The sequence below is a fragment of the Emydura macquarii genome, unplaced genomic scaffold, assembly GCF_026122565.2.
Source record: "Emydura macquarii macquarii isolate MOO-44397 ecotype Brisbane River unplaced genomic scaffold, CSIRO-AGI_Emac_v2 contig_2473, whole genome shotgun sequence".
NCBI lineage: Eukaryota > Metazoa > Chordata > Testudines > Chelidae > Emydura > Emydura macquarii.
The window spans coordinates 5,887,694-6,031,872 of NW_027132610.1; the positions used below are offsets into that span (position 1 = coordinate 5,887,694).

At 40.5% G+C, this 144,179-nt stretch overlaps 1 protein-coding gene across 3 annotated transcripts; it reads left to right on the top strand.

Annotated features, from left to right (window-relative positions):
• The first annotated feature begins 626 nt into the window (after positions 1-626).
• Positions 627-115,523, top strand: TNFRSF19 (TNF receptor superfamily member 19). Of its 3 annotated transcripts, XM_067562876.1 has the most exons (11): positions 627-736; positions 1,040-1,133; positions 18,094-18,197; positions 19,919-20,029; positions 46,126-46,304; positions 57,713-57,798; positions 102,839-103,003; positions 104,104-104,229; positions 106,035-106,137; positions 107,773-108,173; positions 114,596-115,523. In XM_067562876.1, the coding sequence occupies exons 3-10, from the start codon at positions 18,129-18,131 to the stop codon at positions 108,164-108,166; spliced, it is 1,233 nt and encodes a 410-aa protein (XP_067418977.1). In that variant the 5' UTR covers positions 627-736; positions 1,040-1,133; positions 18,094-18,128; the 3' UTR covers positions 108,167-108,173; positions 114,596-115,523. The 3 variants fall into 3 exon arrangements, with proteins under 3 accessions (XP_067418977.1, XP_067418978.1, XP_067418976.1); XM_067562877.1 differs by lacking the exon at positions 627-736 and having other exon boundaries at positions 1,005-1,133; XM_067562875.1 differs by lacking the exons at positions 627-736; positions 1,040-1,133 and adding an exon at positions 6,842-6,977.
• The last annotated feature ends 28,656 nt before the right edge of the window (positions 115,524-144,179 follow it).

A 144,179-nucleotide genomic window follows, 5' to 3' on the forward strand; every position in this document is an offset into this window, starting at 1 on the left:
CACAGTTGAATCAGGCCCAGAGTGTTTAAATGATTTGCACAAGGTCACACAATAACTAGCAGTGAGGAAGAGAACCCAGGAATTAGTGCCTGGTCTCATCATTAGACTCACTGCTACCAATCCAAAAAGGTAAATTCTAGTTTACAATAGGATGAATAGTCTTCTCAACTTGGAGTTTCAGCAATGAAGCAAGTTGTTAGAAAATTTTAAGATCTCTCTTGCACAAAATTTTTCCATCACAAGTAATGTGTGTAGGCGTTTTTTTGGTGGGGTTTTTTTTTTTTTTTTTGGTAATTGCTTGGCAGCTGTAATAAATCGCCCTGTGTGTTTGACAGCCAGGCCATTGTGGAAAATCGCGTTGTTTTTCAAAGCTAATGCTCATTTGAAAATTATCAGGAATCTTATCACACAAAAAAGCTTCTAGCATTCCTTCTTGGGAGGAAATTTGGAGATAAACTTTAAAAAAAAAAGCCTTGTGCTTCTCACAATGGACTAACCTTGTTAGAAATCATGCAAACTTTTGTTGCTAGTCTCTTTAGCTGTATTCCCCCACAGGCTGTATTATAGCTCTCTAACCAGTCCCACGGCATTGAATGATGTCATGGGATCTGCAGTTCAGTGAGATGAAAGGGATAAAGCGGAACCCGCTGGCACTGAGGAAAGCTTCCAACACACAATCCACAACATAGCTTGGGAACTGAAAAAGCTACAGATCCAGCCACTCAACTCTAAGCATGTAAGAATCATGTACATTCTCCTATCACAAAAAGGGGGAGGGCAGGGGAGAACTAAAGTGATCCATTTTTAAACAAAAGAATTTAAGATTGGAAGGCAGAATTTAAGAGTACAACTACCTGCTGAAAAGAGAGCTGTTTTTCCTCTCCAAAGCACTGCCTTTGATGTATGGCAACTGATCACTGATCAGATTACAGGCATTTGGTCTCCCTGTTCCTCTGCCTTTGATCTGCATGGTTAATTTTATTTTCCTGGATTTGGAGTTTTGTCTGGGCTTGTGCTGACATACTTTTTTTTTTTAAAGGAGGTAAGGTAAAAGCAGTTAATACTGAGGCTCTGGCAGTGTGAAATTAAGTTACAGAAAGGTTGGCTATTGGAAAAACTTCAGCATATAGCAGGTACTGCTTTTAGTATTTCATTACAATCTTTTATTGCAGGATTTTTCAAAAAACTGACAAAGCTAGTTTATATTAGAATGTAAAACTGAAATGTACACAGTTTAAAATATACAGACCTATGTTAGACTGCAGTAAGTAGTTTATGCAGTATTTTTATTTGAAAAATCTATTATGCAAAGTTTTATTAAAGACAAGCAACCCAACAGATACAAAATCAGAGATCTAAACAAAATTAAATCAATTTCAACTAATATTCTTGGTGTAAACCACTTTATACTGCAGAGATTGTAGTCTGTCTTTTGCTTTGTAAATTTATATTTATTTAATACAAAGGTTGTGGGACTTCGAAGTACATTACAGATTTTTTAAATTAATATAAAAACAGATTATGTCTGTTATTATTACTAGGACTCTTGCATACCATGCATACTTTATTCTTCCCCCAGTCCATTTGTTATCCCTGTATATTATGCATTCTCCAAGCAATACTTTTAGTTGTAATAGTTGCAGACTCAGGATAAATTTTGCAATAACAGGTATGTTTTAACTATAATATCTTGATTTGTAAATGTAATGACATTTTTAAATGCAAAGTTGTTCATTTTAGCATTTAAAAATTAGAAGAACTATGTAGATTCTCCCACATACTTGCTGATACAAATAACACCTTAGTCTGACATTAGCTTCCTTTAAGGCATTTTTTGTAAAATATTAACCACATCTACAGTGAAATCCTGGCTCCAGTGAAATCAATGAGACTTTTTCCACTGAATGAAGCCAGGCTTTCACCCCTAGTTTTTTATATTCAGGTCTCCAAATTCATGTTTAAATTTAATCAATTACTGTGTGATTTTAAAAAACAACCACCAATTGTTTTAATATGTTTGAGGAATATCCATTCATGGTATTTAATAATTATATAACATGCACTAGCATATTTAAGGGCTAGAATTTAGGTAAGTTCAGGCCAAATTTGCAAATGCTCAGTTCCCACAGTGGAACTAGATTTTTAAACAGGAGATGAACTCTCACTAATGCATCTAATGAAGGGCCAGATTTTCAAAGGAGTTCAGCATTCAACTGCTGAGGTCTTTTGAGACCCTAAATGTCTATTTGAACACCTTAATTTAAAGTTTATCCACCCTGAGTACAGCATTTTACTACAAAACTGCAGATGACAAATAGAGCCAACATAAATCATGATATATTGAACATTCAGCAAAAAGGATGTCAAAAAAGGGCAGTAAAAGTTTATCAACCTATTAAACATCAAATAGAAATCTTTATACTTAGCTAGCAATTTATATGCAACTACAGTAATATGCAGAACTATTTTTCCCATCCTGGATAAATTTAGGTAAGAAAAGATAAAATTATCAGTACATTTTAAAAATATGCAGTCAGGCTTCATTAATCTGTAGCAGTCTGCAAACTTCATTTCATTCCAAATTAAAAAACAACAAGCTATTCTAGACTACATATATAAAGTACATTTTACTTTTTTCAATTATCCGGAGATTTTAATAAGTCAATCATGGATCAACCAGGCCTGATTTCAACTATAATTGACTTCCCACATAACCAATTAAATTCACATTCCTTTTAGAGAGTCCATTACATTATAAGGAAGGCAATTAGCATTATATGATTAATATGTTGTCAGGAAAAAGTATTATTAAAGACACAGCTAGGGTAAAAATGCAGTATATGTTGTTATTTAGAAAAAAACAATTATTGTCTTAATTATTTTGAGTATGCTTAAAGATGTGTTTCCTGTTTTATTCTACTGACTAGACATCTTTTTTTTTTAATCACTCTTTTCCCCACTTCTTGTTATTTTATTGACTTGTATTACCTATTACTTTTGGAAGAAAGTTTCAAAACTTGCATCTATTTGCTGTCAAGTACTAAGAAAGATGTACAAGAACTACTGTATTTCATTGGTTTTAGTTCACGTCATAAATCAAAAGTTATTTTAGTGTATTATGAACTAAATATAAGTAAAATCACCATAACGGCCTGATCCTGCAAACACTTATGTGAGTAATTTTCTCACATGAGCAATCCTACAGAAGTCAACAGGACTGCTAATGTGAGTAAAACTTACTCAACATAAGTACCTTTGCAGTATTCGAGCCCTAACATTGCATTTTGGACATCAGATTTTTCACTTATGCCAAAAGATGCCAGGGTTTTTAAGTAATCTTGCCCAATTGTTAAACACAGATACATTTCAAGCTAATTAAACTGGAAAATAAATGCATGCATACAGCAAAATGAGCACTAAAAAGTGATAGCGCAGTGGGAGATATCAAAGTACAAGGAAAAAAAACCCAGCAATTTAGTTACTTTAAAAAGCAACACTATAATAGTTTAGCCTTTCATGCATCTGGCTTTTAAAGATTTAATAATAAATAACAATGCTTGGTATTTTTAGGGCTTTAACATTTACAAAGCACTGTATAAACACTGATTAATCCTCAGATTTAATCTGTACAAAGAGTTCACAGTGCTTTTTTTAAGCAAATCTGGCTAGAGGAGGACTCATGTAAATACTAATTAAACAGTCTTGAGCAATTCTGGATTAGCACTATTGATCCATTTCCACCGATTGTTTTAGATGTCATGAACATTTTGATATTTGTAATAGTTAAGAATATCAAAAGACACTGCAGGGCTATACTGACATCAGTTTCCAGAAGCTGTCATAACAAATGTAGATCTATCTGGTAGTTCAGTTGAATTGTCATAATTTCCTATTGCTGCACAATTTTACAGATATGTCATGCAACTTTGTCTTATCAAAAGGGCCAACGCAAATTACTTCCCAATTGTTTCCCCTGTGCCTTCTCTACAACAGAATCTGCTTCTACCGTTTTTGTTACCACATTAGCTACTGTGCATTGAGCCTGTTTATTACCTTTCATGAAAGAACTAGCATTTTTTAAAATATTGATCAAACATCACATCATTTAAAATGTTTCCAATTTTCCACATTCCACAATGTGCATGGAATTGACTCATCCATTTTATGTTCATAGGAAAAATCAATGATATTTAAAAAGTGGATGATGGGATCTGAGTATTCAATATTATGGTCTGTGTGTTGCCCTCAATGCAAATGCTGTAACTTTCTCAATGGGAGCACCGTATAATGACAGACTTAATACATTTTTATATGGTAATTCTCAGGGTTTATCAACTTTTTCAGATCTCTGGGATGCTTTTTTAGCATATTTTCCAAGTATATTACTTTGAAATAAATATCTGAATCTCCGGTTGTGAGGAATCACGGATGTCAACACAAAACAGATAACATACTTTTAACAGCTGTCTGTAAATAGCAGGAGGATGTAGAATTCTCAGTACACTGCAACAGCTGTCACTCACAACAGATGCACCATGGTTGTACTATAGTATGTCACTCTTTATAAAAATTCCGGCCTCCTACAGTGTTCCCTCTGTTAAGGGTGCTTAAAAAAAAGTAATCCTTATTAGGCACTTTTTTAATTAATTATAAAATTGTTCAAGTACATTTTAAAAATGAATAAACTACTTATTCTTGTTGGAACCATTTACCTCCTATGACCCAACTGAATACATTACATTCTCTTTTTCTTTATCATACAGTCAAGTACATGATTAGTGAAAGAACTCTATTTTACACCATTATAAGCTCTAAAGTTTGAGTTCTATGGATGAAAACTGCTAAATAAGCACTAAGGTGGGTGAGGTAGTATCTTTTATTGGACTAACTTTTGTTGGTGAGAGAGACAAGCTTTCAAGCCACATAGAGCTCTTCTTCAGGTCTGGGAAAGGAACTTGAAAGCTTGACTCTCTCTCCAACAGAAGTTGGTCCAATAAAAGATATTACCTCATTCACCTTGTCTCGCTAATATACAAGGACCAATACAGCTACAACCACATTGCATACATAAATAAGAGCTAGGCATTAATTATACCTGTTTTGGAGGACTTGAAAAAAATCCTTATTACTGAAATATAGTGATTAGCTATCTAAAATTCCTATTACTCATTGAATTTTTTGACTCAATCTCAAAATCCATTTCCAGTGAATTTGTATTCACCCTCTGCTCTGTTAAATTTTAGTGATTTCATCAACTGATTCATTAGAAACAAAGAGCCTTGAAATCAAGTACTAACAGAGAAAGTATTTGAGCCTGATTCTCATCTCAGACTATTTCATCATAGGTGAAATGCCACTGACTACAACAAAGTTATTGATTTACACCAGGGTACATGAAAGGAGAATCAGGCCCTTTCAGTTTACCTGTAAATGGAATATTGTATGCAAGGGGCTGCATTACATTTAGCAATGTATTTTTATGTTGTTCTTCCACTACTGTGGTAACTAACTGAATTCTGAAAAGTTCCAGCGGGGTAGTATGTTAGTCTGTATACAGCAAGAACAACCAGAGTCCCGTAGCCCCTTAAAGATGAACAAATCTCTGCAGGCATAACCTTTCATGGGCTGCAACACAGTTTGTCAGATGCATGAAGAGGACTTCATGCATCTGATGAAATGGGTTGCAGCCCACAAAAGCTCATGCCTGCAGAGATTTGTTCATCTTTAAGGGGCTACAGGTCTCTCGTTGTTTTTATTGAATTCTGTAGTATTTTAAATTTCAGGACATGGAAAAAATAAAATAAAAACATGGGAAGGAGGAAAAGGAGGTTGCACTGTGTGGAGAAAGAGCTACGAGGTGGAAACATCTTTCCCCACTCCACTGCTCTCCTGAAGCAATGAGCATTTTTAGTGAGAAAGGACACAGTGCTTAGAAGTTGGAGGATGTATACTAAGTTAAATCAGTGAACCCCAATTCAGCTGCTGCTCCCAAAGTCTAATCACTTGATGCTAAATCAACAGGCTGCATGTGGTGCAGCACATACGAACCCTGGCTTTTGACGAGTTGAGTGAAAATACACCAATAAGTCATCTAGCCTCATTACAGCATATCCCGAAGAGAACTCAACGGAGTGCTCCCCTAGCAAAATGAGGACACTGGTCGAGTTCAATCACGAGCAGGCGGACTCCATCCTAGGATCATTTTGCTACCCGAGTCCCTAGTGGTTTGATTAGCCGCGCCTCTCTCCAGGCACCAGAGTCTCTGCCCTGGAGACAGTTTCTTCGCGCCTCACGCGGCAGTGCCACCTTTCCCCTGCCGACGGCTCCCCACAGCCAGCCAGGCCTCCCTTCACCCCAAAGGCCGTGCCGGCTGGGATGCTAATCAGCTATCCGGGCGTTTCGGGAGACCTGGGGAAGGCGAAGCGGACCGGGACACTTGACAGGCAGAAAACGGCCAGGCCCGACTGGTCTCAAAGCCCGTCACCCCCAGCACCGCCCACCGCCGTGCCCGGCAGGGGTGCCTCGCTCGCAGCCTGAGGCGCCTCCAATCCCAAAACGAGGCGCCGCGCCAAGGGCCCGGAGCTCGCGCGCTACCGACGCGTCCCCCTTTCCCTGCCGCTGGGAAGCGTTCTTGGCCGAAACGCACGTGCGGAAGCGGACCCACAGGAAACCCACCGGAGCCTGCCCAACCGCCACCGCTCCGGCCTGCCCTGACCCTCGCAGCTTTTAAGTTCTCCCTCCTACCTCGGCAGCGCCGGTCCCCGCTCCGGAGCGCATGCTCCTGAGACCTCACGTGCTGCCGGGGTGGCTGATTGGCTGACCCGGGTCACCTGACGGTACTCGAGCCCAGCCTGCGGGAAGGGAGGGGAAGCGGCGGGCTGTTGCCTAGGCTACGGGAGAGCGGAGAGAGCGCTGGGCAGAGGCGGCGGCGGCTGAGGGGAGCGAGCTGACTCGGTGCGGGACCCTCGCGGCGGCAGGTGTGTGAAAGCGACCTGTGCGGCTAGACGCCCTCCCCCCTCCGGGGAGCGGAGCGGAGCGGAGTGCGGACAGGAGGAGGCTGGGGCGGGTAGCAGCAGGGACGGGGCAGCGGCGGGGCTTGGGGCTGGGTCGGTTTGAAACTTGGAGCAGGGACGGCGGGGGGCCTGGGGCTGGGTGGGAGTAGGTTGGAGCTGGGGGCAAAGGGCTGCGAGCCGAGTGTCTTGAGTGACTCTCCAGTTCCCCAGCTCCGGGCGGCTGCCCTATGTTGTGCAGTGGCCTTGCCTGGAGTTAGGTGCTCCTGGGAGCAGTGAGTCCCGAGAGCCCCTGGCGTGTCCCGATGCCTTCACTCTCCCGGCTCCCCTCATCATGCTGTTGCCGTGATCCTGCCTGCGTTGCTGCACCAACAGCAGCACTTGCATTTCAAGGGGAGACAGCGCTAGAAGTGATGGAAACAGCCTTCCTCCTGAAACGTGCTGTTTTTGTGTGTTTCACTTCATTTGATCCGTCCCATAATGTATCCAGCTCTAACCCCTCCTAGCTTACATCCAGAAGCGCTTCACAATTTATGTGTAAGGTGCCAAGCAAAATACAAAGGCTCATGATAGATAATGTGTAGTAGCTATGAGCTCAGCCCTGCATGCAGATCTCAATAGCTAAGAGCTGCTTCTCGAAAGCAGACAAAGGGATTTTGACCAGCATTGGAGAGAGATGTACTGAAAGCAAATTGTTTCTGAAAGATGTCTTATTTTTCATGAGAATGTTTCATTTTAAAAAGTTTAGTACATCAGTATTTACTTGAAATAATTTGGGGGTAAGGAATAATAGGACAGAAACTGGCATATTCTTTCTTGGCTGGGTGGGAGGTGGAAGATGAAAATACAAAATAGTGTTCTTTTGAAAACTTTTTGGTTATTTAAAGAAGACAGAATAACCCTTAGCTAATCTGTCCTTCCTTATTCACTTTCTCCATACCATTCATGATTTTATAGAATAGTCCCTGTCTTTTTAATCTCTCCTCATATGGAAGCTGTTCTACACCCTTAACATTTCTACATTTACTGTACATTTACTGTACAGTAAATCTTTCACATGAATGGTTTTATTGCATTAACAAAAGGTCCAGTTGCATTAAATATGAACAAAACAACAGATTTATTCAGGTCTGTGAACAAGCTGGGTAATTACTAGGTAATCTTAGTCAAGTACAGTTTCACTTTTATCACATTTTAAGACAACTTCATATATATATAAACAGGAAGCTTTTCATTATATAAGCAAGATTTATAGAAGTGGGAATATGTTTATTTTGTATGATTGTTTATCACATTTTATTTCAGAGAATTGTACTCTATTAGTAAATGATTTACTCTCTACCACTTTAAAATGTTAGTAGTTTGGATTGTTGACTAAGGAGATAATTATTTAATTTTACTGATCTTTTTCCCCACTTACCTTACATCAGTTTTTTAAGTATAACTGATTCCTTTTATTCTGTATTTGCCAGTTCCAGTCCTAATATAGGAGAAGGCTGACCATACCAATCCAGTCCTATGCCATTTAAAATGTTCCATCCTATCCCAAACCTTTCAAAAATGGTCTGGTTCAATGTAACACAGTAGGACCTTTTGAAAGTCCAGTAGTACATAAAAGCAGCTCTTGTAATTTTTTTAGATAGGTACAATAATCATAAAGTTAAATATTGAGTGTTTTAACATAGCAGAATACTTCTGAAGTAATCTTGATGAAAGAGCCAGCAATGTACAGTAATATAAATGGAACATAAGAGCATCATATAGACCTTTCCATATTTTATTGTACTTGAATATTTGTACTGAAATGCATTCATAAGTACCCACAATTGAAGTTCTAATATAAGATTTTACTCAGCAAAGTAATTTCTTGTAGAAATTGAAGAGTGAGATACGTTAAACATGCAGCAATATTACATGCTGCTACAGGCCTGATCCTGAAACATGTGAGTAATAATTACTCACATAAGCAGTTCAATAGACTTCAGTGGAATTGGGATTGCTTGTAAGAGGAAGAGTCTGGCCCCAAAAGTTCTCTCTTTTGATGTAGTTATAGACAAAGCTTCATCATTTTGTGCTTTTTTGACTCAAAGATTTCCTTAAAAGAATAACTGATGTTAGTCTTGGAATTGTTTAGTTTTAGAACATAGATGATGTGCTAGTATAATAGTTTTATCAGCATGTATTTGGGTTGGCCACATCATTCACAAGTAGCAAAGCCAAGAGTGAATGATACAGTTCAGCTCCAACTCATGATGATAAAACCTTTATGCCACACTTAACTATGATGTATTCTATAAATACGACATTATGGATAGATCCTGTTTTAGGAATATTTTAGAAAGTTTAAAAATTATGGCACCTTTTTAGAGGTGCCTTTGTTAAATATGAATCCAGCATACAGTGCTCAGGGGGAGAAAAATGCTTCACAATTCATGTGAAAAAACCTCTAAATATTGCCAAAAATAGCATTTTCTAGATATAATAATATCATAATTTTAAGGTCCAATATCCGAGGCCTTCACAGAGGCAGAAGTGAATGCATGGCTGCCAAGTTCTGTGTAGCTCCATGTGTGACATTTTATGCAAAACATGTAATTAACTAACATTTTGTTGATTTAGTTGTAGTGACTGATATCTGATAGATACCAGATTTCTCACACGTTTCCCTGGAGCAGAGGGGGCAGGTGTGGCCAGGCAGGACCTTATTCTTTGCATCCTTCATAATAAGTGAGGGGAAGACTTGTGAGAAGCAAAAAGTAACCAGGGGAATCTGAGGGAAGTGAGGTTGCTGAGTGGTAGGAAACAAAGGAGAGGGGGGAGGATGAGGCAGTGGCACAAGCTCCATTAGTCCCTTCCCTCCTGTTAGTCCTTATCCCTATCTTTTGTCCGTTAGCTCTTGTCCCCACAATAGGTTCTTTTTATCCCCTTGCTTCTGCCCCCACTTTCCCTTTGCTTACCTTTCCTGATTCTGCAAGGCACTGATTCTGCTAATTCTATCTCCTTCCAGCTCTGTGGTTGAGAATTGGCATGAAGAGTAGAGAGCAATCAGAAAGGGAGGCAGAGAGGCTGCCTGCTGAGCAGATGTCATAGTGGTCTGAGGTGATGGGCAGGATAAACTGCACCCCAAACTTGTTGCCCAGAGCCCAGCAGAATGCATGAGGAATAGCTTGCATGTATGAGTGTTAAGTGGGTATGTTTGACATTTGGCAAATCTGTGAATGATGAGAAGTTGGGACTCTTCTGTTGCTATGGTATAAAATCCCCTTTACCGGACTCCCCAGGCCACGTTATCAGCTTAAAAGTCATGATACTTTTATGCATGGAAAGCCTGTTACGGGGCCAGAACTTAATCTTGCCAATCCTGAGTTGCAGTCTGGCGTTTTGTTGGTGAAATTCTACATTTAGGAGCAGAGGGAAGAAATATTTCAGTGAAATGTTAAGAGCAGAATGTTAGAATAAATTTTGGGACAAGGAATTATTGGACAGAGACAGGTGGGACAGTGTAATGTGCATGATAAATTTATCACATGGTTCTTTAATTTTATTATATATCACACTCACCACGTATGAGAAGGCATGTGTATATAATATGGGTTATATATGGTCATAAAACTGTGTTAATTAATATTTATGGGAGTTCTTTTACAAATTGAATGCAACGTATGGCCCTTGATTTCCTAATATAGTTTGGGTTAATATATCACCATGCATTTGCACATGGAATTATTCTTTGAAATTAGTAACCTAAGCCATCATTTTCAAATGTCCTTATTTTCATAAATAAAAAAACTTAATGTGGTTGATATCTAAGTAGTAGTGGTGTCTAAGGGAGATGTGGAAAATCTCCAAATCTGTTGAACTAATATTTCGGGGCACTCACTTAAGACTTGGAGAAACATTCTTTAGTGACTTGTGACTTTCAACACACATACAATAATTGGCTGGTGTACAGATGACATCAATGTAATGCCAAGTTGATACCAAGAGAAAACAAATTTGCCCAATGGCAACCTGTTATTAAGTATTGCAGTGTCTGCTTTTTAAGCAGCTCTTTCAAATTTGAGACAGAAACAGGAAACGTGCAGCTGGCACAGTTATGTCTCTTTCAAGACTTGGTTCCAGGTGAGTCAGTTATTAGTGTACCTCAACCCCTTGGATTATTTTTATTTACATTTCAGCATGAGCAGTGAAATTTTATTACTCTCTACTCTTGTACAGAACTCTTATGTTGTACTCTGATTGTTCTGCTTCTTACATGTAAGAACTGATTTCTGTCCTGGGATTTTGTTTTAGAGGAATTGGGACATTAACTTAAATAATTGCATGATATAAAACCACAGTCTTACATGTCTGCTGAAAAGATTTGAATAGCTTTTGCACCTATTAAGCCTGCCTGAGTGTTGTGAACATCTGGATATTAAACTTCACAAGTTTCTTTTGCAAGTTCTTATATTTATTTATAACTTAAACCCAGATATCCTTTTGATGATTTGTCATTTTTAAAGCTGAGAAAAACTCGAAGATTGTTCAGTTCATAAATGATGCAACCAATCAGTCAACTATGGTACAGCAAAACATGTAGATGACTTGTGAATGTCTATGATAGTTAGATGCCCATTCAAAAACACTTGGTTTTTGGAACTTGATGTTGAATTGTAACATTTTGGAACTCCTGATATTTGAAGGTGTTGGGTTTGGCAACAGATTTATAAAGGTAGTGGAGGTTTTTTTCAATAGAAAATATTTCACTGGTGCAATAAGAAAAACATTTCCACACTTAAGCTAACAAAAATGTGTCATTTTAGTACAGTGTGCACTTCTATATGCTTATTTAGGTTCTAAAAACCTGCAAGCAATATGCTGTAATACGATAATATTTAAAGGAACACAGTGACTGTGAAAGTTAAGATACAGGAAGGTATCAGAAATGAAAGGTTACTGTCAGTCTTTACAATACAATTTTCTGTACTGATGATTAGTCTCTGCCATCTGTTTTTAAGGATTGACATTTGTTTTTAATCCACTTGTGATTATAGTATTACATTATAATAGTCAAAATGTATTTATATCATTGGCTTTATTTCAACACTAGTTTTAATAAATTACATGTTAGCCAACTGATTTTAACACTATTAAAGTTTCAGGTTATTGCATATTGGAAAAAATGTATAATATGAATAGAGCTTCATTTCACAAAGTTAATATAGTTTTATTGCAGTAAAACTGTTACCTATAGCAAGTGCTGCATCTGGTGAATAATAAATCAAGCTGTTCTTAAGTTATGGAAAACTAAAGAAGAATTTAAGTGACTTGCTCTGAAAAACTATCCAGACTGTTTAGATTATGCCACAGCTTCATATTTGGGGTCATTAGGTTTAGTACACTTCAGCAAGATCATTTATATAGAAGTGTGAAAATAGTTATCAAAACAACAATTTTACACTTTAAAACTTGTTTTGACATTTCGCAGACCTATTTTCACAATGAAACAACTCTTAGACCAAAGTAAATATTTTCTCAAAACAATTGCTAATTTTAACTTTTTAAAGAAAAAAATGTGAAATGAAAAAATCTTATTTTTGAACTTTGTGATAATGTTGCGATTATGGAGATTACTATTTAGTGTGTTATAGATTCCTAATTATGTTCATATTATATTTTGTTTACCTCTTGTCAAACAAAATGCATTACTGAGGAATAGACAAAATGGTATAAATGCACATAATTTACTAATCAAATAATAATTGAACAGACAAATCAAAGCAATTTAAAAAGCTATCAATTTGTTTACTTCAAATTATTATTAATTGCTTTACTTAATGCTTTCTTGCCTTTTTAGCATTAAAGAAAATATATAATGTATTTAATTTTCTTCTATGAGAATGTGAATTTTTGATGCCAGAAAATGGACTAGAGTTAAATTCTGCCCCTAATGAAGCCAATATAAATTTTGCCATTGACTTCAGTGGGCTCAGGAGTTCACTCATATTATTGATTTCAAAGAATACAATGGTGATCTTAAAGTATACATACTATTGTTTCCTTAATTTTTTGTTTAATTTACCTGTATAATAAAAAAACCCACATTCATAGGGTTTCAAGCTAGATGGGACCATTAAATCATCTAGTCTGACCTATGTATCACAGGTCACTTAAATTTCATCCAGTTACTCTGTATTGAGCCAAATAACATGTTTGGCTAAAGCATTTCTTCCAGAAAGGCATCCAGTCTTGATTTGAAACTTAATAATTTGTGTCTAATACGAAGTTGTCGGACTTCACTTGCTAGCCATTGATTCTTCTTTAATTTAGAGGAGACATAAGAACCCTTTAGTATACAGGTATTTCCCCCTGTAAAGGTACTTACACACTGTAACCAAATCACCTCTCTGTAAGGAATTTTGTGGCTCTTTTCTATACCCCCCTTCATTTTTCAATATCCTTTTTAAAATGTGGACACAAGAACTGTATGCAGTATTCCAGTATTGGTCTCACCAGTGCCATATACAGAGGTAATATTACCTGCTTCACTCCTCCTATTTGTTACTTCTCTGGTTATACATCCAAGGATCACATTTGTCCTTTTTGCCACAGCATTCACTGGGAGCTCATGTTGAGTTGCTTATCCTCTGACATATTGTGCCATATTTACAAAGCTGGACCTCAAAAGTTAGATGTTTTCCCCCTCATTGTTTATATAGAAAAGCAGCATGTAACTCAAAGTTTTTGATAGAGACTCATGGATTCAGCATATTTATTTTTATTACAATTTTTAAGAGATCCTAACAGGCTTAGGCCTTAACGTATTTTGTATTAAAATCAGATTTCTTTTTAAACAGGTTTACTTTTAAAAAAGAAAAAAACTTAAGATAATTTAACTAATAAAATTTAAAAATCTGATTTTTACTTTTTTAATTATTTTTTTATCCACCCTGCTCTATTCTTATTGTAAATTGCTATTTTTTCAAATTAGAATGTTGTGAAGTACTAACTTAAATGTCTAAGTATATTATATCTGTGCAGTTACCTTTATCCTCCATACCTGTGATCTCATCAAAGATTTAAATAGGTTTGTTTGGCCATATTTTCCATAACACCAAGCTGACTGACATTAATAATATTCCTCTCCTTTAATGCTTTATACATTGATTCTCGTATCAGCTTTTCCATTATTTTGCCTGGAATTTATATCAGGCTAATCAGCCTACAGTTACCTGGGTCATCCCCCTTACACATTTTGAACTTTGGCACAACATTAGCACTCTTCCAGTCTTTTGAACTTTCCCTGGTATTCCAAGATTTATTAAAAATTAACATTGGCAGACCAGAGATTTCTTTAGCTAACTCTTTTAGAACTCTTGGGTTAAAGTTATCCAAACCTGCTGATTTTTAAAATGTTTATCCCGCAGAGAAGTAAACATCCTCCTCCATTACTAATGGGCTGTAATCCTCATATCCTCTGTCATCCTAATATGATGTACTTACATCATTCTTCTTCTTTCAAAATACAGAACAGAAATATTTATTGAACACTTGTGCCATTTCTGCATCATTATTAACAGTTTTACCGTCTCCAACTAGTAATTAACCTATACCATTGCTAGGATTTCTTTTTTTCCTATTATATTAAAAAAAACAACAACAACAAAAAAAACCCCTCTTTCTTATTAGCCCTATCAGCCATGCTTTTTCTCTGGTTGCTTTAGCTTCCCATATTAATTTTCTACAGTTCATAACTTCTAATTTATATTGATTACTATCTATTTCCCTCTTTTTGCATTTGTGATATATTAGTCTTCTAATTGATGCCTTTGTTATAATTCAGAGCAAGTGCACTTGTATTTCCCCTCCTTACTCCCTAAAAAGCACTTACTCTAGGCTCCCGGCTCCTCAGCTGTCACCTCTCTTGGGCAGAGACCCAAGTCTCTATCTCCTTATGGGAATGTTTTCAGGATGCACAATTCCTTGTCTATATCATGATATTTCCAACAAACCAGACTATGTAAACAGGCCAGCATCTTTACTTTGTGTTCTCTCTGAAGGGTATGTACAGCTGTAATTCCATTAGCAAGTTACCACACAGCTCTTTATAAGCAAGCACACTTATTCCTAAAATGTTTTTAATATGTTTTCTCTGTAATCTTTCAGTCAAAGAACCTACCAGCATGCTAATAAGCTTATGAGAGATGCCCACCAACTCCAACAAGGACTCTTGTAGGAGTCAGGCCTTCAATACCTCCCCTCCTAATGGCTTTTCTGTGGTTGATAACAGCTTTAGTTCAGAAACAGCACATCCATAAATAGATTAGTCTTTCCTTTATAAAACTTGGGCCTTGAGACTCCAGGAACAAGTAATCATCAGATAATGGTCCTCTCCTCAGGGCATACTTTCAAAAGACTGGGTTTTTGCATATCTAGAGGTGGGGAATTTGCATTTACCTGCCCTTCGAGATTCCCCAGGCAAACCACTGGACACCATTTGTCCCAAAAGTCAGTTCTTGTCTGGCACATTATTCAGTGTAGTCCTTTGAAGTTCATAACACTTCTGAGGGCTCACATCATTACATCTATCCACCTAGTGAGGTTGCATACAATCCCAGCCCACACTAATACATAACCTTTGCATTTAATACAATGGACTCCAAAGATACTTAAACTTACAGCAATTTCATTGCAATATCCTTATTGAATTATCTGTTACAGCCTTCACGTCTCTTCTGAACCAGGAGAGACTTTTAGCCAACGTTGTCTTGATTGTGGAATCATGGCTTTTTGTCCATTTAATAAACTCTTCCTATAGAACTCCCAATTTCCATTCACATATTTCTGTGTACATTTTTCCTCCCAATCAATTTTGCTGATAATTTTAATTGATTTTGGGAAATTAGTCCTTTTGAAGCACCAGGTATTTATACTGAGACAGTCCTCTCTATTCGCCTATATTGAGTGTTAACAGAGAATGATCCCTAGGCAACCACCAACTTCTAGTCCAATGATTAATTAATCTTTGTCAATCATAATGAAGTCCACAAGAGTTACCTCAAGTTGAGTGTAATTTCTTTTGTGTTAGAAAATTAAAATCTATAATGTTCAGAAACTTTACTAATGTTTTACTACTGGCTGCATGAGACTTTCAGCTTATGTCTCCCATATTGAAGTGCATCATAACACAGTTTTAGTTTCCACATATTACAGACAGGTGCTTAACGAGTAACTCATAGTCTCTAGTTTAGTTTAATTGTCTATAACAGACCCTCACCAGTATTCCCTCTTGGGCTTTGTTAGTTAGCACATTGATCCATAAACATTCAACATCCTGTGGTTCTGAGTTATCAATAACTCTAGAACAAGTAATGGTGTCTTTAAAGTAGAGTCCCTCCCCCATCTCTTTTACCCACTCTATCCTTCCTGAACAGTGATTTTAACATTCTAATCATGAAAAATCATCCTACCAGGTTTCAGTAATACCAATTATAGCAAATTTCTTCAACAAGAATTTCCAATTTCTCTTGAGTGTTACCCAGACTCCTAACATTGGTATACAAATTACTTGTACATACATATTTTTCAGATACTTTATACAATTGTGTGATTAAATTGTTTCCCCAAAACCAAAAGCTGTTTTAACTGACAGTACTAGTATTGTAACACATACTTTGCAACTATTCCTGATTTTCAAACTCTTTCATCTGTATTTTGTCCTCTCTCCTCTCATTTGTCAGTTATTTCTACTCCTAAATGCAAAATCTCACTGAACTTCTCTTTACAATAATTTTGCTTTTAAACATAATTTAGTTTCTTTGTTTAAAGCTTTGTATCAATTTCCATTTCAAATAGCTGAAAGGAATAGTGTTACAGTGCACTAGAGTAAGAAAGGCAAATTGGTATTAATTCTTGCTCATTTGTATTTACAGAATAACAAATTATACATAGTACATTTATACTCTGAATCTTTGTATGCTGCAATATAGATTTTTGCACTGCAAACTCAATTTATATTTCTATTTGGCTACCAAACTCAGAAACAAAAAAATTGTTCCCAGTTGTCTTTTCACCAAAAACTTTTGTGGATGTGCAAATCATAAGCCTGTTTTAATATCAGCTGCTAAAAGCTTAAATGCAATACCTAGAGCCACCTATGTCCCTATCCTACTCTACCCCTTCCTTTCAGATTTCTGTTCCTCCTGAAAACGTATTCAACAAGACTTATGACTTGTCTTTCCTCGCTCTTCTTGTAATCCATTTTCTGAAACAGTGGTGTACTGAAATATAGCTGATGTGACCAAATTGATCACGGATTATGAATTTTTGCAATAACAGTTACTTAGAATGTGATGCAAAGTCCAGAGAAGGAATCCCATTGACTTTAGTGAGCTTTGCATCTTCCAGGTATGCAGCAGACTTCAAGTCAACTTCATGCACTGGAACACAGTTATGTCAGTGCATCTTGATGTTCTCCAGCCGCAGTTGAACAGCAATATCATATTATTCTGTACCTGTTGAAAGTGAATGGAAAAATTTGCATAGAAATTGAAATGATACATCACCTTTTGTCTATATAGCCACTCATTTAAAACAAGCAAACAAACCACAGTTTATAAATTAGGAATTATTTATTTTATTATTCATATTTTAGGAATTATTTATCTGAAACATTTGAGCAATGTTGACAAATATCTATTTCAGCACACTAAAATATAAAAAATGCTGAGTTTTACGTAAATGGTACAGTAGAATCTCAGAGTTATGAATTGACCAGTCAACTATACTTCTTATTTGGAACTGGAAGTACACAATCAGGCAGCAGCAGAGACAAAAAAAAGAGAAAAAGATACAGTACAGTACTGTGTTAAAAATAAACTACTAAAAAAAATAACGGAAAAGCAGCATTTTTCTTCTGCATAGTAAAGTTTCAAAGCTGTATTAAGTCAGTGTTCAGTTGTAAACTTTTGAAAGAGCCGTAACATTTTGTTCAGCGTTACGAACAACCTCCATTCCTGTAACTGAGATTCTACTGTACATTCAGAGTAAATTCATTGTTCAATTTGGCAATTAAAATTTCCTTTTTTTTCTTTTGATTTAGTTCTTCATAAGGGAAAGAGGTTTAACTCTTAAGAAATGGACAGTGAAGGATTACAAAGACAAGATAAAATAGTGAAGGTGTTATTACTCCTGTTAGTGTGTTTGGTAAGTAAATAATGAGCATTTCCTTTTCTTCGTCATGAATGTTGGAAAATAATTGCATAAACTTATGAAGTGGAGTAAGTTACATATTTTAATACAACGACTACTATATAGAATGCAGTATTTTGAGCATATCAGTTTAAGGCAAAGTCAATGACAATTAGTTATACAGTCTTCCAGTTTAAAAATTACTCAATTCAAATTACCTGTGCCACTTCTTTCCATCCTGCTCTTCTGCTCCCCTGCTCTCCAAAAAATCCACCATCTATGTCTAAACATGCCCATATGAAGGAGGGTTTGATTGGATAGAATAAAACATGTGTGAATTTAGTTCTTGTGCAACATGCCAGTCTAATGACTGGAAGAAGGTAGAGGCAAGATCCCCAGGGTTACCCATGAGTACATCATGGATCACCCCTCAAAGCGAGGTGCTGGATTTAAAGCATCTGAAGTACTTTATTTATCCAGAAAGCAGCGACAGCAACAGTAACTTCCACTGCCATGTCCATGTGCCTCAGCTCTGACCCAGAGAGACAATCTGTAGGAATAAAGGTAGTTCAGTCTCCATAACAGATTCATGCTTTGGCCTTTCGTCTGAAACCACGAAACAGGGTGATAATTTAGTGGCAATTGTGTGACTTTTGTAATGTAGATGCCCTTCCACTTGGAACTAGACTGACTACCAAAATGTGCTTTTGATGAAAGTGATTAGCAGAGCCTTAGTCATGTAATCAAAAAAGTGTGTGTGTGTGTGCTTGAGACAGCATGTTAAATTTACTGAGTTTGATGCTGTAGTAGGATTTGCTCATGGAGACCCTTGCACCTCTGCAAGGTCTCACTGATTTTACTGAGACTTTGTATTGGTGTTTTTGCTTGTGTTGCAGATTGCATAATCAGAACCTTATTTTCTAGTTGGTCAGAAGCTGTACTTAGAAATCATGGAAGGTAGACATTAATTGTGTGTGAATATTAGTACAAATCAAGAGAAATACATTTTTCTTTTTTTTTTTTTTTTTTTTTTTTTTTTAAGTGTTCATCCTAAACTCTGGGTCCCATTGAAAATCTCTTTAAAATATATATACTTAAATATATAGATTCTAGTCTTCTTCCCAGATTACAAAACAAAAATATATAGATGGTTTAAATAACAGAAACCCACTCTTGCTATTTAGAACAAATTAGAGGTATGAAAATATACGCCAAAATTTTCAAAAATGTGTGCCTAAAGTTAGGACCTAAATCTGTAGTTAGACACCTAAATAAGTCACCTGACTTATTTTCAAATATACTGGTCACCCACAAGTCCCATTGAAATCAGTGGGAGCTGTGGGGTGCTCAGCACTTTTGAAAATCAGGCCACTAATTTAGGTATCTAAATATGAATTTAGGAGCCCAGCATTACACACCTGTATTTGAAAATTTTGGCCGTATTCTAGAAAGAGATTTCCAGGGGGATGGCGTGAACTGAACAATCCTGTTTACAGAAAAGACCTTTTCTCAAAGTGAATTTAAAATAAGAAATTATTATTTTAATATAATTTATAGGTACTTTTAAGTAATAAGATTTGTGTTGGGTTAAAGTAGATGAGTATATATTCTATTTGAATTCATTTTAAAAGATTGGATTGAAATCAGTTATTTGGCCTAGATGTAAATGTCCAGATTAACTGTAAAGTGTTATTGCTATTTTTTTTTAACTATCTGATTTTTTTCTTCTTTTTAAGTTGAGTAAAGTAATTTGTGAAACGGGGGATTGTAGAGAACAGGAGTTCAGGGACCATGCTGGAAACTGTATCCTCTGCAAACAGTGTGGACCTGGAATGGAGCTGTCAAAGGTATGTATGGGATATACTGTCATATGGCACTTCTTTTGTTTTTTATTTTTTTTCCACAACTGTGTTTACATATATGGTTAAAATAATGGATATCAGTTTAAGCATGAAAGAACTTTTATAGGTTCAGCTTGTTGTAAACACATCTTTTTTTTTAAAAAAAAGTATGTAACTTTTAGTTCCTATATGTAACTCAAACTTATCTTGTTCAGAAAATAGTGATGTCATGCAATACCCATACTGTAGTGATTAATGCAATTGAATCAGGATCCATCAAAACTAAGCTGATTTTTTAAAAGAAATTAGAATTTTTCCCCCTCCCGGCACTACAGTGTAAGAGTGTTTGGGTGCCTTAACCATGCATTTCTTACCTCAATACGTTTCGATTTCTTTTAAGTGTAACCTTGGGTCTGAATTTCCAGAATTTATAATGCTTGATTTAGGGGTAGTTACAAAATCACCATAATTTTTTTTTTTTTTTGAACCTGTAAATTACTGATATATACTCAATCTAACTCCATTTTTAACATCCTTTTTATCTGGGAATGTCCTTCATTTTTAAATATTATTAAAAATTTAGTACAAACACTGGGCTTCTTATGTAGAGAGGATGTTACCATGTGATATTTCGAATGGATTTGAAGATACATTATATAGTATCTATCATAAAGCACTTTTTAAAAATTTTACTTTTAAGTCTGGATTCACCAGTACCTGAAAGCAACATAAAGCAGCCACGTTGCACTAGCCAGTTAAACCATATTTATAGATGTTTTACATGATAACACAAAACAACTAGTTCATACTGGTGTATCTGGACCTTAATTTGCAATTGACTTATTGATTTAAAGCAATGTTAGTGAGACGTGCAGTCCCTGAATCCCAGTGTCACTATGCTTTGAGTTCCCTCAGCAGTGCTCCTTCAGTTCCCCAAACAGTGCTGCTTCAGTGCAGAGTACAGCCAAGACAGAAATGCCACAGTGAGTGTTTTAGGCACTGATACCAAGTTAGTATGAACACTTGGAGTCTCTAAAGACAGTAACAGTTGGGTCAAATAATCTACCAATGAGAATTCTTACATGTGCCCAATCTCTGTACAACCACCGAGTCATTACAGTCAATAGAATTGTTGCATGCAAATTAGCTGTGAAGAAAAGGTGGTGATTGGTTAAGTTACCTGTCACAATGTCTCCACATAAGTGTTATCTGAGCTGTTGACTGAGTCTGACTGTAGCCTTGTAATGGGGTCTATGAACCGCATACTGAGCATACACAGAAAGGGGAGGAGAGCCTCTTCTGTTTTCAGTCAAGAAGCTTGACCACACAGTCACACAGCTGCCACAGCTGCCAGTCATGGAGGCAGGTACCAACAGCTGCAGCCAATAGAGGAAACAAGGGCTGCTATAAAGGGCAGAGTACAGAGAAGGAAGGAGAGGTAAAAAGGCCTGGGACAACAAAGGGACACCCCTGCACCAGAATGCCTCCATGAACACAGCCAAGAGACTGAAGCAGACTGCTAAACTCAGTTAGAAGTGAGGATTCAAGAATTTCCCTGACCAGGGCAAACTAAGGGGAGACCAGTCAGTAGCAGCAGAGACCCCCTTGAAAGACCACACCAGGAGCCGGTGACAAGCCTATAATATCATAACAGTTAAATATAACAATCAATGACTTAGCTTAATTACAACCTAATTTATTCAAATATAGCCTATACACAAAATTAAATTAATTTAAACTATATGGAAAGTTTTAAGAGTCTGTGCTATTCTATTGTTAAGTTCATCCAGGACAAAGAAAAGACCATCAGAGATGCTACATTTTTAAAGGACCAAGTCTTTAGTTTTAACTCAAAATAATTAATGCATTTACTTGTAACTTCTCAGAAAATTCATTCTGTTTTCAAAAGGGTAAATGCTGTGAGTTTGGAGAGGATATGTTGTATTTTTCATACAAAACAAAGATTTGAACCCATTTTAAGTGCAAAATACAACTGCAACTTCAGTATGATGTCACACCCTGTGCCTTTGTAGTAAATTCTGATTTTGGTGTTCTTAAATTTGTGTAAGTATTTTAATCCAAAAGGATCATATAGTACTTCAAAGCACAGCCGCATCTGGGGTAAAATAGCACATAGCAAGACTAAATTTCGGTTTATGAAAGGAAATGAAAATATATTATCCAATTGAAGCTCAATGAAGAAATCTTGAGGCTTGTCTAGACAAACTGTTAGTGCAGCGTTTCTCAAACTGGGGGTCCTGACCCAAAAGGAGGTCACAAGGCTATTGTAGCGGGTCGTGAGATCACAACAAATACTGCGATAACCTTTATCCTTTGCTAGGGCCACCATATTTCAAGTTCCAAAATAGAGGACACTACTGGAGAAAGGGGGAACTGGCGGGTGGGGGGGTACAGGAACCACTACTCTCTGGTTGCCCAGCTCTGAAGGCAGCATCGCTACCAGCAGCAACATGGAAGTAATGGAGCTACCGTTACACAAGTGACAACAAAATATTTCAAATGTTTTCAATTGTCGCAGGGCACAGACACCCCGTCTCCTGTGGGGGGCAGGGTATGGGCCCCATGGCCCCACAGTTAAGTCTGGCTGGCTGCCCTCAGCCTCAGCACAGAGTGGCCTAGTGGCCCAAGTCAATGGAGCCTCCCCTGCCTTAGAGGTGGCATGACCTTATGTCACTGGAGCAGCCCCTGCCTTTGGGGCGGTGCAGCTTAACGGCCAGGGTCAATGGCGGCCCTTATGTTCAGGGCTAGGTGGCCTAGCGTCCAGAGCCAGTGGAGCTCCCCTTGCCTTTGGGGTAGCATGTCCTAAGGATTACAGTCAATAGCTGCCCTTTTGTTCAGGGCTAGATGGCCTACTGGCCCTAGTCAGTAAGGTCATCCCTGCCTTTGGGGCAGCATGGTCGAGTGGCTAGAGCCACTGGGGGCTCCCTGGCCTTTGGGGCAGCACAGTCAAAGGGCCACAGTCAATAGCATGACCCCAGTCTTCAGGGTAGCATGGCCTAACAGCCAGAATGAAAGGGACCGCCACCTGGGGATGGGTGGCAGCCAGGGTAGGGGACCCGGCCCTTCTCTGCTCTACCAGGTCCCAGCCCATGGCCCTGTTAGTGACCTGTGAGTGCCACTCTGTTAGCAGGGATCTGGTCAAAACATGCTGCTTCTTGATGGTCCAATAAGTAGCCCTCCCCCTGGGCCACTTCCTACCCCGATTCCTGAAGTCTCTGCCCAGGCATCTTTGGGGTTTCTGGCTCCTTTGTCAGGAGTAGCCACCTGTGAATTCAGCTTCCATGGGAAGTCTACAGGAGCCTCCACCACACATCATTCCACCTCAGTGTCCCACCCAGGGTGAGCTGGGCTGCTCCCATTTATACTGAAGCGGCAGTTGGAGTATGCCCAGCCACGGCGAGGAGGCGTTACTTTTGCTGCCAGGAGTATTGACTTAACCCCTTCGTCTCCAGTGTGGGACAAGTACACTCCATCACATTAATGCTGAACAATCTCCTGAAAATGTCATCCAATGATGGATATAAAAGAACCCAAAGGTGAACATCTCTCTATACACCGAGCCCAGCTTTTGAATATGTTGCTGTTTGTGACCTATCCACATTTAACTGGCTAAGAAATCCATTCATCTATCGATTATCTCCAAATTAAAATCTCACCATGAAAACTCAAGATAAATTGATTGACATCTTTTGTGATTCCTTTCTGAAGCAGTGATTCTAAGCCCAGCTTCTGGCTGACTTCTGGGTTTCCCTTGAAGCAGACTATCCCCAAATTTCAACTACAGCAAGTGAAGTGCTTCTCCCAACCACCACCACTTATGCAAATCTGGTTTCTCAGCTTTGACATTCTTAAAGAATAAATATTGGGCAAAACCGATTGTGGAAGACTATTTAAGGATCTGCCTCGGTTTCCTGGAGCTATGATTGAAAAAATGGTGTGCTTCAAAGCAGCAACATCCCTCACATTAGGTGTCAAGATACTAATTTGTATATATATGTGTATAAAGCCACAATCCTTGGACAATGTTATGATCATTGCCACAATCACTGGAAAAGGCTTCCAGCTCCCCAAACTGTATCCTATTGTCTATTTTTTTTTTCCAGAAAATGTGTTTCTTAAATGTCCATATATTTACTCCTGAAAACTGTTGCTTTTTGAAAGGGTTCAGCACCTTTGACTGTAGTGATAATGATTACATGCTTCATTCAGTGCTTCTCTGAGTATGTACAGTAATTTGCTATAACTTTTGGTAGGGGGGTCATCACAGCCTGAAATATTTGCAAAGGGGGTCCCAGCAAAAAAAGTTAGTGTGAGGCAAGCTGGGGTGTATATCTACGGTGCACTGATGTTCTGCTCCCTGTCTGTCTTGTGAACCCTGCTACTTCACACTAAAAATTCCCTACAGAATTTTGTTCATGACTAGATTATGCAAAGCCACTGTTACTCAATTTAGATACTCCAGCAAGAGTGCTCCCTAATATATCACTGATATTGTTTCCTGCTCTGCACTTGATTTTCCATAGAAAAACCCCAAGACAATGGTTGTAAATGAGATAGAGGTGGAGGTGCACACGAAGTCAGAAATAGCTTTATTGACGATGGAGGAAACCAGGGCATACCTGTATTATGGGGGGAACTGGCCAGGTGATAACAAAAGGTTGAGGAGGAGGGATAAGAAAGGCTGAGAGTGGTGTCAGGAGACTAATAGTCGGAAGGGATGAGGCCGGGGGGCATGTGGCAGGAGTCATAGAAGTAGAGAGATGAGCAACTTCATTGTTGGTAAGGGGGCAGTGGGAGAAGGAGGTATTAGAAGGGGAAAGGGAGGGATATTATAGTAGATCTTGTCTCTTGTCTTCAAATAAGTCAGTGAAATCCATAAGCACAGATCAAAGATCTTAAAGTGAATTGTAAACAAGAAATCATCATTATGCTAGTGTGTTTCTAGGGCATTGGTTCTTAATCTGTTTACCATTGTTGGCCACTGTATGTTATGCGGGCCGCATCCAATACTACTTATATGGCCCTGAGGATGTTGCATGGGCTGCAGATGTGTGCTGATTGTACCGCAGGCAGCCCATGGGCCACATGTTGAGAACCATTGTTCTAGGGGGTCCTGCAGAGATTGGTTCCTGGCCCTATTCTATTTAATAATTTTATCAATAAACTGGAAGAAAATATAAAATCAGTACTGATAACGTTTGAAGGTGGCAAAAAAATTGGGGACGTGGTAAATAACAAAGAGGACAGGTTATTGATATGGAGTGATCTGGGTTATTTGATAAACTGGGCACAAGTAAATGAGTGTTTTAATACAGCCATATGTAAAATCATACATCTAGGCATAAGGAGTGAAGGCCTTATTTACAGGATGGGGGACTCTATCCTGGGCAGCAGTGACTCTGAAAAGGAGGTAGGGATCATGATGGATAATCTGCTGAACATGAACTCCCACTGTGTTGCTGGGACCAAAAGGGCTAATGTGTTCCTTGGATGAATAAATGGGAATCTCAAGTAGAGAGGTTATTATTCCTCTATATTTGACACTGGTATGACTACACTGTAAGGAACTGGGAGACCAGCAGGTCTCCACGCAATACTCGGATTATGGCTGCCACATGGTAGCTCACCAGAACCATTGGAGGAGGGGGCTAGTGGAGCTCTAGCAAACCAAGGGGTCCACCTATGAAGTTCCTGATTGGTAGAGACTTCTGGCTCTGCCGATTGGCTCAGGCATAGTATTCAAGCCAGAGGGAGACACAGGAAGTTGCCTAATCAACTAGAAGAATTTCTGACTGGCTGCCACTTTGGACCTTGTCTACTAGCCTGACTGCTGAACCCTATCTTCCTTCCTGTTCCTGGTTCCTGCCTCACAACCTTTTCCTGCCCTCCTTATCCCAGATCCTCCTCCACTCCCAGTTCCTGCTTTCTTGCCTCACTCCATGTCCCTGCTCCTCCACCCTATCCCTAACTCTGACTCCGGCTTGACTTTGTCTTGACTCCTGATTCAGGTTCCAGCTCTGAACTTGGGTTCCAGTTTCTGTCTCCTGATTCCATCTGCTAAGCCTGACTGCCCATGCCCCAGTCCTCACAGTTTTTTTGGACCACTCTAAGTCCACAGGGTGGGCCCAGCTGAGGATGGACCTAGAAGAGTTCCCCTTACCCTAAGGGCATTGGCGCTGCACAAGCCGGTGATTCATCTCCTGGCAAACAGCTGAGAATTGCAAGCACAGAATGTGCAGCTGGGCACTGAAAATCAGGTGTTGCAGGACATCAACCCCATACAGATAACACTTTGATGGGATCTGCTTCAAATTCCATGGCTTCATGAATCAGTGCCACCTCTTGTTCTTGCTTCAACTGCAGACATATTTTTCCAACCACAGCAAGGTAGGCCTGGGAGTCACTTGCTGATTGGGGAGTGGTTGGATTGGGTCTCCCTCCTGTTGAAAGCCTGCAATCCGATGACACCCAATTGGGATGCTTTCCAACAGCTGATGATAACCTCCTCAACCCCAACCATGTCCTCTCCACTAAGACCACCCTGTGGAAACTCCAATGGGGGTCAGGCACAGTTACTTCCTATGCAGCTCACTTCCACTGTCTCATGTTGGACTCAGAATGGAATGAGGTGGTTCAGTTATTTCAGTTTTGATGGGGTTTATAGGATGAGGTCAAAGAAGAAGACAGGATATTGGATTAGATGGCCCTTTGGTCTGACCCAGTATAGCCATTCTTATGAACTGGCCAGAGTAGAGACCCCAATGGGTCTAGGTGCCTTCATAGATGATGTTGTTCAGATTGGTAATCATCTGCATGACAGGAAGAAGGAATAGAGGTGTCACAACCTCATCCTCCACTATCAGATTCTGCTCCATTAGTTGAGCAGATGCAGATAGATCTGACCCATTGGTAACTCACTCCTGAAGAGGGAGAGCGTTAGTGACATCTTAATCTGTGTTACTATTGTCTCGAGTTAAGTCACGCCAGGAATCCAGCCCAGAGGTTTCCAGGAAATAAGCCATTTTAAGCTAGATGAAGGGGTTAGCCAGGACATCCTGACAGTGTCCCCCTGCACAGACATCCTGAGTGGACTACATGCTGGATCCTGTCAACTGGCTACCTACAAGTGCTAGTTGAGTTATGAATCCTGGGGGACCTCTAACCATTCCCTCCACAGCAGGCTGTCATTGACTCAGGCACAGGGGACAACTTTATGGGCACAGAAGCAACTGGGAATTACAGATTCCTCAGCAGCCCATGTCTATTCCAGACATAGTAAAGACAATCAATGGGACCCTTTTGTTTTTTGGGCCAGTGGCCACCAAAACTGTTTTTCTTGAGGTTACTGTCCAAGGCCATGTGTTCTCCACACTTCTCTCTAATGCTGGGTATCTTGTGGCTGGCCCTCCATAACTCCCTTTTCCTTTGGCACGAACTAAAAGTCTGCTTTTTCTCAGAATTCTGCCAGCAGCACTGCTTGACCCCAGGAGATGAGCAGTCTCAGTAGTTCCCTGGTAGTTGCTCACCAAGGTTGCTGCCTTGACAGATCCATCTTCTGATCCCCATTGTTGATTACAAAGATGTCTTTGGAGGGAAAAAAAACCCCTCAGACACCTTGCACCTGTACAGGGACTACAATTGCCTGATTGAGCTACAACCAGGGAAAAACATTCCATTCGGGTATACATAAGCCATATTCAAGCCCAGACTATCCATACTGCACTCCTATCTTCAGGAGAACCTAGCCAAGGGCTTTATTCATATATCCACCTCATTTGCTGGGGTGGTAGTCATCTTTTAGAAACTGAGAATGGACGCCTCCGACTACATGTGTTCTATCAAACTCTGAATCAGGTTGCCATTAGAAACTGGTACCTGTTACCACTAATCCTCAAGCTAATAGGCCATTGATCGCTGCTTGGATATACACAAAACTAGACCTCCAGCAGACATATAGCTTACGACATGTTAGTGCTTAGGATGAATCGAAGACTGTGTCTTTCGAATGCGTTATGATCACTTTGAATATCTCATGTTGCCATTTGGTTTGATAAACATGCCTGCAACGTTCCAACACTTTATTAAAGATGTACTTCAGAATGCAACATGCCTGGATGGTATATGTACTGGACAGCACCAAACAACACACCATGCACATCTGTTCTGTCCTGAACAAGCTATGCCAACATGGCCTCTATGCTAAGCTACAAAAATGCATCTTTGATCAGTCTTCAGTAGAATTCCTAGGGTTCATACGCTCTCCCGCTCGCATTGAAATTAATTTGTACAAGTTAAAGGCAGCCCTTATGTGGGCTGTGCCACAGAACTTTTGCAAACTACAGTGTTTCCTGGGGTTTGCAAATGTCTATCAATAGTTCATCACGAGGTTCTCTGAATGGCTCACCCCTCTCAGCACCATGCTCCACAAAAGCACTAGGTTCCTCTGGTCTCCTGAGTACCAGCAGCCTTCAAACAATTAAAACTCACGTTTACCACCGCTCCTGTATTGGTCCACAGGACACCATAAAAGCCTCTATATTGAAATGAATTCTTCCAACTTGTCGATTGGAGCAGTGGTATCCCCAGGCCTGGTTATCAACAGTTGCCACAGCCATGCACCTTTTATTTCAGGAAACTCACACCCGTGAAGCAAAATTATGACATTTTGGACAAAGTACTCCTGGCAATTAAGACTGCCTTCAAAGAGTGGGGCCACTATCTAGAAAGGATCTGGTACCCGATGCAGGTGTACAACAATCATGAGAATCTAAAATATCTGCATAAGGCCAAGGCCCTCAACCAACAACAACTTCAGGGGGCCTTATTCTTTTTGTGCTTTGATTTCGTAATCCTCTATTGTCCAGGAACCAAAACCAGGTAGGACGATGCTCTATCCGAGAAGGGTGAATATTGCATTGACCTAAATGACTCAAACCCTAAAACGTCCTACATCCTCAAGCTTCATAACTTTCTGGGCATGGCTCCTTGCCAAGATCAGCTCACCCTCATGTGATCAGCCTTAGCCCATAGGATCCTTCCTGACAAATAGAAAGCCATAAGTAGGGATCCCCACCACATCCAAGATGGGATAACCTATATTAAATGGCATATATGTTCTTCCCTGGCCACCCAGGACTACAACTTTACAAGTATGTTGACTCTCCCCAGCAGAACATTTGGCTACTTTAAAACTCAGTGCCTGGTCTCTTGTCTTTTTTTTCTGGTGGCCTTGCATGAAGGACACAGAGCAGGCCCATATGACCTTTTGCAGTGTATGCGCTTGCTGCAAAGTACCACACAATAAATCCCTCGGACCCCTGAAACTCCTCAGGATTCCACCTGACCCCTGGACAGTCACTGCCCTAGAACTATCTGAGTCCAATGAGTTCATGAACATTATGACCATAGCGGATCATTCACAAACAGGGCATACTTCATCCCCAGGACTGGCCTACCTTTCTCCCAGGAATTTGTCTGGCTCTGGGCGAACTAAGTTGTCCACCTTCATAGCTTCCCAGAGCACATCATCTCTGACCACAGTGCACAATTTTATCTCCTACATCTGGTGAGAAGCTCTCTGGATTTTAGGCATCCTGTCTCTCATCTTCCTATGGCCCCCAGACAAACGGTCCATTGGAAAGAACCAACCAAATACCCGGTAGTATCTTTGAGGCTACATAAACTTCCACCAGAACAACTGGTCCTCGCCGGTACTTCAGGCACAGTTCACATTCAGTAATGCAGAACTCACCTTTCTGGCTTTACCATCCCACCCCCAAAGTATGTGTTCCATCCTCAGTTCTACTGGGAGCTATCCCAACTTCCCACAACCCAGCAGCCCTTTACTGGACACAATGGATATATCAAACCCAAGATGACCTAAAAATCCATCTGGAGGACACCAAGAAGAGCTCCAAACAATATGTGGATTGTTGATGACAGGCGATGAAACACCTACACACAAAATAGCCATCTCTTAAATTGAATTATCAGTCCTGTAGCCCCTACTTAGTTCACTGGCAAAATAACCCACTCACTTTTGAACTCAACTTTTACTTCATTTCTCTGAAGACATCTGATTTTTTTTTCTATATATTACTTCTGAATCCTGACTTTCAGGACCTGTTTCCTCACCAGTCCCTACCACCCTTCTTCCTGCCACTATGTGTTCTAGACCACAATGAGAATATTGTCCACAAGGTCCTTGAGTCCAGAATCAGATGCAGTAGACTCTGATATCACATGGATTGGAAAATTACAATCCTGAAGAACGCTCCTGGGAACCTGCAGAGAATGTCCATGCTCCTTATTTACTAAGCACCTTCCACAAAAACCACCTTTGAAAACCCAACCCACTACTGCCAGAGGGTGCCTAGGGAAGGGGGGTGATGGAGGAATCACGGGTCTCTAAAACAGGATCACATGCCCCTGGCTGCACTCAGATCATAGCCTTCACCTCGCAGCTCACCAAACCCAGTGGAGAAGGGGGCTAACAGAGCTTTAGTTCACCAAGGGTGCCCATTAAGCTCCTGACTGGGGGAGATGTGCAGTCCCACTTATTTGGCTCAGGCACACTCCTCAAGCCAGAAGGAGGCACAGGAAGTTGTCTGAGCAACCAGGTAAATCGCTGGCTAGTTCCTACTTCAGACTCTTCCTGCTAGTCTGAGCCCTGTCTTCCTGCCTGTTCCTCATTCCTGCCCTCCTTATCCCAGATCCTCCTGGTTCCTGCTTTCCTGCCTCACTCCAGGTCTCTGCTCCTCCACCCTACCCTTGTCTCTGACTCCAGGCTTCAGTTCCTGGCTCCCAAATCTGATAGTAGGATTGACTGCCCACACCCCAGTCCTCACATGGTACTGGATACTGTGTCCAGTTATTGTGTCCAAGAAGAATGTTGATAAATGAGAGAGGGTTCACAGAAGAGCCATGGGAATGATTAAAGGATTGCCTTTTAGAGAAAGATTCAAAGAGCTCAATCAGTTTACCTTAACAAGAGAATTTATGGTGGGATTTGGCCATAGACTATAAATTCCTATGTGAAGAACAAAAATTTGATAATAGAGGGCTCCTCAATCTAGCAAACAAAGGTAGCGAAACAAAACCCAGTGGCTGGAAGTTGAAGTGAAACAAATTCAGACTTGAAATAAGGCACACATTTTTAACAGTGGGGATAATTAACCATTGGAACAATTCACCAAGGGTTGTGGTGGATTCTCCCTCATTGGAAATTTTTTTTGGAAATTTTTTAATCAAGATCGGATGTTTTTTTCTAAAAGATAAACTCTAGTTCAAACAGGAATTAATCCAGGGAAATTCTGTGGCTTGTGTTATACAGGAAGTCAGACTAGATGATCACAGGGATCCTGTCTGGCTTTGTAATCTATGAAAGCAAAGGGTTTAGGAGTGAATTAGAAGGGACAAATGACTGAGGATATGGAGATGGTGTCAATGAAACTTGAAACTTAGTGTTGTTTGGTAAGGAATATGGCAAAACTGAAGGAGGTGTGAATGTTTGTAATTGAGGAAGTCCATGTGCTTGTGGGACTCTAAAGTGGCACAGAACGTATGGGGTTGTAGGTGAGCCAGGGCTGGGCACTGATTAAGGTGGAAGCAATGGTCAAAAACAAGAATGGAGAGAGTGAGATGGTGGGAGTCAACAACTGAGTCAGCAGAGAAGAGGGAGAAAAGGAGAGGACTGGATTGGCTGCAGTAGAGAATTCATACACGACCATGGATTGGAGGTCATGGGAAGGCTGCGTAGTGGGGTGCAGGTAGTTAGTAATAAAGGAGATTGGAATGGGGGAAAACACAAGTGGATATGTCTCAAAGTAGCTGTGTTTAGTGAATTCAAGTGTGAGTGCCTAACTGAGTGAGTGGCTGTTTTGGCAAGTGTCAAAGTTGATCCAGAGTTCAAGAACAAACAAAGAGATAAGGGCAAGGAAGTGGGGAAGCTAAGGCATTTGGGTCCTCAATGTGGAAGCTGAAGTCATTGAGAATGAGGGTGGGGGATTGCAAGGAGAGAGAAAGAGGGAAGACAAGAGTCAAATGGAGGAAAAGAATTGTAGTGAGGTAGTAGATGACATCTATATGAGAAGTGTGTTTAGAAGAATGAATTTATTACATAATAAATGGTTTAATTTTAAACTCTGCAAAAATAAACTTTTAAAAATCTCTTGACTGAGTTTACCCATTGCAGGGGATTTCATAATTTGATTTTCTGTGCATGTTTGTGTTGATCAAAAAATGGAGAATTCGTCTTTAAAATTTGCTGGAGCCTATCCTTCCCCTACTTTTTGAACAGTGTTTACTATGACAATCATTAAATCAGGTTATGAATTCATTGTTCAAAATTTAATTCCTTTTGAAAAGTTTTTTTTTTTATGTTTCAAGAGAAATTCTATTACAAAAATATATTTATTTCAAGGATTTATATTCACACTTCCAAAGTGAAAATATAAGATATTTTGTAAATTATCTTACGATCTCCTCTCCTTTGACTATCCTGAACTAAATGCAGTCCTTCACCTTCACTGAAGTCATGAAAAAGGGGGATAAAGAAGGACAGAATTTGACCCCTTATTCGGAAGGAGACAAATTTGATTTTCAGGTTTGTTTTTGTGGGCAAGTAATTTTATATAGTTATGAGGGGTGATTTGGTACTCATGTATTTTAACATTAAACAGTAATGACTAAGGCTGTTCTATAAATAAATAAATCTTGCAACTTTGTGGTTTTATATTCCACATATTTATATTTATTCCATTTATATTTATATTTTATTCATCTCTGAAAAAAAGCATAAACCACAGTGTTTTAAAGATTTCTTTCAGCAACTCTCTTCAAGTTTAAGCGTTATTGGGGGATTTTAGTTTTACAGAATTATTCATGAAATATAGTTTCCCTTCTTCCTTGCCCCTGTCTACCCCTTTTTTCTCCACCTCCTGGTAAGGTGCATAATTTTCCAGTGCATTCAGCTGCAATATCCAGCATCTCATACTGTATTAAGGAATGCCACTCACCTACTCAGGTGGTGGGGGAACTTCATTGGGCCAGCCATGAAAGAGGACTCTCCCATCAGTGAGGAAGGGAGACACTGTCTGAGGGACACCAGGTAGCTCCCTCCCCCCGCCCTCTTGGGAGTTTCTGGCATCTGTTGGCCAGCTGCAGGAGAGGGGTGCTGATGGCCAGCATTCCCTTGCTCCCAGGATTTAACCTGGATGAGGGGGAATATGAAGGCTCTTTCAGCTTTGTTCTGGCAGCTGTATTAAGAATTGTCCTGTATGTATATAGCACATGAGGCAGTGCTTTTCACTGCATGATCTTGCACATCCTTAACCATGTGAGTAGTCTTATTTAAGTAGTTGACTTGAATAGGACTTTGTGAGAAAATGTTTGCAGAATTGGTCTCAGATTATGATCTCTTTGGAGCAGGTTACCTCGTCTGTGACTTTACAGAGCTATGCACAAATCTGACACTTTATAAATTATATTGATACATTTTTTTAAAAATCCATTATTAATGTGACCATTACTGCTCTATTTTATATACTGCAATAGGTGTGCTTACCACTTAAAAGGCAAATAAAATAGACAAATTTCTGCTGTAATGAGTGTATCATCTAATTTAGATTTAACAAAGAAAACTATAAACAAAAATGGGATGGCTCTGACTTAAACAATAAGATCAATACAGATTAAGTTATATGGTTTTTTTATATATTCTTTCAAGTAGTTCCAATGCTCAAGAGAGGCAATTAGTTTATTGATGAATAGGTTATTATAACTATCTCTTTATGCATATGCACTATGACATTAACCCTTCACTAACTGTATCATTAAGCTTCATTAATAATCTTGTTGTAAATATATTATACATGATTATACAAATACATTAGAAGCAAGAAATAGACCAAGAACAGAGTAGGTCCATTACTCAATGAAGAGGGGAAGACAGTAACAGAAAATGCAGGAATGGCCTGTGTTAAATGCCTCTTACATTTTAGCTTTCACCAGAAATGTTAGTAATGATCGTATAACTAACATAGTGAACATTAATGTGATCAGGGTAAAATCTGAGGCTAAAATGGGGAAAGAACAAGCTAAGAATTATTTAGACAAGTTAGGTGTCTTCAAGTTGGTAGGCTCTCCCGAAATGCATCCTAGAACACTCATGGAACTGGCTGAAGAGATCTCTAAGCCATTAGCAGTTATCTTTAAGAACTCATGGAGGACTGGAAAGATCCCAGAGGACTGGAAAAGGGCAAATATAGTATCTATCCATAAAAAAGGGAATAGGGACAACCCAGGGAATTATAGACAAGTCATCTTAACTTTGGTACCCAGAAAGATAATGGGAGCAAATAATGAAGCAATCAGTTTGTAAGCACCTATAAGATAAAAAAGTGATAAGTAATATGGATTTGTCAAGAACAAATCATGTCAAATCAACCTAATATCCTTCTTTAATAGGGTAACAAGCATTGTGGAATGGGGAAGCAGTAGATGTGATATATCTTGATTTTAGTAAGGTTTTTGATATTGTCTCATGAGTTGATCACATAAGCAAATTAGGGAAATATAGCCTAGGCAAACCTGCTATAAGATTGGTGCATATCTGGTTTGAAGACCGTACTCAGAGAGTAGTTATCAATGGTTCACAGTCAAGCTGGAAGGGCATATCGAGTGATGTCCCACAGGGATCTGTCAGGGGTCTGGTTCTATTTTCTTCATAAATTCTTTGGATAAAGGCATTGAAAGAACATTTCTATAAGTTTTTGGACGATGCCAAGCTGGGAGAGACTGGCAGACAGGATTAGAATTCAAAATGTAGAATTCACAAACTGGAGAAATAGTCTGAAATGAATAGGATGAAATTCCGTAAGGACAAATGCAAAATTCTTCACTTAGGAAGGAATAATCATTGTACAAATACAAAATGGGAAAAGACTGCCTAGGAAGGAGTACTGCCAAAAAGGATCTGGGGGTTATAGTGGATCACAAAACTAATATGAGTCAACAAAGTAACACTGATGTGAAAAAAAAAGGGGGGCAATCATTCTGGGATGTATTAGCAGGAGCATTTTAAGCAAGAAACAAGAAGTAATTTTTTCACTCCACTCAAGACTAGTAAGGCCTCAACTGGAGTAGTATATCCAGTTCTGGGCACCTTCAGGAAAGATATGGACAAATTGGAGAAGAATAACAAAAATTATTAAAGGATTTTTCTCCTTCCTCCTTGTAACAACCTTTATGTACTTGAAAACTGTTATTACATACCCCTTCAGTCTTCTCTTCTCCAGGCTAAAGAAACCCAATTTTTTCAATCTTCCCTCATAGGTCATATTTTCTAGAGCTTTAATAATTTTTGTTGCTCTTCTCTGGACTTTCTCCAATTTGTCCACATCTTTCCTGAAATGTGACACCCAGAACTGGACACAATGTTCCACTTGAGACCTAATCAGCGTAGAAGAATTACTTCTTGTGTCTTGCTTACAAAACTGTTGCTAATACGTCCAAGAATGCTTGCTTTTTTTGGCAAGAGTGTTATACTGACTCATATTTAGCTTGTGATCCACTATGACCCCCAGATCCCTTTCTGCAATACTCCTTCCTAGTCAGTCATTTCCCATTTTGTATGTGTGCAACTGATTGTTCCTTCCTAAGTGGAGTACTTTGCGTTTGTCCTTGTTGAATTTCATCCTATTTACTTCAGACCATTTCTCTAGTTTGTCCAGATCATTTTGAATTTGAATCCTATCTTCCAAAGCACTTGCAACCCCTCCCAGCTTGGTATGGTCCGCAAACTTTATAAGTGTACTGTCTATGCCATTATCTAAATCACTGATGAAAACATTGAACAGAACCAGACCCAGAGCTGCTCCCTGTGGGACTCCAATTGATATGTCCTTCCAGCTTGACTGTGAACCACTGATAACTATTCTCTGGGAATGGTTTTCCAATGACTTATGCACCCACCTTATAGTAGGTTCATCTAGGTTGTATTTCCATAGATTATTTATGAGAAGGTCATGCGAGACAGTGTCAAAAGCCTTATTAAAGTCAAGATATACCACATCTATTGCTTCTCCCCTATCCACAAGGCTCGTTATCCTGTATGTTTAAAGTCAGAAATATATTGATAATTTGAAAGCTGTGCAGTTATAAATTCTGTATATAATACATCCTCACATTAAAATGTTATAAAGCTATTGAGTTTTAAGAAATGCATGTGATACTCAAATATTTTAAGCCTTGTGTAGAGAGTTGGACTTTAGATCACATAAAAAACAAATGAGTCGTATGTATACATAATAATTAAATACTAACACAAGACATTATTTGAAAAATATATTAAATTACAGTCAGTGAACTGTATTTCTTAGACATCTCCAGATACACATTATATAAGTTACTTTTGGGAACTTTGTCTCCAGAGGGGAAAATTCTATGGCAGAAATAGATCATGCAAATATATTGACAAAATTATTAATGGCTTCTCGAGAAAGCATTTTGTATAAAAGTGTGAGATATTCTGGATCATTATGACAAGGTATATTAAAATGTTAAGTATCCAAAACCCCAGTTCTCAAAGTCAATACAATGACATAGATTCTTCTAACCATGTGGAGTACCATTAACTTCAGTGGGACTCAGCACCAATGCATCAGCATGTAGGATCAAAGTCTCAGATTGCAGGGGGGAAAATGTACAATGTATTGTAGCTGGCAGTTGCATTATACAGATAATGCTTTATAATCTACTTTTAATTTTTACATTTCCTGATTTTTTAATATGAAATATATTTTAATGTTTCAATAACAAAAGCCATAGTATGTTAATTGTCCTTTTTTATTTTAAAAAGTTTAAACAACACTAGGAAAAATTAGAGTTATGTTAGAGGAGCTAGTAAGACCTTCAAAAAGTCTGAAGACTTCAAAATATCAGTTTCTACATTAAAAGTTGCCTACATAAATAATAGCTACATATAACAAATAGGATATTAAAGACAACATTGACTCGAAATCAAATACATTTTAAATTATAGTTTAAAAAGTCGTTTCAGACACTGTTCTATTCAGGTAGTTGGATCACTCCTGTCACCATGATATCTGAGCACCTTCCAGAATTAGGAAGTTAAACAAGGAAATTAATATCTATCAAATGTATTTCCACTCCATGGAAAATTTTGTGTGAAGTTTTATAATTTTGCGTATATGCTCATTTTATTTTTCAAATAAGCAAATGTGTTATGTTGTGTTCTTAGGCAAAACAATGTGAAAATGCACTTTGCATTTATGCTGGAATGTTGTGAGATTTGTGTTTGTTTGGGTTCTGTCTTGGGTATTTTTAGTAAAAGACAGGGACAGTTCGCGGACAATAAACATGTATGTATCTTTACGGGTTGGCTAGTGATTGTATTCCTGGCTAAATGGGTAAAATAAGGACTGCTTACTGCAGGAACTAAAGACAATTGGGAAGGGGGAGAGGTGTGCATTCATGCAAATCTCCAATGCTGAAACAATGCAAGTAACAAGGCTTTTGTGCTGTTTTCTCCTGGGGTGGTACTTCACAGATTGGACTGACCTGGTTCAAAGATTTAAGAAGGCAAAGGACTTGAAACTGTATAAAATAACAGCGCTGATATGAGGAGAGGGTCACTCAGCCCATCTAAGAACTGACACTGTGACCAACAGAACCAGGCCCTGAAGGAGGACCTGAAGTATTTTAGAACCTACCTACCAGGGTCTCCATGTGGATGATGGGTAACCTGGTAAAATAGGTGTGCATATAAGCTGTTTGTTTAAGATATGTTTTCTCTTAAATGTTTTTGTTCTGAATAAATAGTACTTAGTTCTGGAAGCTGCCTGGTTGCTGGTTAACCCATTAATTGCCGTAGGAGAAGAGAACTGCAGGTGCTGAACTGAAATCAGACCTGCTGAGGCAATCACAGTGAATTGCAGGGGTATGCAGCTAAGACCCCAGGCTAGTGAAAGAGAATCATGGGATTCTGCCCCCAGAAAGATGATGGCTTGGAGGCCTGAAACCTAGATGGGTTGCCCTCAAGGAAAACACGAGGTGGTCAGAGGTGCAGTTAATCCAGGATCTATGACCACTGCATGTAAATATTGGATGAAACCAGAGAAAGAGTCAATCTGTGTGGCACTCCATATGAAAGGCCTGGTGGCATAGGTGCAGTTTCTTAATATTGCTCTCTCAGTGCAGCACTTGAGGAAGGTTTCAGAACATTTAAGAGCATTACCTGGATCTCTTCCTCCATCAGGTAAGATACAGCATCATATCTATTGTTGCAGAGAGTTTAGAGGCTCTGGACATTTGCCTTAACTCTATAAATTATTATTTTAGGCCATAAATATTGTCTTAGGGCATTACACTTTCTGTTTTGAATCCTGGCCTGAAACCAGGGTTCTGAGGGGTCTGGGATAAATGGCTGTGGACAGATTTGTTTGAAGACAGCTTTGTGCAAGCTTCATATTAAGCTTGCACAAAAACAGGAGATAGCCAACTACCACCGTCCTAGGCTGTGTCTGTTGCATATAGGGAAGGTTTCTCTAGGGTTGAGCTGACTATAGTAAGGCTTTAAGGTAAAAAGGAAGATTACATCTACAAATGAAGTATTAACAACATCAGCAAATATTCTCAAGATTTGTTCATCATCTTTTACTAACTAGGAAGGGCAGGGACCTCATTCGCAATACCTCTCCAAGTATGTCCAACATTTCCTGTAACATAAATGGGCTAAATTCATGAAATAAAGGCAGTTTATTTATGAGATGCATTATCATGCATCCTGTCAAGCTCTCCTGGATGTGAAAGGTAATCATTAGAGCCCTGTAAATCCACAGATATCGTATCCGTGGATGTGGATATCCACGGACCATTTCTTGTGGATCACGGTGGGATGGTCACAGCGGTTGGGACCTCTGTGAATTCTGGGGCAGGGCTGGAGCAGCTGCCAGCCAAGGGTGCAGCTAATAGCTGATCAGCTGTTAGGCTACTGGCAAAGTTCAACAGCTGGTCAGCTGTTAGAGGGGAGGGCGGGACTGATCAGCTGTTAGGCAGAGAGGCAGCTGGAAGGACTCATCAGCTGTTAGGTGGGAGGGCAGGGCTAAACAGCTGTTAGGTGGGGTGGCTCATCAGCTGTTTGAGTTGGCAGGGGCTCAACAGCTAATGGAGGGCTTCAGGCTCCAAAACAGCTGATGTGTGGATATGGGTAAATCTAAAAGAGGGAGGATGGATTGCAGGTCCAGTAAAAATTTATTCCTTCTGATGCCCATCGGATATGGATCCACATATTTGTGTCCGCACAGGGCTGTAGTGATCATTTCTGTTAAGATGGTCCCAACACATAATGGTGAGTTCTGCTGTAGGCACTCAAAGTTAGTGAAGCAGATCACCACTGTGTATATTTCTTTTCTGTTTTAGTGGCTCCTGCAACGATGGAGAAGAATGTATTGCGGGCCCAGAAATCAGTCTATATGTAGGGAGTAGTTCGGACTGTTTCCTTCTTAGAATTACATGATCACCACATGAGTTTCTATCCTTCTCTCTTCACCATGTCTTCTTGCCCTGTTTTGTGACTTTAGTAATATATGCCTAGTTTTCAAAACGCCTCTCCCCTGTTGCTGTTTTACAAGCTTATACAGAGGGAAGCTTTGCTAACCTGAATCTAAGTTTGCGGACACATGTATTGTTGAGTGTGTACATTATCTTTTAAGAATGTTAGTTTAAAAATGTCATGCCTTTTAGACTCTTTCATGCTGTCCTGAGCCCTAATATCTTATGGGGGCTGAGGAGGGGGGCGGGAAACGGCTGGGCCAAACTAGGTTTTGTCAGGACTTGGAAGAGCTAACTGAGGCTTGTCAGGGAATAAGATGACTACTAAAAATTGTGAAGGATTAGGCATGGCCCTGATGAGTATTCTTATGGCTTGTGTGAGGTTGGGAATCTAGACAAGTGCCTTAAGGTGCACAGGGAGGATCCAGTTAGTCTTCTCCCCTCTTCCCCCGTGGACCTCAAGAGAGCCAAAGAAAGGTGGAATGCCTCTCCCTGGTCACCTTCCTGCAAATACCCTTCTCTCCATCCTCTTACCCCCACTGCAGAACTTCTGAGGCTTACAAGAGCAGGTTTTCCTTCCTAGAGATCTTAGGAGGTGCTCACTAGGGTTCAGAGTGGTGGTGGGAGACGTTAGGGAAGAAATTGAGAAGACCCAGGGAGCCTTTGGAAGGGGTGCAACCAAGCAATTATGAATTTCCCCCTCTCCTTCTTTCAGGCTTTCTGCAAAAGACACTGGTAAGAAACAGCCTCTCCCTGGCTGACACCTTCTGCTTCCCAACCCTATTTCTTGAGTGATGAGCCAAAATTAGCTCATTGACTCCTGATGGCCTAGAGCAGCTTTACTAATTAAAATGTTAATAATTGTCAATTTTAATTTTAATCAAGTAACTTTTGATGCTCTGCAACAGATCTTAAAGAGCGGAGTCCAGTAAAGTAGAGTTTTATGGTAGGAGGGAGGATGGGGTTGACTTATGAAGAGGCAAAAACACTTACTGAATCTGTTGGACATCTTTTATTTTAGATTGTGGTCTCTTTTCCAAAACGCTTCAAATTTGGTAGAAAAAAGATGCTACTCTGCACCTAGCCATAAGCTTACCTATATTGAGACTAATATACTCTTTTCATGAATTTCAGAGTGGAGCCAAAAATCAGACTTTAATATGAAAACTCAGTTGCAATCCTTATTTGTGGTTAAGCAGTTACAACTATGCAATAGTACAGGGGCAACTGTAAAACTGCCTGTACACTGTGCTTTCAAATGCACTGAGTAAGCAAACTGGAAAACTGTTTTTCTCCTCTGAGCTACAGTAATTGTAGTTTAACTCGTAAAAATAGTAGGTTTTAAAAAAGACAAATGTGATTTTAAGTTGTATCCCTTTTTTAAATGTAATAGTATTTCTCAGTATTAACAAAAATATTACACTGTGTATGCAAAACCAACTTTTTAAATTGCTTATAACTTATTTTTATTCTTGGAAACTATCGAAGTGTGTTAGTCCTTAAAGAGGAGTAGCTAGTGTGAAGATGTGAATTGTAAAATTGGCTTTGAGATGCGTAAGCAGTTAATATTTTAAAATTTATTTGTAACAGGAAAAGTATTTTTTTCATAACTCAAAAACAGCTGAATTGATTTTGCTCAAACTTTATAAAATAAATCAAGTCTGGTCTGAGCTGGAGCTTGGAAAATTTTATACCTGCAGGTGAACTTTTCAGAAATCTCTAAGGAAGGAAATTCTGCTGTTATAATAGAAATGTTGATGTAAGTTAGCTGTATTATAGATTGAGAGAACAAAACCTGTCAAGACAACAGGACTAGTGAGGGTCAGATGGCAAATCAAAAGAAATGACATAATGAAGGGTCCAAAGGAGGAGAATGAGACAGCCTGCTGTGCAGGGTTGGGGAGGATTTTCAAGACATAAGAGGTAACATGATATAACTACATATTAGGCATGCTTTTCTTTGGTGGCATCCTTAAACGATCTTGTAGATGTTTTGCCTTTAAATGTTGAATATTCAGTACAACACTTTCATGTGTAAATTACTTAGAAATAAAATTTGAGAAACTTTTTTAAATGTGTAAGTATGGAAGTCTTACATTAAGTATATAGCAAAAATATAGTACTGTCAGTGATTCTTCTTTACATGGGTGATTTAAACATTTCACTGACATTTACTGATGTTCATAAGAAGATAGCTGAGTCATCCACAAGAAATATAGTATTCTTGTTCTTGTGTTGCTTTATTCCTTTTAGTTGAATTTACAAATCTGTAAATTATATTTTTTGAGTATTAAACGTTTTTCCTGAAATTACTTTCCATTAGTTATTACAAAAGGGAGAAGTTTTCAAAAGTTCATGATAACAGGGTTAGTAAATCAAAGACTGTGGGGAAAAAAACAGGACCTCAAAAGAGATCATAATGGAGATGAAAACTGATTTGCAGATGAATACTGTGATTTGCAAATAAATTTCTTGATGACTTGGGCAATTATTAGTGTGATGTATAAGTAAAGAGTATATGTATATTATATATATACTGTATATACTTTTGCTTTTTTGGGGTTAAAATAAGTGTCACATTCCACTAATTTTTTCCTGTATGTCTGTCAAATAAGTTGTCAACCAAGAAGTTTTTAGGTAGGCCTCCTCAGTCCAAGTTTACTAATCTCCATTGAGTCACTAGAAGCAAGTTTGCATCAGATACGCCGTATTTCCCTCCATCTCTTCTCAGCACCCTTATCTGTGCCTACTGCTATAGTTAAATCAGCACTCCCACTCCAGAATTTGAGTGGGGTTTTCAAAAGCACTCAGCATTGGCCCAACTCTGATCCAACTGAAAATAATGGGAGTTTGACTTAATTAGGAGCAGTGTTAGGTCAACACTGAGTGCTTTTGACAATCTCAAGTGATTGCATGTGTCCATTACGCTGTAGGTATATACACAGCCAGTGCATGGACGGCTTCAGTGCACTGAGCATGCACACACTGCCAATGAAATGGACATGTGCAACACATCTTGAAGAACAATATTTATAGAACAGGTATTAAACTGGGGTTTTTGGGAGGAGGGGTGGGTTTTTTAGTATCGTGCATTTACAATATCTGTTTCTCTCAAAACTGTTTGGGTCTTAGTTATGTCTTTGGAACTTGTCTATGGAGAGAGCAGTCTCTTCATGGTCTCCCATGCCTGAGTAGAAAAGGTGGTGTTTGGGAAAGCATCACCTGAGCAGTATAGTAGTCACTGTCCGTTTGCACGGTTGAGGAAGTAGGTATCCATGTGTGGGTAAGAGGGTGTGACTGGTTGGGGTGGAACAATTTCATTTTACTATTGATCTTACATAAAACAGCACAGAATCCACTCAAGTTATCTAGTGGCTCCACTGAAGATCTCAGAACAAAACTTAATGTTGTGAAACCCTCATTCCCCACTACTCCCCTTAGGGAGGAGTGCTGCCCACAAAGAAGTTGGGGAGAGCCACAAAAAATTGTGGATAAGCTCTGTAGGGCATCAAGCTGTCCCCCCCAACCATCTGGGAGGGAGGCCACGCCCTCTCACAACAGTGCCTTTGTGAGGACAAAGATCTAAGGGGGAAATTATCGTTTATGGATTCTGGCTCCTCAGGCAGGGCCACAGCTGGCAAGCAGCCTGTGGGATCTGACCCTTCAAGCAGAGGCAGAGCCAGCAAGCATGCCTCCTGGCCTGTGAAGAGCTAGCTGTCATCCCAAGGGTGGAGTTGGTATCAGGGAGGGACTCCTACTCCACTGAGTCCCAACCCAGGACCCTAACAGTGGCTGAGGGTTCCACCACTGTGTCAGCGGGGTCCCAACCAAAGCATGCTGACATACTATGAGGCCACAATACAACCGGACTACTTTCTGGTTTTCCTGGGATACTTCCTACATTCCCTCCCTGGGATACCTGGACCTCAGCATCATTATCCATCTCCCTCAGGTAGACAATGAGCGGCAATCTTAACAACCCCTCAGCGTCCCAGGTGTCAGGTAACTCCAGCAGCTCCTCAGCATCCCACGCAGTAGGCAGCTCTTCCAGGTCCTCAGCACTGCAGTGGTCAGGTTGGGCACCAGCAACAGGGGAGAGACTTCCTTCTCTGTCAGCTCCAGCCCAAATGAGCTAGAGGGCTTGCCTTTTATACTTCCCCTGCTTGTCCCATCCTTCTGCCTCCGGCAGGGCAGGTGTGGGTTTCTTGGCTCCCTGCCCATCTCCAAGGGAGGCCACACCCCCTTGCTACAAGACCCTGTATTAATAAAATGATCTTATATAGGAATATAGAAATAGAATATAGAATGGAATATAGAAATTGTCATATCAGTTGAGACCTGTAATCTCTTCTGTTCGCTGCTCTGTCTCCCACCGTGGTCAGTACCAGATGCTTCTGAAGATGGTTTAAAATACATAATGCACAATTTTCCAATAACATGCCTGTGCGGGAAGTGTCTTCCTAACTTGAGGCAATTAGAGCTCTATGTCCTAAAGAATGAGGCTTATTATGCCATATACATTGTTATCCTAGCTCATGTAACCAGTTATTTTTATATCAATGTCAAATCCTTTTAAAAATTTAAATAAGGTATCTACCTTGCTAATGTCTTGAGAGTGAGTTCCACAGATTTATCCTTCACTATTTTAATAAATTATTTCCTTTTATCAGGTTCCATTTGTTGCCTTTCAGTTTTGCTTAGGCTTGGTCTACACTAGAGATCTGACTTTTGTCGACAAAATTGTATTGGTGTACACACTACAATCATCCCCCACCAACAAAACTGCCCTGGTTTTTTTGACAAAATAAAACCACCTTGATGAGAGACTTTTGTCAGCAGAGCAAAAGCAACACAGTGTCAGTGTAGACACTGTGTTCCCTTATAGTGGTGAAGGGGCTGTCATTCTGTCTCTGCTAGAAATTGACAAGAAAGCTGGGACACACTCCGAGCAGGGAGCAGGGCAAGAAGCCCCGGCTGCTGCAAGCCCGTGGCAGCTGGTTCCTAACTCCCATCTGCGAGCCGGGACCAAGCAGGATGCAGCAATGGGCAGCTGCTGCCCACTGCGAGCCGGGATGCAGACGGCTGAAGCCCGGATCCAGCCTTGGAGCTGGGAGCTGGGTGGAACACAATGGTGGGCAGCTGCTGCCCGCTGCGAGCCAGGATGCAGGTGGTTAGAGCCCTGGTCCCAGCTGCGAGCCAGGACCAAGGCACCTGACACCAGCTCCCCGCTATGAGCCAGGACTGAGTGGCATGTGGCAGAAGCAGCTCTGCTCCTGGCTGGAACTGGGAAGTTGGGGGCAGCCCACAGAGAGCCTGGGCACCCACAGCTCCTCCCACACTGCCCCTTAGATCATGGAAGTGCTCCTGGTGAGGGCACACTCCACCGACCTAAGGAGAACAGTGTGGACATCAGCCACTGCTATAATTATAGCGATGGCTGGAAGTCAACATAACATATTTCGACAAATTTTCCTAGTGCAGACAAAGCCTAAGTGTCCTTTTCATCATGTGGCATGGACGAAAAAAATATGCACATCCAAATGACCTTCTCTTTACTCCTAATCATATACACTTCATAATGTCACTGTTTGCTCATCTCCTCTTCATGTTTAAATAGTACTGATCTTTTATATCTCTCCTCAGATGGAAGTAATTCCATAATTCTAATATTGACTTATTTAATAATTCTCTAGACTTTTTCTACTTCTGCCATATCATACATTTCCATATCATCTTTATTGTTGTATCCCTACCCTCTCAAAAATTGTGGAAATTAAAAACTATTTTCTTTGCACAAATCAGTTGTTTGGATAAGTGACCAGCTCTTGCAATATTCATATTTATTAAATGTCATCACCTTCTCCTCATTCACAGAAGTATTGCAGCTTCTCCAGCAATCTAAGGACTGTGTTGGAAACTGTTGGTTAAATAGAAGATAGTTAAATTATTAAAATTCTTAGTGTATAATCAACATTTCAAGCCCTTGTTCTCGGTTGGTCATTAACCAGTTCTATGTTGTATTTCGTAACAAAGCATTTAAACCTTTGAAGATCTGTCTGCTCTCTTCAGCAATTAACTTTGTTCACCTTAGCTATGAACTTAATATCAAAGTCTTCCTTTGCTGTTTTTGTAAATGAATAAGTGCCCAAATACGGCACTCATCTCAGGTTCTGCACATTCACATGACTAGTTTAATTAAAAAACAGACAGCTCAATAATTCTACCATAAACCGCTAGTAATGAAGCAGTTGGAGTCCCTGAAGCCCTTTTATCATTCAAATGCTCAGTGGTTTCTCGAATAAAGTGGATGACTCAGTATTACTTATAGAAGTAAGGGAGATTATTAGCAGTGGAAGACACATTTGGACTTGCTGAAAAGATGGCTTTTGTCTCTAGAAAGACCAACTCTCAGTAATAATTACACTCGGTCATCATTTTATCCCAGCAGTCTCTCCTTATTCACACATTCAACGTTTGAATAGTTTGCTATTGCTTGTTAATCCCTGCAGGAATGCGGATTTGGATATGGGGAGGATGCACAGTGCTTGACATGCAGGCTAAACAGATTCAAAGAGGACTGGGGCTTTCAGAAGTGCAAACCTTGTCTGGACTGTGCAATAGTTAACCGATTTCAGAAGGCCAACTGTTCTGCCACCAGCAATGCAGTATGTGGAGACTGCTTACCAGGGTGAGTCAATTTCTGTGGATGAAACTTGAAAAACAAAATTTAAAACAATTTGCATTATCATTTTCTTGTTTGTGTGGTCTGGAGAAATGAGTATATAATTGAGGGCAAAAAGTCCAGAGTGCTAATTCTGTCTCTATCAACAAATTACTGTATGGCCCTGAACAAATCACTTCACTTAGCTATTTGTTTTCCCACTTGTAAGATGGGGATAATAATACTTACCCACCTACCTCACAGGAATAATGTGAGAAGTAGCTTATCAATGTCTGTACAGTACTTTGAATACATAAAGTGCTATAAAATGTTAAGTATTATTTTTCTTCTTCAAGTGCTTGCTCATGTCCATTCCACTATAGGTATGTGCATGCCTCCATGCACAGTTACCCGGAACATTTTTCCCCCTTAGCAGATCCTGTAGGGCCGGCTCCGGTGCTCCCTGGAGCCCCGCGCACATGCTGCGGTATATGAGGTACTCCTGGCCCTATGCCCCCTCAGTTCCTTCTTTCTGCCCGTGACAGTTGCTGGAACTAGCCTTGCTCTTAGCAAGTACTATTCCTCTTATTGGACTTGTTTGTTTTTCTAAGTTAGTTTTAGTTAGTTAAGTAGTTGTTAAATGTTGTTAAGAGTAGTTAAAGATAAGGCAAATCCCTGCAGGGACTTCGAGCGGCCGAGCTATGCCCCGGTCACTGGGATTCAAGCCGTGTGCCTCCTCCGGGAAGGCCTTCCCACTCAGCGACCCCCACGACCGCTGCCTTAAGTGCTTGGGGGAAGCACACAGAAAAGAGAAGTGTAAGATCTGCAGGGCTTTTAAACCGAGGACTCAAAAGAACCGAGAAATCTGGTTGAAAGCCCTGTTGATGGAGGCAGCACTCCACCCAGCGTCCGAGCCGGCCTGCTCCACCTCAGCACCAAGCGTGACCTCGGTACAGAGCACACCGCTAGCACCGGCCTCAACTTGGCACCAGGCAACATTGCTGGCATCGAAGAGGAAGAAGCAGCGTGCGGAGCGCGGACACTTCCCTGCACCGTTGGTATGGGCAGAGTCAAGTATGGCGATGCTTGGGACCCGGCCCATCAAGTCTTCTCTGGTGCCTGCATCTCCAGTCAGGGAGCCTCCCCAGACTCCTGGGAGTGGGGGAGTGCCCCTGCCGACGCTGTCGACACCAGAGACTTTTCAGGCAGCAAGAGACTTTTTGGCCTTGCCAACACCACCTCTGCCCCCCCTTCCGCCGAGGGAGAAGAGGCTGGTGTTCTGGGGGAAACCCACATTGGGTCCTCCAGAATGGCAGTGGAGATCCCCGGTACAGGGAGGAAGATCTCCTACCAGATGGTCTCTGAGGGTAGATCAGAGCCACTCCCCCAACAGTCGCTCCAGGTCGGTGTCGTCGAGCCGACTTGCTCCGGCACAGGACGTGGAGTCTCCCTCTCAGCACCGACATCGATCCCCGGCACCAGAGGCAGCGCATGCCAGGAGGCGGCACCGGTCGAGGTCTGCCAGGTGGCACTCGGACAGCTCCCGCTCCAGATCTCTGGCACTGAGCGCCCGTACCTGGATGGCGCAGAACTCGTCGCCATCGGAGGACCCAGCACCGAGGAGTTCGCCTGCACCGAGACAGCACAGAACCCGGTCGCCATCAGAGGACCCGGCACTGCGCAGTCCACAATGTGGAACCCGGTCACCGGAGTCCGGCTCAGCACTGAGGAGTTCAGAGCGGTGCTGACTTCGGTCACCAAAGGTGTCTGCAGGGCCACAAGGCAAACGGCAGCGGAAATCATCGGTACCGAGACGATGCTCCAGTACCTCTAGCTCTTCAGAGCGCACCTCCGTTCGTCAGCACCGCTCATGGTGACGGAGGCAGTCCTCATCGTCCTCCAGGTCAGAGATGTCGAGAGTGCGGTCCCCAGCACGGAAGGGTGCCCGAGACCAAGGATGTACACGGCACCACCGGTCCAGTGACTCAGGGTCTCCCGGGGGGACAGTCGTCGGGAGAGCCAACGCCTCCACAAAGCGTCGCAGCCTGTGGCGCAATCAGCCCTGGGTTGGCCCAAGGGTCAATGGCTGCAACAATGACCTTATTGGGCCCCATGGGGTATCCAGATGGGGCCAGGGCCCCAATCCATTATGGCATCGGGGGTGCAGTCCGTGCCTCCGGCACAGGAGAAGGCCCATAGACACCACACGTCGGATGAGGAGTCGGACCCCATGGAGGGACCCTCAACTGGTACAACCCTTGACCAGGAGAGGGCCATCCGCAGGACGTACCTCGGCAGTTCTCTTCCTCCTCACCAGACGAGGCAGCCTCCCAGGACCACTCGGCGCCACTGAAGGATTTTAGGGTGCACTTGGAGCTCCTCAAGAAAGTGGCCTCCAACTTGGGGCTGGAGGTGAAGGAGTTAGAAGAGGCCAAAGGTAGCCTCTTTAATGTGCTGTCGGCGGCTGCCCCAGCGAGAGTGGCCCTCCCAGTCCACGAAAGGGTTCTTAAGATTGTAAAGGCCCTGTGGCAAATCCCTTCCTCGGTCGCCCCTACATCAAGGGAGGCAGAGAAAAAATATTTTGTCCCAGCTGAAGGGTTTGAGTATTTGTTCACTCAGCCCGCCCTGGGAACCCTGGTGGTAGATGCAGCCAACCAGCGAGACAGACAAGGTCAGCCAGGATCCACTCCCAAGAACAAACACAATAAGAAGCTGGACTTGTTTGGGAGAAAGATTTATTCCACAGCAAGTCTGCAGTTCAGGATTGCCAACCATCAGGCCCCCTTGGTAGATATAATTTCAACCTGTAGGACTCCCTCAGGCGGTTCACTGAGGCCCTGCCCCAGGACCAGGCTGCAGACATTAGCACCATCATGAAGGAAGGAACCACGATAGCTAGGGCAGTGCTCCAGACGTCCTGTGACTCTACTAATTTGGCAGGCAGGGCCATAGCCTCCGCCATCTGTATGAGAAGGTGCTTGTGGCTGCAATCCTCGGGCCTGTCCCAGGAGGTGCAGCAGTCTATTCAGGGCCGACCCATCAAAGGGGTCTCCGACCAGACTGATGTGAAGTTGCATGGTCTGAAGGATTCCAGGGCCACGCTTCGCTCCCTGGGCCTGTACACGCCCCATTTTTCTAGGCATCAGTCACAGCCCCAGGCACAACAGCAGCCAAGGCCTCCACCCAGGCCTTTTCAACCCTATAGGAATAGGGATAGGAATAGGGGGTTTAGAAGGAGAAATCAGCCCTCCAGCTCGTCCTTAGCTCCCCAGCAGGGCCCCCCCAGGAGGTCAGGCAACCAAAGGAGACAATATTGATGGTGCGCCCGAGGGTGGCACCTCGACTGCTCTCCTGGATCCACCCCACCTTTTCCTAAACAGGTTAAGGCCCTTCTATCCCGGATGGGCAAATATCACTTTGGACTGTTGGGTCCTTGGGATAGTCTCAGGTGACTATGCCCTACAGTTTACATCTACCCCTCCCAAACAACCCTCCTTCTCAGTCCCTCTTCAGGGACCCCTCTCATGAGCAACTCCTCTTGCAGCAGGTGGACACCCTCCTCAACATAGGAGCGGTGAAAATGGTCCCTCAAGGGGGAAAGGGTTCTATTTGAGGTACTTCCTCATCCCCAAGGCGAAGGGGGGTCTGAGTCCCATATTAGACTCAGGTTTCACATGGTCTCCCTAGCCTCCATAATCCCTTCCCTGGATCTAGAAGACTGGTATGCCACCCTCGACCTCAATGACGCATACTTCCATGTGTCTATCCTCTCAGCCACGGGCATTTTCTCCATTTCACGGTGGCTGGCTCCCACTACCAATTTTTCAGCCCTACCCTTTGGCCTATCTTCGGCTCCAAGGGTGTTCACCACGTGCATGGCAGTAGTGGCTGCCCACCTGAGACGAAAGGGTGTGCAAATTTTTCCTTACCTAGACGATTGGCTGATTAGGGGCAGGTCCAGGTCCCAAGTGCAGGAGAACGTGACCCTCACTTGCTCCATGTGCAGCAGGCTGGGACTGCTCATAAACAAGCAAAAATCCACATTAACCCCAGTGCAACGCATAGAATTCATTGGGGCCATCCTGGACGCTTCCCAGGCAAGAGCTTTCCTTCCTCAGCCACGTTTCAAGGTGATGGTCTATATCATCTCCCCGCTGCACTGATGCCCCACAACAACAGCCAGGCACTGCCTACAGCTGTTAGGCCATATGGTGGCCTACACGTACGTAGTGACACTAGCTTGCCTGAGGCTCAGACCACTTCAGGCGTGGTTGGCCTCGGTATATATGCCAAGCAGACACCCATTGGACCGGGTGGTCACAGTTCCCCTGCCCGTCTTAGCCTCCCTAAACTGGTGGCAGACTTCCAGGCCAGTGATGAAGGGTGTTCCGTTCAGGGAACTGGTCCCATTGGTCATCCTAATTTCTGACATGTCTGACGTAGGATGGGGAGCCCACATCAGCGCCAACCTAGACACTCAGGGGCTCTGGTCGGGGGAGGAGAGCTCCTGCACATTAACGTGAAGGAGCTGAGGGCCATTCGCCTAGCGTGCAAGGTGCTCCTCCAATTCTTGACAGGCAGAGTGGTGCAGGTGCTGATGGACAACACCGCAGCCGTGTTTTACATAAACAGGCAGGGGGGAGCGCACTCCTCAGCCCTCTACGAGGAAGCGATCTGTGGGACTTTGTCGTGAAGCACGATTTCCACTTGACTGCCTCTCACCTCCCAAGAGTAAGGAACGATGAGATGGATCACCTCAGCAGGTCATTTCTACCCCGCCACGACTGGTCGTTGCACCCAGAGGTGGTGGCTATGATCTTCCAAAAATGGGGCTTTCCCCAACTGGACCTATTTGCGTCGGCCTGGAACACAAAGTGTCCGAGGTTCTGCTCGCTCTGGGGTCACAAGACTAGGTTGATTTCCGACGCATTCCTCATGGACTGGACGGGGGCCCTCGTATACCTATTCCCACCCATTCCACTCCTACCCAAGGTCCTGCTGAAAAGAAAGAGGGACAGGGCAAACGTTATACTCATCGCTCCGGCCTGGCCAAAACTGCACTGGTTCAGCACTGGTTTGATCGCCCCACCCTTGGATCTCCCGAGGCAGCATGACCTTGTATCCCAGGACCATGGTCGCCTGTTGCATCCGGACCTGGACTCCCTGCATTTTACAGCCTGGGGGCTCTTTGACTGATGGAGGGAGAGAGAGCCTGCTTGATGCAGTTCCAGCACGTCTGCTCGGCAGCAGGAAACCGTCCACACAGGTCGTGTATTAGGCTAAGTGGAGGCGGTTTACCTGTTGAGCGGAGTCCTGAGGTATTCTGCCCAGCCTCTCGCCTATACAGGAGATCCTGGAGTACCTGCTCCAGCTAAAGCTCCAGGGTCTGGTGCTGGCCTCCTTGAAGGTTCACCTGGTGACCATTTCGGCCTTCCATCAGCCGCTACAGGGGAGATCGCTGTTCTCCCATCCCATGTCAGTCAGGTTCGTCAAGGGGTGGAGAGACTTTATCCGCAGGTCCGTGACCCAGTGCCTCCCTGGGATCTCAACCTGGTCCTCTTGAGACTCACGGAGCCCCCCTTCGAACCCATAGCTTCATGCCCTCTGCTCCTGCTTTAATGGAAGGTAGCCTTCCTGGTGGTCATTACCTCAGCCAGGTGGGTTTCCGAGATTAGGGCCTTGACCTTGGAGCCCCCTTATACAGTATTCTATAAGGATAGGGTCCAGCTGAGGCCACATCCGGCCTTCCTACCCAAGGTGGTTTCCCAATTTCATTGTAACCAAGATATTTTTCTCCCCGTGTTTTTCCCCAAACCTCACGGTTCGGAGGAAAAGAGGAGATGGCATTCGCTGGATGTGAGACAAGCCCTGGCCTTCTACATCGAGCATACAAAGCCGTTCCGGAAATCGACACAGCCCTTCATCGCAGTGGCCGACCAGATGAAAGACTCACCTGTCTCCACCCAGCGCATTTCTTCATGGATTACATCATGCATCAAGTTCTGCTATGAGCAGGCGCAGGTGCCGCTCCTGGGAACCATCACAGCGCACTCAACCAGAACTCAAGCCTCATCTACAGCCTTGCTGGAGAGAGTGCCCCTGCAGGACATCTGCAAAGCTGCCACCTGGTCATTGTCGCATACCTTCACGTCCCACGACGCCATCGTCCAGCAGGCAAGAGAGGGCATGGGATTCAGCAGAGCGGTGCTGAGGGCAGCTCACCGGTAACGCCTACCCAGCTCCAAAGTTATTGCTTGTTAGTCACCTATAGTGAAATGGACATGAGCAAGCACTCAAAGAAGAAAACAAGGTTACTTACCAGTAACTGATGTTCTTTGAGATGTGTTGCTTATGTCCATTCCACAACCCATCCCCTGTCACTGCTGCCAGAGCTGGCAGAAAGAAGGGATTGAGGGGGCGTAGGGCCAGCAGCGCCTCATATACCGTGGATGTACGTGGGGCTCCAGTGGGCGCCGGAGCCAGCCCTACAGGATCTGTTAAGGGGAAAAAAGTTCCAGGTAACCCTGAACGGAGGCATGCACACACCTATAATGGAATGGACATGAGCAACACATCTCGAAGAACATTAGTTACTGGTAAGTAACCTTGTTTTATTATTGGTGGGTTATTTATTAAAGAACTCAGCATCTGATTAGACATTTCCAAACTGGAAATAAGTTCCAATTTGACTTTTTCCCCTTACCATTCCAAACCAATTTAAAATTTTAAAAAGATTATATATGTGTTATCACCCTAACACTGAAGTCAAAATATTTTCTAAATTCTGATGAAGCCTCTTTAATCTAGAAACTTTACTCGTGGATTATCCCATGCACTGCTACAGACTGGGAACTGACTGGCTAGGCAGCAGTTCGGCAGAAAAGGACTCGGGGGTTACAGTGGACAAGAAGCTGGATATGAGTCAACAATGAGCCTTGCCAAGAAGGCTAACAGCATATTGGGCTGCATTAGTAGGAGCATTGCCATCAGATCGAGGGAAGTGATTATTCCCCTCTATTCGGCACTGATGAGGCCTCATTTTGAGTATTGTGTCCAGTTTTGAGCCCCCCACTACAGAAAGGATGTGGACAAATTGGAAAGAGTCCAGCAAAGGGCAACGAAAATGATTAGGGGGCTGGAGCACATGACTAATGAGGAAAGGCTGAGGGAACTAGGTTTGTTTAGTCTGCAGAAGAGCAGAATGAGAGGGATTTGATAGCAGCCTTCTAGTACCTGAAGGGGGTTCCAAAGAGGATGGAGCTACGCTGTTCTCACTGGTAATAAGTGACAGAACTAAGAGCAATGGTCTCAAGTTGCAGTGGGGGAAGTCTAGGTTGGATATTAGGAAAAACTTTTTTACTAGGAGGGTGGTGAAGCATTGGAATGGTTACCTAGGGAAGTGGTGGAATCTCCATTCTGAGAGGTTTTTAAGGTGCGGCTTGACATAGCCCTGGTTGGGATGATTTAGTTGGGGTTGGTCCTGCTCTGGGTAAGGGGCTGAACTAGATGACTTCCTGAGGTCCCTTCCAACCCTAATCTTCTATGAATCCATGATTAAACCTTACACTTCTCATTATCACTGTTATATTTCTGAATATATTTTCTTCTGAAAAATATTAAATATGTTTAATCATCAGATATTTTACATCCTAAGATTTGGTAATAGAGCTAAATTCTGTGCTCAGTGTGCATGCTGTGTTCTTTACTTTGAATGGGATGTTATCCACAACTGAAGTCATAATTTGGTCCTAGGAACATGTATAACCAAACTGATATTGATATCATTTATACAGTGTACTTTGAATTACCTGGAATGATTTAATGTAAGTAAGAAAGAACTAGACTTGATATTTTCTCATCCTGATAGAAAGTTGATACCCATTTTTAGTTCTAATTCCCATAGCCTCTAGAAATAGGATTTGTATAGGATTTGAATAAGTTGTGTTACTCAGCTAGAGTACCCATTTGAAAATCTTACGAAGAGGGAATAAAACTTACTATATATATGTATAGCACCATACATATGCATGGTGGTTTACAGAGTAATAAAGCTACAGTTTCCCTGCCCCAAGGAGTTTTCAGTCTACATGAGGCATAATGCAGCAAAGAATGAAAAAATGAGGAAGTATTGAAGAATAATGGCTACAATAGTGAGAGATTGAATTATGCTTATAAGACCTGGTCCTTTGAAATCAGTTGAAAGAATCCTGGTAACTTCAATGAGTTGGACTGGGGGCATAGTTACTTACACATCTAGTGCCTGATTTCCCCTCTCCTCAATATAGTACCACTTGAGGCAGTGTCTCGAGTGAGGTTTGATAAATTATAAGTGTTCATTTTTAAATAGCAGCTCAGAAAGTTAATCATTTAGGCCCTGATCCTGCAAAGACTTGTTTACACATGCAGGTTTACCCACTGTGAATAGTTCCATTGAAATCAATGTAGTTACTCAGTGTGTAAAGTTGAGTGCATGTATAAGTCTTTGCAGGATTAGAGTGCTATTTCTTATGGTGTACAGATTCATTCCATAGCTACCATTGGGTCTAAAAGACTAATTATTTATAAACGTGATTTTACTTTCTTCAACATTGGCCAGAGTATTTGTTTGTTTCCCACCCCCCACCACAGAGCCACTGCCCATCCTTAATTATTCTTATTTAATATTTTTTAACTCAGAATTGGTGGTGATGGCTTGTGCTCAATCCTTCTTATTCCCACAGTAAGTTGGTGAACTCAGTGAGAGTGATCTCGGTGGTTGTCAACTGTTGAACATTAGGGGATTTGGACAAAATTCAGTGATGACTGGTCAAATAAATGAACAGATCAATTAATCAACATGCATCCATGTTGAGAATCTCATTTTAACTAGGCAAGTGGCAAACTAAGACTTATGGTTATTTCGCAGACTTACTAAGTTTATCTCCTCTTCTTCATCCCACACCATCAATCTCTCTCACGCATCTATAAAATTAGATTGATTGTAAGATCTCTGTAGCAGGGGCTGGTTTTGTGATTTGTTTTTACAGTATCTAGTGCATTGGGACCCATTTCAATGATTGGTGAACCTTGGCACTATCATATTAAATAATTGCTAATGATTAAGGCACCATTATATTCCTTCTTGGAAATTGTATAGGAATTCCGATGATTGTCTGAACCATGAGTCATGGATTTTATTCCATCACTAACAGGCTCCTAGTTAGGCTTTCACACATACCCGTACAGACCACAGCCAGTTTTTAGGTACCTTTTGGACATAGGCTATCCTTGCCTTTGAGAGAGTGCTTAGACTTTTACCTGAATCCTTATTCTGTCTCCTCTGAAATCAGAAGAGAGTTTTCTTCCTTTAGGAACACTCAGGGATGCCTAAATAACAGCAATTCCAGTTCATCTACATAATATCATCTACATAATTATTCAAGAGAGAAAATAAAGAGAAAGATAGAAATTAAGCACAATAAAACACGACTAATTTAAAGACTATGCAAAGTATAACCAGCCAAATGGTTTACTCCAGTGGTTCTCAACCTATTGTGGGCCTCATCCAGTACTACCTGTATGTCCCTAAGGATGTCACATTGGCTGCAGCCATGTGCTGATCAGTCTGCAGGTTGGAAACCACTGGTTTACTCTATTGGTTAAGGAGAATTAAGTTTTGCATCTCAACAATAGTCTGTATTGCAGTTGTATACTGGCTTTTAACATTCTTCTTTTCTATCCAGTGCTTCCTCTGTTCATATCATTAGAGCACCAAATTAGTTTGTTGAGCTGTTGATGTATTTTATTTTAATGAGTGTATTGATGATGGGTTTTTTAAATGTTAAAAAATGTCTGATTCATAGACAGTCACATTATCACCAACTTGGCGTCAGTACAATCAGTACTTTTTGTTATTTTAGATAGATCATAAGTGTGTACTAGTCACATCAAAGTAAATATTTAATCCAGGGAGCTGCCTTGAAGAAATCACATTCTGCATGATTTAAATTTAGTACAAGGCTTGAAACAAAACTAAATAAGTCGGTGAGGTATTGTAGGCTATTCTACTCTGGCACAGGTTATTTTAAAGTCTACATCTCAAAAGCATGTTAGGAAGTTCCTATTTTCCCTCCGCTGCTTCTCGTTATCTGTTTTAAGATTCTAATCTGCTGCCCATCACCATAGCATCTGAGCGCTTTGTTCATAAAATCAATTGCAAAGTTCATAGAGTCTCTCGTTCTTCTCTCTTTTCAGGGTCAAATCTCTGCTTGGGGCATGGTGTTTGTGTTTTATATTTTTGGGGGGGTGGTTTATTGGTTTGTTCGTTCAAGGGTTTTTTCTTTATTTTTTTGTTGTTCACTTGCTCCTCCTTATAGCCCACCTCTGTTGTTTGCTGACCTCAGCCATCTGACTAACTCCTCACACTCTGTGTTTCAACTCTGTGTATTGCCTACTCTTGCTTTACTTAGCTTGTTAGTGAATAAGCTTTAATATGGGTGACAGATTCAAGCTGTAGATTTATCATGTTTTATTTGTACCAGGTCCACAGATTTGCTAAGTGTCTCATAAAGAAATAGACAGGTCCTTGCCCCAAAAGGCTTACAGTCTAAAATTTAAATATGATACGAGTGATGAGAGCACAAAACTGACTAGAAATGGAGTGAGGATGGAACATGGTTCATAGGGTGATTTGGCTAGTTCATATACATTCTTTGGTGAGTTTTATAACATAAATATTCCCTTAGTTCACTTCTTGTACAGTTCACAACAGAATTGTATTTGAGAGAATCATCTTGCTTTTCTGAAGGTTTTGCTGAGTAGCATATTAAGATTTTTTTAATACTTTTCAGATATCATTCTACATAATTATATAAACTAGCCATATTGTAAGCAGTCCTCCAACTCTGAGCCAGGGAATGCTTTACAGTTCTAACTAGAAAATGTTCACATTTATTTTTAAAGTATGGATATAATAGAATTCTATATCATATAAGCTTATTACGTCTCTATAGAAAATATTACATTGAGCTCTAAATATATTTGCTCTCCACAAGTTTTTATTTCTTATGTGAATAACTTATTTGGACTAGAAGGTCAAAAATTTTCCTAAATTTATTTTAAATCTACTAACTGTACCTAGTAATTTAGATATTATTCTGAGAGAGAGAGGAGTCATGGTCCAATGGCTAGTGCAGTGGATGCAGATTCAGAAGACCTGGTTTCCATGCCTAGCTATGCCGCTGACCTTCAGTGTGACCTTGGGCAAGTCACTTCACCTTTCTGCTTCTGTTTTCTCTCCCACACTTTGTCTTTTCTATTTAGATTGTAATCTCTTCAGGACAGGGACCGTCTCTTACTATATGTTTGTACAGTGCCAAGAATAATGTAGGACCTTCTAGATACGACTGTAACAAAAATAATAACTAATCTTTACAAGCTCTTCTTTTATCTTCTAGATTTTACAGGAAGACAAAGCTTGGTGGCTTTCAAGACATGGAGTGTGTTCCTTGTGGAGATCCTCCTCCTCCCTATGAACCTCACTGTAAGTACTTTTGTGTTCAAATTAGAACAGGACCACTTTTGGCCTTTTACATTTTTTCCTGCTTTTATTTAGAAAGCTAAGCGAAGTGTACTTTCATTGCTGAAACTGAGCCACGTGCTTTCTCTTTAATCAAGTTTGCTACCAAGAAAATAAACGTTGTAGTGCAATTACAGTGTTATAGTAAGTTGATTCAGCCCAATCTTGCAACAAAACATGGATGACTTAATTTTTTGTCTATGTAAATATCAAGTTATCCTTTGCATATATAAAAAAAAAAAATCAAGAAGTCTTTCAAAACTGAGTAAGAAACATAACTACTGTGTTTGCAAAACAAATTGACAAATGTCTGAATTCTTCAATATCCCATTCTTCACATCATTTCTAGAAAAACAAAAGTTGCCAGATTTCTTATAAACATTTTTCATACTTCTATTCAGTCTAATTAAAAAACTAAAAACTATGTAGATTTGTACCATAAGAAAAAATATTAATTTCAAGATAACTTTTTAAATCTTAGCATAAGTCTTTTATAAAAAAGTGAAATGCTGAATCATGTTTACTGTGTGAATAGAGAGACAAGGTGGATGAGCTAATATCTTCTATTGGACCAAATACTGCTGGTGAGAGATACGCTTTTGATCTTATGTACGCTGCTCTTGAGGTGTGGGAAATGTACTCACAGAATGTCACAGCTAAATACAAGGTGGAATAGATTGTTTTGCATAATTAGTTAACACATATTTCAAGGGACCATTCAAGGTGAAATGGCCAGTTATCACCTCTACAGTCAAGGGAGGAAAGCAGAAAAAATAGCTGGGAGTGGGGAGGTTTAGTGGGTGATAGATTGTAATAAACTATAAATCCGGTGTCTGTATTCAGCCTGTGATTTTTAGTGTCTAGCAGTTATGAATTTAAGCTCCCAAGCTCATCTCTTGAAACTGTTGTTCAGGTTTCCTTTGAAGATGAGGATAGAGGTCACATATAGATTGATCACTTTGTGAAAATTTTCCAAATGAATTATGTTGCCATTCTAATTTTAGTGGTTTTTGTTGTAAAATGTGTATTCTAGGTCAGAAATGTAAGCAGTATCTTTTGAAGGCAACAGTTTTCAGAATCTAACTTCTCCTGGATTTCTGCCATGGATTCAGAGCAATATATTACATGACTCTGAGTCAGAATAATTCAAATTTTATTCAAGATTGCAAAATTTGAAACTATTAAGTCAGATTTCTACAATAAGAAGAAATTAAGCAAGTTATTATAGTTGTTGCAATAATTCTCCTCCAGTTATGGTGTATGTCTAGAAAGGAAATGACATTTTTCAGATAGTTTTGTAGTGTTGAGCATTTTATATGTTAACATTCTTGCAGCAAAATATGGTCTTTCATAAGAACAAAACTATGTGTACAGTTTTGACACCAAGGACTAAGTACTGCTCTGACTTACCTGGAGTAACCACCTGGAACTCAGTGGAGTTGCACAGAATATTTCAAGGCATAATTTGGTCCCAGTTGAGCAATTTGGTAGATAACCTTTTTATCTCAAGGAAATAGAGGCCAGAATTAAAACTGACCCCTCAACTAATTTTGTGATGTGCCCTTGTGATACAGAAGAAAAACATTAAAGCCTTCTGAAATGAGGCCTACAACAGTATTAACATCCCAGCTTCTCAACTGAGTACCCCTAACTGCAGCACTCATGTTATGCAATCTTTCCTCTCTTTCTATCTACTCCATTTCTGTAAGAAAGCATGATACTAAAAGAAGAATTGTGCTTTCTGAAAAACTCTGAGGCAGGTGAGAGAAATGGATAGCTCAGCCATGGCCTCCAAACTCAGATGCTCTTAGATCTACAAGAAAACCTCTTAAAGGGTCTTGAGATTTGTTATCCAGACTTTCTACATATTTTGTAGGAATTTGTGCTGACAGGAATAATATTAGCTTTGTAGGTAAGATGTCATGTGTATCTATTGATGAAAAGAGCAGTAAGAGTTAAGTATTATCATTATTATTTGTCTAGCTGAATTTGTCAAGCTTATCTTCCAGGAACTGGGTTTTGTCCTAACTATCTGTTAGACAGCCATCTATTATCAGAAATCTTCTCCCCATGTTAGGTACTTACAAACTGTGACAGTCAACTCAGTCTTCTCTTGGATAAACTAAATAGAATGAGATTCTTAAGTGTCTCACTGAATCATAGTTTTCCAGACCTTAATTCATTCTTGTCTATGCTAGCTCTTTTAAGAATATAAGACTGGCCATCCTGGGTCATACCAGTGGTCCATCTAAGCATAGTATCCTGTTTTCTGACAGTGGTCAGTACCAGATGCTAATAGCCATCGATGGACCTATCCTCCATGAACTTAGCTAATTCTTTGTTGAACCCAGTTATACTTTTGGCCTTCACAACATCCCCTGTCAATGAGTTCCAGGGGTTGACTGTGTGTTGAGTGCATTACTGTTGATACCACTGTCAGAACTGAGCTGATGGCAGCAACTTAGGAAATTCTAGTAAACTTTAGTTTAGAAGCATAATCAATGATATTTAATAGTGTTATAATGAGCACAGAATGCTTGTGCAGATACCATGTATTTTTTCCTTATAAAATCAAAGAAAAGTTCAAAATATAATATCCATAGCTACTTATCATGATTTGAAACCAGGACTAAGACCTACTAGTGCACAATTCTTAGGACAGTTCTTTTAGCGCATTTTAATTTTAACTTTATATATGCGTAATATAAAATGGTCAGTTATTTAATGGAAATTCTTTACGCAGTGCTATATTTTTGGTATGATATGTGGCCTAAGGGGTTTAGTACTCTGATCTTCAGCAATCTCTGACATGAGAGACTGATCAAGAATTCTCAAAGAAGGAGTAAATACACTGATATCTTGTAGGGTTCATTTAACATCAAAGGGAAAAAAGTCTCTCTTTTGAGTCTTAGCTGGAAAACATAATTATACTGGGAAATGTAAATGGCAAAACATGAAAATATGTTTTTTTCCCCAATGCTAAATACTGTTAGCTTTTAGAAGCATAATCATGATAATTTTCTTTTTGACTTATGTTCATTGAAACTACATGGAGACAAAGCATTAGAAATGTGTGAAAAATTCTTAATGATAAGAGCTGAATTCTAATGCTCTACCTTTCCTCATTCCCTTTCTTCTTTCAGTGTGAAATAGAATGACAAATATTTGTGCAGCTAACACTGTTGAGCTATTATAGATGAAAAGGAAAAGTTTAAATGTCTTGCACCAATAAATTAACTGTCTTGTGAAGTGCTTTGGCAAGTTTTTATTTGCTTATGAACAGTATCATAAGGGCATGAACTTCCTGGGCTAAAGATTCATAGTAAGTCTGAGCCATTGATGAGCACCTCTTTGTATGGGAAGCAGTTGATTATTACCTAGTTAGCTATAAATCTAAGTTCTTACTTTTATGTTCTGTCTTTCTCCAGACATTTTAAACAGAAATTTGGTTTAAATATTTACTCATGGAATAAACAGATTGTGGATTGTTAAAGATGAAGTTGAAAGGGTTCTATAATGAATAAGTAAAGAGTGTTAAAGGCCAGGAGAATTATCACCTTTGTGTAAACTTTAAAGGGTAAACAATGAATTCTCTGTGCAATTTGGCAGAATAGAAAATTAAAGATATAACTATATTTTAAAAGATTGAGTTAAAATAAATTATAAATACCCCCCCCCCCCACCACCACACACACACACACATTTTGGTGCAGCAGTCAAACATTAGATTAGGTGTGCTTGGTTTATTTATGCTATGGCTATGCACATTCACTTTCTAAACTGAAGTGCAAACATGGTTACAGTGTATTCCTGGAAACTAAGTGAATGACAATAGTACTTTTCATCTATCTGTGCTAGAAACCTAGTGTTAAACACAAATAAACAACACTATAGGCTGTGAAGAGAAAAGTAAATGCAAAGCTAACCCTGACTGGTCTATGTCCAGCAAAGAAATTATGACAGGGTAAGTGAGATACTTTCAGCTAGTCTAGGTCTCATCAGATAGTAGGGTGAAATAAAAGAAAAACTGAGAAAATAAATTGTATCAAATAAAGCATACAACTAAACAATCCTACTGAAGTCTTCCATTTCAAAGAAGAGCTGTCAGACGAGGGCAGACTTGAAAAACAGAACTTTTAACAAAAAGGAATTTTACTTTGCTACCCATTTTTTTCCATCCATGACAGCAAACTTGTTTGAATAAGAGCTTTCTTCTTTGCAAACCCAGCTTTATCTGCTTTGTACTACAGTCAAGTTTTTAGAAATAATTTGTGAATGCCACATTTATCTCAACTTTATTCCAGGATCATGAGAAGATATACTTATGTGTGTTTTGCAAAGGGTAGGATTCTTGATTGAAGATGAAAGTTTGGTAGTTAACATGTAAAAAGAAAGCTATGCAAAAACATTTATTTCTATTTCTTATTTCTTTTCAAAGGATAAAGTTTTGCCTTTGGCAACTTAATTGTGTTTGAATTTCCAAACAACTCTCAGAATACTAATGTACAGGCAACCACAATCCAACTTTGAGAGATATAAAACACATACATACTTGTTTAAAAGCACCTACTGTATTTTAGTGTTCAGTGAAAAACTACTCAGAGAGAGTCAGTTCTGAAGGATCTCTCGTCTCCTAGGAAGTCAGTCATCCTCATATTTGGGTTGATTGGGCCAGTAAGAGGTGTGTGAAGAAGTATGAGTCACGATGTCTTCATAATGCTAATGCCATTCAAATCTAAATATTTATTTCTTACACCATGCTGCTGTAGTGAAATAGTATACCAGTGTTTTATATAGATCTGGTCATGGATGAGGGATAGTCAGAATCATAGAATTATAGAATATTAGAGTTGGAAGGGACCTCAGGAGGTCATCTAGTCCAACCCCCTGCTCAAAGCAGGACTAACCTCAGCTATATCATCCCAGCCAGGGCTTTGTCAAGCCTCAGCTTAAAAACCTCTAAAGATGGAGATTCCACCACCTCCCTAGGTAACCCATTCCAGTGCTTCACCACCCTCCTAGTGAAAAACTTTTTCCTAATGTCCAACCTAGACCTCCCCCACTGCAACTTGAGACCATTGCTCCTTGTTCTGTCATCTGCCACCACCGAGAATAGCCTAGCCCCATCCTCCCTGGAACCCCCTTTCAGGTAGTTAAAGGCTGCTATCAAATCCCCCCTCATTCTTCTCTTCTGTAGATTGAACAAGCCCAGTTTCCTTAGCCTCTCCTCATAAGTTCTGTGTTCCAGCCCCCTAATCATTTTTGTTGCCCTCTGCGGTACTCTCTCCAACTTGTCTACATCCTTTTTGTAGTGGGGGGCCCAAAACTGGACACAATACTCTAAATGCGGCCTCACCAATGCCGAATAGAGGGGAATAATCACTTCCCGCGACCTGCTGGCAATGCTCCTCCTAATGCAGCCCAATATGCTATTAGCCTTCTTGACAACCAGGGCACACTGCTGACTCATATCCAGCTTTTTATCCACTGTTACCCCCAGGTCCTTTTCTGCAGAACTGCTGCCTAGCTCGTCGGTCCCCAGTCTATAGCTGTGCATGGGATTCTTCCTTCCTAAGTGGAGGACACTGCACTTGTCCTTGTTGAACCTCATTAGATTTCTTTTGGCCCAATCCTCCAGTTTGTTTAGGTCCTTCTGTATCCTATCCCTACCTTCCAGGGTATCTACCACTCACCCCAGCTTAGTATCATCCACAAACTTGCTGAGGGTGCAATCTATCCCAGCTTCCAGATCATTAATGAAGATGTTGAACAAAACTGGCCCCAGGACCGACCCCTGGGGAACTCCGCTTGTGACTGGTTGCCAGCTAGACATGGAGCCATTGATCACTACTCGTTGAGCCCTATGCTCTAGCCAGTTCTCTATCCATTTTAATGTTGTCTGAGGCTCAACTGAAACAAGATAATATCTACAGGATGGAGAAAGCTTCATTACAGTAAATGAAAATGAAGGGCAGTCTCTGGTGTTTGTATGTTATACAAGTCTAGGAAATTGGCTGATGCTTTAGAAACAGCTCTTCAGTGGAAACACAAGTATACACCTTTTAGTCTTCAGTAGAATCAAAGAATCATAGAAATGTGGGTCTGGAAAGGATCTCAAGAGGTCATTTAATTCAGTGTTTCTCAAACTTTTTGATACCAGGGACCAGCTTGTTGCCTTCCTAAACATTATTAAGGAGGTCTCAGGGACTGGTGCTGGTCCACAGACTGGTTGTTGAGAAACACTGATCTAGTTCATTCTCACCCCCCACCCTGCCCCCTGCTGAGGCAGCATACCTAGCCGTCCCTGACATCCCATGTCTAACTTTTTCTTAAAAACTTCCAATGATGGGGATTCCACAACCTCCTTTGGTAACTTATTACAGTACTTGACTATCTCTACAGTTAGAACATTTTTCCTAATATCTAACCTCAGTCTCTCTTTCTACAGCTTAAGGTGATTACTTATCCTACCTTCAGTGGACATAGAGAACAATTGATCACCATCCTCCTTTATGACAGGCCTTAACATATTTGGAGACTGTTATCAGGTTGTCGCTCTTCACCTCCCCTTGCAGTCTTTTTTTCTCAAGACTAAGTGCCCAGGTTTTTTAAATCTTTCCTCATAGGTCAGGTTTTCTAACTTCATCATTTTCGTTGCTCTCCTCTGGACTCTCTCTAATTTGTGCACCTTTCTTAAAAGTGTGGTACCCAGAACTAGCTACAATACTGCAGATGAGGCCTCACCTGCGCCAAGTAGAGTGAGCAGAACAATTACCTCCCACATCTTAGATACAATACTTCTGTTGATACAACACTGAATAATATTAGTTGGTTTTTTTGTTGCAGTTGCATCACATTGTTGACTCATATTCAATTTGTAGTCTGATATAACCCCCAGATTCTTTTCTGTACTACTTCCTAGCCAGTTATTCTCTGTTCTGTATTTATGCATTTGATTTTTCTTTTCTAAATGTTGTACTTTGCACTTATCTTTATTGAATTTCATATTTAAATATTTAGAATAGAGAGAAAGCAGGTAAACAAAAGAAAAATTTTGAAAAAATTGAAAACTGTGTTATCTCCACTAATATTAATGCATTTACCAATGAAGAACTGATCACAGTGGTCCATTCTGGCCTTGGAATCTATGAATCTATATATTTCAAGCTTTATTATTTTAAGAATTTTCAAATAGTAAAACTAACTGTGAATAATTTGATTGATTACAATTGAGAAACTAAAATCTAATTTGGATGAGGATTATAAAAGAAGAGGAAATATTGAAAGAGGTCCAGTCTCTGGAGAATAGCAAAAGTACAGAATTGAATACATCGCCATCCAATTCTGGAAAGAGCATAAAGATGCAATAATACTCTACAAATGTATATATTGGAGTTTATTTTTATAATTAATTTATTTTGTATTGCAGTAGTATGCTGCTGTGTATGCTGTACAAATGCATAATAAAAGACAATCCATGATTTGAGGAACTTTCAGTGTAATTTAAGGCAAAATTCAAGTGGATGTGAAAGTCAGAATAAAGAGAAGAGGAACAGGAGATGTGGTTATATAGATTAGTTACATGCACCACTTGAAAGTTTCAAATAAATTTATTCTAATTTTTTTAAGTTATAAGATACAAATGCATGATTAGATATAAAAAAAACTTAATGTCCATTTACTGTTCTGTTATATTTAATAGTAATACCTTGTCTACTGGCCCAAGAAGGAATTTACTTCAGTAATTCTGAAGCCAATGAAATATCAGATGACTGTACAAACTGCACTCCAATCTCATTACTGTAAAATGTAAAGGTTAGCTAAAATTTTAACAATCGTTTTGAAATTGTTTGAATTATATTTGGGAAAATTAATTCTAAGGCAGAGATTTGCATAACCACCAGTGAGATTATTAGTCTCTGAGTAAAAAAGGACACAAAGACAGACATACCCTCTACTTCCCCACACATATAGCTCTTAAAACTTTACACTCTACCAAAGCTCTTAACCAACTGAGATAAAAGTAGGAGGTAAGGAATATAAAGAACAGATGTACCATATGCTCATAAGACAGGCTCCTATCCTGATAATATGGTTTATGTATCATAGCTTATTATGCATAGATCCTTAATTACAGGCTCTTCTTTGAGTGATGTTCCCTCTGTGGATTCCAGACGCAGCTGCACATGCACGCCATGCGCTCAAGCCAGAACTGTTTGTAGTAGTTCCCATTGACCCGCATGTGCATAATGCGTTGGTCACATGGTGCATTCGAGGCTTTAAGAGGCTGTGTGAATCGATGCCACTCGAATTCCCTCTTACCACCTCATGGCCAGAGTCCATTCCTGCTTTTTTGTACATAGCCTTCTAGTTGTATATACTTACCCTGTTGTTAGTTAGTTAGTTAGGTTTCCCCATTGAATTTTTCCTTCCCCTCGTGGGGTGACCCCAACTCCTGTCCTCCCAGGGACTATGCCCCAACAAGCTGAATTCAGAAGCTGTGCTTCGTGCCCACATTTCTCCTCTGTGAGCAACAAACACCAGTGTTGCCTATATTGCTTTGGCGAAGTCTACATCTTCATACACTGCTCCATCTGCCATTCATTCTTGCCTTGCACTTGGGAAGCCAGAGAACTTCGCCTCCACAAACATCTGATGGAGGAGGCTATGTGCTCACGTACACAATTGGACCTGGGACCAATGGATCTGCCAGAGCAGCACCCATCACCACTGATGAGCGCCCCCCAGCTCCTACACACAGCGTTGCTTCCCCGGACTGCACCAGGTTGGGTGAGAAGTCATGCGTCAACTCAGCCGCTTCACCTTCCAAGAGCCCTGTACAGAGCATAAGTCAAAGCACTATGGTGAGCTGCAGGCACTGCCTCCAGTCACAGCCACCAGTCCACCACATTCACTTCCAGCACCGTCAACGACCCCGGGCTCCTCCACGCTCTCGTGCCTGGTTCCATGTATACCACGCTGCCTGTCTCCTCTGATGCCTATGGCCAAGTTGAAGCTGCCGTATACTGGGTCCCCTCTGCACTCTGGTTTCTCAGACACTTTGAGGTTTCCATTTCTGGCAAATGAACCTCTCTTATTGCTCCCAGATCAGCACCGTGCACCACCTCGCCTTGCACCACCAGTATAGTTTTGTTCAACATCTTCCTTAATGATCTGGAGGATGGGGTGAATTGCACCCTCAGCAAGTTTGCAGATGACACTAAGATGAGGGGAGTGATAGATAAGCTGTAGGGGAGGGATAGGATACAGAGTGACCTAGACAAATTGGAGAATTAGGCCAAAAGAAATCTGATGAGATTCAACAAGGACAAGTGCAGAGTCCTGCACTTAGGACGGAAGAATCCCATGCACCACTACAGACTGGAGACTGACTGGCTAGGCAGCAGTTTGGCAGAAAAGGACCTGGGGATTACAGTGGACAAGAAACTGGATATGAGTCAACAGTGTGCCCTTATTGCCAAAAAGGCAAACAGCATATTGGGCTGCATTAGGAGGAAGCAGATTGAGGGAAGTGATTATTCCCCTCTATTCGGCATTGGTGAGACCACATTTGGAGTACTGTGTCCAGTTTTGGGCCCCCACTACAAAAAGGATATGGACAAATGGGAGAGAGTCCAGCAGAGGAGAACGAAAATGATTAGGGTTCTGGTGCACATGATTTATGAGGATATGCTGAGGGAACGAGGCTTGTTTGGTCTGCAGAAGAGAAGAGAGAGGGAAGATTTGATAGCGGCCTTCAACAATCTGAAAGGGGTGCCAGGGAGGCTAGAGCTAGGCTGTTCTCAGTGGTGGCAGATGACAGAACAAGTAGCAATGGTCTCAAGTTGCAGTGGGGGAGATCTAGGTTGGTTATTAGGAAAAGCTTTTTCATTAGGAGGGTGGTGAAGCACTGGAAAGGGTTACCTAAGGAGGTGTTGGAATCTCCATCCTTAGAGGTTTTTAAGGCTTGGTTTGACAAAGCCCTAGCTGGATGATTTAGTTGGAGTTGGTACTGCTTTGAGCAGGGGTTTGGACTAGATGACCTCCTGAGGTCCCTTCCAACCCTAATATTCTTTTATTCTACTGACAGCCTCGCCTCTGCAGGACCTGTCCTCAGAGTCTGAGTAGGTTTCTGAGCTGGACCCCTCATTCTCACCTGCATGCTCTTACAGCCCAGATACTCGGAAACAGCCGCCCTATCCACCGACATATAGCCTTTTCGCTGAGGCATGGTTCTGCAACCCATATACTTGGCTCTACTAGTCTGCTTGGTACACTTACCAGGACCACGGGGTGCCACCACTGCTGCCTTACCGGCCATCCTCTGCCCACACTGCACCCCCATCCTTTATGCCAAGTCAAAGGACGTTCCCCACCAGGCCTTGTTGTCCCTGGATGACACACTCATTCCGCCTTCCCTCTGCCCTCTGGATACCACAGCCAGTACCATGACCTGCTTTGGCGCATGGCTGCGGCTCTCAACCTCCCAGTGGAGAAAGTCCAGGATGCTCAAATATTCCTGGATATTCTGCAACCACTGGATCCTTCTTGTCCATGAGGCCATCCTCCAACCTGCCCAAGCGGTGTGGCACACTTTAGCTTCCTGCCCCCCTACCCCAAAGCACGCGGAGCACCGCTACTTTGTCCCATCTAAGGGTACAGACTTCCTCTTTACCCATCCGCCCCCCAATTCGCTCGTGATACATATGGCAACCGAATGTGCCTGACAGCAGCACCTCAAAGCCACCCCCCTGGACCGGGTGGCAAAGAAACTGGACCTTTTGAGGCACAAAGTTTTTTCCTCCATGGGCCTCCAGTTCCATATTGACAATTACCAGGCCATCTTGGCACAATACGATTTCCTCTCCTACTCAAAGTTGGTGGAGTTCCAGGCCTTCCTCCCAGTGGAGAAATAGCAGGAGAAATAGTAGGACTTCCAGACACTGATGGACAAGGGCAAGCTGGTCACCAAGGTGGGCCTCCAAGCCTCAGTTGCTGCCACTGACACCATGTTCCACTCTCTAGCAATTGGTGTTGTGCTCCTCTGGGATTCCTAGCTCCAATCCTCCAGCTTCCCTAAGAAAGTCCAGACCTCGCATTTGACAACCAAGAACTGTTTAGCGACAAGACAGATGAATCTCTCCATTCTCTCAAGGATTCCCATGCCACTCTGCAGTTGCACGAGATTTAAACCCTGGCTCCAAACCACAAGCAGCAGAGGCCATCTTTCTGCTCCTGTCAATGTGCCACAATTGGGGCAAGATTACTGCCAATTGATTGGTTCTGAACGTTATTCACCAGGAGTACTTGATAGAGCTCCTCTCGTTCCCCTATCATCATCCCATCACAAACTCCTTCAAGAGGAAGCAGACACCCTCCTCCAAAAGGGTGCCATAGAACGTGTCCCTCACCATTACTGTGGCTGTGGGTTCTAGTCCCTTTATTTCCTTGTGCCAAAGAAGGTGGGTGTCTGCACCCCATTCTGGACCTCCAGTCGCTGAACAAATTCACATGCAAATTCCGGTTACAGATGGTCACTCTCTCTCTCCTTATCCTGTCCCACCCCTACAGAGCCTGATACACGTCTCTTGATGTGAAGAATGCCTACTTCTACATTGACATCTACCCGACTCATCAGAAGTTCCTCTGTTTCATGGTGGGACACTCTCACGATCAGTTCCAGGTCCTCCCTTTTGGTGTCGCCACTGTTCCTCGCATGTTCAAGAAAGTCTTCGCTGTCATCACAGCCCACATATGTTGTCTCAGCGACTCCTGTGTTTCCTTACCTGGACGGCTGGCTTCTTGTTGCACACAACTGCCTCCTCTCCTCTATTCAGACCCTTCGGGATTGCCTCACCAGCCTGGGTGTCTGTATCAACAAGAACAAGTCAGTTCTTGTCCCTACCCATACAGTCGTCATCATTGGTGCGCATCTGTTCTCTCTTGTGGGTTGAGACTTTCTCCCAATGCACCGTTTTGCCACCCTCACCTCTCTCATTGTGTAGCTATGCTGCAACCCACATATGTATGTCCACCAGTGTCTTTCCTCCTTGGCCACATGGCAGCCTGTACCTCTATAACACTCTATGCCTGCCTGCATATGTGCTGTCTCCAGCTGTGGCTCTGGTCAATCTACAAGCCGCAGTTGGACCACTTGTGCAAGCCAGTCCTTTTCCCCTATCTGTCCTGGCTTCCCTCATGTCGTGGACCAACCTGTCCAAAGTCTTGGCCAGCACCCTGTTTATTCCTCCCGCTCCCCACACCATGCTCACCACAGATGCGTCCCTTGCTGACTGGGGTGCTCATTTGGAGAGCCATATGGCCCAGGACCTCTGGACACCGCAAGAGGTGTGGATGCACATCAACATACTGGAATTGCAGGCTGCCTGCCGCATTAGTCAGGCATTCCTGTCTCTCATCAGATCCCGGCACATTAAACTGCTATCCGACAACATGACGGCAGTTGCATATATCAGTAAGCAGGACAGTACCCAGTCCTCTCTCTGTGCGGAGACCGTTCACCTCTGGAACGGTGCCTCAGGCACAGGGTCACCTTCCACACCATGCATCTTCTGGGCACCAGCATCTCTGTGGTGGACACGCTCAGCAGGTCCTTCTACGCAAATCATGAGTGGGAGCTACACGACCCCACACTTTGCTTGGTCTTTTGCCAGTGGGGCACGCTGCGCTGGAACCTCTTCACCTCTGCCACAAACTTCCCCTCTTCTGCTGAAAAGGAGCCCTCAGGCCAAGCTCGCAGGGTGACACCTGTCTTTTACCCTGGACCACCGAACTCCGCTATGCCTGCCTGCTCATTCCCCTGCTCCCACAAGTCCTGTGCAAGGTGCGGTGGGGCAAGTGACGGTCATCCTGATAGCCCCCTTATGACCTCTCCAATATTGGTTCACCAGTCTCAATCACCTCTCTGCTTGCACCCCAATCCACCGCCCCACCCTCCTGGATCTCCTCACACAGGCACAAGACCGCCTGCAGCACCCCAACCTGGGCCCTCTCCACGTTACGGCTTGGTGTTTGGATGGGGCTCGCGTGTAGGCAAGGTATGTTCCATGCCTGTGCACAACATCCTCACGCACAGCAGATGGCTGTCTACCAGAGCCTGATATCAAGCAAAATGGCAAAGCTTCACCACCTGTTACACTACTACCCTATGTGCTCCATCTCCATGCCCATCCTCCTGGAATACCTTCTCCACTTTAGGCTGTCAGGACTCGCCCACTCCTTCGTCCGTGTCTATCTGGCGGCATTGAGTGCCTTCCTCCTCCCTGTGAACAGTCACTCTGTCCAGGGCCATCCCTAGGGTAGGGTGGATTTAGGCGACCACCCGGGCCCCGCCCTTTGAGGGGCCCCATTCCAGACCAGGCAGGATCTTCCGGCTGGGGGGCAAGGATTAGGCGGGAGGCTGGTGGCTGCAGCCGGGACCTGGCAGGAGCTGAGCAGTCACGTGCCTGCAGGGGGACGCCAGGCCAGCCTTTCATGACATGGTCTTGTGGGAGTTGGGGACCCCTCTTGGCCTGGGGGAGCACACACCCACGCACGATCTGGGGTAGCCCAAATGCAAGTTTGGCCCCCAGGCACCAGAGACCCAGGGTATGCCACACAGTGTGCTTGATCCCAGGCCTCGCACCCCCTAGGGACGACCCTGGCTCTGTCTTCACTCATCCGTTCACCACCACCTGCTTCCTTCATGGCCTACTCAACACCTTTCTGTTAGTGTGAAAACCTACCCCCTCTTGGGACCTCAATCTTGTCTTCTCTGCCCTCACTAAAGCGCCCTTCGAACCCCTTGCCCACCTCTCTATGACGATGATCTTCTTGGTGACATCACCTCGGTGAGACAGGTTAGCAAGCTGGCAGCCATGATGGCCAACCTGCCCGGCCCTTTACTGTCTTCCACAAAGACAAAGTCTCCTTGCACCTGCATCCCAATTTTTTCCCCAAGGTGGCCTTTCCATTTCACCTCAACCAATGCATCCATTTTCCAATCTTCTCTCTCAAACCACACACCTCCCCCAGGGCGCGAACGTTGCATTCTCTCAATGTCCACTGGGCGCTGGCCTTTTATCCCCAATACACCCATGCATTCTGTGCCTCAACAAGACTCTTCCTTGCCATTGCAGACCACCACTGGGGCCATGCCCTTTCCTCACAAAACTTCTCTAAATGGATCTCCTGTTGCATTGAGGACTCCTATGACCTCTCTTGTGTTCCTCCACCAGCAGGAGTCACAGCCCACTCCACGGGGGCGCATGCCACCACGTGGGCCTTCCTCACAGATGTACCATGGCAAGACATTTTTAAGGTGGCCACATGGTCCTCTAGCTACACTTTTACTACTTACCATGCCATTGGCCATGATTGCGGCAGCTGGCCGTGCCATGCTACAGACCGTGATTTCTTGCAAGTCTTCACATTCACCTCCCTGTTGTAGACAGGTAAAGGAATCCCCAGGTTACCAAGCACCACGCAGAGAAAACAGTTTCTTAACTACTTACAAGTTTATTTGGGGCCAAGAGGGTGTGGGGTTTTACAAGGGAAAAGGAACATCACATATAACAGACTTATCTACTTTCCTAAATAGGGGGACTAAAGCAGATTAGAAGGATAACAAGACACAGGATACACTAATTAACGATTAGATGATTTCCAATAGTATAATTAATTAATGTTAATTATACCTGAAAACTATAACAAGCATGCTATTTAAAATCTTACCACCACAAGGAACAGGGTCATGACGCCTGGCCAATGGGGGGATACGAGAAACGCTCGGATTCAAGACCCGGACCGGTTACACTCGACTCGACTCTCGCCCAGTAGAAGACTCGGGGGCGGGAAGGGAGGCAGCAGCTTCAGGCGTGCAGTCTGGTGGGCCGACAGCTCTCTTCAGTCAGACCCACCGAGATGCAGCAGTGTTTATGCACTCGGGCTATGTGCAATATTCGTAACAGCTGATGGCTGTTGGGCTATGTGCTGTATTCGTAACAGCTAATGGCTGCTGGGCTATGTGCCGTATTCGTAACAGTTGATGGCTGCCCCTGGCTATTTGCAACGTCCCATTGTTTGCCATTGCAGACGTGCTATCTTAGGTGTGTCAGTAAAGGTCCCGATAAGGTCAGGTCTCAGGTCTACTGTAATTGCCGAGCGGGAGGGGCTGAGCGGGGGCGAGTGCCGGTCACTAGATATTATGTTGTCGCCACACTCCCCGCTGAGCACTGCTCACGACTCACCCACATCTGGAATCCATATAGGGACCATCACTCGAAGAAGAAGAAGAGGAGGTTACTTTCTGTAACTGGAGGTTCTTCAATATGTGGTCCCTATTTGGGGACTCTCCATCCTATCTGCTGCCGGCACCGTTGTTTGCTGAAAGAGGGATTTGTAGCAGCATTGACCTGCACAGCCTCTTAACACCTTAGATACACCACATGGCCAAAACACGATGCACATGCAGGTCAACCAAACACTACTACAAACAGTTCTGGCACATGGTGTGGTGCATGCATACCCACGTCTGAAATCCAAATAGGGATCACACATCTTAAAGACCCTCCAGTTAAATAGCTTCCTCTTACACTAAGAAATCTGAGATTTACCTATAACAAGAGGATGTCTCAGAACACATTAAAAAAACTATACTTCTGAGAATGCGTCATCTCCTTAGCAACCAGAAAGTGAAAAAAAAAATAGCAGGTGAAGATGAAGATGAGAAAGATGCAACAATCAGTTGTAAAATGACATCTTTAGAATGGAGCTCTTTGGTTCTGCCACATTTAAAGAGCCAGCCCCAGAAAGACACGCTGGGAAAAAAGTCACCATAACAAGGGAACTTCGCAGTAGGAAGAGTTGTAGGAATCAGGCAGTTGCAAATGAAGTTGTTCTTGGTAAAGAGACTATTTCCGTGTTTTGAATACCACCACTGTATTGTAGTGCTTGAGATGAGATCCTGGAGGGAATCATGTCTTTTGGATTAGTCATTAGAATTAAACCAACAGATGAAATAAACCAAAAGATACAGTCAAATCAAAGCTTGAGTAGAAAATTGCTTTTCTTTCTTAGTCATCTTGAATTTTCCTATAGAGGTCTCTCTTTCTGCTGTTCAATTCAGGAGGTAGAACCAGAATTGTCAGTTAAGGGGATACAGCATAATTCCACTCTCTTTGGAGCACGGCTGGAATTGTTAACTTGCAGGCAGACTTTCTGCAAAGCATAGGAAACCCTTGCTTAAAACATCTCAAAATTGTACTCAGAATGAAATTGCTATTTAGTCACTCTTAGATGATTGCTGTATTAAGGGAGATACTTCCTGCTCCTGAGAAGTTCTGTTTAATTCTCTGTTCTGGGCCTCCCTCCCTTTAAGAAAGGAGCAGGGGAAGGTGGAGACAGGGCCCAACTGTGAATTAAGTTTGAGAAGCTAGCATCTGCAGGTTCCAGGACAATTGCATCTTTTACTTCAGTGAATCAGAAGTGTTTTGTTGAATAATTCACAATGGTGGAAGTTCCAGAGAGGTAGCCGTGTTAGTCTGTATACAGCAAAAACAACGAGAATTCTGTAGCACTTTAAAGACTAACAAATTTAATTTCTGCAGGCATAAGCTTTCGTGGGCTGTAACCTACTTCATCAGATGTAAGGAATAGAAATCACATAGGAGGCATATATATACATATCCAAGGGAAGTAACAACAATGGGGAAGGTGGATGAAAGCAAAGTCCATTCAGTTAGAGTAGTTGAGGCCTATTCACAACCATTGATTAGGAGGTAAGAATGTGTGATCAGTGGCAATTACTTCTTGTAATGAGATAACCATTCCAAGTTCCGAGTCAGACCCAGTTTGATTGTGTCAAGTTTGCAGATGATTTCAAGCTTAGCAGTTTTTCTTTGAAGTCTGCTTTTGAAGTTTTTTTGTAGGAGTATGGCAACTTTCAAGTCACTGACAGAGTGTCCTGGGAGATTGAAGTGTTCTCCGTCTGGTTTATGGATGTTATTATTTTTTCTGTATGAAACAGATATACATCATATATAAAACATAAAGAGTTAATGTAAATGAAACCTTAAGCAAGTACACCACTGAGTGTTATAAATGCAACTATAAACATTTGTATTTGATTTTTGATCTGAGTTGTGTTGATCTGCAGGCATGATAAGCTTCTAAGGGTTAGATGTGAGAGTCAAATCACAGATCACTTCATGCAGAAGACAAATAAATTACACAGGTTAATTAGATTATAAAGAATGCATTACAATACTGATGTGCAAATGTCTAATTTTATCCTACTGAAATGTTTCATACCTTAATGAATATCTCTGTATTTTGGCCACCTCCACTGAGCTTTATTTCTAAGTTCATTTTTCATTTTTTCTATAGTATATTAGTTTTTTCCTGGTGTCTCAATGTTCATGCATTTGCATTCCTGCTAAGTATCTAGAGCAACTGGACTGTAGGAACCATTTTTTAATAAAGAATAGAAGTGTTAAGTTTCTTTGTGTCTGTACATTTATGCTTCTTTTACGTATGTAAATATACATAGTTAAAGGGTCATAATGTCAAACTAAACAATGTGTGTGTCAAGCATTGATAATTTCTCGATAGTATGAGGGGTGGTTTCTGCAGAGATTTCATTTAAGCAACTTCTTTGACTGTTTCCATGGTATGTGTGGAAACAAACTGAACCATGCAATCCTGTAGAGTTATTTATCCTTTTCAAATCTAGACCTACTATCAGAGGTAAAAAGCATAGAATTCTCTTTTTGCAGTAATCAGTATTTCTGGGTTTGTTAATAAATTTGTAATACAAAAATTCCATATACTATGAACTGTGACAAGAAGTTATTTAATTTAAACACCCAAGTTGATGTCAAGTAAAAGTATCATGGAGTGGAACTTACATCTATAATGTAAAAATTCATAGTGGATAAGTGGTCTAGGCCAAGATTTTTTTAAATGGGTGCCTAAAATTAGGTTCCTAAGTCCATTTGCTGGTACCCAAATAAGTGGTTTTATTTTCAGGACTTCTGAGCATTTTGTATTTCAGTTGACTTTGATGAGACATGCTAGGTGTTCAGCACTTTTGGAAATCAGGCCAACCTTATTTAGGCATCAAAATATATAATTAGGAACCTCTCTCTAAGTGACCAATTTAAAAAAAAATCATAGCTCTAATAGAAATGAATTAACAGGAAAAATGGACATGTGGATAAAGAACAGGGCTGAAGTCAGGAGTTATGGATTCTGTTCTCACTGATCTACTGGGTGACCATGGGCAAATCACTTAACCGCCCAGTGCCTCAGTTTCCCCATCTGTAAAATGGGAAGAATGTTACTGATCTATTAATGGAAATTGTTGTATAGGAGCTATAGGTTGTAAGTGTTGTATAGAAACTAGGTATTATTATTATGGGCTCTTTCTTGGGACTTTGTTGATCTTGGCCAAGTCATGTAACCTTTCTATATCTTAGTTGCCCCATCTGTGAAACAGATGCTGTCATAATGCTGTCACACATGGATGTGGAGGCTTAATGACCCAAACCTTCAAAGTTATTGAACTACCTAACTCGGAGTGATATCAATAGGAATTAGGCGCCTAAATAACTTTGAGAATCTGGGCCAATGTTTATGAAGTAGTCTGAGTTCTCCAATGGACAGCTCTATTTAAGGGGAAAATCCTGGTTGTCTGCCACAGAGTTAGAACGCAACAAGTGCAACTAGTATAGGGAGTGGAGAATTTGGCATAAAGTTATTCAGATGGATACATTTTTTCAATATTGGAACATGAGGATGAGATCTTGAAAACTCTTGTGTGAAGTAATGGTAGTTTAAAATATGCAAGGAATGTAGACAGGTCAGGCAGCAGCACAAAAAGTAATGATCAAAACTGGAAGTCCAAATGGAAAAATTACAGGTCCAATAATAAATAATTTTTAAAATAATGTTCTATACAAAGGAAGATGTTTGCTATCTGCAGATCTGTTCTGTGTCTATTTTTCCCACTAGACGTGGAGGGAATTTCCTTTCATGTCAAACTTTTTTGCATTTTTCCCCCCACCAATTCATATTTATAATATTTCAACTTGAGGATATAGTTAGGATGATATGCAATTCCATAATATTCCCTCTGTTTATATAATGGTATTTCCTTTCCTATGGTCTCATTTTCTTTTAAAGTTTCAGAATTTTGTGGTTTGAATTTTATTAGCCTCCAAATGAATGTTTTTGTCAAATATCAAGTAATATACTGAGGGTTTTTTTTGTTTGTTTAAGAGTAAAGGTGACATTAAAAAATGTCAAGCCTTTGGAGATCAGAAAAGTTAGCAGTAGGACTTTATGCAAAATTATATAGTTAATTGCAGACCAGTTAATGCTTCAATCTGTGAAATAGCTGCTGAAAGTATTTAACAGGTGAAATAATTTGAAGTTTATTGCAACTTGTATGTCTATTTATTTTAGTTTTGTTCCTGATTTGAGATTCTATCACCACTATCCTCTTTTCATGATCCTCTTTACCATCTTGGAGAAATGTGGTAGAAAGAAGCTGAAACTTTCTATAAGCCTTTCACAAAGACTGATTGATTGTTACAAGTGAGGGAAACTCATAGCACCACTTAATTAACATATTCATTAGCCATCAGCACTAGTTTATTATGGAGAGACTAGTTTTCTATTATAAACTACATTTTAAAACACACCTCCCCACCCACCCCAACTTTTGACAGTATGAAATCAGCCCATCTGATATTTTCTATGTGTGACCTGATGCCAAAGTAAAAAATTTCAGAAAATCTGAGACAAATTTGACAAGGTATTTCAGAGATATGAGAATTGTTTATAACCTTTTATAAAGCTTTCTAACTCTATTTTATTTCTTTTACTCATCATAGATAAAAAATAGTTTGGCCTAGAAATTCTAAATGATTTAATTGTTTTGTCTTCAGTAAGGACTAATGTGCCATGAGCCTGTTGTCTGATTTAAATCCAACTGGCCAGACCTCTCCTCTCCCTCAGTTTACCTTCCTGATTTGCTTCAAGTGCCGAGCTCTGTCCCCACCCACAAACAAAACAGCAACAGACAGAGGGTGGTGATTTTTCCTCCCTCAGCTTTCCACTGATCAGGCAATAAGGGAGTGACCATTGCAGTGTGTTATAAATGTGTAAAATATTTTTCAAAATTGGGAAAATTTACAAGAGTTGTTGCATATTTTATATCTTTCCATAATTTTATACAGTGTCTGACCTAAAGCAAGGTTATCGCTCTGACCTATTTTTTCTCACACACACGCTCCACTAACTTTGACTCCTTATTGGTTTTCATTACTTCACATTTCTATGCCACTAACTACTTTAGTCCTTCATTATGTAGATTACTTATCATTTAAGACATACTATAGATAATAAAAAGCTGTCCAGAAACTGGAATTCCTTTTCTGATGTATTTTTTTTAATTTAGTTAAAAAAACCAACAAAAATTAAAATTCTGAAATTTTCCACAGAATGAGAATTACAAAATTTTGTTTGAAAAAGTTGAAATGACATTTTGGTTCAACCTTTTCTAAGTATTTCCAAAGTTCCTGGGGTAGTCCAGGAAGCCTTGACTCATTGGCAATGTGCCTTGCAGGTTGCTCTGTAACTGGGGACTGTGGAAACCCTGGGAGCCTGGGCTGCCGAAGAGTTGCAAGCCTGGAATTGGAGACCAGACCTTCCAGCCGGGCTCCCCCTAAGCCAGGTTTATGTCTGAATTTTGTCTAAATTGAAACATTCCCACAGAATGTTCTGATTTTGATAAATTAGCATTTTCCAAATGAAAATTGTTCCCTCAGAAAATTTCCTACCAGCTCTAATAATAAAGCCCAAGGCTGAAAACTGATATTTGTGTGAGTAGGACCCATTAAAATCAATGGGACAACCCACTTGATTAATGACAACTCATGAGAATAAGGGTTTGCAGGATCTGGCTTCTGCTCTGAGTTATAAGAGTCCTTTTAATTTGAATCTGTTCACTTTTAGTGATCTGAATACCTTCAGCAGTTTTAACAAGCTTCTTGAAGCATGGTGCCTCACCTCAGCAGAGCCTTTCCCGGCTGCTGGAGCCTTTCACTGCAGCAGGGAGGCAGTGGGACACTACACTGCTAAAAGCAGCAATGTAGACGTGGGGGGCACAGCTTGGGCACGTAGAAAGCCATGTCGGGTATATATCCCAGGGTTCAGGCATGTAGGAAACTCTACTTGTCTAAGCTGTGCCTTACCATCTGCTCTGCTCTTTATACCCATGCTATTTGGGTATGCTGTGTCTGTACTCTACATGCCACTGTAAGTGTAGACGTACCTTTAGAGGAATAAGCAGTGTATCTGCATTCATGCATATTAGTATATATCTAGCCTATTGACTTTTATTTGTACATGAACATCTTTTTTTGCTGAGTGAACTTCATATACACAGAGTTCTATATATATAGACTCATGTACACAGATGAGTACTTTTGTGATAGAGGGATTTTGTGCACGTCTGGGCTTGTGTCTAATTAGGGCTTGTCCACACTGTAAAATTATATTAAGTTAAAACACAACACTTGAGGGTTTGTTTAAATCATAGAATCCTAGAATATTAGAGTTGGAAGAGACCTCAGGAGGTCATCTAGTCCAACCCCCTGCTCAAAGCAGGACTAACCTCAGCTAAATCATCCCAGCCAGGGCTTTGTCAAGCCACAGCTTAAAAACTTCTAAAGATGGAGGTTCCACCACCTCCCTAGGTAACCCATTCCAGTGCTTCACCACCCTCTGAGTGAAAAACTTTTTCCTAATATTCAACCTAGACTTCCCCCACTGCAACTTGAGACCATTGCTCCTTGTTCTGTCATCTACTACTATTGAGAACAGCCTAGCTCCATCCTCCCTGGAACACTCTTTCAGGCAGTTAAAGGCTGCTATCAAATCCCCCCATATTCTTCTTTTGCAGACTAAACAAGCCTAGTTCCCTCAGTCTCTCCTCATAAGTCTTGTGCTCCAGCCCTGTAATCATTTTTGTTGCCCTCCGCTGGACTCTCTCCAACTTGTCCATATCCTTTTTGTAGTGGGGGGCCCAAAACTGGATACAGTACTCTAAATGCGGCCTCACCAATGCCGAATAGAAGGGAATGATCACTTCCCATGATCTGCTGGCAATGCTCCCATTAATGCAGCCCAATATGCTATTAGCCTTCTTGACAACCAGGGCACATTGCTGACTCATATCCAGCTTCTTATTCACTGTAACTCCCAGGTCCTTTTCTGCAGAACTGCTGCCTAGCTTATTGGTCCCCAGTCTGTAGCTGTTCATGGGATTCTTTCATCCTAAGTGGAGGACTCTGCACTTGTCCTTGTTGAACCTCATCAGATTTCTTTTGGTCCAATCCTCCAATTTGTCTAGGTCACTCTGTATCCTTCCAGGGTATCTACCATTCCCCCTAGCTTAGTGCCATCTGCAAACTTGCTGAGGATGCAATCCACCCCATCCTCCAGATCATTAATGAAGGTGTTGAACAAAACCAGCCCCAGGACCGACCCCTGGGGCACTCTGCTTGTGACCGGCTGCCAGCTAGACATCGAGCTGTTGATCACTACCCATTGAGCTCGATGATCTAGCCAGCTCTCTATCCATTTTATAGTCCATTCATCCAACCCATACTTCTTAAGTTTGCTGATAAGAATACTGTGGGAGACTATCAAAAGTTTTGCTAAAGTCAAGGTATATCACCTCCACTGCTTTCCCCACATCCACAGAGCCAGTCACCTCTTCATAGAAGGCAATCAGGTTGGTTAGGCATGACTTTCCCTTGGTGAATCCATGTTGACTGTTCCTGATCACCTTCCTCTCTTCCAAGTGCCTTAAAATGGATTCCTTGAGGACCTGCTCCATGATTTTTCCAGGGATTGAGGTGAGGTTGACCGGTCTGTAGTTCCCTGGATCCTCTTTCTTCCCTTTCTTGAAGATAGGCACTATATTTGCCTTTTTCCAATCATCAGGGACCTCCCGCAGTTGCCATGAGCTTTCAAAAATAACAGCCAATGGTTCTGAAATCACATCGGCCAACTCCCTCATCACCCTCAGATGCATTGCATCTGGCCCCATGGACTTGTGTGTGTCCAATCTTTCTAAATAGTCCTGAACCTATTCCTTCAGCACTGAGGGATGTTCACCTCCTCCCTGTTCTGTGCTGCCCAGTGCACTCGTCTGGGAGCTGACATTGTCTGTGAAGACAGAGGCAAAAAAGGCATTGAGTACCTCAATTTTCTCTACATCCTCTGTCACTAGGATGCCTTTCCCATTCTGTAAGGGGCTCACACTTTCCCTAATCTTCCTTTTGTTGGTAACATACCTGTAGAAACCCTTTTTGTTCCCCTTCAAGTCCCTTGCTAACTCCAACTCCAGTTGCTCTTTGGCCTTCCTGATTTCATTCCTGCATGTTTGAGCAGTATTTTTATAATCCTCCCAAGTCATCTGACCAAGCTTCCATTTCTTGTAAGCTGCTTTTTTTGTGTTTAAACTCCCCAAAGACTTCTTTGTTAAGCCAAGCTGGGCGCCTACCACGTTTGCTATTCTTTCTGCACATCAGAATGGTTTGTTCCTGCGCTCTCAATAAGGTTTCTTTAAAATACAGCCAGCTCTCTTGGATTCCTTTCCCCCCTCATATTAGTCTTCAAGGGGATCCTGCCCATCAGCTCCCTGAGGGAGTCAGTCTGCTTTTCTGAAGTTCATGGTCCGTATCCTGCTGTTCTCTTTTCTTCCTTTTGTCAGGATCCTGAACTCTACCATCTCATGGTCACTGCTGCCTAGGTTGTCACGCACTTCTACTTCCCTTACCAAATCTTCCCTGTTTGAGAGCAGCAGGTCAAGAGGCACACCACCCCTAGTTGTTTGCTACAGCACTTGCACCAGGAAGTTGTTCACAATACTCTCCAAAAACTTCCTGGATTGTCTCTGCTGTGCTGTGTTGCTTTTCCAGCAGATGTCAGGGTGATTGAAGTCCTCCATGAGAACCAGGTCTTGTGAACTGGAAACTTTCCCTAGTTGACTGAAGAAAGCCTCATCTAACTTGTCCTCAGTTAGTGTGCAGTAAGCTGGGGTGTAAATCTATAGCATTCCAGTTTGCCACATATTGTCAGAGTCCATGTGGATTCTGCTTCTGTGCACTAAAAATTCCCTAATGCACACTGATGTGCTCTGAAATCATTGTGTACTAGGGAACTTATAGTGTGTGGCAGCAGGGTCCCCATCTTGCCATGTCCAAATGATCAGTTAGTGCATGCCCTGAGACGTGATGATGAATAACTTTATGTTAAGCTCAGAGAACGGGCTTTTCAAAAGTTCTTAGTTTGGCCTATCTCTGCTTATTGATGTCAATAGGAGCAGAGTTAGGCCTGTGCTGAGTGTTTATGAAAATCCCATTCTCAGTGCAGATGGACTGTCTGGTGGGATTTTCAGAAGTGCCTGAAGTGAGTTAGGAGCACAAATCTCATTGACTTTCATTCACCATAGAGGTAAAACCAAAAGTCCCTGTCAATACAGAGCACTAAGTCCATATTTAATATCACATTAGTTACCATGACATCTCAATATCATGTTTTAATATAATGCAATTGTCCACCCTAGACAAATTCTTAAGGTAACTAAATCATTCACCTGCACTACTTGGGTCTCTCATCCCAAATGCAAGAGAGAGATCTAAAGATTAAAATCAAGAGACAATGCTCCTATCTGTTAAGTAAAAAGTAAGACACCTTATAATATTTTATACATTTAGATTACTGCTGAAAAATGAAAAAATGAAAGTGATGTCATTCAGGAAGAATTAAGTGTCTAGAGTGATCTGAAAGTAAAGCTTTAGCTGTAAGCTAGTGAAGGACAAACTTCTAAGATTTAGTATTTCAGTTTAAATGCCCCACTTGCTGCTGTATTCTCTTGTAGGAAGTGAGGGGAGGGGAGGTCACTGTGGAGGTAGCCAGGCTGTCTGCTTCTTCCCAAATAATCCCTTCAGTCTTTTTCATTGGGTAGGTCTGTCTTTCTCTTCTCCTCACCCCTTTCTACTCTAGGTGCAGCAAGACTAAGCAGTAACTCCTAAGTTATGTCTGCTGATCTCATCTTTTTAAAAGGCTTAGGGGTCCAGCACAACTGATGCTCAAGAGTATATCAAAAGAGGGGTGGTGAGAAACGAGAAAGCAAGCAAGATGTTTCCTCCAATGAGAATAGATAATCTCACAGGTAGAGAGGAAAAGAGATAGGCTAGAGCAGTCCAAAGGTATGGGTATAAATAATGAAACAAGTGCAAACTTACAGGGAGTATCAGAGATGCATTTCTAAAAGTAATATCTGTTGAAAAGAAATAGATTCCAAAATGAGATCTGTGATGCTTAATTACTTACTATGCTATATTGAATAACCCTGACCCTATGAAACAATCCTGCATAACCAAGAGGATGGACAACAAGATTTTCCATTCCTAATTTTCTGTAGATGCCTGGAGATGACCAATCTCATATATTAGAAAATATATCAGAAGATTTTTAATGACTAGATTGCAGCCAGATATATCTGCCTGGTCCTAGAAAGTATGAGGGGAGGGGGACAAAATATCCTGTTGAAATGGAGAGCGTTTCTTCAAAGTACTTCTGCATTAGGGTGCATGCTTTTTGCTTTTTTTCAACGTGTCATTTAAACGTTGACATTTTAAAATCACTATTATTAAAATATTGTAAAATTTCTTTAAAATGCACGTGCAAGACTGCTAAACTTATAGTTCAGTAGAATAGACCTTGCCAATGGAATTGAGCAGATAAAGAGATCAAACAAAATGTGGTCTTTGTACGTTTTTCTTTATAGTTCTCTTTCTATACAATCTACTGAAGGAAGTGCTTCCACTTTCCCGCCTTCTTGTTTTGTTTTTCAAGGAAATTGAAAAATCCTGCATTTTACCACATGTAGTAATTACATATGTGATTTTTAGCAAAACAAGATTTATTAGATTGATTCCTTACACACGACCATGATTAGGATTGTATTAGCATTTCTCCCTTATTTTTCAGAGGTTTTAGAGATCAACTGTGGAAGTTCATTTTGGACTGAAATGTGTCTTAGAAAATTGTAGTGTATGGAGGTTTTTGTATTTATAAAAAATCTGATCACTTAAAGGGATGTTACCAAACTGAATAGGCCCAAAATATTATCTGGTGGTGATTGTCCTCTAAGTTCTAAATTTCAATAAATAAACAATATCACAGCATCACTCTGGCTCTGCAGAATTAAAAGAGCAATTATTATCTCCAAAAACACATGAACATTTTGAATATACACTTTTTGAATATACACTTTTCCCAAAATATTGTTGATGTTATTGATTTACAAAGAAACAAGTAATCAGAAAGCACCTTTTTAAAATTTTAACATGCTATTTAAATACACTTATTCCTCTTTCCTCTAGAATCATGTTTTACTGTGACTCTGAAAGAATAGCCCTAGTGCCCATTTCCATCCAGGCAAGAGACTAATAGCTCTTTTCCATCTCTAGTTTCTGTAATCCTGTGATTTAACACAGATGGGATTTTGTCAGAAGCCTGCCTTTTCCAGAATTAGTGGTTTGAATCCCACCCGTTATGCTGATTGACCCCTGCAGATGTGCCTCAGGCCATACTAAACTGTAGATAGAGAAGGAGCTGTTTCTTGCTGACAACCAGACTTTTCCTGTCACTCTATTCCCATCATTTAAATTCTAGTATTATCTCAGTTTGGCTGAATTTGGTTTGTTGTGTTGAACATCTGTCAGGATTGTTTGATAGTTATGATAGTTAGGTGATTGTTGAGTGTATCATTCCTTTATTAAATGCACACCATTATACTGATCTTTACTTTTGCAGTTGAGAAGGAATTTTTCATCCTGGCAGATTATCTTTTTTTTTTTTAAGGAAGATATTTTTTCTTCCTCTGGAGCATTTTGCAAGGAATCAGGATCATTTGGTAACAACTGCAGTTTACCTTTCCTCCTCCTTATTTGTGGTTTGCTTTCATTGTATAGGTGATGCGATGGCCAGCGATGTAGATTATGCAAGGGTTTTCAAGGCATTATATTCACACATAACGCTGACTCTTAGTGCATTTAAACCAGTGAGCTTTATTCTCCTTAAGTGCGGAATATACTGTACATTGTATATGTATTGCACCTTTCACCAATAAATTCAAAGCACTTTACACAGTTGTAATATTGGTGGTCTCTTTCATGGAGGGAAAGACATAAAGATGCCCATGTGTCTTCTAGGCCTACAGCCATTGATAGGAGTGCAAGGACTGAGGATTTTGTTTTGTTTTTGTTTTTTGTTTAACTTCTTGACTTTTGAAAGACTTAATTAAGATGGTGTCAATGGCCACTGGAAGTGATTGTAGTTGTTGGTTGTTAAAAACAGTGTACAGAGCATTGTAAATTCAGATTTTATCATGAATCTCATTATTTGATGATCTTAACGCTCCAGCTTCTGGAGTCATGTAATTAGATGATTTTTCTTAAGGTACATTTTTAGTCCTTATGGTTATGGAGAAAAGCTAAAAAGATTAAACACTAACAGCTCAAAAACCAGAAGACAAATAAAAAGACCCATAATTTATTCTTTTTTAGAATCTCATAATTTTTAAACTAACATCTATCTGCAAGGAAACCCTGGAAATATTTTAATATGAAAACTCGATTAAATTACTGTAAACTTTCCTTTCCCTGTTATTACTAATTACCATGGTATTTGTTAGAAAAAGGGAACATATAATCATTCAGTGATTTTCAGATCTAGAATAAGTGACATCAGTTGCTTCCACAGTACAAACAGTGAAATCCGGAATAAATTAGGAAAGAGAAGATGCTGTTTTATAAAGTATTTCTATTTATACACATAAATCAAAATAATCAGTAATGATAGGAAAAGATGTATGTATATGAAATTTAGATGATGATAACTTAATTAGATTTTAAGTAAATTCTATAAACATGAGCTGAAAAAATTGAACTGCACTGGTAAGCGTTCCTTGTATGAAACTGATACTGATTACATGTAATCCACTTTTATCTGCCTTACTAATGTGTTTATTCATGAACTTATTTAATAAAGGACACAGAACTCCTAAGCAAATCCCTTTGAAAGAACTTCATTAAAAATACTTACTCAGAAATAACAATAACCTTATAAATTATGATTCATACTGAAATTGAAATGTCAACTAATTTTGAAATAAATTGAGTCAGATTCTGTTTTCTTCACGAATGTCCAGTACAAGCTTCTGTGCTGTTGATGGGAGTTTACATAAGTGGTGCTTGTCTGGAATTCAAAAGGTTAAAGCGAGTCAGTGCATAGTAATGTATAGGGCAGGAGCCCAAGTTTCATATCTTTGTTCTAACTCCCAGATGGCAATCCTGTCTGCTAATCCCAGTGGAAACTTCAGTTTGAAATACAAAACTATTTTTGAGCTTGCGTATCCTTCCCTGCAGATGTTTGGGGCCTTAATGATGTGTTTCTTTTACGATTCCTTTTAAATTCTTGGAACTGAAGTCTAGAAGCCTCACTATGCAGTGAATCCTTAAATATCCATTTTTAAGACCATGTTTTATTTAAATAAATAAATAAATAAATAAATAGAGCTGAGAGTGACCAAAAATACTTTGTAAGCCTCTATATACAATTCTATTTTTGAAATATAAAAACCCAGGAAGTTCATTCTTTTCTTTAGTTAAGAATTTTTTGGCAACCAGCAGGACTTTGTTTGTAATTACAGTATACATTTCTAATTTATGTTCATTTATAAAAATATAGCAGCATGCAGATATTTTAGTTTTGTATCTTGAAATGGGTGAATAGTTACAAAATGAAATGCTCAGCTTAACTACCAAGTATGAGAATTTCAATATTTTTCTAAACCACTTACAGTACTTCTGTATCTAGTAGTGACTTGTGCAACCTTTCATCTCATGAGTCAATCCTATAATTAGTATTTCTCTTTGCCAGAGGCATTCTGAATGTTTGTTTTAGGTATAGTGTGTCTGCAAGAAATTTAACTTAATCATTACTCTTTAATGGTGGAGATGGTTGGCTCAATTACACTTGCTTTAAGTGAACTTGAAATTCCTTAGTTACAGAGAAGGGGCCAGTGGTTGACCAGTATTGAATAACTACCAGTGCCTGTGTTCCTTCTTATATGTTTACTTATTAACATACCCTTCAGTCCACCTACAAAATTCATATTAATAAATGTATTCTACAGTCAAAGCACTTGCATACAGTATTCGTTCTTAATTTGTGAGCAATCTTAATTAGCTAAAAGTCATTAAACAAACTGATTGCAGGTATTGGATCTACATGCTTATTATTTAGTTTGGTTTTCATGTTGATCAAAATTAACTATACCATGAATCACAATAAAATAAAGAGATTTTAGTAGAGTTTTTGTGGTTAGTGTTTTATTTGGGGTTATCTGGAAAAATATCTGGTCATAATGCTGTAGTTAAGGCTGTGTACAGTTTTTTTTTTTTTTTAACAATTCCTAATTTCAGAAGTTTGACTAATTGAAAAAGTTTTGATGTAATTTTTCAATTTTGTGTTTTATCATGAGAGTATTAGTTTTAACCAACCACATATAAAGGCCCCATTTACAATAAGGAAATTAACGAAAAATTTTCAACCATCCAGGAATAAAAAGAGATAAGCATTGTTAATGGAACAAATAGGGAACCAGAAGATCCTGATTTCTAATGTCAGCTCTAATGCTGATTCACTGTCTGGTATTGAGTGAGTCACTTCACTTCTCTGCCTCAGTTTCTTGGTCTGTAAAGTGAAGATAATTTTTACCTATTTTAGTGGAGTGTTGTGTGCATTACTTAGTTTTTTAATCTCTATTGATACAATATGATTGCGTATACTAAGCTTAAACTGGTTGTGTTATTAGCTTCTTATTGTAAAAATATATAATAAAAGCAGAGCTCTTTCTTTAGTAGAGAGTAAATTTAGTAGAGAGTAAATTTGCATAAACAGTTGAGCCCTATTTTGTGTCCTGAAGATTGCTAAAAATGAGGCCTGCGGTTCACTGGAATTAGTTCAACTCGCAATGGCTCTCTAAAGATTTCTTCCTGAACAGACGAGCATAATTGCAGAGCAGAATCTATGCAATAGGACATAATACTAGACATTGAAGGTCAGATTGTGGGGCCATTTCTAACAGGAGTGAGCAGTTATTCACGAGTGGGACTAATCAGCAATATGAGTCCAGGCTCCACAATCTGGCTCTGAAAATTTAAGTAATAATGCTCAAGCTACTGATAAAGGCCAATGCTGTCTGAGAATTTCAATATGAGAATATTAAGATTTACTGAAATAGCAGAAGGTGGTTGTCTCTATTATTGGAAACTAAGTTAACCAAGACATTTGCCATTCTTTTGAAAATCACAAAAGTATTTTATATTCCTATGAAATTTATATTAAAAAGTCCTCAAAGGCCCCTGTGGTATGTAAGGATCACCCTGTCACTTTGATTGTGTCCTTTTGCTTTATTGGGGAGAAAAGGAAAAAGTCATTTCAGAGATTTGGGGGAGGGGAGATACCTTTCCAGAGGGTTACATATTTTAAGGAGTTAAAAGCTCTCTTGCTAGATTTCGGTTTCTTCATATCAGATTCAGACAAGTCTTTGATAGGAAATTCCATTATCTGTTTGTTCCAGTATCTTTTTTTTTAAAACAGCTTGAATTTGAACCTGCAAGCACTCTCACTTTTTCTACTCTTCGTTGTTGTTACAGCTTCTCTCCCTATAGAAGATATTATTGCTCTACTATGTGGGTTTAAATTTTGGAAATTATTGTGAATGTGAGATGAAGTGCTAGTTTACTTAACTTTTACCTTTTCTCATATTAGTATATCCATGTTTTTTGTGAGGACCATATTGGGTGTAACCTGCTGTGACTATAATAATATTCTATGGATTTTTATGTTAATACAGAAAATGCAGCTTTTATTACAAAAAAAGTAGGGGCAAATTTTCAAAAAGCAGCCTATATAATCTTACATGCACAAAACTAATGTAAACACATTATTATAATTATAATAGAAATATATATATATATAAATATATTATGTGGAAATGTGGAGACTGATTTGAGGCAGATTGCAAATTTGACACCCAGTAATTTTATTGCTCTTTCTTATACTTAGTCGTCTTCATCCCTTATACTTTAATTTACCTTTTTTTATTCCTTGACACTAAATTGTAGGAGATTGAGGATTTTTAGGAGAGAAAATAATTTTTGTAGTATTGATTATTTTTCTTTTCCCAGTCAACCCACTTACCAAATAAATTGTCAAGGATTATTTGATGAAATGGTTATTACGTACAAAATTAAACTACATTCAAAGACCATTAAGGTTATGAAGTCAAGCACACCAAAGTTAGGAAATGACAGTACTCAGGTTGCCCATTGACCCTTAATTTGGCTCCCTTGTGCATATGCATTACAATTATCACATGTTCTTTTTCCATGGGACCTCTGCCTCATTTAGTGCACAGTATGGGCAGAGCACACAGAATAGTCTGTAATTAATTATTTCTTTTTATTTTCATCATTCTATGCTTGGCCTCAGGCTTTATTTACCAAACTAAGCAGCATAACATTGTTGACTCATATTCAATTTGTGATCCACTGTAATCCCCAAATCCTTTTCAGCAGCATTACCACTTAGCCATTTATTCCCCATTTTGAAGTTGTGCAGTTGATTTCAGACCATTTCTCCAATTTGTCAAGGTTGTTTTGAATTCTAATCCTGTCTTCCAAAGTACACAACCCCTCCCATCTTGGTGTTACCTGCAGATTTTATAAGCATACTCTCCACTCCATTATCTAAGACTTAAGTAATTAATGAAATAATTGAATAGTACCAGATCTAGAACTGACCTCTGCGGGACCCTGTTAGATATTCCCTCCCAGTTTAACAGCGAACCATTGAAAACTACTCACTGAGTACAGACTTTCAACCAGTTGTGCACCCGCCTTTTAGTTATTTCATTCACATCCTATTTCCCTAGTTTGCTTATAAGAATGTCATGTGGGACTGTTTCAAAACTCTTACTAAAATCAAGATTTATCACATATACTGCTTCGTCCCTAGGCCAGTAACCCTGTCAAAGAAAGAAATTGGTTGGATTGGTTTGGCATGATCTGTTCTTGATAAATCCGTGCTGGCTATTCCTTAAAACTCTACTATCCTCCAGGTGCTTACAAATTGTTTTTTTAATAATTTGTTCCAGTATCTTTCCAGGTATCAAGTTAATCTGACTGATCTATAATTCCTCAAGTCCTCTTTGTTCTCATTTTTAAAAATAGGCACTATAATTGCCCTTCTCCAGTCTTCTAGGTCCTCACTCATCCTCCAGGAGTTCTCAGAGATAATTGCTAATGGTTCTGAGATTACTTCAGCTAGTTCCTTGATTACCCTAGGATGCATTTCTTTAGGCTCTGCCAACTTGAATACATCTATCTTGTATTAATATTCTGTAACATGTTCTTCCCCTATTTTGGCTTGCATTCCTTTCCCCATGTTGTTAATATTGTGTTTAGTATCTGGTTACTATTAATCTTTTTAATAGGCATTAAACATCTCAGCTTTCTTGATATCATCAGTGATTAGCTTTCCTTCCCAGTTAAGTAGATGATCTATACTCTCCTTCATCTTTTTCTTGCTCCTAATGTATTTAAAGAGCCTATTATTGCTTTTTATGTCCCTTCCTAGGTGTAACTCATTTTGTGCTTTAGGCTCTCAGATTTTGTTTCTACATGCTTGTGCTATTCTTTTGTACTCCTCCTTAGCAATTTGTCCACATTTCCACTTTTTGTATGATTCCTTTTTTATTTTTTAGGTCATTAAAAAGTTCCCGATGGAGCCATATTGGCCTCTTACCTATTCTTCCTTAGATTCATCAGCTATTCGGCCTCTGTATCCATCAGATAACAAGTAAAAATTTGGCCATCAAAAGAGGTGCAGGTATATGCATGTCTGAGGTCAACAGGAGGATGCCATATGGTGGCAGATGTTTTATGTGTTTGTGTTTATTTTTACATTCAAATTCATGTGAAGATAAATCTGAAAATTGCTGGATTTATGTAACCTATTTTTGCTATCTTCTCTTAACTCAGAAATGACTGATCTATCTCTTAAATTTTCATGTGATCCTTCCTCACAGTGTCTAACTTTTGTCTTAAAAAAATAAATGCCTCCAGCAAGTTTATTTTGATCACTCTTTTTTAATTCTAATTTTACAAATAATCTAGTTGTTCCTATCTGGTGAATTTCAGGTAGCATGGAAAGAAATCTTAATTTAAGTGCAGCCCAAAAAGGAAAGAGGGATGTTGCAAAAAATGTTTAAAGCAATACAATAAAAGCATTGGTCCCTTTTTAAAGTAAGTTTTCCTCTTTCCAGGATGAGTACTGCTTAGAACATTAGTGATAGTTAATAATCTAATTGTTACAAACCTTTGAATTAACAATGTTGGTGTGCAGTTCTTCAATCCTTGTGAGTAATCTTTATAGGCTCAGCTTTGTGAGCTTAATAATGAGCCATACTACGCCCATGCAAGCTTTGGATCCATCCTTCCCCTCCATATGCCTGCCAATACAGTTGAACCAGTGCAAAGGAGGAGATAGCTGTGCCAGGAAAAGGCTGGCACATCAAGTTGCCAATCTAGCCCTATGATGCAAGCAGCCCTACTGATTTTGCATGAGGATTACTCACTTGAGTAAAAAATACAGGATCAAGCCCTGCCATCATGTACAGTTCTATTTAATTTATACTGTACCCTTTTCTTTTTGTAGAAAATTATTTTCTAATTAAAACTGTAACAAATGTGTACATTTTTATCAACCAAAATAAATATTTGTGATTTCTGAAGGCCTTTCAATGTATAGTTTTGTAAGAACTTTGAATCTATGAGTCTGAGTCTATTCATGTCCTATTGATCAGAGTTCTAGAAGTAATAATACCTTGTCTACTTTTGTGTGTGCAGTTTATTGATTAAACTGATATTTTTGAACTAGTTATAAATATTTGATTTAGCTGATATTTTCTCAGAACATAGAAAACTTATCCAATAGCAAGTCTAACAACCCAGCATTCTTAAATGCTGAAGAAAAGACTTCAAGAAATAAGCCTATTTTCCCTCTCTCAGACAGTCATATTGTATAGCAAATTACTTGAAATTGAATCTCTCAGTAGTGTGATCATTGAACTAAATGCACATAGATGACAATACAAGCACACATTGTAAAAATATACATGGGCATTACAGACCTCTGAAATAAGAACTTTGAAGTACAGGATCTGAATTTGTTATCCTACCATGAAACAGAGAACTCAAGGAAAAGGTGACAATTCTGAAATTTGAGTGTGGAGTGTGACCCTCTGATTTCTATCTTGACTGCAGCCAAATTTTAGACTGTTAATATTCAACCTATTCTAGGTACATTCAAGATTTTAAATAGTTAAACTAAACACTAGTAAAAATACATTTCCTAATATCAGAGTACAAGAAATAAAGTAAAATGGTAAGCTTTTCAAAGGGAGGAGTTATTGGATACCTTGAAAACATTTTGAAAAAGAATTAACATAAGCTTTGTCTATGGTTCATATTTGTATCTGAACAGAAAACCATCCCAAAATACTCCATCCTTGCTCACAAAAATTTTTCAGAAAAAGAATTTGGCCCAAAGCACAAATCAAATCCGAGTATGAAGTAGAAAAATAACTTTTTCTGCTCTCTATTGCATCCTCCCAAGTCATCATGCAAACGTGGCATAACTTTGATTCAAGGGTTGGCAGCACTGCAAGAAAATGAAGGAAAAATGGCAGTGCCTGAAGAAATAGATGGACATTAAACATCCTCGGATATCAGAAGATACAAAATGAGCCACTAGAAACAAAAAATCCCAAACAAGTCATTCTTCTTCAGTGCTTAGGTGAATGGTTGACCATAATGACCATTCGTCATTTAGTCCATTCCTGTGTGGCCACAAGGGCTTGACAGGCCCAGAGTCCAACATCGGAACAGACTTGATGTATCCATGTAATAGGAAGTCTGCCTCTTGGCTAACTTCACTTCTTGGTTGGGGAATTTTATCATGGATGTTACAAGCTACCCGGACAACTGTGTTCCCTGGAATTTCTTGTCGCATTCTCACTACATGTCTAAAAAGCGTGCGATGCCATCTGCAGACAGTGATGATTGGTTAATTGGAAAAAGGCAAATATAGTGCCATGTTCAAAAAAGGAAAGGAGGAGGATCCAGGGAACTACAAACGAGTCAGCCTCACCTCAGTCCCTGGAAAAATCATGGAGCAGGTCCTCAGGGTATCCATTTTGAGGCACTTGGAAGAGAGGAAGGTGATCAGGAACAGTCAGCATGGATTCACCAAGGGCAAATCATGATTCACCAACCTGATTGCCATCTATGATGAAATGACTGGCTCTGTGGATGTGGGGAAAGCGGTGGACATGGTATACCTTGACTTTAACAAAACTTTTGATATGGTCTCCCACAGTATTCTTATCAGCAAATTAAAGTAGTGTGGGTTGCATGAATGGACTATAGGATGGATAGAAAGCTGGCTAGATCATTGGGCTCAACAGGTAGTGAACAACGACTCGATGTCTAGTTGGCAGCCAGTAACAAGTGAAGTGCCCCATGGGTCAGTGCTGGGGCCGGTTTTGTCAACATATTCATTAATGATCTGGAGAATGGGGTGGATTGCACCCTCAGCAAGTTTGCAGATGACACTAAGCTGGGGGAGTGGTAGATAACCTGGAGGGTAGGGTTTGGATACAGACTGACCTAGACAAATTGGAGGCTTGGGCCAGAAAAAATCTGATGAGGTTCAAGTGCAGTCTTGCACTTAGGATGGAAGAATCCCATGCACAGCTACAGACTGGAGACTGACCGACTAGGCAGCAGTTCTGCAGAAAAGGACCCAAGGGTTACAATGGACAAAAAGCTGGATATGAGTCAATAGTATGCCCTTATTGCCAAGAAGGCTAATAGCATATTGGGTTGCATTAATAAGAGCATTGTCAGCAGATTGAGGAAAGTGATTATTCCCGTCTGTTCGGCACTGGTGAGGCCACATCTGGAGTACAGTTTTGGGCACCCCGCTACAGAAAGGATGTGGAAAAATTGGAGAGAGTCCAGCAGAGGGCAACGAAAATGATTAGGGGGCTGGAGCACATGATTTATCAGAAAAGGCTGAGGGAACTAGGCTTGTTTAGTCTGCAGAAGAGAAGAATGAGGGGGGATTTGATCGCAGCCTTTAACTACCTGAAAGGGGGGTTCCAGGGAGGATGGAGCTAGGCTGTTCTCAGTGGTAGTAGATGACAGAACTAAAACCAATGGCCTCAAGTTGCAGTGGGGAAGGTCTAGGTTGGATATTAGGAAAAGATTTTCACTAAGAGGGTGGTGAAGCACTGGAATGGATTACTTGTGGGGGGTGGAATCTTCATGCTTAGAGGTTTTTAAGATATGGTTTGACAAAGCCCTGGCTGGGATGATTTAGTTTGGGTTGGTCCTGCTATGAGCAGGGAGGTGGACTAGATGACTTCCTGAGGTCCCTTCCAACCCCCGTCTTCTGTGATTCTAATGGCCCCAATAGTCTGTAGACCCAAACAACCGTAAACATCTGCATTACAAGTCATTCCACTTTATGCCCAATATGTGACATTGATATTTTTGTATGAAAAACCTCCAACTTTGCCCAGTGTGAGCGGAATAGCATCCATGTTTTGCAACTGTACAACAGTAGAGAGAATATACAGCTCAAATAGATCCTGAACTTAGTGTCGTGCCAAGATGATGTTGATTCCATATTAATTGTAAACAACCCATGGCATACACTGTGATGCCAATCTAATGGAGACCCTCCATGTGAGAATTGGAGGAACTGGTGAGTATAGAACCCAAACAGCAATGATGGAGACCTCTTCAATAGTTTCATTTTTCAAAGAGATTGGAGTCACGGGTGGATATGTTCCTAGATTTTGCAGCTTTGTCTTTGAAAACAAGTCATTGCTATTGTCATTCGGGCTGGCTTGAGTGGGGGGGCATTTAGTATATTGGGCGACATCAGTATGGCAGAATCATAATAATCCATGTGGGATATGCCATGTCAGGTACTGTTAGGAAGGTTATAATTGCTGAGTAAGATAATAATGCTTATGTTCATGTGTGATATTTGAAATGGAAGTTATAGATGTATTGGAGATATCTGTATTTCAAATTGTTCTGCCTGGGCAACACCCCAGATAGGAAGGCTGCAGAACAATGGCCTGCATAATGGCCCGTTAAGGCATTCCCAGGTGCAAGGGGCCCTGAGGGAGAAGCCAGCATCACCACTGAGTCACCAGAACCTGCTTACGTGACTCTGGACTCCATTGCAGGCAACCTACCCAATGAAACATCAGGATTGTCCCATGTGACTATGGACCTCAGGCACACTGGAGGAGTCACCAGGATTAGCCCATGTGACTATGGACTCCATTTTGGGTCCTGTGACTGCCCACAGGCCGCATGGCCAGAGGAGGGGCTTTATAAGATCAAGCCAGAGAAACCATTTTGTCTTTGCTCCTGTCCAGTCTGCAGACATACACCTATCTCTGGAACAATTCATCTTGCAACTGAACCGAAGGACTTAGACCCATCCAGGTACTGGATGTGAACCAGAGAGAACTACACAAGCCTGCAAATCCACATTTCTTCCAGAAACCTGATGTATATGGACTTTTAATCATTTGTATATCTGTGATTTACTTTAACCCTTTAACATTTCTCTCATGGTTTATTTCTTTCTTCTTACAATAAACCTTTAGTTTAGTTACTAAAGGATTGGCTGCCAGCGTGATATTTTAGGTAAGATCCAAACTTGTATTGATCTGGTGTGGTGGCTGACCCTTTGGGGTCAGAGGGAACCTTTTTAGTAAAGAGCAGAGAGTTCTAGTAACAGGTCTCTTTACTGGACCTAGTGCTGATGTGGGAGCCTGGAGCTGAAATGCAGTAAAGGGGGCTGTGGGCATTTGTGGACTGGCTTCTTGATATCCAGTGTGGGATAATCAGAAGCAGTTCGTGGCTGGTTGGGAAGCCGGGCTTCAGTGTCACCCACCAGCATGGGGAGAATGTGCTCCCCTTTTGCAGCCTGCCCTGACATTGGCATTACCAGTTGGCTACCCTGGGCACATGTCATATCACAGCTATCAACATTATACACACATTAACAGTTATATAGTCTCTTTGCCACTGGATTTTTCTGGATGTTCAGGATTTACATGTGGAGAGACATATTTTTGTGTCTTTATTTCAGTTTAGGTAGGTTAAGTGTATAAAGCCTTTTTAAAAAATCTTTTAATATTAACGTAGCACCCAACAAGATGCTGTTTCTGATCTGTACACTGACTCTGAACAACTGGAGTTATTTAAAATATGTATTGTGGTAGAAGTGGGCTTGAAAAGAAGAAATTGAAGTTCTAAAGCTTTCTATTTATAAACAAGTATTGCGAGATTTCTCAACAAAAGATGAATACTTGTATAGTTGTATTTCCACACTCCACCCTCAAGGGTTATTAGTACATTTCTTTGAAAACTATGTGGAGCACCAACTTGGAAACAAAATGCTTCAAAGTCAGCAGTTGGAGCATATTTGAAAAATGTGGTCTGACATGATGAACTTTTGGATCTAGTCCATGCACGCAAATGGCTGTCCTTTTGCAGATGTAAGGAGACAGTCTTTCCAGTGTTTACCACAGTCTCTGGTGACCATGTTTAATAATGTTTCTTACCTCTTACTCAAAGATCAAGAGAAAGCAATCAATCTTTTATTTGTGGGGAGGTTCAGAAATATGATCAGGATGTTTTCTTTTTTCCAAAGATGTTAACCTTTTGTAGTACTTGTAATGTCTTATCAATTTTGTGTTTTTTCTGTTTGGCGGTCAGTAGTGCAGGAAAGCCTGTTTTGTTTGTACTCCTTCAAATAAGCATACTCAAGTTTTAAACTGCTTGGAAATTGAATTCTTTTCAAACTGAAGTTATTAGCACTCAGTTGAACCAAACATAGAATGAACAGATAAAGGGCAAACTTTCATTTACAGATATGCCAATGTTTCTATCTTGCCCAGCAACACCTTTACTATTCCAGTATGTGGACTAAGACCTTTGAATTCATTTTCATCTGTGGTCTACTTAGGGTTTGAACTGAAACATTAGGATGTAGCACATCACCCACTATGGCACTTAGATCTAAATGAAGCCATAATTAAGAGTGTTTTAATCTATAAAACTCATACTAGTTAACATTAATTTGGCTGAGTAAAGGAATTCACTGCATAGAATTCTGGAACTTAGTGCCCATCATGCTGACAGTTATAACTATATCTGTTGAAGGCACATAAAATGGTCAAGTCCTGAATTCTAGTTTAAAATGGTTAATCTACTACAGAAAACTTTGTTTTAGTCATTCTGATTCCAGTAGTTACTTTAACTAGTTTAAAGTAAATGATAAAAGAAGTGTTTCTACTTTTTGTCCAGTGTCTAGTTGCTTGGTATAAATTGGCTGAAAAATTCAATTATTTTGTTTATTGGCAGACTTTTTAGTGATACAGCTGGAATTCACATGTTGAGTGTTACCACAGATATTGCTGTTTAACCATTTTGGATTAACAAAAAGGTTGTTTTTAAGACCACCATCTCTACCTAAATTGCATTACTTGTTAAGCAAGGAAAGAATTTTTATTTAGTCTTACTTCAAGAAATCAGTACAGGAGAGACTCTTAATATTGTGGGAAACTCTTGTTTACCTCTGTATATACTGGAACAGAGAGTTTGAAAACAAAATGCAGTATGATTTTTTCTGAAATAAAATGCCATTTTTAACGTTTATTTTTAATAATATACAATATTATGCATTCTTTCCAGAATCTCACTATAGGATTACTCCCCTTCTCCCCCAGGTTATTTGTTTTTTTAACTGCATATTGGCCCCTATTCAGTAAAGCACTTCAGTATGTGCATAACTTTAAGCATTTGATTAAATCCATCCCTACCCCGGAACATATTTAACCATGTGCTTCACTGAATCTGGGCCATTAAATTTGCAGATCTGAAATAAGAGTGTAAGTACATAAGAATGGCCATGCTGAGTCAGACCAATGGTCCATCTAGGCCAGTATCCTGTCTTCCAACAATGGCCAATGCCAGATGCTTCAAAGGAAATGAATAGAACAGGGCAATCATCAAGTGATCCATCCCCTGTTGTTCAGTCCCAGCATCTGGAAGTCAGAGGTTTAGGGACACCCAGAACATGGGGTCACATCCCTGACCATCTTGGGTAATACCCATTGATGGACTAGTCTTCCATGACTTTATCTAATTCTTTTTTTGAATCCGGGTATAGTTTAGGTCTTCACAAAATCCCCTGGTAATGAGTTCCACAGATTAATTGTATGTTGCGTGAAGAAGTACTTCCTTTTGTTTTAAACCTGCTGCCTATTAATTTTATTGGGTGACCTCTGGTTCTTGTGTTATGTGAAGGGGTAAATAACACTTCCTTATTTACTTTCTCCACACCATTCATGATTTTATAAACCTCTATCATATCCCCCCTTAGTTGTCTCTTTTCCAAGATGAATCGTCCGTCTTTTTAATCTCTTCTCAGATGAAAGCTGGTCCATACTCTTAATCATTTTTGTTGCCCTTCTCTGTACCTTTTCCATTTCTAATATATCTTTTTTGAGATGGGGCGACCAGAACTGCAGACAATATTCAAGTTGTAAGCGTACCATGGCTTTATATAGTGGCATTCTAATATTTTCTGTCTTATTATTTATCCCTTTCCTAATGGTTCCTAACATTCTGTTAACTTTTTTGACTGCCACTGCACAGTGAGCAGATGTTTTCAGAGAACAAGCCACTTTCACTCCAAGATCTCTTTCCTGAGTGATAATAACTAATTTAGATCCCATCATTTCACACGTATAGTTGGAATTATGTTTTTCAATGTGCATTACTTTGCCTTTGTCAACATTGAATGTCACCAGTCATTTTGTTGCCCAGTCACCCAGTTTTGTGAGATTCCTTTGTAACTCTTTGCAGTCTGCTTTAGATATAACTATCTTGTGTAGTTTTGTATCCTCTGCAAACTTTGCCACCTCATTTTTTAACTCCTTTTTCCAGATCATTTATGAATATGTTGAACAGTACTGTTCCCAATAAAGGTCCCTAGGGGGGACACCGTTATTTATCTTTCTCCATTCTGAAAACTGACCATATATTCCTACCCTTCATTTCCTACATTTTAACCAGTTACTCATCCATGAGAGGACCTTCCCTCTTATCCTATGACTGCTTATTTTGCTTAAGAATCTTTAGTGAGGGATCTTGTCAAAAGCTTTCTGAAAGTCCAAGTGTGTATGTGTTTATGAACGTATGGTTCTACTATGACCAATAGGTCAATTTTACTGTAAATATGACATAAATCCCTTTTTAAAATGTTATTCACTGTGGAAGAAGATAACTATCATTGCAATAGTAGCTACATCACAATGAACTGTAGGCTGGAACTGTTTGAAAAGCACTGTGTAGATAAAGATTGCCTTATAAGTGATAGACATTATTAGGGACAAAAAATTAATTATTCACGTAAACATTTCTGTAAATGATTTTTGTATAGCTAATAGCTGTTTGTTTGGTTTTTTGCTACCACAAGAATATTTTAAAAGAGATCCTTTCCTTATTTCTATAACTGGGAAGAATTGGATGCTAGTTTCATTTAATACTAATGGAAGTATGGAAAGCTGTTGATTTATAAGTTCACTATAAATGTTTATATTTATTCTTCAACTGTACATTCCTAGAGGAAAATGTAAGTTACAGTTATGGTTGTAAATAGATCCAATTTACATAAACACATCATAGGGGATGCGCAGACGCGTAAATAAAACAGCCTCAGCCCAAATCTCCTCATTCCTTCATTAATCTTAAAAACTAACCAAGATTTTTATTTCACACTATGCATAAAGGCTTAAATTCTCAAAAGTGGCCAGTGATTTTAGGTGCCCACCTTGACCAACCTTAAAAAGAGGCCTGATTATCAGTGGGCAGGTGATCACAACTCCAAAAATTGAGACACCATTAATTTGTGAAAATACTTGACCCAGAATGTCATTATCAAAGAATAAACCAGACAACTGATCCAAAAAAACAGTTAGCAGATGCTGTTGCAAGTTTGACTACAGATAACTTTTTCAGAAGTCAGCTGATAACTTCGCTGAATTCTTTGCTGGAGCTCTTCAGACCAGGTAAGAATTACTGCCATCAGTTAAAACTGAAGACACAAAGCTAATAAAATGTGCTGCAGAAATTACAGAGATTGAGTGAAGGGTCTCCTCTATATAGCATTTAAAGCTTCTGGCAGCAGAAATTTCCAAGGGATCCAGAAAAGATTATAGTGTTTTATAGTAAAATTAAAGACCTGGAAAACAGATCATGATGCTAAAGCTAAGAATAATAGGTATTGCATAGGAAGCTGATGGGAGAGACATGACTAGATTTGTAACCCTCCTCTAAATTAATAAAGGGAAATGCCTTTATCCCATCATCTGAAATCTAAAGACTAGGCAGACCACATTCCATAATAATGAAAATGCCGCAATTCCAGTACAAGAAAAAAGTTTCAACCTTTAATATAAGTAAGCATGGGAAAATCATGGAATAGCATTCCTTGAACATCTTCATAAACATGAGTTTTGAGATATGACACTAAGAAAAACAACTTACTTTTTGGCAAGACACAATGGTATAAGAAAGATCCTCACTTTTTGGCTTCTGGTTTTGCATAAGGATCCAATAGTGTGGACCCCTGCTTCTCTGCAGAGTCCCACAGACTTCATCAAGACTTTGCATGGGTACACAAAGAGACTTGCTTCTGCTTCAGGAGCCCTGACCTGACCCTTTGCTTCCTCCCTGACCCAGCACCCACTACAAGCCTCCCAGAGCCACCAGAAAATGATCACTCCTTAAGGAATATTTAAAATTTGGGATTAACCCTTTGGTTAGAGTTCAATGTTTTCTTAGTCAAAAAGCATGTTCTCTGTAGCCTTGTTGTTGGTCAGAATGAACGTAACCTTTAATAGTAATAGATTTGTTTTGTGAACAATAAAATTGTTAACATGACTAGTCTAAGGGAATTTTTTTTTTAAATACTTGGTGCCCAGATACCCTGTTGATGTGTACTTTACTCAGGTCATGTCTACACTATGGGCTCCAGAGCAGCACAGCTATGTTGCCATAGATATGCAGTTTAGGTGCTTCCTACAGTGACAGAAGGGGTAGATAATCCACTTCTCAAGCAGCGGTTGTTTGGTCAATCAAAAGCATTCTTCCATCGAACTAGCTGTATTTTCATCTGAGGCTTAGGTTGGCATAGCTATGGTGCTCAGGGATGTGAAAAACTCACACCCCTAAGTACAATCGCTATGCTGACATAGCTTTTAAGTGTAGACCAGGCCTTAGTCTAGAAAAATGTATTTTAAAAGTAATATGTTTTAATTATTTGAACTAACTAAAGGATCCTGTTCTCTCTTCTTCTTATGTTGTAGACTTAGAATAACAACCTATTACGTGTAAGATTTGATTAGTGATTTTACCATATTCTGGCAGGCCTTGACCTCCCAACTGAAAATTATGACTGTATGGATCATTTCTCAGGAAATTACAGCCTTTCAGTTTTAACCAAGGATATTTTCGGGACTAGGCACATTCTACATGTTTTTATAAGTTAATAAAATGTGGTTTGTTGGGCTTTTTTAAAACTAGCAGTCAGATAAAAGCTCAAATATCTGGTTTTTTCCTTGTGAAAGTTTATGGAATTAATATAGACTCTAGTGTGCATTGAAACTGATAAGCTGATCTGAATTGAGCTACAGTGAGAAAACTCATTTTTAAGCAGTATAAGAAAGCATTTAATGAAAATGAAAACAATAATTGGCACATCCTCAATATGTAATGTACCTCCCATAGCTGCAATTGGACCTCTTTGACCCTAGTCAACTCCCAGTCTCTTTGCCATGTAAAAATAGTCATTTTCCCCAAAATTAAAAAGATGGCTGCAGTTGTTAGTATGATGGCTGTAAGAATTGTAATCTATGTGTAACAAACCATCACTATGTGTACATAAAGTCCCACCACAGTTGAAAATCCTGAGTTTGATCCTTTTGACAGCTATGGAGTCTGTGTGCATATGCAACCTAGTTTATGACAAAATGGTGCCTCCAATGGCCTGAACTCCTGTTGACCTTTTCTCCTTTTTCACTGCTTGGGGGTAAAGCTTTCTAGTGCTTCCTCCATCCCCCTTCAGAGCACCACACAGCCCCTCTCTCAGTCCTTCAGTCACCCTCACTCCCTCTCACAGCCCTTCCCCTTCCAGCCACCCTAACCCCCACAGTCTTCCCCCTCTAATTCACAACAAACTTGTTTAACAGTGGAGCGTGCAAAATAAGGCCTACTGTGTGACTGTGACTCCTACTGTGTGACTGTGACTCCTAACTATACAGTTAGCTACTTTCACAAAGCTAGAAGAATTTTCCTGTCGCTCATGTAGCAAAGGCCTGTGATTTGGTGCTAAAGATCCTGGTTCAAGTCCTCACTGACAACTGTTTGCAGCCACAGTTCATTATATGCCCATTTAAAAGTTTGTGCTATTTTATAAATGTCTGCAACTGGCAGCATCATTGAGGATAAATAACACAATTGAGGATAAGCTATATTAATATTTAGTTATACAACATTGCTGTTGATACATTAGCAAATGGAGAGTCCTTTTTTTCTGTGCTAAGAGCCTGTTCTAGTTATATTTCTTGAATTTTAACTTATCTAAACTGTCCACACAGCATGCCTTATCTATGTGCTTTATTGTATTTTAGGTACTACCAAAGTGAATCTTGTGAAGATCCCATCAACTGCATCCAGTCCTCGGGATACTGCTCTAGCAGCTGTTATATGCAGTGCACTGGCCACAGTGCTCTTAGCTCTTCTCATCCTTTGTGTTATTTACTGTAAGAGACAGTTTATGGAGAAGAAGCCAACCTGTAAGTTTCCAACTATTATTTTTTGTTTTGTTTTAGGAGTAACAAAATTCTGCAGTACAACAGATCACTTTACAGGGTCAGGGGCGTTAGGAATGCAATGTGAATATAAGCCTGTTTAAAATAGTACAAAATATACAATGAGAAAATTGTCATTTTACAATTACAGTACTAATATTTTTATATTAATGAAGATAAAAATCCCAAGTTTGTCACTAAGGGTTATCCATATTTATAGACATATTCAAGATGAATGAAATGCCCTAAACCTCTAGGTTTTTTTTATTAATAATTTTGTCAACATTTCATCCATATTTTCAGATTGCTTAAAATTAACATTAAGATAAGAGCAAATTAAAGCATGATATTTTCCCTCTCATCTTAAAAAATAACCTTAATTAAGATAGCTTAATGACCTTAAATGATCCTTAGATGCATTAAGAAGAAAATATCAGGTAGGAGTAGGGAAATATTACCTCTGTATATGGTATTGGTGAGGCCACCCATTGAAAAATTGGAGAAGGTTCATAGAAGAGCTGCAAGTATTATTTGAGGGCTGATCTTACAATGAGTTTTAAGGAGTTCAATATATTGAACTTAATGTAGTGAAATTTAAATGGTGACTTGATCATGGTCCATAAGTACCTACATGGGGTTAAAGATTATTGATAGTAGAGGGCTCTTTAATCTAGCAAATAAAGATAAACAAAATAAATATCCAGTGGCTGAAGCTAAAAAAAATTCAAACTCAAATTATTGCATACATTTTTACTAGTGAGGTTAACTAACCATTGGAAAATCTTACTGAAGAACATGGTGGATTCTTAATCACTTGAAATCTGTAAATCAAGATCAGAGATCTTTCTAGAATAAATTCTAGTTGAACCAAATTTCTTGGGCACAGCGCAAGAATACTATGGCCTGTGTTATGCAAGACATCAGACCACATGATCATAATGGCCCCTTCTGGTCCTAAAATCTATTAAACGGCAAATGTGAACGTTTTGTGAACTATAAAGTTCAAATACTCCATAAATATAAAAAACTGTGAACAAAAACAAATAGAGTATACTGATATATTTTCTCTTCAATTTTACTCAAAGGGTCTGTGAGATCACAGGATATTCATTACAATGGTTCTGAACTGTCACGTTTTGATAGACCCCGGCTTAATGAATATGCTCACAGAACATGTTGTCAGTGTCAACGAGATGCATCACAGACATGTGGTAAGTTAGGTCTCCATAAGGCCTTATGGGAACGAGAAATCTAAAGATCAGGAACACATGGAATGCTGTGCATTCATCTAGCAGTTGAGTCGCTTTGGTTGGTTTCCTAGCTAAAACATGGTCATTTGACACTATCAGTCTTCTTAAGGTTAGTGTTAAAAGAAAGTGGCCTTCTCATTATAGGCTAGAATTTTCTAATAGCTATTTAGGAAGGCTTTGTTTTGTTTTTGGGGGTCAATTGATCCTTCATGTAAATAATCTGCCAGTTAAGACATGTGAGAGACAAGGTAGGTGAGGTAGTATCTTTTATTGGACCAACTTCTGCTAGTGAAAGAAACACGTTTTCGAGCTTACACAGAACTCTTCTTCAGGTCTGTTCAGACATGTTTGTTTCCTGCTGCTCCTAAAAAGTACTGTTAGCTCAAGCTTTGAGATTTAAATTGATGAGTGTTATCTGTCAGCCTGGACTTTAGCATTTTCACAGTGAACCTAATCCCAAGGTTACATTAAGGGTACACTGCAGTTAAACGCCCACTGCTGGCCCATGCTAGCTGACTAGGGCTTACAGGGCTCAGGCTGCAACCCAAGCTCTGGGACTCTCACCCGAGCTCAAATGACTACACTGCAATTAAGCATCCCCTTAGCTTGATACCCACGAGCCTGAGTCAGCTGTCATGGGCCAGCTGCAGGTTCTTAATTATAGTGTAAACAGACCCTAGGAGGCTTGAATATTCAAAGTTTTTCAAATGAGATAAGCTAATATCAGCACAAACAGTTAAAATCACCACATGGTACTGATCAGTTATATCAACTAACACAATACTAAGAGATCTGTTTTTCTATGTGCATTTGTAATTAACATTATAATTATATCAGCAAAAACTATAGTTCCGGTTGCATAATAATTTCCTTTCTTATTCCCTGTTTCTAGTGGCTCAAAGTTTTCTAAAACCTTCACCTTTTAGACTGAAATATTACAGAGATTGGTCTCTGCCCAAGGATGAATGTGTTTTTTTTTAAAAAGCGCAGCATTTCCAGAATTGCTTCATATGGGTGTAATTAATTGTTAGCCTGTACCAACAGTAAATTGCTACCCACAACATGCCAGCTCAGTTCTCTGTCTCTTTACTGCATGAATAACCTTAACTGTGCCCCATTGCACACATGCAGTACAATAGTCTTTCATGATCACATGCTGTTTTCCAAAGGATGGGTGCAAAAGACTAGCTGAGAGTCATGGGCAGTCCTATAGTTGTTCTCCAGAGACTCACTTTTTTCTTAAAGGAAAGCCAAGTCTCAGAGTTATTTTATTGTTAATGTTATTGTTGTGGAGAAAACCCTCAAAATAAAACCTAAAACAATAGCTATGAGGAAAGGACTGCCCATTCATTTCTAGGTGTGCTAACTCAGATGCCAGTGATGGTGATTTAAATGTCAACATTCTAAGTTATTTTACTGCTCAGTAAAACGTGTAAGAAAGGAGAGGAAGTATCATATTATGAAGATCTAAAGTAATGATAGGTGGTAGCCCTTAATAACACAGCTTGAGACTGAAGGAGCGCGCAAATGCTTTCATTTTCCGAAGGGGAGGCTCAGCTTTTAAAAGTTTGGGTAACACTGGTTTTAAAGGAATAATAAAAAAGACCCATTTTTACCATGAATCTCACACCTTACTGAATTAATTTATGTAAAATTGGAAAAATAAGCATAAATTTACAAGAATACAGACTTTAAATTTACGACCCTGTTGTGAATTAATTTAGGACATGTTTTTACCTCTATTAAAATAAAGTTTTATTCTGTAGGCCCAGTTCATTTGATTCCATCACTGTGCTGTGATGAGACCTGTAGCATGGAGCACAGCAGTCACAGCTGCATTTTCCACTCTCAGACTACACTTTATGAAAGGTAACTTAGTTTTCTAGAGTTGTATCAAGTATTAACTATTTTGCATGCTAGTCAAATTAATATTTGTACAGGCTACACCAGTTCCAGTGGAGCTGAATGCAAAACTTTGAACTGCTGGCAATCCTTTTTGCCAGATTCATTAAGAATTCATGTTATGGCAAAACAAATGCTGTATTTTCACCCAGAAGAAAAACTATGCAAGATCTAAGCCTTAAGTTTGGACACTTGTAACATAAAACAAGATGACTTCTTCTCTGAAAGAGTGTCCTAATTTCCTCCTCCGATGGATTTTCTTCCCCTCTCCCAATCCTGCTTTAGCCTTTTGGTGACCCTCTATTCCCTGGTGATCTAGCAGGATGTTGTTTAATTTCATTCCGGCCTCTGGTTTGTCTGGAATAGTTACTGCAGTAAACTGGAATTCTTGAAGCTAGTGGTACGGCTTGTAATCTCCATGAACTCAGTTTTTATTTTTTTGGTTCAAAAACTTTAAATTGCTCTCTGAATTGGATGATCTGCTCTAGTATTTTTGAGATTACTATGAGATTTTTTAAATCATTTACGTACAAATGCTCAGTACTGGAAAAACATGATTTTAATGTGTCCCATAGTCCTAACTATTCATTTACTCCTAATCAACTTTTCATATGGCTGACTATGAATACAGTAGTGGTATAGTTATTTATACATCACAAATTCTATGTAATGTGGGAAAATAGAAATCTTTTGATGTCGTCTGATATTTCCTAACTGTAGATTTTAACACTAAATATTTTTTACGAGAATTTTTTTCTATATAAGGTTTAAACTGGCCTCTAGCTGTTTTGTTCCTTTGGTCAGTTGTGACTAAAAATTTAGAAGTGGCTTTAAATAGCTGCCCTTGATACACTATGGCTTAGTGGTCTAAGCATCAAATTTAAAATATGTAGGTATTCGCTACTTGTTTTAATACCAGCAGGGTTGACTCAGCACCTTTATCCTTCCAATGCTGACAAATTGAGTTCCATGCAATTTATGTGGGGTCTTTGGTTAAGACTTTAAAAATAAAAGTCCTGTCCACTCTGTGAGGATATGAAAGTTCCCAGGGTGTTTTCCATAAGAGTAGGGGTTTGCCCCTGTTTCTTTTCCCAAAAAGTTTCTTTCTTTCAACTATGGTGCAGTGTCCTGGCTCCTCGCTTTCATCTGTAAGGATTTTTCAGTGGTGTTACGTGTATATACCAGAATCAGGAGAGCACTTTTCCATATTTTGGGGATAAATGGGGCTATTTAAATATTATCAGCATTATTTATGTGCTATATGCTTTGGTCATACACATTCTTAGTGTACACCAGAAATAAACAACATAATATTTTGATAGTTCCACAAATAATTTAAAAGATTATTAGAAATAATACATTTTAATGTATTATTTCCTGTGATTATTATTGGCTTTGGTGATTTATGCCAAGATCCAACCATTGCTGTGATCTCAATAAAGGTATTGATGCACTGTGCACTCTGGCACTTAGGGTACGTATACACTGTGAAAAGAAAACCTGTGGCAGCAAGCCTCAGAGCCCAGGTCAACTGTTTAATCTTCTTACTAGTGACATGGTCTTTGGAAAAAATTTTCCGACTTGTTTCTTTTCTCTTTGCAGGACTTCAAATTCTGTCGGAGAAATGATTCCTGCATTCCTCGGTTCTCTTTCACATTCTGCCTGTGGAGATCTTTCAGATGCTTGGCCTCTTATGCAAAACCCCGCTTGTTGTGAAACCATCTCTTTCTGTGAATCTTATCCAGAACCTACTGGAGGAGATATCAGTTCCTTCAATCCAGAGACTGAAAACACAGCCAATATAGATTCAGATAATGACCTGGATCTAAGTGATGTACTTATTCCAGCTAAGTCTCATGCTGGAAGCTTTGCAGAGGCTACTGAACTTTGCAGACAGAGCACATGTGTGGATGCTTCATTTGTTCAGAACTCATCAGCTTCTGAAAACCTGCCAATGTCAGAGTGTGGTGAAACAGTTAATGATCCCACAGACTGATAATGAGGTAAGATATGAACAGGAAAATGTGTGTTTTGTTAGAATGGTACATTCACAGAAAGACCAAGATAAGAATGTATAAGTCCTCCAGCCACATTGGGACAAATATAAATAGAATTGGTGAAGTAATTTATATTATATAATTGCAAAAATTTTCAAAATTTTAAATGTGTTATGTGAATTTTAAAAGTATGGTATTTTCCCCATACTATATTGTAGCAATAGTGTAAATCAGAATGAAGGGTTTGAGTCTTTGTATACAGCATAAACAAGTTTCACTGACACTTTGCAATGTTTTGAAATGTAAGTGCAAAAACTAGTTTAATAGTTACATAGGTGGAACTCACTTTGTAAAGGAAGTCCTGATTATGAAATAAGAATTGCAGATCTGTTCATCTGTATAAAAGGGTACACAAAGCCTTCTCTCTGAAGCCACTACAGCATAAAGAAGAAACAAAGATATGAGAGATCATCAAACTTCTTTTTATGCCAATCACATTTCCCTGTTTACGAATAAAATGTTTCACCAATTTGTTTTAATCTATATGTTTTAATATTGTGTAATGTACATAGTAAATAAGGTCAAATGAAGGAAGGGGAGAAACTATCATCCCTGCTAGTTCAGTCTGAACACTTCTTGGTTGTATTTCTTGAATGAAAAATAAAAGGGGTTTAGGAATTAACAAGAATATGAATATTCTGAAAATGTACATAACAAATCCTGCCAAAGTCTGTTTAACTATTTTTTAAACCTTTTGTAAATCAGATCCTATATCTCAGAAATTTAGATTTAAGTATCAGTTAAAACATATACTGAAGTGGAACAGAATGTAGAAAATTGATAAGAGAAACAAAGAGGAATCTATGGCCAGCAGAGTTAAGGACAATAAGAAGTTCTTTAAATGTATTAGGAACAAAAAGAATCCAAACAATGGTATTTGGTCTATTATTAGATGGAAATGGTAGTATTATCAATAATAATACAGAAAAGGCAGAACGGTTCAATAAATATTTCTATTCTGTGTTTGCGGAAAAAACATTATGTAGTCTCATCATATGATGATGTTAACATTCTTTCCATTCCACTAGTATCCCTGAAGGATTTCAAATAGAAGCTACTAAATTCAGACATTTTCAAATTAGCAGAGCCAGAGAACTAGCATCCAAGAGTTTTGAAAGAGCTGGCTTAGGAGCTTGCTGGACCATTAATGTTAATTTTTAATAGGTCTTGGAGCACTGGGGAAGTTCCAGAAGACTGGAAAAAAGCTAATGTTATGCCAGTTTTTAAAAAGGGTAAATAGGATGATCAGGGTAATTCTAGCCTGTCAGCCTGACATAGATCCTGGGCAGGATAATGGAACAGCTGATCCGGAACTCAGTTACCCTCCTTTCTTTGTCAATATAATTAATGCAAATCAACATGGGTTTATGGAAAATAGATCCTGTCAAACTGACTTGCTATATTTTTGTATGAGATTACAAATTTGGTTGATAAAGGTAATAGTGTTGACATAATATACTTAGACTTCTGTAAGGTGTTTGACTTGGTACATACCATATTTTGATTAAAAAATTAATATGATATAAAAATAACACGACACACATTAAATGGATTAAAAACTGGCTACCTGGTAGGTCTCAAAATGTAATTGTAAATGGGGAATTATCATCAAGTGGGTGTGTTTCCAGAGGGGTCTTGCAAGGATTGATTCTTGGTCCTCCACTATTAAATATTTTTATCCGTGACCTGGAAAAAACATAAAACCATCAATGATAAATTTGCAGATGACAAAAAAATTGGGGGAATAGTAAATAATGAAGAGGACAAGTCAGTCTGGATCATTTGGTAAACTGGGTGCAAACAAACTATGCATTTTAATATGGTTAAATTTAAATGTGTATACATTTAGGAACAAAGAAAATAGGCCATGCTTACAGGATGGAGGACTCTATCCTGGGAAACAGTGACTCTGAAAAAGATTTGGGGTTCATCTTCGATAATCAGCTGAACATGAGCTCCCACTATGATGCTATGACCGAAAGAGCTAATGGGATCCTGGGATGCACAAATGGTAATCTCGATTATGAATAGAGAGGTCTATATTTGTCACTGGTGTGATGGCTGCTGAAATATTGTCCAGTTCTGATGTCCACCATTCAAGAAGGATGTTGATAAGTTGGTCAGGGTTAGGAAACATGCCTTACAGTGATCAACCTGAAGGAGCTCAAACTATTTAGCTTAACAAAGAGAAGTATAAGGGGTGACCTTGATTACAGTCTACAAGTATTTACACAGGGAACAAATATTTAATAATGGTATCTTCATTGCAGCACAGTGGTTCTCAACCAGAGGCACGTGTATCCCTGGGGATACACAGAGGTCTTCCGGGTCTACATCAACTCATCTTATTTGCCTAGTTTTACAAAAGGCTCTAGAGCCCTGCAGCAGGACTGCAGTCCTGCAGGATCCACTGACATAAGAGTGAGAGCAGGATAAAAATTCAACAATTTTTATGAGTATTGTGGGGACGGAAGCAAGATTTTTAAAAAATACTCTTCCCACACCACAAACAATATGAATGTCCCAGCCAGCAGCCACCCCTTTCCAGCCGCCCAGTTCTGAAGGCAGTACCATCACCAACAGCAGTGCAGAAACAAGGGTGGCAAAGTATAGTATTGCCACCCTTATTTCTGTGCTGCTGCTGGCAGTGGTGCTGCCTTCAGAGCTGGGTGGCTGGAGAGTTTTTAAGTGAGGTAAAACTTGGGGTATGCAAGACAAATAAGACTCATGAAAGAGGTACATTAGTCTGGAAAGGTTGAGAACCACTGTTCTAACAGATAAAGGTATAACACAATCCAATGGCTGGAAGTTGAACCTAGACAAACTCAGACTGGAAATAACGTTTTTAATGGTCAGAGTATTTAACCATTGGAACAATTTACCCAGGGTTGTGGTGGATTCTCCATCACTGACCATTTAAAATCAAGATTGTAAATTTTTCTAAAAGATATGCTGTAGGAATTATTTTGGGGGAGTTCTCTGGCCTGGATTATACAGGCGGTCTCATAGACTTTAAAATTAGAAGGGGCCATCATGATAATCTAATCTGACCTCCTGCACATTGCAGGGCACAGAACCTCACCCACCCACTTCTGTAATAGACCCATAACCTCTGGCTTCATTACTGAAGTCCTCAAATCATGATTTAAAGACTTCAGGTTATAGAGAATCCACCATTTACACTAGTTTAAACCTGCAAGTGACCCGTACCCCATGGCAATCAGTTGTATCCTGAGCATGTGGGCAAGACCAAACAGACAGACACCTGGGAAAGAATTCTCTGTAGTAACTCAGAGCCCTCTCCAGCTAGTGTCTCATCACTGGCCATTGGAGATAGTTGCTGCTACCAGTTGCAAATCACCTGCGTTCCATTGTAGGCAGTCCCATCATAACATCCCCTTCATAAACTTATCAAACTCAGTCTTGAAGCCAGTTAGGTTTTTTGTCCCTAGTGCTCCCCTTGGAAGGCTGTTCCAGAACTTACTTCTCTGGTGGTTAGAAACCTTCATCCAATTTCAAGCCTAAACTTGTTGATGGCCAGTTTATATCCATTTGTTCTTGTGTCTACATTGGTGCTTAACTTAAATAACTCCTCTCCCTCCCAGTATTTATCCCTCTCATGTATTTATCAAGAGCAATCATATCTCCCCTCAGTCTCTTTTTTGGTTAGGCTAAATAAGCCAAGCTCTTTGAGTCTTATCTCATAAGGTAGGTTTTCCATTCCTTGAATCATCTTAGTAGCCCTTCTCTGCACCTGTTCCAGTTTGAACTCATCTTTCTTAAACATGGGAGACCAGAATTGCACATAGTATTCCCGTAAGGTCTCACCAGTGCCTTGTATAATGGTACTAACACTTCCCTGTCTGTACTGGAAATACCTTATCTGATGCAGCCTAGGACTGCCTTAGCCTTTTTCACAGCCGCATCACACTGATGGCTCATAGTCATCCTGTGATCAACCAAAACACCCAGCTCTTTCTTGTCCTCTGTCACTTCCAACTGATAAGTCCCCAGCTTATAGCAAAAATTCTTGTTATCTCTAAGTGCCTGTCCTAACACTTTGCACTATTAAATTTCAGACTAAATGATCACAATACACCCTTCTGGCTTTGGAATCTACGAAGCAACAAGAGATTTCTGTAGCAGTCATATGATATCCATAGATACATTAAATAACATGTTAATTGATGGCTAGCTACTTGAAAAGTATTAACTATTTTTGTATCAATCATATCTTATTCTCTTTACCTTTATATGGGATCCTTGGAGAGGAGAAAGGGTGGGTAAACAGAAGGTGTTAAGTGAGGACATTTACACTAACATCTAGTGTAAAATCCTGCCTCTATTGAAGTTAATGATAGTTTTGCCATTAACTTCAGTGGAGTCAGAATTTCACCTTCAGATTCCTCTGATAGCACTGAAAATTTCAAACTCTTCCTGATCACATATAATTACCTCTAATCTAGTATTGCTAACCTAGTGTACTGTTTTTCTAAAACCTCGCAAAGTGAACAGTCATTGATGTCTGTCATTGACTGCTCTGGTGCCTGGTATATAAGCAGTTTTCATTATCTCTATTTGGTATATGCAAAATAACACTAAAACTAAATGATACTGTTGTTATATAATGTGAAAAAATGGTATTATGTATATAATGTGTGATCATGTTATTAAAGGCTATAGAATAATGCATATGGAGAAAGGGATAGAGTTATGGTGTGATTGCAATCCTTGACATGGCTATTTCCTGGCTTTTGAGGGCTTATCCTTGCAACTTTAATGTTCTTTTAATGTAGTTTTATAACAGAATATAGTCCATAATATTTGGAAATGATTGTGTGTATTAGGTTATTGATTACTAAACTGAATACTTACTTTTAAGAAGGTATGGCTAATTAATACATGTTCGTAAAGTGTTTTGAAGATGAAAGGTGCCATAGAGTCAAAGTATCTATTTACAGTTCATATACTGTATCACAGATTGTAAACTCCTCTGATCAGAGATCAGATATTTGTGTCTGTAAAGCCCAGTACCTACTGGCACTTAACAAATGTTGAGTAATACCTAGGAACAACATTGTTTCCAACATCCAAAAATGTTATATGAACCAAAGGGCAAGGGCCATTAAAACTGATCTACTGGACATCTACCAAATTATAATTTATGGGCATATTTATTGATTGGTGCCAAATCAAGATGTTGTCAAAACTAAATTTATATTTATGATGTGGGACTGTCATGTAAATAGCTCCTTTTTGGAATGAAGTCCTCAAAACCAGTTTGGAAAAGATGCAGCAGACCATGTGATAAGATATGCTGGGACAAATTTTCTCCATTGACTTAAAAAAGTTTTGCCCATGTATACCAGGTGAGAATTTAGCCCACCAATTTTACATAATTTGAATAAGATGTAAATAAGGTGGCTCCAAAGAACAGAACTAGCAATCATAACAGTTATACCAATAACTGTAAAGCCAAAACTACACCACATACTGATTTATGAACTCCTGCCCTATTGTACAGAGTGAAATTTAATACTCCATTTATTCACTTGAATAATATGAGCATATATGGTCTCGTGGAAATCCTTCTTGATTTGGCATTTGGGGGTCTATGTGCTTGCCAATCACATTTGTTCATATGTTCCATTTGTGTTGAGATTTGGATATTGTTGACAATAATCAAGATTAATTTGGTTAGTTGGTTGGCGGTGTTTCTCTTCATCTGTCTATACTTAGCAGAGATTAGACGTGATATTTATTTATCTGACAATCTTTCCATGTGCAGTCTCTACACTGCATCAGTCAATAGGCATTTTTTGGTTAAGACAACCTAATAACATCTGGGAAAACAGTGCAGTCTTCTGGACAGGCCATTGGACTGATGCTGAGACTTGACCTGTAATCCCAGATCTACCACTGACCTTCTGAATGACCTTGGGAAAGTCATTCCAATTCACTCTTTTCCCCTTGCACCCTTTGTCTGCCTAATCTATTTAGACTACATGTTCTTTGGGGCAGGGATTGCCTTTTAGTATGTGTTTGAGTACCATGCAAAATGGGCTTCCAATCTTGGTTGGGTCTCTAGGTGCTATTGCAATGCAAATAAAGATAATTAGAATAAAATCATTTGAAATAAGAGTGATTTTTAAGAATTTGGAATTGTGTGACTGTACAGTTAAATTTACAAATGAATGTATTTAAGATACAAGGTCAGTTTCCTGTCTGCTTTAGTAATGTGTTTTGTTTGTTGTTTTTACAGTAGGTGACAATGAAATCAGCAATACATTTTTAACATTTTGTTAGATATAGAAGAACATGCAGTTTTTATATGAGTTTGTGTAACCACTATTGTCACTTTCTTTTAGGAAGCAAAAAGGAGTTTTTCTGCCAGCACTAGAACTGAATGCTACCCTAATGCCTCTGTTAATGCTTGTGAATTGAACACAGCCTGGTCCTCAGTGTTACATGGTTTCAGAAACAGCAGAAATAAATTGGCAGCATTTTAGAGTAGATCTTTCAAGAAATTGCATCTGAGCCATAGCAGCTGTAAGCCGAAACATCAAGGAGCAACTTGAGAGAAGACTGAGGTGGATTCATGATACTTTGTGTCTTTTTCTAAACAACAGGCTTCTGTGCCTCAAGGGTGCTTGAAAAGCCTAAGACGATTATATAAATATAACAAAAAAAATTACATTAGCGTGTTTAGACTGATCTGTTAAATATGGCTACAAATGACAAAAGATGTGGGGCAGAAGTTTACCAGTTATTCTGTTTGTAAAATTAATCACATATTAGGAATTTGCCCTGGCTAGATGTAATGTTAATTCACAATTTCTTCTGTAGAATGAGTTAAAAAATAAACACTTCTATTTATGTGATGATTATCTATTGATAAACTGAAGCTTTTATTAAGTATTACACTTTGGCCATTAAGCTACTCTTGGGAAGTAAGGAATTTGCATGTTACAATAATATGTGTTAATGAAGTTCTCTTAAAAACAACACCCATTTTTTTTAAACCAGGAGATTCGCCTTAATTTAGATTTAGATTTATAAAAATCAGCCTTATATAGATAAGGCTTTTTGTATTTGTTGTTTGGTACATTCAGTATGTGGAAGAGTCAGCATACTGGACTTGATATATCACATACTTTTAATTTTTGTAATAAATTGTCATGTCAAATTACCATACCATGAAAGTATTCATGTAAGTGAGAGCTAAACTATTACTGCAGTAATGGACAATTTTCAGGGGTCATATCATGGTGACTATATCATGGTTCGACTACTTCATTTTCTTTTCTTTCATCCAAGCCATTATTCTCTCCTCATTTTTACTGCTTTAAAATTCTCTTCTTCCACAATGCCCACAAAAAAGCAAGTTCACAATAATTATTTAAAAGTACACCTTAATTGAACCATCAAGTTATGCACATGACTAAATTGAATAAACATATAATTTTACTGCTCTAACTTCAGTCATTTCTCTCCCCATTGTCTCTCTAGTATTTCTTAGCCCCAACTTGTCACATTGCATCTTATATTAGGATTTGAAATACTTACTACCAGGAGTAGTCCTAATGAACTGCACTAAGCACTACATTCAGCAGCATTGAGCCCTGAGATTGTGAACTCTTCTTATAAGTGTACTATAAACCACACAATGTGGGCTTGGCACAATAAAAGCAATTGGCAAAATGCTGTAGATTTGCAATAAATTTTCCTCTTTGCTGCAAGTGGATTTATCAGTATCTCCAGTGTCCTACAAATGTTCAGTTTCCTTAAAGGAAAAACTCTCTTGCTGATGACACACCAACAAAAGTTTGAGCCTGCAAGAGAGTAATTAGATGTAGTGTTGAATGCCAATGCCACAAGATGCTTCGGCAAAAGACAATGGGATTACTTATGTGAGTAAGAGCTGCACACCATGAGTAAGAATTCCAAAAGATGGTCTATGGTCACTGAAGAAATCATCTGTCTGAATATTTATACAGTAAATGCTACTATATGATTACTGACTTACTGTGCTACATACACAGTTGTGCATGCAGTACAATTGTTAATCTACATACTTGCTAAAGATTTATACCGACCAGATAACTGTTTCAAAATTCCTTTTTTTTTTCGTAATTAGAGAAGATCAAAATATTACTTTCCACTATTTACTTCATGAACAAACATTTGTATTTGTATATACTGTGTAAAGAGAAAAATCCAATGTGCATTTCATTATATTGCAAAATATTTTTAGAACGTGTAGAGATTAAAAATTTTAGCCATCAGGAATGCCTTTCAAAATGGTTCTGAAACTTTGCCAGAATCTTTCACCAATAAGTATGTTTCCCATTGGAATTTACACTTTGATCATTTTTGTTCAGCAGCTATATATAAAGTTCCTGTAAAGGAGAGACATGTAGATTAAGAGCAAATTGGAAAAAACAAAACCACCACCACACACCACAACACTGCCGTATAAATCCCTTTAAATATATATGTATATTGTGTATATATTTTTAATGGTTTTTCTTAATTTAACCAAATTGGTCTTGTTTATATTGTCAATGCTAGCAATTTTGTATATGCTAATAGAAAACAAATACCAACACATTTAGACTGTGCATAACATTTAGTTTTTTTCAGGCCTGTTTCAAATATTGGAGTTTTCTTTTAAAAAAAAAAAAAAAAAAAAAAAAACTAAAAAAATCCCCTGTAAATTACAGTCTTGTATAAATTGATTTGTAATACTTTTTCTATTTGTGAATAAACTGTTACATTAATTGTTCTTGGTTTGTGGATTTCAACCAGATAACCACAGAGAGTTGGGTCCTGGAGATTAGCCATCGGGGTACTCCATAGAATTTCTTTCCTTCCCACTTCCCGCCTCCCCGAACCCACTCAAGGGCCCACTCTCACCTCATGCATCAAAAAGAGGTTGAATCCCTTTTACACCGATGGGTGACTGAAACAATCCCACTACAGTACCAAGGGAAAGGTATTTCCATATTTCCTAATCCCCCAGAGTGACCTAAACAAACTGGAGGATTGGGCCAAAAGAAATCTAATGAGGTTCAACAAAGAAAAGTGCAGAGTCCTCCACTTAGGAAGGCAGAATCCCATGCACAGCTATAGATTGGGGACCGACGAGCTAGGCAGCAGCTCTGCAGAAAAGGACCTGGGGTAACAGTGGATAAGAAGCTGGATATGAGTCAGCAGTGTGCCGTGGTTGTCAAGAAGGCTAATAGCATATTGGGCTGCATTAGGAGGGGCATTGCCAGCAGGACGCGGGAAGTGATTATTCCCCTCTATTCGGCATTGGTGAGGCCGCATTTCGAATATTGTGTCCAGTTTTGGGCCCCCCCACTACAAAAAGGATGTGGACAAGTTGGAGAGAGTACAGAGGAGGGCAACAAAAATGATTAGGGGGCTGGAGCACAGGACTTGAGGGAACTGGGCTTGTTTAGAGAAGAATGAGGGGGGATTTGATAGCGGCCTTTAACTACCTGAAAGGGGGTTCCAGGGAGGATGGGGCTAGGCTGTTCTCGGTGGTGGCAGATGACAGAACAAGGAGCAACGGTCTCAAGTTGCAGGGCGGGAGGTCTAGGTTGGACATTAGGAAAAAGTTTTTCACTAGGAGGGTGGTGAAGCACTGGAATGGGTTACCTAGAGAGGTGGTGGAATCTCCATCTTTAGAGGTTTTTAAGCTAAGGCTTGACAAAGCCCTGGCTGGGATGATATAGCTGAAATTAGTCCTGCTTTGAGCAGGGGGTTGGACTAGATGACCTCCTGAGGTCCCTTCCAACTCTAATATTCTATGATTCGATTGGAGACCCATATCGAATCTTTGGCAACTCAACATCTTATTCCAAAACTGAAATTCAGGATGATTATGCTGCCATCTATAATCCCCTCCCTTCAGGAGGGAAAGTGATTTGCAGCTCTCAACATGAAATAAGCAAATTTCTATATAGATATACACCCATCTCACAGGAAGTTCCTGAACTTCATGGTTGGCCAAGAGTATGGCCAATTTCACGTCCTCCCCTTTGGGCTTGCTATGACACTCAGGTACTCATGAAATTTTTTATTGTAGTAGCAGGTCAGAGGTGACACCAGGGATTTATGATGTTTCCATGCCAGGATGACTAGCTTCTGGTAGGCCTTGACAGAGCGCTGGGTGTCTCTTTCTGTCAGGCCACATGGCCACATTTACCTATGTGATGCTGTTCACCGGACTTCACTTACCGGACTTCACTTGCGGTGCCTCCAAGTTTGACTACACTCCACCTACCAACCAACCAACCAACCAATCAAACAGGGATGGCATTGACTCCACCATGACTGTTCCCACCAGAGTTCTCATCAGAGTTATTTGGTGGTCCAACCAAAACAAAGTCATGGTGGGGACTCCCTTCAGCCATCCAATACCAAGGGCCACCATCCTGACTGATGCCTCCCTTAGGAGTGGGGAGCTCACCTAGCCTACCACATTGCTCAGGGTATCTGGACTGCTTGAAAGCCCAGGCTGCATATAAACTGTCTGGAACTACGAGTAGGTTACCTCGCATGCAAGGCCTTTCTTCCCCTCCTAGGCTTGCTCCAGGTACAGGTAATAGCAGACAATAGCACCATAGTGAAGTATATAAACAAACAGGGTGGAGTGAGCTTCCACTCCCTCTGCTTATAGGCAGTCAGCCTTTGGAACTGGTGCATCAGAAACTATGTTACGATACAAGCCATATATCTCCCAGGTGTACACAATCCCTGACAGACAAGTTAAGCAGAAGCTTCTCTGCAGACCATAAATGAGAGATCCATGACACAGTTCTACCCAACTTATTTGCACAATGGGGAACTCCACTATGAGACCTCTTTGCATCCCAGATGAATAAAAACTTCCCAAGTATTGCTTCAGGGGCGCCTTAGGCCATGATTCTCAGGGCAACACTTGCCTGCTTCCCTGGACAGATGGCGTCAGATATGCCTTTTCTCCTGTCCCCCTGCTACCGCTGCAGCCTCTACAGAAGATCTGTCACAACACAGCCACCATCATTCTTGTAGCACCCTAATGGCCCAGAAAATGCTAGTGCCTAACCATGTCTGTACACCCACCAATCAGGATCCGCCCATTTCAGGAGCGCCTAACTCAGGATGTGAAGAGGGGGGAAGATCAAGCACCCTGATCTGGTCTCATTCCCTCTCACAGCCTGATATTTGGATGGGCATCAGAAATAAAATGCTCAGGAAATCCTTAGCTAAAGTAGCAAGGATTCTTCAAAAACCTATTACCTACATAAGAACATAACGTAAGAACAGCTACACTGGGTCAGACCAATAGCCTGTCTTCTGACAGTGGTCAGTGCCAGGTGGTTCAGAGGGAATGAACAGAACAGGCAATCATCACGTGATCCATCCCCTGCTGTACACTCAGCTTCTGGCAAACAAAGGTTTTCAACACTCAGCATATGGTGTTATATCACAACCCATCCTGGCTAATAGCCATTGATGGACCTATCCTCCATGAACTTATCTAGTTCTTTTTTTTGACCGCTGTTCTAGTTTTGGCCTTCACAGCATTCCCTGGGAAAGAGTTCCACAAGTTGACTGTGTGTTGTGTGAAGAAGTACTTCCTTTTGTTTTTTCAAACCTATTGCCTATGAATTGCATTGGGTGAGCCCTAGTTCTTGTGTTATGTGAAGGAGTAAATAACATTTCCTTATTCACATTCTCCACACCAATCAAGATTTTTATAGACCTCTAGCACAAGGGTTGGGAACCTTAATAAAGGGCCATGCTCAATCTTCCCCCCACTCCTCTCCCAGTGCCAGTGGCAGTGTTGGCGGTGGGGGTAGGCTGCAGCCCCATTCCGGCGGCAGTGTCCACAGCAGGGGCAGGGTTGGAGGTCCCGTTCTGGCGGCTGTGTCCGCAGTGGGTGTGATCTAGAGCCCCCGTTCTAGTAGCAGTGTCCGCAGTGGGGGTGGTCTGCAGCCCCCCCCCCCTCCCCTTCCGGCAGCTGTGTCAGCAGCATGGGGGCGGAATCATGTGGCTCCAGCCAGGGTGCTGTGTGCCATTCAAAGTCAGCATGCGTGCCACTTTTGGCATGCCTGCCACAGGTTGCCGACCCCTGCTCTACCATATTTCCCCTTAGTCATCTCTTTCCCAAGCTGAAAAGTCCTAGTCTTTCAAATCGCTCCTCATATGGAAGCTATTCTATACCCCTAATCATTTTTGTTGCCCTTCTCTGTATCTTTTCCAATTCCAATATATCTTTTTTGAGATGGGGCAACCAGATCTGCATACAATATTCAAGATATGGACATACCATGGATTTATACAGAGGCATTAAGCAATCTGCTTTGTACTGAAGTTAGGTTTATTGGCCTGTGAATGCCAGGATTGCCCCTGGAGCCTTTTTTAAAAATTGGCATCACATTAGCTATCCTCCCGTCATCTGCTACAGAAGCTGATTTAAATGATAGATTACATACCACATTTAATAGGTCTGCAGTTTCATATCTGAGATCCTTCAGACATCTTGGGTGGATACCATCTAGTCCTGGTGACTTATTACTGTTTAATTTATCAATTTGTTCCAAAACCTCCTCTAAAGACACCTCAAATCTGGGACAGTTCCTCAGATTTGTCACCTAAAAAGAATAGCTCATATGTGGGAATCTCCCACCTGGCTAAGTGGTGGAACTTTTCTGCTTGGGCATGTCTCCACCAACAGTCTCTAGATGAGGTAGGTATTCCAGTTATCTTAGACAATCTCTTTTACTTAATAACATCAGGTCTGCCCCTTAGTTCGTTGCGGGTACATTTAGCAGTGATTAGTGCCTTCATCCCTCTGGTGGAAGGACATTCTCTCTTAGACACTGTGCAATTTATGAAGGACTCGATCAGGACTTTTCCACCAGTCATTAAACCTACACCTCAATGGGACCTCAACTTTGTCCTGTGAACACTCACAGGTCCGCCCTTTGAACATATGGCTACATATGTTGTGACCCACCTGTCCATGAAAGTGGCATTCTTAGTGGCCTTCACTTTGGCCAGAAGGAGCTGAGCTAGGAGCCAACATGGCAGACACTCCTGGTACATATTCCACAAAGAGACTGTTTTCCTTAGGTTACACCCCAAATTCCTCCCCAAGGTTGTTTCTCAGTTTCACATCAATCAATCAATACACTTACCTGTATTCTTCCCGAAACCCCATGCTTCTTCCAAAAACTAGAGACTTCACTCCCTTGATGTCAGGTGCACCCTGGCATTCTACTTCACAAGAACCCAACCCATTAAAAAATCTTCAAGATTCTTTGCTGCAGTAGCAGTAAGATCACATGGACAAGCCATATCCTCACAGAGGATTTCCAAGTGGATTTCAGGATGCATCTTAGAATGCTACAAAACAGCAAAACTTCCCTCTCTTGGGGGTATTACACTCACTCCCTTATGAGCAAAATCTGCCTCCATGGCATCCTTATTGGACGTTCCACTACAGGATATTTGCAGAGAAGTTCTGTCCACATATTCACTGCGCACAGTCCTCTAACTCAAGCTGCACCTGCGGATGCAGCCATAGGAATGGCAGTACTACAAGCATCTTGGCTACCAACTTCTTCACACCCTCCTTCACTCTGAACACCGCTTGCCAGTTAACCACTTGTGGAACACACATAGGGACTATCATTCAACGAAGAGATGGAGGTTACTTACTGTAACGCGATTCTTTGAGATGTGTGTTCCCTAGCTGCATTCCACTACCCACCCTCTTTCCCCTCTGCTTTGGATCCTGTTGGATTGCAGTAAGAAGATGAACGGGAGAGGTGTCAACCCACACTGCCTCTTATACCCTCGGTTGGGAGCACGAGGGAAGTTACTGAGCAGGTGTGGGTCCACAGACACTGCTTTGAAGAATTTCTGGACTAGGGCTCATGGTGCGCACGTGTACCCATGTGTGGAATACAGATAGGGACTACATATCTCAAGGAACCTCCAGTTAGAGTTAGTAAACTCCTTTATTTTTCTGGGGTGTGGGTGGTAACACTGGATATACACCAGGGAAAACCCCTTTAATTTCCCCACTCACCCAAACAAAACCCACAAAGATTTTATGAAATGAAATACAAACTACAAATTATATTAATTGCTTCATAAGTATATTTATACCTCAAACACAAAACACACAATCAAACATGTTTTTCACACAGGATCATCAAACCCATCACAGTTCTGGTCTGCCACTTCAACTTCAACAGACAGGTCCATCCAATGACTCACTTGATCGTGAAGAAGCTAAAGAACCCAAGTTTCTACACTTTTTGACATTTGTAGGAAATCTTTGAATTTTGTAGTCTAACAATTCTTGATGCTGTTCACATTTTACTTGAGAAGAACATCTGCTTTCTTTCAGTCTATTCAGTGCTTATTTCCTACCACTTCCTTCAGTTTTAAGAATGCTAAATCAGATACATTTGCAGTGCTCACTAAATAGCAGCTACATGTTAGCAGTTTTGATCAGCAGCTTTCATGGTTACAGTCGTTAAAATAAGAAACTTTAACCTACTGAATTCAACACTGTGCAGAAAGAAATGGAAAAATAAGCTAACTGGTTTTATGTAGATCAATGTTCTCAGATGCCCTGGCTGCAAACAAAGCCTTCTTAATAATGCACAACTCTACCCATCCACTGTGCTCTCTTCAATCAAAGACTGTTCCACCTCTTTTCCTTCTCTAGCTTCCTCCATATTTCTTAATTTTTCTGTTTGTATCCTATTAGGGATAAAAAGACACTAGTTGGTTTTATTAATTTCCTTATAAGTTTTTAGAACAGTTAAAGTTTTCATTCACAGATTAAAAATCGAAACAATGCTTCTAAGCACCAAAAAATTTGCAGATATATATTATGTTTATGCAGATACTGCAGAGCGACATAAGTTCAGAAGCTGGTGCAAATGGAAAGGAACCCTAAGCCCCAAAATAAAATCTACTGGGTTCATTTAAAAAAAAAAAAAAAAAAAAAAAGCAAAGTTGAACAAAACACTGTGTTTTTCACAGCCCTGTGCACATGTTGTCTCATAGCTTTCCACTCCTTTGGTGCCTTCTGCTAAATGATATATCTTTTTAGCCTCGGCAGAGAAGTTGGAATTTGAATGGACTGCCCCAAAAAGTTTACAGTCTAAACTGTGGTTCTGAAGGGGAGCAGAGGGGCAAATAATAAGGTGACAGGACAGAGACTACTGAGAGCAAGATCAATGCAGCGCTGTAGTTACTCCGGTTACATGTCTGGGTGGTGAAGTGGTGGGTTTTTTTTAATAATATATATAACTAAAAATGGATCTAGTTGATATGTTTAGCATGCTAAGCATTCCTGTAGGAATTGGGTAATCCTTGATAGTTAAATAATTACAATTAAACATCTACCCTGTTTGACAGACATGATAATGCCTTCCAAAGCCACACAATTAGCGACAATAAAAGAGCGGAAGGTTGAATGAGGTTAGTTGCCCTGATGATAAGAAGATCCACTGAATTTTTCTACTTGAGCTCACACATTCTTCCCAGGGGACCCTAAACCTTGTGCTATTTTTACATAGGCTGTTTTAAAAGTGAATCCCTCTGTCTTGTTGGAATTCTCTTTCACACACCAAATCCTATCCAGGAGCTGCTGCAGTTGCATATTTTAAGAGAGTCTTTCCCTAAAATAACCTACTATCAATGCACCTGTCTTGGCAGATCTGTAGGAGAGAGTCATGCATAAATCATAGAGCCAGATTAGAACTCTCAATCTATGAAGCATTAACATGTGAATGACAGTTTTTCTGGAGTACATTTTTACATAGAGATTTGTAAAAAGTGCTGTTGAGAAGTGGGCTTGGTAGGGTTGAAGTTTAAAGTCTATTTATCCAGGGAACAGGTACAGTATAGCAGTAACAATGCAAGTTTCCCCAACACTAACCTACTAGTGTCCCTCAACACTGACCTGAAGAGCGTAGTTTAATCTCCATGCTTATTCTCTTCGCAGCATCTGCCAATAACAGTGCCAATCACAATGATGTGTTTTGTTAGGTGGACTCTTGTCTAATGGTACTGGCTAACACCACTACCTCACTTACTCAGTCAAGCATGACCTCAACTCATTCTTTTATGTCAGAAAAAAGCAAGATCTAGAAAACCTGCCTTACAGTGAGAGACTTAAAAAAAATCAAAGTGTTTAATTTTGCAAAGAGAAGGTTAAGAAGTAATTTGATCACTGCCCATCAGTCCCCACATGGAGAGAAGATTTCTGAGAGTAGATGTCTCTTTAAAGTGGGGGGTTCACAAACGGGGGGGGTCATGACCACTCAGGGCTCGTGAGGTTATTATGGGGTGTTGCGAGCTGGCAGCCCCTGTGCATGCTGGTCAGGGTGGCACGGCATGGAGGGGGTCATCACTTTTGGAGGGGATCTCATCACAGCCTGAAATATTTTCAAAGGGGGTCCCAGCAAAAAAAATTTGAGAACCCCTGCTTTAAAGTAGCAGACAAAGGCCCAGCAAGATCCAGTGGCTGGAAGTTGAACCCAGATTGGAAATAAGGCACAGATTTTTAACAGTGAAGGAAATTAAATGCTGAAAAAATTTCCCTAGGAATGTGGTGGATTCTCCATGGCTTGAAGTCTTTAAGTCAAGACTGGATGTCTTCCTAAAAGAGATGCTGTAGCTCAACCAGAAATTATGGGCTTAATCCAGAAACCACTTGGTGAAATGGAAGAAGTCAGACTAGCTAATCAAATGGTCACATCTGCCCTTAAAATGTATAAATCATAATATGCTGTTAAGTACCTCAGGTCAGGGAACTATTGGGATGTATTTTCAATCAGAAAAAACTGAAAGGTCAGTAATTCTAGAGACCTAAATTGTGCTGTGTTTGTGTAACACTCATTACCTACCATTAGGGCTGTAGGACTTGACTCTTTTTTATCATTTGTGCTTCTGATAGGGATTAGGGTGAGTCACACATGAGGGTTCCTAATTATTACAGGAATAGTTTAACTAAACTAACAGAAAGAGTTTATAATAGTGCCCTGTTGTCAAGATTTAACTCTTAAAAAAACTGGCCAGTTTCCAAAGACATGACACCTGGAAACTCACTGTTTCTAGGATTTGGATACAGAGAGCACAACATAGCATTTGATGATGAGAGGCAGGCCAAATTGGTATGTACTCTGGATAATTCTTAACCTGATCTATCTCCCTGCTGATGGAACCTCTGTTCTTTGGTTCTCTAGTCTCGTGTTTACCTGGTGTCCGCCCCAGTGTTGGGTTGGATGGGTGAGAACGGTAGTGTACTTAATAAAGGAAGAACTTGGGAGCTCAGGGGAAGACAAGATAGGTGAAACCTGTAGATAAAAGGGGCAGATTGAGTTGAAATGCTTTTAGGGGATTGTGTTAAAATAATGCACCTAGGAGTAGATCTGGTGTCTTGTGTGGAAGGATTAATAATTGGTAGAAGATGAGAATGCTTTAAGGTGTGGTGACAGGGATGGATGGGAAACTGCAGATGAGCTCAAAGGATAAAATGAAACACACAATAATATAGTGCAGGGGTCGGCAACCTGCGGTACATGTGCCAAAGGTGGCACATGCACCGACTTTGAGCGGCATGTGGCGCTCTGGCCAGAGCCACACCGCTCCGCCCCTGCCAATGACACAAGTGCCGGAACGAGGCTGCAGACCGGCCCCACTGCTGACACTGCCGCTGGCACTGGTAGAGGGGCTGGAGGAAGATTGGGCACAGCCTTTTGTTAAGGTTGCCGGCCCCTGATAGAGTGGGTTCAGTGACATAAGGCACATTTTGTAAGAATTCCATATATACAGAAAGATACTACAGTGCTCAGAAAATAATTTAAATGATGGGGAGGGCCATATAAACTATATACATAGAAATCACACAAGTAATTCAATAAGCATGAACTATCGCCACATCAATGTACACAAAACAATTGACAGAGGACAGGCATTATTTTCAAACAGAGAGTATAGGTAGAATACATTCTAAGTTTCCTTTCCTTTGGAAGAATGATAGTGATTGTTCAATATTAGCCAACAACAAAGTATTCTTGATTTCAGCAGTTGAAAATTTGTTGCAACCCTTTGGCACATTTGGCCCATTGGATCATATCACAGCTTCAGCTACTGCCATCCATGTAACACTTTTTTTCTTGTATATATGGATGATAAATAAAATATTTTAAATAGCAGGCTACAGAAGACAAGATCATAACTTAGATGAGGTTGGATAGCCTTCAGTGTCTGCAAATATAGATATTAAAACAAACAGATCATTTATGCTTAACTGTGAACAATAAACAGTCAGCTACCCTAGGATGAACAGTTATATCGGTAGGATCCTAGAGTTCTCCTTCAATGCGTGCATACAGTGCTTACATTACTAGTGAAACCAGAGTGCAAACTCTTTTGAAAGCCAGATTAAAAAGGTTATTTAAAAGGTTGAGTATTTTTAATTTCAGCATTGAGAGGACTGAAAGACTGCTTCAAGCCTGTAAGTTTGCAAAGCAGCAAGTGCTACTGTGGTTTTTTGTTGTCCCCCCCCCCCACGGTTTGCTTTTGAACACTTTAGTTTGATCTGAAAAAACAACTTTGCTTTTGCAAGCTAGATGTCTCAGTGATAATGGTTTTGTTACTAGTTCTAGGATAAAATAGAGAACCTCCTCCAGAAAAAACAAGACTTCTTGCAGGTATTTATATTGTCTTTTGGTGGGTAAAGATGCAGTAAATCCCCAAAACAAGATAAAATGTCTGAGTAGAAAAAACATCAGAGTCATTTCGTCTTTCCAAGTCCCAGCCACAAATACAACAGAGACATGTCATTAGTGATACTATATATCTATGATAGCCACATAAAATATGTCTCATCAACAAACAAACAAAAAATCCACACTCAGACTCTTTCTCCTCCTTGTGTTGCTTTTAAGCAGAATGATGTCCATTTCTTTTCTGCAAGGTAGACCGGGCTATTAATCCGATACTAGTCATCTTAGCAGGAGTCTGAGAGAGGGAGAATTTCCCTTTTGTTGTGGGCTCTTTGAGGGCCTTAGGTCTGCATTCCTCTGAAGTCCCTCCAAGCAACAACCCCCGTGCATTAAATTAATCCTCTTTCTCTCTCTCTCTCTGACTTTGGTGACTGAAGTTTAGTTTACTACCTGCAGTACATTCCATTTCAGACACTGCTTTTTTTTAAGACAATACAAAGACCCCTTATTGAGGCTTGTGTATGCCGCTTTATCTGAGAGAGTGCAGGGGTTGTGTACTGCATAACAAAGCTATACAATGCACACTCTATGCTAGCAGGGTGCAATTTAATCCATATTTAGTTTAGGCATGAGTGTTGGCAAAACCTACTTGGCCTCACAAGGCATTTTGATTATGTCCTATGATGCAGTGCTTTCGATAAGATAAAATAATAGTGGGTGGATTTGCTAGAGATCCTGCTGTTATTTACATCAGTGGTGAATAAATGGGATTAGGGGAAACGTTTTATAATAGTGTATTGACAGAGAGGAGTAGTTGATTGAGGGCATACCAAGTCTCATAGTAAATGACATAACTTCTCCAATAGGGTCATTTGGGTAAGTTTTAGGTTTTTCCCATCATTTGGTTTTTATAAATCCTTCTGCATCACAGCTGGAAATTTTTGTATTGACCTGACAGAGGGAGAGTCAAGTTGTTCTAAAGTTTACAAATTAAATTTTTCTAAAGCACTGGTTGAAACAGACTAAAAAACATGCAGCTTTTTAGAAAGTGCTTCCCCCTATCCTGAATCTTACTTTATAAAGTGGTCTATTTCTTCTGGCTAGATTGTGCTCAGTTCCCAATTTCAGTTCACAGATGGACAAGTCAGGTGCAGTGTATCCATTTTTGTATCTCACTGGCAAAGACAAATCACTCTCCAATATGTAGCAAATAACATCTTGAAATCTGTTTATATAACCAGCAGTTTAAGAGACAGCACAGGGTAAAAGTTTAGGAAAATTGGACCCTTGCAAGTGAAGAAATCACAACTCATATTTGCCCAAGGCCAATGTAAATGGAAGTATACAATTGGTTTTAGACTTCATCTAGAATCAATCTCTGTCTCTCTCTCTCTGGCTCCCTCTGTACATTTAATTGTTTTTATATATATATATATATATATATATATATATATATATATATGTATATATAAATACACACATGCATTATATATAAAATCACTAAATAAAATTAAAATAAAGAAAGAATAAGAGAGTACAAGATAATTTATCAGTGTCGGTCTGGAATTATCTCATTGCTCCTGAATAGTGAAACTATACGCAACTTACACAAGTCATGCACTGATAAAACCCTTATGTCAAACAAACACTTATTCTTATTTTGCATATGCCACAGATTACCAAAAGTCTACTTTCAGTGAGTTATTTGATTTTTTAAAAATATCTCTTTGCCACTAAGGTCAGTTGCCTTAGTTACCAGTAACCCAAAGCTACAGGGAAGAAAAACAATAGCCAACTAAATAAAACACCTCTAAAATTGACATAAAATAGTTTTTCTATACATTAAAATTATTATGATCCAATATGTGCAAGTCTTCTAGGGACAGAGCAAGTACTGTGCATCTCAGTGGGAATCTTCCATTTTTGAGAAAATCAAACTGCCATTTCTAACTCTGCAGGGTGGCCACATATTGGAATTTTAATCATGTTTTGGGTCCTGGACTGAATATTACTACTGCACTGTGTCTCAGGTATAATTTCTGATGGAAGTGAATGGGAGAAGGGGAGTTCCACTGTTGAGGGAAAGACAGAACTTTGTTTTAGGGGCAGTCCAAGTTTAAAATGTCCGCTGTTTGACACTGCACTCAGGTTGGAATAATATCCTGGGGGCAGAGGACAGGTGAAGTGGTCAAAGGTGCAGGATAAATGCTACTCATTACATGTCTATGTGATTCAGCATATGGATATTGTAACAAAGGTGTGACACACAAAAAGAAGTCTTTGATACCGAGCTCTCTGGACAGGGAGTGTGTTTGTGTAATTTATTTGCACACTCCCTGGTATTTTGAGGTTCTGATCCCTGATTGGAGTCCTTCGGTGCTACCACAAAAGAAATAATAATGACAAATTTAGCGACTGCACTGAATTTCCCGATCTTGTTTATCTTTAGGTCACATGACAGAGGTCAATGACCTGTGAACTGCTCCACATATCACTGTTATACATGCTGCTTAGTGTAAATCTGTGTCTGAACTATAATAGAACCTGTAGCGTAGGGCACAGGAACCATTTAATAGTGCTCAGCATTATTAATAGAAAAGAAACTGTAGACACCTATAGACTCCCATATCCATTTGAAATTGCAGTGGGAACATGAGCAGGCAGAATCCAATTGCCCAAGTTCTTCACAAAAGCACCGTCAGAAATGTCAGTTATCAGAATGTTCACAATAGGGTTGATTTTATACAAAGTTCCATGTGACCATTTCATGTGTTGCCCTGACCATCAGACATTTACCATTAGTCCTGACGGTATTAAAGGAGCAATTGTATGACAAGTATGTGAACTGGACAAATACTAATAAATTGTCTCTCAGATATACTGCATTATTATATGATAACAAAAAGGGAGGGGAGATACTTTACATTTTATTGAGCCAATTAAACTCAGAGAATCAAAAAAGGTTCAAAGGCATCATTTTCACAGGTCCTGTATTTGTAGTGATGTCCTAAAAGAAGGGGAATGAATCCTCTTATTTTTCACTAGTCTGAGAAAAGGGGATTATAGGCTGTAGCTGTTCTTTCAACCCATATAAACTCCATACTGGGCCACAGAGACTGTGACTGGATACTGACGCACTACAGAATAAACAATATTCACTGCATTTATTTTGTTTTTATTAATGAGTATTGCTAGGGTGTGGGGTTTTTAAATTTCTTTTTAATTAATTAATAATTAAATAAATTATATTATACATTAATTAAAATATATAAATATATCACTATAAAATATATTAAAATATATTATATATTAATAAATAATTAAAATTTAATTTAATTAATTAATTTTTTAAAAATTTCTGATTTACCCTTGGCATGTATTATAGCAGATCTTAGCTTGAAGGTCTGTCTTAAACACCTATGTCTGTTTGGCCATTTTTAAGTTCTGGAACAAGAGAAATAAGACGTTGACTAGTCTGAAGCTTTTTTATATTCACATAGCAAACAGCAGTGGTGGGGCTTTTTTCAGTGACATTTTACAAGATTTTATTCCATGTTGGAATACTGGGGAACAATTAAAGAAAACTACCCAAATAATAGTTTAAAAAGCATAAGTACAAAAATGTGCTTTTAGCAGGACAACAGAATGGATGGGACACGTGTTGGATAGTGGGCGAGCTCATGCTACACCATTTCAAACTGTTCTCACTCAATTGCTACACTCAGCCTGTGTCAGCTCTAATCCATATAAGATTGGGCAATCTCTAAGGAAAACTCAGTTGTTACAAGAATTGGTGCTGATAGTTCAGTAGACAGAGTTGCAACAGTGGAATAGAATATATATGGGACACAAGAAAATTAGTCATACAGATAATGATGTGTGATTCATTCCTGTAGTGTAAATAATTTATAAGCTCAATTTTATTCATCTTATATTTCTAATAAAAATATTTTTCAACAATAAAAATGACGGGGACACCAAACCTTTGTGGAACAAAAGTGACTTTGGGGACTAAAGTGAGGAATATATACTATTGAACAGAGCTGTGTCAATACTACAAAAAAGTGTTTAATTGAATAAAATTGGCAAATTTATTTTGACAGACTTCACAACCCTTTTTAGTTACTTACCGAAAATGTTTATTCAAATTATTCTTATTTGAAAGAATATTCCAAGGAAGGTAAAGAGCTGTGAATACTCATGCAAATACAACCTCACATGAGCATTCTGATCAGAAGAGATTATGCAGTAAACCTGGAAGGTCTCTGCAGGATGCGAATCACACCCAATCAGGAAGCAGAAACAAAACAAGATGACTCAGCTGACCAATCACATAGATCAATCATATAAAACCAATTTTGCCCACTCACCTCAGCACTTGTGTCAAACACAGCACCACTACACTTAAGAAACAGGCCCCACATGCTGCACTGGCCCTGAGCTCCTGGAGATTGTACCACAGTTTGGATTAGCCAACACACTTTTCTTTGATTAAGGAATTTTCTGATAGAACAGAATCAGGATGTGATACGTTAATCCCTCTCTCTGCCTTCACATCGCTCTGTGTCAGACTTTATGAATTCTGAACTAAAGCTATAGTTCTTTAATGTCAAGTCTCCAACTTAGTCAAGTCAACACACATTGGTTGCAGGCAGTTTATAAACTCCAAAAATCAATAATATTTAAAACTAAATAAATAAAAACAACTGGAAACCAATTGCATTCCAGAACCACAAAACAGACACACAACGTTTAGTTTGTCAGGCAAGAACAATTTTTAGTATGGACCTAACCTTGTTCCCCTACCAGCAGAGAAAATATATCCCTGTATTACCTCTCTGTTGTATCAGTCAGCTTCTAAATGGACGGGTGCAGAGGAACAGCATCATCAGGCTTGCTTCTCAGGAAAATAATATGGAGCATCGCCAGCTCTTCAGGTTAATGTTTCTCCAGCATAAAATAGGAAGGTTTTTGAGGGCAAAATGCCCAGACTGGCCAGAAACCTCTTGCTGGCAACTAGCCTTTCAATTTAGATCCATGTAACTGCTGCAAGTGGGGAGAGATGAGGTGTAATGGTAAGAAGGGTAACATATCTTTACTCTCAACCTAGGCTTCTATGAGGTCACCTATTACTGTGCTATCTGAGTGTTTCCCAGGAAAACTGATAGATCAACTCACTTAAAAAATGACTCATAAAATGCCATACAGACATCATCTAATGGGAATGAAGGAGTGGGAATAATTTTAGTCCTGACTGGCAGAGAGGATGAGGTTTAAATAGTCTGGGTTCTCTTGAGTTCAGATGACCTAAAATACCCCAGCTAACAGGTAAGTAAATCTGGGAGGAAAGGAACGGGAAGTCATATCTCTGGGGTCATGTTTTGCAGTCACTGCCATCTAACTGGCCATGAAGCCCTTTGGCTGGTGACATCTGCTCTTTGCTGTGAATCCTTGGCGATGCTAGGGATTTGAGCTACCTCAGAGATTCCTGGAAAGCAGAGCTGAGAAACCTGGTTAGTTATTCTTGGTGGCTGTTGCCCTATCTTCTCACAAGAGAAGTGTGTTCTTCCTCTTAGATTCCCCAGTTTATTAGGCATTCTCAACATGCTGAAAGAAAAACTAATGTACTAACAATGTAAATGAGTGATAGGGCATCAGACACTGTAAAAGAGAGACAGCGGCCCACTGCATGAGAGCTGGAGGATAGCTGGGACATTAATAGAAGCTGGAATTGCCATCCAGAAACTCTGCTCTCTCATTGTTTGCTCATGGCTGCTCATGCATAATGCAAGTGAAAAGAGCTAATTGGCGACTGACTTTATGCACTCAGAGAAATGTAGGATCATAGAACACAGAGACATAAGTAACCTGTTAGTTCATTACATCCATCCAATCCAAAGAATGAGCCACAATTAGCTAATAAACCTAGTTTCCTAGTATCTCTTTTAGATACTTATATGGTCCCTATCATCATATGAATGTCTCACAATATTTTACTGTATTCATCCTCATTATACCCCTGTGAGGTAGGCAAGTACTACTATCAATTTTACAGATAGGGAATTGAGAAACTAAGTGACAGAAATCTGTGCCCTAGCAGGGAAGGTGGCCCAGGTGTCTAGAATCCCAGTGTAAAGGATCTCCGGTAGTGGGCTCTTGTCAATCTCGTTGTCAATCTCGGAGGGAGGCCACACCTCCTGATGCCCGCGCCCTGCGTGGAGTCCAAAATAAAAGGACTGTCTCTGGCCCTTAGCAGGACGAGCCTTGGGTTCAGGTCCCGCCCCTTAGGGGTAGTAGTCTCTAGCCCTTTAACAGGGAGAACACACAGTTCAGGGTCCCGACCTTTAGGCAGGGCAGGCCTGCAAATGGGAACAGTCTCCAGCCCTCACAGGGCAACCAAACAGTCTAAGCCCCAGCCCTCAGCGGGATGGGGAGGCAGTGGGAAACAGTCTTCTGCCCTCAGCAAGGTGAGGCAATTGTCTCAGGCCTAGCCCCAACAGGGCAGGCTGGCAATGGGAAAACAGTCTCTAGGCCCCAGAGGGGCAAGGAAACAGTCTCAGGCTCAGCCCTCTGGTAGGGCAGGCTGGCAATGGGGAACCAGTTTCTAGCCCCCAAAAGGGGCGGGTAAATAGTCTCTGGCCTAGCCTTCCAGCAGAGTAGACTGGCAATGGGGGAAAACAGTGTCTAGACCCCAGAGGGGCGAGGAAATGGTCCAAAGCCCTTGCCCTTAGGCAGAGCAGGGCAGGCAGAAGGGAAGCAGTCTCTAGCCCTCAGCAGGGCAAGTAGCTAGTTCCACATTCAGCCCTTCGGCAGGACATGACAGGCAGCAGGGAACAGGCTCTGGCCCTCAGCAGGTGATCAGCTAGGTCGGGGTAGGAAGGAGGGAGTGAGACGCAGGCCCACCCGTCTCGACTGCATCCCAGCCCAGGGACCTGGCAAAACACGCTGCCTTAGAGCAAGCGCAAGCTTGTTATGCTTATAAAATAAACAGCAGGATCTTATTCAGGTGGACAAGGCAATACGCCACGTTTATTGTGAATACAAAGACTTCAAAAGGCAATTGCCTGCAGACTTTTACAAGCTTCTACAAAGATGGAATACAGCCTTAGCTGCTTGTGTTAGTCCACTGGCCAGGTGGCTAAGCATGAGGGAGGGAGCAGGGGTCTGTCAGTGCGCACCAATGTTCCTGGAGAATGATAGTAGAACCAAACCCAAAATTCTTTTTTTTTTTTTTAAATTGGAGTAAGCTCTTTTATGGGTTTTGCTTTGTCATGCTGCATCTGCATCCTGGTGCGATTATTAATCACCCATGTTTTGCAAGCATGACTATTGTTGTTATGTTTTATAGTTCATTTTGTTTTTGTTTTTTTGAGGTGGATTCCAGGGTTATTAAGGTGGGCAGTCTTTGGCCATTTGGGTTGTAAAAGTTATTTTTATTTTTTTGAACATTGAGGCTGGTGCCTTTTTTTGTTATTTTTTGGTTTTATATATATACATTACTTACATATACTTTAATTTTTTAACATTTATTTAAAACTTGTAACTGGAAGAGAAGTGTTTTTTAGAAACAATAACTTTTTTTATTTAAAACATTTTTTATTATTATTATTATGAAACATTTTTATTTAACATTGAAATTTTTTGTTTATAACATTTGCTGATGTTACATTAAGCAATGATATTAAAACGTGTATTTTAATAATAGCAACAGTTTTACAAAATGATTTCTGGTAACTTTACAAACAGGATAATTAATGACCAGATGATATTAGTTTCAGACAAACAGACGGTGGTTTCAAACAAACTTATTAATAGTGAACAGATCAACCTACATACCTAAAATGCAAAGCCTCACAAAAACTGCTGTGGTGGTTTGTCACGTACTAACAAAATAAAAGGATTTCACACAGAATCAACACAACAGAATCAAGCTTTGGGCCTACGAGCTCGGCCGGACTGTAGTGGGCTACTTCCTCCCACCCTCTTCCTTGAGTATCTGGTCTCCTGAGCCATACCTCAGTTCCTCAGGGTACTCGACCCGAGGGAAGCTCCAGAAGCCCTTGGCCTCATCACTTGACGGCAGGTCCGGGAACTGTTCGGAGTCGTCTGTGGAGGGCAGCTCCTCTAGGTCACAGGGTCTGGGTGTCCCATCCAGCTCACAGGGGGTTGGCAGCTCGGGTAGCTCCTGCAGTCCTCAGGGATCCAGGCCGTGGGTAGCTCCGGCAGCCTCTTCTCCGTGGAGTGGTCAGGTGCGGGCCTAGGCTCAGGCACCAAGGAAAAGGTGTCCTTCCCACTCGGCTGCTGGGGCCTGAGTGAGTGGGCAGGCCTGGCTTTTATCCTCCTAGCCCTGCCAACCTGTTCCCAGTCAAGTGGTGTACTCCCAGGTTCCAACTCCCAGAGGAAGGCCACACCTCCCGGCTACACCCAACCTAGTACTCTAACCACTAGATCATCCTTCTTCTCTGTATCAGTTTACCAGCTCCCTACTTGGGTCATCAGGAACATTTGAACTAAAGGTAAGAGCTTTACTACATGATCTAAAGCAGTACCTTTATTAGGCTCTTATGTGAACCAGTCACTAGACGGGATCAAAGACACATTCACCCTATGTGAATTACATACTTCCCCTGCTTGGGATACTTGTCCAGAGCAACTAATGTCTACCAGAATTCAAGCCCCACTTTAGTAATGATCCCCTGTTTAGATTGTCAGCAGAGTTTGAACCCAGGACCTTCAGGTTTGAAAGCATGAGACTGTCACTTGAGCTAAAAGAATAAATTCACTGAGCTGGTGAGTACAGTACATGCTAGAACAGGATAAAGACACATTGTCCTATTGTAGGATATGCCAATACCTTTGATATTATCGCTGTCAGTGATGTCACAAAACAACCCACGAGACATATATACGCACACAAAAAATCCTTTCTTTAGAAAGAAATGTTGTTTTCAGGTATTAATATTTCCCAAAGAAAATAAAAAGCAAAAGCTAAAAATCATATATAAAACTCCATATCTTTTTTAATTGCATTTTTATACTTTGAACTATTTGTTGGTTACTTTTAAAGAGCTAAGCAATTGTAATAACCACAAGAACTGTTCCCAAGATGAGCAGTGATCCCTACCATTTGCATCAGCAGGACTGACACGCATACACAGATGGAAAATTAGACTTTGTAGATTATATAATATTTACTTTATTGTAGGTTTAAAAAGAAGATAATCCGTGGTTTCAGTGTACTCTTGTAAATGTAAACAACCTATTGGCATTGTGGACAAGAGCTCAAGAATGCCTTAAATTATATATTCTATGGCTTTCAACAACAAATATATAGTGTTCAAGTTTATACAAAGATGTTGGCAAATCCTCTAAGAGGAATTCCTGGAAAAAAAAAAATCTGTCTGCCAGATGAAGTTTCCTAAAACAGAATTTCATTGATAAGTTTTTTTACATTTATAACCAGCTGTTTTCCTGTCCAGTACTTAAAAGTCTTTTTTTTGTTTGTTTGTTTTTTGTTTCCTTTTACAGTAGGTGATTTTTTGGGGGAGTAATAAAACTGTCATTCTGACTAGATCAGAATGAAAAAATCCCACCAAAAAACGTACAGTACTCAGACATGTCAGCAATGAGTTACAACATGTTACATTCAAATTCTGGGAGACTAAAATGTTCAGTGCAGGTGACTCAGCTGTGGCGAAATTAGAAATTGTACCTGGAGGCTGGAAATCCCACAAGGTGCAATATCACACACAGGCTGCTTATTACAATACCTCACCTTCATTTTCTAAGGGAAGAACCATTTTGTGATATTTTTGTGCTACATCAAGATGTTACCCAGAAGAGGAGTTGCAGGTGTGAGCGGATACCAACTTGTATTATGTGACAGGTGTATAATTTTTTATACCTTGATCTGTGTAATGTTACTGAGGCCCAGAGAACAAAATCAGTCTCTTGCCAGCACTCCTAGGATCAGACCATAATTATAGAATTCCAAAAGAAATTGGTTTGAAGTTGAATAATAATTCATCATTGGTGTAAAATAATAATAATAAAAAGACTAGCTTTAAGATAGGATGAAGTGAACCATCTTCTCTGCAAAGAATTCAACTGGAGAGATACTGAGCACAAAACTCATTTGTGTAGTACCAGCCTTTACTAAACCAACTGATAGGTATCCAGGAAAACAACTCTCAGGAAGGAAAGAGATGGCTACTTACTTACCTGTAACTGGAGATTCTTTGAGATGTGTGGTCCCTATTTGTATTCCAATTGTGGGTGTGCATGCATGTCATGTGCTGGAGCTGGAAGGTTTTCGTAGCAGTGTCCGTTGACCCACATGTGCATCCATTGACCTACACGTGCATCTCCTCATGCTCCCAGCCGAGGATATAAAAGTCCGTAGGGATCGATGCCTCTCCAGTGACCCTCTAACCAGTGAGCATGTCAGTCCACAGCAGAGGGGATGGAAGGTGGGTACTGGAATACAAACCGGGACCACACGTCTCAAAGAACCTCCAGTTACAAGTAAGTAACCTTCTTTTCTTCTTCGAGTGATGGGCACCATATGTATTCCAATTGTGGGTGAGTAGCGAGCAGTAATCAGTGTGGAGGTGGGCGCGCGATAGCAGGAGGAAAGCCAGTCTGTAATACAGAGCAGTTCATGGCTGCATCTGCAGCCCACTCCTTGGGTGATGGCATAGTGGGAGGTGAAGGTGGGAGCAGAGTGCCATGTCACTGCACGGCAGATGTCTTGCCAGTATGCCAGGATGGTAGCATATGAGCATGTAGAGTGCGCTGTAACTGTATCAAGTGGCTGCACATTGGGGAGTGTGTAGCATGTCCAGAGGCACCCAGAGACCAATTTTGAGATCCGTTAGGAGAAGAGCGCTTGGCCCTTGGACTGGTCTGCAATTGCTACAAACAGCTTTGGTGATGCCCAAAAGGTCCTCTGGAGATAGATGGCTAAGGCATGGCAGACATCAAGGGAGTGAAGGATCATGTCCGCATTGGAGGTGTGTGGTTTGGGACAGAAGACAGGGAGGAGAATGGACTGAGGTGGAACTCTGACACCACCTGCGGGAGAAACTTATGGTGGAGCCACAGGGAGACTTTATCTTTGCAGAACATGATATAAGAGGGAGGGGGGAGCTCAGTCAATATGGCTGTCAGTTCACTGACCCATCTAGTGGAGGTAATGGCTACCAAGAAGATAACCTTCATAGAGAGATGCGAGAGGAAGCATGTGCCAGAGGTTTGAAGGGAGGCTTTGTGAGAGCAGATAGGATGAGGTGAAGGTCCCGTGGGGATATGGACTTAAGTACTGGGGGAAAGCTGTTGAGGAGACCACTTATGAAACAGACAGTGGTAGGGTGAACACCAAGGCACCATCCACTGGAGGGAGGAAGGCACTAAACACTAACAGGTAGACCCAGTTAGAGCTGAGGATAGCAGTGAGCCCAAGCAATGAAATGTCTCCATTTAGATTGGTAGCAGGCACTGGTAGATGCCATCATGCTTTGCGTATGGATGTGGCACACTGGGGTGGCGCATGCTTCAGCTACCCACAAGCTCCATCCAAAAACCAGGCCGTGAGGTGAAGAGGGTCTGGATTGGGATGCTGGACTTGTCCCTGATGTTGTGTGAGGAAGTCTGGGAATGTTCTGAAGTGAAGAGGTGCCTGGGCAAAGAGTCTGAGGCGGTCTGGGAACCAAAACTGGCCTGGCCAATATGGGGAGCTGAGTATGATGTTAGCCTGGTCTCATCGAGTCTTGCAGAAGACTTGTGGTAGTAGGGGAATGGGGAGAAAGGCGTAGCGGAGATCTCCTGTCCAGGACAGGAGAAGCGCATCGCCCTGGGAGTCCTGTCCCAGGGCTCCCACAGAACAATAAAGAAGCAATGTGCAGTTCTCATGAGTAGCAAAAAGATCCCAGCGTGGGGAGCACCAGATTCAAAAGAGGTAGCAGAAAGTGGGTCATGCAGTTCCCACTCATGAGGTGGAGAGCTCTGCTGAGTGCATCAGCTATTTAATTTTGGGTGCCCGGGAGTGTGATGTGATGACAGATGCACCAGTTCCACAGGTGTATGGCCTCCACGGAGAGAGCGGGAGACCTGGCACCCACTTATTTGTTGATGTAGGTGACCACTGTGATATTTTCAGAGAGGAGCTGAATATGATGTAATTGGATCACAGGAAGAAATGCCTGGCAGGCTAGTCGAGCTGCTCAGAGTTCCAGATGGTTGATGTAGAGTCTGGTATATTGCAGCATCCCAATGCCCTGGGCTGTGTATTGGTGGAAGTGTGCCCCCCCAGCCCACAAGGCAGGTGTGCATTGTGATGGTGGTATGTGGAGTGGGGGAAATAATAGGGGTACTAGTCATGACAATGGAAGGGTTGGTCCACCAGGAGAGGGAGGCCAGAACTGTCTGAGGGACCATGACCCCGGCAATCAGATGATCTCTGTGGGGTCTGTACATGGAGATGAGCCAGAGTTGTAGGCAATGCATGCATAGGCATGCATGCAGTGTCATGTACATGCAGGCCACTATATGGCCGAGGCAGGAGAGGCAATGGTATACTGTGTATGGGGCATGGCGGAGGATTGTCAGCGTTGCAAAGCAGTCTGGTGGGAGGAAGGCTTGAGCTGCAACTGAGTCGAGCCATACGCCGATGGAGTTGATCATCTGCATAAGTACAAGCACCAACTTCTCCTCGTTGATGCAGACACTGAAAGAGGCCAGGAGAGCGCGAAGAATGGAAATGGCAGAGGTAAGCTCCTGTCGGAAGAGCACAATGAAGAGCCAATCGTCGAGGTAGGGGTACACCGAGTCACCAAGGCAGTGCACATGTGAGCCGCCATGACTGCAAAGACCTTGGTAAAGACTCGTGGAGCTGTTCAATGTGAAGGGGAAGACTCGGAATTGGTAGTCATGATGTCCAACCTGGAAACTGAGGAATCTCTGGTGGGCAAGGAGGATGTCGATATGGAAGTATGTGTCCTTCATGTTGAGGGCTGCAAACCAGGCCCTGAGGCAGGGAGGGAAGGGATAATAGATGCCAGTGTCAGAACTTGGATTTTTGGAGGAGTGTCCCTGGATGCAACTGAAGACTATGGTGGAGTCCGCAGAGCCGGCTGAACCGAAGGTGATGGAAGAGGTGGCGGGACAGGCAGTGAGCATTCAGGAGATGGCACAGAGTGGGTGGGTACTGAGGCCGCTGATGATGCTGCTGGATCCATTTTCTTCTTGGCCTTCTCCTCAAGGCAAAGAAACTTGGACGCTGGTGCAGTAGTATTGGTGTATGACATCTCACCTGACCTGGCACAACTTGGGGAGGAAACATTGCACTTAGAACCAGCACTCAGTGGGGACTTGTGTTATGCCCAGGAAAGTGTTTCCTACTCCCGTGGCTGGGGTTGGCCAGGATTGCCGGATCTGAGACGCGGGATGTGCTGGGAGGCGTGCTCACTGCCGGTGATGGATGCTGCACCACTGGTTCAGATGGTTCCAGATCTGAGTGTGCACATGACCTCATGGCCTCCTCCATGAGATGCTTCCTGAGGCAAAGTTGTCATAGCGAGCAGCAATGAGGGCTTCCCCGAGGCAATAGAGACAACATTGGTGCTCGTCATTCATGGAGAATGAGTGAGGGCAGGAAACACAGTCCTTAAACCCTGGATTGTGGGGCACAGTCCCCGGGAGGTGTGTGTGTGGGGAGTGTCAGACCCCAACTGGGGGAAACTATCACAAATGAGCTATCACAACTATGTAAACTTATGGAAATCTATCTACACTACAAAAAACAAGAGCTATACACAAGTAGAATAAAGGTTCTCTAAGTGTAAACACTAAGATTGCAGAGGAACAGGGGTTCTGACTCCAGCTATTTGGTGGTAAGAGGGAACTAGAGAGGTGTTGACCCACCTGGACTATTATAATCTTTTCTGGAAGCACAAGGAGATGCATGACGCATGTGCAGTTCAACGGACACTGCAAATGAAAGAAAAGAAAGCCTTCTGGCTCTGGCGCATGGCGTGCATTCACACTCATGATTGGAATAAATATAGGGACCATCACTCGAAGAAGAATCTCCTTTCATCTCTCTGATTGTCTTATATCCTGAACATACCAGATATTTCCCCCTATATCCTTCTTCAAAATCTGTCATCTGATGTTGCCAAGAAGATGCATGGATCTATTACTCACAATGCTGGCATGGCAGTTTTTAACCTATTCTAGCTGCTGTGTCCAACGCTAGAAATTGTAAACTGCTACTTTACACTGGGGATTGTTCTTAGGATTTCTAATCAGTTCTTGACAAGCCCGAAGACTCACCTTGTAAAGGCAATGAGCCACATTCATCTATGCATAAATGTTTAATTCCATTAACTTCAATAGGAATCGCATTCACTAATGCCAGAGTGAATTTGGTTCAGTATTTCCAGATACTATTCAAATCCAGATTAACACTTTTTGTTCAAAGTAATGAACAATGCTGTGCAAATGTGCAAGCACACTTACAGCTGGACTTGGACTAAGAATTTCAATTAGGATTTATTTCTGGACCACTGAGCTGTGAAATACATCAGGTCTGCCCTAACAACTGCATTGACTTCAAAATCATAATAAAGCGTAAGTGAAACACAGCAAGAGACTGAATATTTGCTCAGTTGAAAATTGAAATTGAAAACTGGGTGTGTGCACATGCTGCACTTACATTTCTTTTGGAGAAATATAGGATATTCTTGGATCCCGCTGAAGACTTCTCTAATTGGGATTTTATCAATGGCTACTGGAGATTACTCTGAAAGGCACTGAGTTGCAGTTAGGGTGACCAGGTAGCAAGTGTGAAAAATCGGGACAAGGGTTGGGGAGTAAAAGGTGCCTATATAAAAAAATCCCCAATATCGGGACTGTTCCTATAAAATCGGAACATCTGATCACCCTAGCTGCAATCTAGCGCTAGCATGTGCCTATATCTCCTCCCTTGGTATGACCTCACTGAGATACAGAGGATGTTTACTCAACCATACTCCCATTCAACTGTCAAGGGAATCCAAGGTCTCCTTTTCTTCACCTCATGTCTCATCCTTATCTGTACCGAAGTCCTTAGGCTTCTTCACCACCAACACATCCACCCTACATGCTAAAGACACACCTTCAAGACTCTGTGTCACAGACACTATTATCCAAGTTAAAGAGCACTTAACAAGAATCAGGGGTTAAAAGCCAGGGGGAAGTGAGAGGAACTACCCTTTCTCTCGCCACCTGGGGAAAGCCATGCTCCCACAGGCCCTGCTCCTCAGCTGGTGTGGTGAGAGCTCCCCCTCCAGGTTCAATCTACTTTACCCACTAACAAGCCCTACTCTGGAGTTCATTACCACCACTCCTACTGTATTTGAAGGAATTTCCACTGAAAGTTGTGACACACTCTTCTCCCTAATGCCTGAATGTGCTATTGCTACATCACTCCCAGCCTCAAAAGAACTATGAAGCAGTAAACCAGACATAGGAATGTTCTCCATATTCTGAATCGTCTCCTTCCCCTCAGTCTGTATTCTTCCTCCTTGTCCTCCTCCAATCATGTGCTGTTGCCTCTTAGCCTTCCCTGACATGTGAACGGTGCCATCTCAACAACATTGATAACCACTACATGACACTCAGCTAATCCAAAACCACTAGCAATAGTATTATATAATATTAGGAAATTGGACCCTAGAGAAACAAAAGTCTTATTGTTCGGTCCAAGCTGCCTGCTAATTCATGCCTTTCCCTTGCATTCGTTTAACACTGTCCCAGAGTGGAGCAATACAGTATTATATTGGCATCAAATCCATCTTTTGCAAAGCATTCTCTTAAGGTTGCATTAAGTGCTTCAGCACGTGAATATATTTTATACACGGGATGCATACTGTATTCTCTCCTACTGCAGTACAATGAAACTTGGTGATACCAAACAATGAAGACAATGTCATATATAAGACTGACCTTTTTCATACACCAACCAGACTTGGTATCTTTCCGCTATTTAGACAGTTCAACTATTGGATTCTTTTGCTGATGAAAGTGGTGGTCTACAATGCCATCAGCTATGAAATGCTGGATTCCCATTGTTTGGTTTGCTGAATCCTGCAGGGGGGGTTGGATATTTTTTCTCCCTGAACACATTTGTAGAGACTCAGATCTCTCTGCAGAGCCCACAATATGAATTCCTATCATTTGTGTAAGTTTGCCACACTTTTTCTGCTGACTGCACTGAATACATTGCTAAATATCAGCTAGCCATGCCTGCATGTCCCTCAGGGCACAGACTTTGCAATTTGATCTTGGAGGATTTTTAAGAGACAGATGATGTTTATTTGCTATTACTATTTAAAATGATAAACTGTGTTGTGCAGATATACAAGTGCTGGGAAGGTAAATGGAGAGCAGAAAACAAAAAAGCAGCTTCTTTTCAGTTAGAAACTCTGGTAGAGGCCATCTACACAAGTGCCTCAGGGGACCTAGTTACAACACAGTTGTTCCTGATACATTCCCTGTTCTGTGTTGTAGACCTTTGACCCTATCCTCAAACTATGCTAAAGCCTAGACCCCAGACAATTAGTGGTTGGTTTATACCAGGAAACACGAGGACTTTGACATTCATCTAGCTAGGATAACATGAGATGATTTCTTTATTAATCATGTAAGTGGCTAAACCTTTGTTGAATCCCACTAGCCTCTTTGATTCAATGATATTCTGTAACAATGAGCTCCACAAGTTAGTTATGTAAAAAAGTATTTCCTTTTATCAACTTTACACATTTAGCAAAGCATCTTATGCATACACTTAAGTACATCCCTATTCAGTAAAATACTTAAGCATCTGCTTAAATATAGTTGACTAAAGTCAGACTGTCTCATAACCTTATTTTTTCTTAAAGAATTTGCTCTTAGTTTTTGTGTCTTTGGCTCTTTGTTCTGTAAATTCCCTTTTAACTCTCCTAAATTTTACTTCCTTTCGACTGGCAATATTTAGGCTACTTTTCCACTTTTTGAAGGATGCACTTCTGGCTTGAATAAATTCAGTAATTTACCATTGAACTGAACTTTTTTTTTTGCATTTCTATTCCCTTTTTAATTTAGGGCTATTGAGAGCTTCTGTGATCTAACATGCTCAAGAAGCCTTCCGGCTGACTTTAGCTTTTCAACTTTAATCTTTAGG

Excerpts from the sequence above, each read along its gene's own strand:
- TNFRSF19 (XM_067562876.1), top strand. The coding sequence starts at position 18,129 with ATGGACAGTGAAGGATTACAAAGACAAGATAAAATAGTGAAGGTGTTA. Across the intron at positions 18,198-19,918 it reads TACTCCTGTTAGTGTGTTTG|TTGAGTAAAGTAATTTGTGA; the intron begins GTAAGTAAATAA and ends CTTCTTTTTAAG. Across the intron at positions 46,305-57,712 it reads TGTGGAGACTGCTTACCAGG|ATTTTACAGGAAGACAAAGC; the intron begins GTGAGTCAATTT and ends TTTATCTTCTAG.